This window comes from Colossoma macropomum, unplaced genomic scaffold (genome assembly GCF_904425465.1).
Source record: "Colossoma macropomum unplaced genomic scaffold, Colossoma_macropomum, whole genome shotgun sequence".
Lineage (NCBI taxonomy): Eukaryota > Metazoa > Chordata > Actinopteri > Characiformes > Serrasalmidae > Colossoma > Colossoma macropomum.
Window position 1 is genome coordinate 12,389,804 of NW_023494809.1, and position 119,255 is coordinate 12,509,058.

At 37.3% G+C, this 119,255-nt stretch overlaps 6 protein-coding genes, 2 long non-coding RNA genes and 2 pseudogenes across 8 annotated transcripts; 3 read left to right on the forward strand and 7 right to left on the reverse strand.

Moving 5' to 3' along the window:
* Positions 1–10,440: 10,440 nt before the first annotated feature.
* Positions 10,441–15,374, forward strand: LOC118798980 (uncharacterized protein C1orf232). Its single transcript, XM_036558638.1, has 4 exons — positions 10,441–10,838; positions 13,593–13,670; positions 14,034–14,143; positions 14,632–15,374. Exons 1-4 carry the CDS (start codon positions 10,758–10,760, stop codon positions 14,990–14,992), a joined length of 630 nt encoding a protein of 209 aa, XP_036414531.1. The 5' UTR covers positions 10,441–10,757; the 3' UTR covers positions 14,993–15,374.
* Positions 15,375–24,101: 8,727 nt separating this feature from the next.
* On the reverse strand, positions 24,102–30,521 carry LOC118799151. Its single transcript, XM_036558870.1, has 2 exons — positions 30,408–30,521; positions 24,102–27,295 (listed from the first exon to the last, which is right to left on the reverse strand). Exons 1-2 carry the CDS (start codon positions 30,419–30,421, stop codon positions 26,353–26,355), a joined length of 957 nt encoding a protein of 318 aa, XP_036414763.1. The 5' UTR covers positions 30,422–30,521; the 3' UTR covers positions 24,102–26,352.
* A 3,438-nt stretch (positions 30,522–33,959) lies between these two features.
* LOC118799215 lies at positions 33,960–38,709 on the reverse strand. The gene is made up of 2 exons (XM_036558953.1): positions 38,587–38,709; positions 33,960–35,000 (listed from the first exon to the last, which is right to left on the reverse strand). Exons 1-2 carry the CDS (start codon positions 38,598–38,600, stop codon positions 34,070–34,072), a joined length of 945 nt encoding a protein of 314 aa, XP_036414846.1. The 5' UTR covers positions 38,601–38,709; the 3' UTR covers positions 33,960–34,069.
* Positions 38,710–40,637: 1,928 nt separating this feature from the next.
* On the reverse strand, positions 40,638–45,270 carry LOC118799214. The gene is made up of 2 exons (XM_036558952.1): positions 45,159–45,270; positions 40,638–43,128 (listed from the first exon to the last, which is right to left on the reverse strand). Exons 1-2 carry the CDS (start codon positions 45,170–45,172, stop codon positions 42,192–42,194), a joined length of 951 nt encoding a protein of 316 aa, XP_036414845.1. The 5' UTR covers positions 45,173–45,270; the 3' UTR covers positions 40,638–42,191.
* Positions 45,271–52,271: 7,001 nt separating this feature from the next.
* On the forward strand, positions 52,272–58,729 carry LOC118799216. Its single transcript, XR_005006099.1, has 3 exons — positions 52,272–52,519; positions 57,891–57,969; positions 58,347–58,729. It is a non-coding gene; the product is annotated as an uncharacterized LOC118799216 (long non-coding RNA).
* A 17,881-nt stretch (positions 58,730–76,610) lies between these two features.
* LOC118799117 lies at positions 76,611–79,288 on the reverse strand. The gene is made up of 3 exons (XR_005006096.1): positions 79,217–79,288; positions 77,691–77,729; positions 76,611–77,026 (listed from the first exon to the last, which is right to left on the reverse strand). It is a non-coding gene; the product is annotated as an uncharacterized LOC118799117 (long non-coding RNA).
* A 6,274-nt stretch (positions 79,289–85,562) lies between these two features.
* LOC118799042 lies at positions 85,563–89,814 on the reverse strand (annotated as a pseudogene).
* Positions 89,815–95,868: 6,054 nt separating this feature from the next.
* On the reverse strand, positions 95,869–99,321 carry LOC118798836 (annotated as a pseudogene).
* A 1,775-nt stretch (positions 99,322–101,096) lies between these two features.
* Positions 101,097–105,355, reverse strand: si:ch211-197h24.8. Its single transcript, XM_036558417.1, has 2 exons — positions 105,307–105,355; positions 101,097–102,216 (listed from the first exon to the last, which is right to left on the reverse strand). The coding sequence occupies exon 2, from the start codon at positions 102,189–102,191 to the stop codon at positions 101,304–101,306; it is 888 nt and encodes a 295-aa protein (XP_036414310.1). The 5' UTR covers positions 102,192–102,216; positions 105,307–105,355; the 3' UTR covers positions 101,097–101,303.
* A 2,797-nt stretch (positions 105,356–108,152) lies between these two features.
* On the forward strand, positions 108,153–114,498 carry LOC118798533 (E3 ubiquitin-protein ligase TRIM7-like). Its single transcript, XM_036557914.1, has 3 exons — positions 108,153–108,956; positions 111,395–111,490; positions 114,316–114,498. The coding sequence occupies exons 1-3, from the start codon at positions 108,858–108,860 to the stop codon at positions 114,496–114,498; spliced, it is 378 nt and encodes a 125-aa protein (XP_036413807.1). The 5' UTR covers positions 108,153–108,857.
* Positions 114,499–119,255: the final 4,757 nt, after the last annotated feature.

Genomic DNA, 119,255 nt, shown 5'->3' on the forward strand with positions numbered 1-119,255 from the left:
ACACTTTAATGCATAGTATAACCAAGCTTTGTTACTGTGGCTGCAGTGAATGCTGCTAGTTAGCATGATGTTTTGACCATTTTCACTGTTAGCCCCATTAGCATCTCTTGGTTGCACTTTTACTATATATTAAGTTTAATTCATCAGTCACTGATGAAAAAAGGGCAAACGATATAAGTGCTTCAGCACAGGAACATGGAGCATGATTTGGATAATTTTCCGGATAATCCTTGATAACTGAGTGTGGAAAAAGAGAATGCTGATTGTTGAGGGTTCAGAGTTTGGATTCTACCAGAGTATTCGCTGAGGTGGCTATTTTGAGAAAAGTACACTGTGTGCTGTAGGTGATCTACTATATTTATATATAGATATACATCCATCCGTCAGAATGACGGTAAACACATATGTAGAGATGCAGAGCCTGACACTAACATGGGCTAACATAGCAGGACCCTGGGCATCAGTTTCATTCGGTCAGAAAAAGGTCAGCGATGGATAGAGTAATGAAAGGGAGAGGGAGAGGCATAGAGAGAAAGATTTATGGGTGATTGTGGAACCCCAGCATGGATTCTCACGTAGCATACACTCTTAAAAAAGTTCTTCAGGGGTTCTTTAGTAAAGGCAATGATACTGTTTAGAACCATGAGTTCTATATAGAACCATTACATGCTTAAATGATTCTTTGCATGGTGAAATTGATGTTTAAATTGATGGAGAATGTGTTGTATATAGTTCTATATGAAACCTTTTTGAAAATGGTTCTAGATAGCACCAAAAGAGGTTCTCCTATTGTTACAATCTTGACATCATAACAATAGAAGAACCTTTTTGATGCTATATAGAACCTTCATATAATAATAATACTTTGCAAGACATTTACAGACATTAAAGAAAGCTTAAAGGAACAGTTCTGGGAAAAAAACAAATGTACACAGTTATATTTACCCCTGATGTCGATCGGCCAAAACATATTTGATGTCCAAATGTTGCTTCTTCACTTTAGCTTAATGTGGCTAACACTAAAAGTCAATAGTCACCTAAATCCAGTCTGTACATACACCCCAAAAAACGTCTCTCAACTACATTGAGCTCTTCACTAAGGCCACACAGACCTGTTGATGTGGTTTAGGACACAGTATGACTTACTGTGAACTTTAAACATGAACAAAGCCTCACTGTGTAGCTGAAAAGATTTGGGTGACTATTGACTTTTAGTGTTTTTTAGCTACATTAGTCTCATAGCTCCAGCTCTAAACTAAATAAGAAAATATACCAAACATGTCTTAGCTAATTGACTACATCATAAGGTAAGTGGAAAACTGTAAATTAAATTTTTTGCCCAACTACTTTTTTTTAATTTACTGTACTATCAGACAATTTGACTTTGTTCAGGCATTTCTTGAAGCAAGGAAAATGTTCTGCCACTGCAGTAAATTATCTAACTGAAATTATTTAACTTAAGATAATTTGCACGTTGTAAGGTTTACAAGTATGACTCTGTGTGTATGTGTGTATGAATGAGTGATGGTAGGAATGCTTGTTTTATTTTATTTTATTTTATGTTATTTAATTTAATTTTTATTTTATTTTATTTACTACATGTAAATGTTTGTCAGATACTGTGCGCTGTGAGCTCCTGTAACCAAAACCAAATTCCTTGTATGTGTAAGCATAGCTGGAAAATAAAGCTTGATTCTGATTCTGATTTCTGATTCTGATTCTGAACTAAGGTAAGCAGAAATGTTTGGAAATAGGCTGAGTCATCTTACATTTTCAAAACAGTTTGAAATGTGATATATCAGATGTATTGCCTATATTCAAGACACTTCCACTTGCCAAGGTATGATTTCTTAAAGAGTCGGCTTTACCATAAGTTCTGATTCCATAGAGCTGTATTTTCTGCTAGAAAGGATTTACAATTTATCGTTAACTATTCCTTGATGTGGTTAAAACCAATATCTTACAAGATACGGTGACTTTTGGCCTAGACCCCAACTTTCCCCACCAAACAGAGGTGACCTAGTGACCCGTAAACAACTCCTGTGTTTCCAAATCCCCTCATATGGTTTACATGTTAAACAAAAGCCAGGAATTAACAGCCTATACACTAAAGCCTTGGAAGGAAACCACTCATAGCACTGCTAACTCCGAGTTCCCCCAACAGTGAGCATGACAAAGGCACATAATGTGCCTTTTAGAAGAGGTACAGTCAGGAGCTTTTATTGTTGGCCGCTTAAAAAAGTGGCCTGAAGTGTCTTTAACAGTGAACAGGTTTACTTCAAATTTCTAGTCCCATATTAATGTTTGATTACACTTAAATCATGTTGCAGGTCTGACAGGCTGTTTCAAAGCAACAAGCAATGCAATCAATGTGCTTGTTAATAAGATTCATCTCTTTATCTGCATTAATCCTCAGTGTAAATTGTTTGGTCTGATTAAGCACCATGTGGTTGCAGTTTTGATTTGACAAGCTGTTTAGAACGTCACATCCTTTCATCAGTGAAGATATATATATTCATTTAGTGGTAGGATTTGTTGTGATGTAGTCAGTGCAAAATCACCTTCCAAGAAGGAACACTCTTCTGAAGGACACAGACACATGCATGTACAAACACACACATGAACACATATGCACATGACAGACGTGTGTTTCTGGGGGAGGGGGTGTCCATGGAAAGGCTGGAACACCATGTTCTGTACATTTTGTTCCCATATCATTAGGCATGTGCCACTTTACAACAGGACCTCCACTGCCATCTAGTGGTGAAATCCTTTCTCCAGGACAAACACAGCGAGGCCTTGGGGGGCCTTTTTTTTTTTTACTTCGTATATGTTTCTGTGCAGATCCTACACTGTCTGAACTGTGATTTCTATGAAGTTTATCAGAAACATAGTAATTAAAATTGGAAAACCTTTATAACTGACCATTTTTTAGGAATGATTAGTACATAAAACTCTTCTTTCTTTTATACCCTTTCAAGTCTTCAAAGTGTTTTTTCTTCATGCTTTAGGGGGGTTTCTTCTTTTCAGTGCTGATTCCTCTCAGTGATTCTTCCTAGTGTTCTTATAGAGTTTATCCTTTTGAGTCTCGGTTGTTCTCAGTGGTTCTTCCTTAAGCTCTTAGAGAATTTGCCTTTTGGGTCTTGGTTTTTCTTAGCGTGTTTTTTTTCACATGTTCTTAGCGCAGGGGTGCCCATTCCAAGTCCTGGAGAGCTACCATCCTGCAGAGTCTAGCTGTACCCCTAATCTAACACACCTGATCTAGGTAATCAAAGCCTTAGGGGGCATCTAAATATAAGCGCTAGGTTCATTCTGAACTTTTCTGGGTGGTAGATCTCCAGGACCAGCATTGAGCACCCCTTGCTTGGGGAGTTTTGTCTCCTTGTGTGATGCTCATTAAGGAGCTGAATCCTCATTTTTGGAAAGCTAGTTTGGGAAAAAAAAATGACAGTTGAAATTGTATGTTAAAATAGAATTTAATTGAATGGACAAAATGTTGTAATTTTGCTACTTCTTTGTAATTTTACCCTTTAAAATGCTTTTTCCCCTACAAATCTGGGAGGACACCCTTAATCAACACGTGCGCTTGACTTAGATCACTTTAATATATTGAAATATTGTGGAACATCTCAAAAACTGTAAATATGTACACTTGCAGAGTTTAAGCATGACTTCAGTCTAGCACACCTGGATCTACTGTTGGTGTTCCTGAGGCCCTGAATGCAGCGTTTTAGGTGCAGAAAAGGATTTGACTCGAATAGGTCAGTAGATTTCAGGCCATTTTATAAAGAACGCTTATCTTCCTGGGGATCCACTGCAGAGTTTAGTTTCACACCACATCTTTCACACCCAAACATGGTGTTCTGAAGATTCAGTTAAGAGTCAAGCACTTCATGAACTGAAATGACTATATATGAAAAGAGAAAATAAGAACGTGCAAGGTATGTTGCTCTGAGGCAGGACCAATGGGGCCATCTGGTGGCGGAAGGTGATCAAAACACTGTGAAGGATGTTCTTTTAGTGTTTGACATTCTAGACATGCTGTATGCAGTTCTATATCACAATGTCTGCTCTTACTGTGCTGTATAGCTTTTTGCTTTGCACTGTAAGTTCCTCTCTCTTACTTCCTACAACTGCGCTATTCATGAAATGGAAAGTCATAAAGCATCTAAGTTGGCTGCTGTTATAGCTTTACACTTAGATTGTTCCCTCTTGGATAAAAATGTCCGTTAAATGATTAAATGTAAATGCAAATGCATCAGATCCAGACTGAAGAGCCTGGTCACATCATGTCAACATACGGAAAGTTGACACTGAAACTGATATGACTGGGATCTTTATTGAGATGTGGTCGTTTGTCATGTTATGCAGTTTTCTGTAGTGCAGCACTGTATCCCTCAACCTCATAAGTTTGACAGAATTTACAGTTTTATAGTTTCATGTTCTTGTATATCAGCATTCACTTAATATGATATCCAGCATGCATTATGCAAATACATCATACATCCTTTGGGAATCGCTGTGGTGTCATCCAATCCTGACTGCTAGCCTAGCCATTTATCTACAGGCTACAACCAAACTAGCATTAGTGTAACTCTTACCTTGGTCATCAGACAACAACCGGAAAACATCTTTATTTAGCACAAAATAGACACCAATGATGCATTTTTATCATTTCAGTCAGAGTAAAGAAGCCAAACTGAAGTATGATATCTAGATAGTTGTGTAGCTTCCTTGCTAACTCTGTTATCTTGTTGTCCTCTTCATCAAGTCATTGCTGTCATTTGAGTAGTCCATTCCACTATAATGATTATTTGAAGGCCACAGTAATATGAATTCAAGTTATTTTACCAGCTACCTACAGTTTTTTGCAGAAGCCCAAACCCAAAGCAGTTGTAGATCATTCTATTTTCAAAATTTATTATCAAATAGGGTGTTGCAAGTCTAAAAACTAGAATATCTCTCTAGAGACTTATGCGGCATGACTGTAGGATGCGAGTAAGCATATTTAAAACAGATGTAGCGATGGATACATTTGTGTCCCTTTAAGACATATCTGAGCCAAGTTTGTTGCTAAGTAGAGAAATATTCAGTTGGAGCTGAGTACTGATTGGTGGATATTCTCAATATGGCTTCCCATAATATATACAATCTCTGGGATTTGGCTTTGTGATTGGTGCATTTTGGACGTATGCAATGGAGTCAGATTCCCGGAGACTGAATAGCCATGCCAGGGCCTTCTGAATAATGCAGGTGGTGTTTGAACCGGGACGAAACCCGACGCTCCACATTGCGACTGCATGCTATCCGAGAGAGACGCATGACTGCTCAGTGCGTCCAGAGGTTGCTCACTCAGTCCCTCCAAACTAAACCCTTTTCCAATGCTTACATCCCTACAACATGTTTACAAAGCAGAGAGGTTAAAAAGGTCTCTGTGAGGCTGTCTTCATTAACCCCTTGGCTTACGATTCAGCTGTTTTTGCATATTTGTCCCACTTAATTGTTTCTGATCTTGAAACAAAACATAATACACAAATATATTTTTTAATTTATTAAAGGAAAAAAAAACATCACCAAGTGGCCCCTGCGCGAAAAAGTAATAGCTCCCTTAGTTACCCAATTAACCAATTAGCCAAATTTAGTTTATAATTGGGATTGATTTAATTAGACTTAATTACTAAATCTAAATATCACTTTAATAGACCTTTTCCAGCAATGTGAAGTAGGTTAAAAGGTCTCTACAAGCAGGACACTACACTATAACTGAACAAAATTCCAACAGAGATGAGAACTAACAAGTTATTAAAATAAATCAGCCTGGAAAGGGTTGTTAAGCCTTTTCTAAGGCTCTGGGGCTCACAACCAAATGGAGAAAACAGTAGAGAATCTTTCCAGAAGAGGCTGGCCTACCAAAATTCCTTCAAGAGCACAGCGACGGCACATCCAGGAAGTCATAAAAGATCCCAGTTGAACATCTAAGGAACTGGAGGTCACGCTCACCTCAGATAAAAGTCAGCGTTCAAGATTCCACCAGCAGAAAGACACCAAAAACATAATGGCTTGTCTCACATGTGTCAAAAAATGCTTTGATGACTTTCTAGCCTTTTGTAATAATGTTCTGTGGACTGATGCATTAAAAGTAGAACTTTTTAGAAGACAAGGGTCCTGTTATATCTTATAAGAACACCATAACAACAGTGGACAGACATGGTGGTGGTAGTGCGATGGTGCACAGATGCTTTGCTGCTTCAGAGCCTGGATGGCTTGCCATAATAGACGGAACCATGAATTCTGCTCTCTACCAGAAAATCCTGCAGTAGAACATTCAGTCATCAGTCTGTGTTCTGAAGCTCAAGTTCAACTGAGTTATACAGCAAGACAACAACCCAAAAGCTAAAACCAGAAGTCCACCTCTGAATGGTAAAAAAAAACAAGGTTTTTCTGTGGCCTAGTCCTGAGTTGAACCCCATTGAGATGCTATGGCAGGACCTCAATTGGGTCCTTAAAGCCCTTCAATGTGGCTGAATTAATTCGGCAAAGAAGAGTGGGCCAAAATTCCTCCACAGTGATGTGAAAGACAGCTGTGCTAAAGGTGGCAACACCAGTTATGTTTAGGGCTGGCAGTTACTATTTAATGTGGGTGTTATGGGTGTTGCAAAGCTTTTTTCCTTAAATATATGAAATAATTATTCAAAACTGTGTTATGTGCTTCCTCATGTTCAATTTCATCTTATTTTACATTTTGTATGAGGATCTGAAACCATTTACTGTGACAAATATACAAAAATAGGAAATCAGAAAAAGGCAAATACCTTTTCATGACACTGTATGACTCATTAGGAAATTGCTGTGAATCTGGTGTGCAAGTTATGTAGTTATACATGTGGGGAAATCAGGAGTGAGCCCATATACATGCCTTTAAAGTCTAATGGTTTAGAAATAGAAGGAAATTAGCAATATGCTAATTAAAGTAGTCTATGAAATGGAAAAGCAAGAATCGTCAGCTAGCAGCAATCATCATCTAACAAGAAGCCAGCAACAGAATATATACAACGTAATCAAGGGTACATGCTTATCAGTGTAGTTACCATAAACCCCCTACAGGTAAAAGAAACCTTCAGGGTTCTACATTTTTTATGAGGCCTGTTTCCATCTTCAGTGGACAGTCCATTCCAGCTCAGGTGGCTCAGAAACAAGACGCAGGAAGCCAATGTCCTGGCTAATATTTCATCACAAACATTCGTAGCTAACTGGCCATGGTTTTTGATTGATGGCATGTAGCACCTATGAAGATGAATGGAAGTGTTCCAGTTTAAAGATCGACTTCAATTACCCTAGATGGTGTTTAATTCAGGCAATTATCATCATTACAGCATTATAAGACTTATAGAACACCACTGTACCCTCTTAGTACATACGGCATCTATCAGCATAGGAGCTCCAAAGTTCCAAATTGAGAATGAACAACAGTAAAGCAGCCATACCAACTCAACAAAATTAACTTAAACCCAGAAAAGGAGCCAGGAACTAAATGTGAATGGCTGAAGTGCAACAGAGGAAAAGTTGGTAACTTTAATGACAAATATGAATTGAGGTAGAAATAAAAGTTGTCATTCATAAATGTTGCTTTTGTCAGTTTAGATGTTGACATAACACCTGTGTCAGATGACCAGTGGCAACAGATGAGTATTGGAGCTAGGCCATAAATGTAAAACTCTGTGACAAAGCTGGCTTCTGCTAGTGTTACTCTGGCATTATTATAGTTTGTTAGTGTTAAGCTAATTGAGGTTCACATTTTTTTGGCTGTTCTACAACCCCATTTCCAAAAAAGTTGGGACGCTGTGCAAAATGTAAAATTCAATGATGGGCAAATCATTTAAACCCTATATTTCATTGAAAATACTACAAAGACAACAAACCAAATGTTGAAACTGAGAAATTTCATTGTTTTTTGAAAAATATATGCCTATCTTGAATTTAATGTCAACAACACATTCCAAATAAGTTAAGACGGGGGCATGTTTACCACTGTGTTTCATCACCTCTTCTTTTAACAACACCCTGTAAGCGTTTGGGAACTGAGTAGGCTGACTGCTGTAGTTTTTAAAGTGTTCAGTTCAGGGTCTCCTTTGTTGTATTTTTCATTTAATGATGTGCCAAATGTTTTCAGTGGTGACAGGTCTGGACTGCAGGCAGGCCAGCTCTTTTAAAATGGAGCCATGCTGAAGTAATACATGCAGAATGTGGTTTGGCATTGTCTTGCTGGAATAAGCAAGGCATTCCCTGAAAAAGACATCATCTGGATGGCAGCATATGTTGCCAAAACATGTATATATCGTTCAGCATTAATGGTGCCTTCACAGATGTTCACATCACCCATGCCATGTGCACTAATGCACCCCTATACCATCATGAATACTGGCTTTTGAACTGTACACTGATAACAAGCTGAGTGGTCTTTAGCCCGGAGGACACAGTGTAGATGATTTCCAAAAAGAATTTCAAGTGTTGATTTATTGGACCACAGAGCACTTTTCCACTTCCCCTCAGTCCATTTTAAATGAGCTCGGGCCCAGAGAAGGTGGCAGCATTCTTGGATCCTGTTTATATATGGTTTCTTCTTTGCTTTTAAGAGTTTTAACTTGCATTTGTGGATGCTGCGACAAACTGTTTTCAAAGACAGGTTTTCAGAAGTGTTTCTGAGCCCATGCAGTGATTTTCACTACAGAATCATGTCTGTTTTAATGCAGTGCCGTCTCAGAGCCCACAGATCACAGCCAACAAATACTGTTTTTTAGCCTTGTCCCTTGGGTACAGAGATTTCTTCAGATTCACAGAATCTTTTAATGATATTATATACCGTAAATTATGAAAAGCAAAAGTTCTTTGCTATTTTATGTTAAGAAATGTTATTTTTGAACTGTTGCACTATTTGATCATGTGGTCTTTCACAGAGTGATGAACCCCTCCCCATCTTTACTTCTGAAAACTCTTTTATAGCTAATCATGTTACTGACCTGTTGCCAATCAACCACCAGGTGTTTTTGTTAGCATTACACAACTTTACCAGCCTTTTGTTGCCCCCGTCCCAACTTTTTTGGAACATATTGCTGGCATCAAATTTAAAATGGGCATATATTTTTCAAAAACAATATAATTTCTCAGTTTCAACATTTGATATGTTGCCTTTGAAGCATTTTCAATGAAATATAGGGTTAAATGATTTGCACATTGTTGTATTTTGTTTTTATTTACATTTTTCACAGCATCCCAACTTTTTTGGAAATGGGGTTGTAGATTAAACAGACATTTAAAGCTTCTAAAACACATTCCATGTTTTACTTGAAGATTGTTACAGACATATTAACATATTTTACCTTGTAGCAGTTTCATAGTGACTCTTTCAGTGGTTTTGAGCTGCCACCACTGTTTTCCATTTCTAACAACCACTGATTAGTCTGCTGCTCATATTCACAGTTAATTACATTTCGAGAACTTTCAGAAACCCAAGCGTCATTTATTTTCTAACAAAATTTGTCTTGCCTATTGGTAATCAAAGAATGATTAGTTAATACCCCGGTCACCTTGATTAGTTGATACCTCAGTCACCTTGTAACCTTAGTCAATCTATGTTCACATGAATCATGTTAGGTCTTCTCTTTACCTCCTGAAATCCTAACAGAATAGGAAAGCTTGCTTAGCTAGATCTACCTAGATACTATGGAGAAAAACAAGTTCCTCACTGGCTTGTTTTCCACTGGATATTTTAAGAATTTAACCCTTTCTATCTAAGACGTAACACTGAAGCAACAGTAGTGCTGTAATACCTGCAGACTTAAATATAAGAATGATTCTACTGAATAAAATGAACTAAAAATGACAGTGTATTTTTTTAATTCCCAGAAAGCATTATGTCACTTAGATATTCACTGAGATATGAGTCTATGTCATTTTACCAAATAAAACAGCATGATACAATCTAACATCAGAAAAAAAGATTCACCTGATATAGATATTATGACATCAAAGCTGGCAAAAACCCTTTATGACCAGTGACACCTATTGAAGTAAGTGTTTATACATATTTATGTAGATCTATCAATGGCTTACAAAGACCTTTGCCCTACAGTAAAGTGTTACTAACTGATTTAAATAGTGGACACCCCAAAAATCCAGACAATAATGTGGCCAGCCTGACCTAAAAGGTCATATGCGAGTGTCCACAGTGATCCTACTGAAATGCAGCCTGGGTTTGAGTTGCATGAGTTGCTCTTCTGCATCCGACCAACAATGGCAGCTCCGCTCTCAAAAGCAGCCGCTTAAATATTCATGAAGTAACCCACACCTGTTTCCAGGTAACCGATGCTGAGGTCCTGAACCATGACAGAGCGAATGTGTGTATTGTGTGTGTGTGTGTGTGTGTGTGTGTGTGTGTGTGTGATCAGCACTGTAACTGTTTCTTTCTGCTGTTCACACAGACACCAGAGCTTCTGCAAGCAAGCTGGTATTTTCTTAACATATAAGAGACCATGAAGGAGCTCTAAGGAGCTGCAATCAGACCATCAGCACTGTTTTCCTTCCGTTGTTTGGCCAGATTCATCATTTTGTGATGTTTGGGCGTTTTTGCTGATGGACCAGAGACGCTTCTGAGGACCTCTAAAGTGGGATCCCGTTGATGGTGGCTTGACGGGACTCTGTTTGCAGGGCTTTCTCTCTTTCTCTGTTTTCACTTGTCCAGGCTTTGAGAAGGAGCCATCATGAATCCGCTGTTTAAAGCATACAAGAGCAAGGTCATGAAAACCTTCAACCCTGATGCTGAGGAAGACCCTGCTGAAGAGGTAAGGTGGCCTACTAAGCCATTAAACTGCAAGCTTATTATTCAGTTAATAATCTTAAAAGGTATTCCAGCATTTTCAACCTAATCTTTGCATCTGTAGCATGTGATTGACTCCCATAGACAATCATTTCAACATGTTTTCCTGTAGTTAACTCATGACAGAGCCTAATAGACCCAATAATAGAACTCATAATAGAACCAAATGGGGCAGATGCTGAAGCTAAAATGATTGTACATTGGTTGTGTTTTTTTGTGGTCCATTTTTAATATTGTTGATATGTTTTACAATGTGTGTACTCATCTATTTTCTTGATATATTTGTTTTTTTATTTATTTACTTATTTAACATCATTTGAAAATGCTAAGTACCATTTACCCGGTTATCAAAATTTCATGACAAACGGACCAGCAGAAATTATGTAGAAAATGACCTAGAATTAAATCTTTTTATATTAATGTACAGTCGTATGCAAAAGTTTGGGCACCCCTAGTCAAATGAAGTTTTTTGGATTTTCTAAGTGAAAATAAGTTAACACATCCTCTACAGAAAACACACTTTTGCACATTTTATTACACAATTACTGTTTATTTACTGAATTTGACATATTGGGGAAAACACTTAAACATAATTTTCAGTGTGTTACAGCATGTCAAAAACATAAGGCTGACTAAGGGTGTTAAAATTTTTGAAAGATAATAATCGGTAAAGTTACTTTTTTGGAGATTCAACGCAACAGTATGCTGCTTTTATGTCAGACGTCAGGTAACCTTTAAAAGACTTAGCGTATTGGATTCCTGTAAATACTGAAGAAGTCTAAGTCAAAACGCTGCAACACTTTTCTTTATTTTACATTAGAAAATGCAGGTTTCACATTTATGTGTATTTCCAAGCAACATTATAACAGAACATTCAACATACTGTGCTACATAAACTATAATGCTAGGCCATCACTAAGGTGATCCAGCAACCATATATCAATGTCCCAGGCAAAGGATGATGCATATTTATTATGCACAGTCATGCACAGACTGACAGTGGGGCACATTTACATATGACTATAGTATTGTGAGAAAGACAGAGACCACTTCATTTCCATCAAAACGGACACAGGTTATTAATTTTTAAGTGTCAGAAAAAGCAGAAAATTACACAGAAGCCTCAACAAACAAACACTATTGATTTCAATATTTAGTGTGTCCACACTTTACCTTTATTACAGCTTCCATTCTTTTCAGGATACTTATAATTTTCCACACCTCCAATGTTCAGTCTTAAAAGTTAGTTAAAGTTTCTGCTTCTCACAATTCAATCCCAAACACATTTAGTGGTGTTGAAGTCTGGACTCTGGGGTGGTCAGTCCATTGTTCAGCTTTGTCTGTCTCCTTTTCTCAGTGAGGCTTCTTGACAGCTACACATCCTTTTAGACCCATAGCGCTGAGTTGTCTTCTCACAGTGGAAGGATGGATAGAAACACCTGTGGATTTTTTTCAGAACTTCAGAACTCTCTCTCAAAGATGAAAGCTTTAAGTGCTGTTTATCTGATGGGGGGCAGTTTTGGAGTCTTCTAGGTCTTGTAGGTAGTTGTTCACAGTTTCTCTGTAGCTTTTAATCATTTTTTGATGTTCAGTTTTGGAAACTCCAGTTTTTTCATTTATAGGCTGTTGAAAATGTTGAAATGCCTTACTAGATAATGATGTATTGGAGCGGGATCAAGAGAATGAATGCAGAAGGTTCTAAACTGTCCAGGTTATGGTAGGTTAGTATGCTGCAGGTGTTTGCTGTCGTAGACGAAGGACAGTGACCTAGTTCTTCAAGGCCGATGGGAACTTGATCCTGAACAGGATCCTGGATGCCATTCTAGAGATTTAGCAGGGATGATTAGCAGGGATGATTCGGGCAGTAAATCTTGGGGTGTGTGTTAATAACACACAGACACGGGAGCCATCCTGCTTTGTCCATTTAAGTGGCTCTCTGAAATTGAGACAGCTGCAGTATAGCAACCATCACAGTTTCCATAACCTGTCCAAATATCTGTGGGTGTCAACACATAGTGGATAAGAAAAAGGTCAATGACTACTTCATATGTTTTTATTTACAATGAGTTATTATTCTCTCATTATAATAGATAATCCTTTAAACTACAGCATATTATTCACTTATTAATCTTGAATTATTCAGTATCTATATGAATTACCCAGTGAAATGGGTTAACCCCTTAACAGGGGCTTCAATGCAAACTTCTAAAGGTTTCTGCAGAATTAAAGCATTAGCTTTTTGCTCTGAAACAGTTCTTGGACTCTTTTCTGAACATTACTGAAAATCTTTTTGGCTGTTTTGTCTGGTTGGGTTTATTGTTTTGGCTACAGGTTTCAGTTTGAATTAAGTGTATGCGTAGTTGCGTTAAATAGCCACTAGATGGAGACATTTACAGACTGGAGTGCAGTGGCACAAACCCTCCTCTTCTAGCTTCTATAGTTTGTAGTTCACTTGTACTTACAGTCCACCATAAATCCACATAATCAGTGCTTTAAAATGCATACCTGATGTTTGTCCTTAAATTGCAAGAGTTAGAGTTGAGTTGAAACTGAGCTCGACAGAAAGGTAAATCTCGTATGGAGACATATTAAGTCAATCAGTGCAGTTTCACACTTGATTTGATAAAAGACTTCACAATCTGAGGTACTTGAACATACTGCTCCATCTTACTTTAGCCATGAATCTCTGTATTAACTCTATGTTTGAATGTTGTTTTAGGTGATTGAGGCAGCCGAAGAAATGACACCAGTCCAGCAAGATGAAGGGCCGAGTACTGTCACTCAGCTCGCTAAAAGAGTAAGACTGGACACAGTCCACCCAACCCAGCTCATGCCACTCATAGGATTTCTTAGCATTGAAAAAATATTTAATTTTTAAGTTTTTCAAGTTTAGTTCAGCCAAAAACGAAATTTACACATTTTTTGCCCTTACCCCCAAATATAGTTACATTACAGAAGTTACATTGCGTAATTCCTGCAACCCCTGGTTCCCTTTGCTACCACTATAAAGAAATCTGAATCTGTAAGCTTCTCTACAATGAGCCATTTCACATCAAACTCTGAATGGCTCTGTTTACATTTCACTGAATAAAACAGAAATTTTGAAAAATGTATAAAATTCCTCTTTAACTGCGGGTTTGTGGTGTGGTCGCTCTTTCAGATGCAGGGAGTTGGGGCGAAAGGGTGGAAAAGTGTGACTGCTCTCTTTAACAAAGATGATGAGCACCAGCTTCTGGAAGCAGAACCAGACAGCCAGCCTGCTGCAGACCAGTGAGTGACCAAAAAGGACTCAGCATTCATATCCATTCATTCTGCTCCCAGAGCTCTGACTCTACTATAATGTTCTGCACTGCATGACCAGTGCAGTTGATTTGACTTAATATTGCACACTTACTGGCCATTCTCTTGTAGCTCCACCCTGCTCATGTACAGTTGGAGATTGCAGCCCATGTGTTGAACAACAGCAGTCCTGTGGCAAGAAACTGACCAATAATGAATGAGGTGGGGTGGGAGGGCTGATAAATTGCATAGCAACGGATGAACTACAGTCTGTCATTGTACACCAACATAGTGGAGCTATAAGGCAGATGTAGCTCATAAAATGGCCAGTTGGCAAATGGATGTACAAAGTAGGTGTTTCTAATAATGTGGTCAGTGAGTGGAATCACAAGGTAGGTGTTTTTTAATAAAGTGGGCAATCTGTATGCAGTCAGTTTGTCTGACTTGTTTTTGGTGACTCACCTTCGTTATCTCTGCAGCCCACTGGCAGTGAAGCCAGAGGAGCCCCCACGGCCCAACAAGCGCGGCACAGGATTCTGGGATAGCTTTGCCACAAAGTGGCACCAGGCAGCTGCCATGAAACAGGCCGAGGCAGCATCTGCCGCAGCAATGGAGGCAGGCGGTGAGGGAGGGGTGGAGCCAGGCCTGAGCCAAGAGGAAGGAATGAATCAGGGAGGGATGGAGAACGAGGCAGGAGGAGAAGGAGGGGGGCATGGCAACAGCTTTTCAAAGTACGCCTCTCTGGGCGGGGCTAATGACAACACACCCTCCTTCAAATGGAACTTTGTGACAGGCAAACTGGCTGAGTTAAAAAGCAAAAGCATGACCAAAAGCAACTAGACCTACAACGGTGGAGGAGAGACGCCAGAGATGGAAACAGCAAAGCAGAAGCACTATACCTAGTCAACACCAGCCACAGCGTTACACCATAAACCTTCACTGTGCACTGGGATCTGATGCACACCTAGATCTCTCCTGGCCACCTAGTTGTGGACAAATCTCAGCCATCTGGCATTTATTTCTATAAAGGGTTAAAGATGTTTCTATAGGCAGCTCCTCCAGTCTTTGATTTGACTGGAAGGGCATCTACACTTCAGACAGTTTAGACTGATCAGAGTGCTGAAGCAGCCACTTCCTATTCCTTTCCATTACACCAAAAATATGAAAGCAAACCATTAGAGGGCACCTGCGAGTAAGTCCTCACTGGTAGTGAACGGAGCAAAACAGCTATAAAAATTTAATAAATATTTTTCTAGTTTCATGACAAAATTTCCTTTAATTTTGGAAAGTAGAAAAATGCATTTTATATTAAAAAAAGAAAAAAAAATTGTATCTTTATTTTTCTACAGGCATCATGAATGCACATATGACACTGTTACAAAGTCTTATACTTGGAGTTGACATTCACAAAAATGGCAGCCGGGTTGAAATATTTTATAGTATTCTGTGCTGAGAAAACAAGTGCATTTGTCTGTATGAAAACAACATTTCATAAATTACAATATTGTGCAAAAGCTCCATAAGAACCAATTCATTTAGTATTCTCTTTGGAGCGACCTCTAGTGTCTGACCAAGCTTGAAGACTTTATTGAGTGGCAGTTCTTCTCACCAGAACTTGTCTGAAGTAGTGTTGATGTTCAGCTGAACAAATTAAGCACTTTTCAAACACCTTTCATTTGGCCTGCTACCAAACTACATATACCTTTAGCTAATGTTAGCTAGCAGGGTGTGATCATTTTATTATCTGTAATTGCTAACTGCATATGATTTCATGATTTTCAAGCTGCAATCTCTTAAAACTAAAGTTTTAACCTTACCCTGATAACAAAGTGGTCTGCTAGTTAGCAGGTTGTAGCTTGGCTGTTATGAAGGTTAGCTAGCTCAGAAGCAGCTATGGTAAAAATCCAATCCATCTCGAATCCATGTTTGCAAGTGTTAGTCCACTTCATTTTTAATCCCTTAAATGGTCAGAAGCAGGTCCAAGCTATATTTCTTAGGTAGTTAGCATTGATTTTCATGTAGCTACTGAATAATAGGCCTTGCAATTTAGTCTCTGAAGTTTATCAGGAAAGTAGGGAAGTAGAAAAGGGGCTAGTTTAGATGAGTGTAGGCTAATAATCAGAAATGAACAGATTCTGTGGATCTAGATTGGTCATTTTTTTCTGCATCTATCCCATAATCTCCTCACTGGCGTCCTCCTTTAGTCAATGTACTGCTGCAAAGCACACTTTTCAGGGAATTATGTACTGCAGGCTTTATTTACAACAGAGATCACCATACACGACTCAGATATTAGCGCACATAGCTAATGAAAAGTCTTAATAAACCAATTTGCGCCAAAGTTTGCGTAATTTTAAACTGTACTGTATTATGAATTATCTTGTACAGATGAATTAATTCATTACATAATTGGTCCTACAGACTTATTTTTTATTCCAGAAAAATTGTGCCCTAATTATCAGCCCTGGTAAATAACACAGCACAGGCCAACATGCCTGGTCACAAGCAAATCCTGCATATGTTTTGTTTTGGATGCTGGTATGCTGGTAAACCAGCATGACTGTGCTGGGTGACCAGCACAGACCAGCTTTTTTTTCAGCAGGGAAATAATTACTGATCAAATATCCAAAATCTACTTTATAATATTATGTTGATATCAATTATCACGTATTTATTTGTATGTAAAGTAAAAAATATGAATGATGTTGCTACTGTTAGAGCTGGGACAGAACATTTTTCTTCAGGGGGAATGAATCTCTGCCCCAGTTACTTCATGCAGTGTGATTTTACATTACACAATGGTTCTGATGATCCTGTTCCCTCTCTGGCTTCTTCTTCTAATTTTATTCCAGGTTTTGTATGTGTTAAAGTGAGACAATCAGTAAAAATCAAACATAAACCATTGACAAGGCCATGATTAATCTGAGTTCAGACTGATCAACGAATTCAATATCCAACCAACTAACCGAAATCAGCCGCCAAGTGAACACAACAAAACCATAAAGTGCAGTGCTGATGGATACAGGAATTCTCTTAATGCTGCCTGGTGTCAGATATTTGCTATCTCTACCTATTTTTCTCTGTTTTGAATGTCATGCTGAATGGGTTGTTCTGTTTGTTCTTTTATTTTGTGACCAAATAAAATCCTAATTTCAAGTAAGAAAAGCCTGAGGAAAAGCCTGAAGTCTTTTAGTCAAAGACAGCACCAGTTCCACCTCAGACGCACTTCAGATAGCATACGCAGTGATTAGCAAGTACAAATTAACAACCAAGCTAGCTGTTAAGTCCTAGAAGAAGATAAAGTTAGTCATAAAGTTGTGGACATGTGCCAGCTGCGCATGTCATTGAATGGCAGAAAATTTGTAATTTACCAGCCTTTTTTATCCCATCATAACCATAATGCTAATTTCAGCTAGCACCTTGTGTTTATGTTAGCATCAAGCTAGCATGGTTTATTTTCACATGATATAGCTTTTATTCCAAGCTCTAGCTTAAACAGAGACATTTGAAACTCCTAACTAGCATCCAGGAAACAAATTCTTAAATTTGCATGTTGTAGTTTATTATAATCAAAGGATTTACACAGAATACATATTCAGATTATGTACCTGCATTTAACGTAATTTGTCACTAAAGTACAGAAGTGGAAAGACTACTGAAAATCCCTTCTTAAGTAGAAGTTACTGTTACTGTGGTGATAATTCACTTGAGGAAAAGTATTAATATAAGAAAATACTAAGTAAGAGTAAATAATTTTACTGGAAAATTACTTGAGTAGTCAGGTTTATTTGTTGAGCATTATTTAAATATGAACAGCTGTAACAGTCGCGTTTGTCTTAACCGTCACATCGAACTCTGGGAGAATCGCGCGACAGAACCGAAAGCCAAGGGGGCGGGGTCATGCAGGATAGCTCCGCCTATGCCGTGTTTTGGTTGGTCTGAAAAAACTTTTTTTCCCTGAAACTCTCACTAAAGATTTTTACCTTTTTAAAGTAATTTATGGCACAAAATAAATACAAAAGGTCACTGATTAGATTATTAATAAAGGCTTATGTTATATTGTTTTATTTTTCTTAGGATTCTCAAAAGCTGCCTTTTTAACACACAAGTAGTGTATTCAAGGCAGGTGTTTCCAATAAAGCGGCCAAATGAATGGAAGCACAAGGTAGATGTTTCCTGTAAAGTGGCCGAATGAGTGGAAGTTCAAGGTAGGTGTTTCTAATAAAGTGGCCAAATGAATGGAAACACAAGGTAGGTGTTTCTAATAAAGTGGCCAAATGAGTGGGCGTAGTGGAAGAAAAGACAAGGTAGGTGTTTCTAATAAAGCGGCCAGTGGAAGAAAGGACAAGGTAGGTGTTTCTAATAAAGTGGCCAGTGAGTAGAAGTACAAGGTAGGTGTGTCTAATAAAGTGGTCAGTGTGTGGAAGCATAAGAGGGGTGTTTCTAATAAAGTGGCCAGATAGTGGAGTACAAGGTAGGTGTTTCTGATAAAACTGATGGTAAGATATTTTGGCAAGTCAAAGCATCTTAAATTTGAGTAATATATCTAGCTCGAACGCACTTCTTATTCTCACTTACATTATGCAATTTGATTGCACTTTTGTTTCATGTACATTTTAAACAACTGCAGTGAAATGGTAAAAGAGTCCTCTTATTCAGGTAACCATGTGGAAAATAACCAGTACATGGTTAAACCAGGTTAAAATTTCCTAATTTTGAATCCATAATATTTTTGTTTAAATGTAAAGGTTGGGTTTAAAACCTGATTGCAACGTCTAATGTCAGTTAGTTTTTTTTAATACAAGATATGAGACTAGACGAAGGTTTTTATAGGTTTGTATACAGTGGCTGATGCTCGTAGCCAAAACACAAATTCTAAAGTAATTCAGTAGAATATATATTCAAACAGAATTCCTATTTGTTGTCTTAAGCCTTCTGCTTAGTCCAACATTATACAACAGTTAGTTCCGGTCACGCAAGCTGATTGGTTGAGAAGCATAACCGTGCTGTTATTTCGCCATAGCATCACATGTTTTTTACAAACACTGTATCACTCTGCGGAGACGCCGTTGCTAAGCAACAAGTTTGACAGCTGTAGGAGACGCTCAAGCCATTTGAAAGTTTTTACTTCTTACTTTGCGCACAAACAGAAAATGGGTACATTGAAGATTACATTTGACCTACAGCCGATTTGGTCAGACTCTGAAGATGAGACTACACTAAATTCCCAAACTGTCAGTTGATCTGTCTAAGTAGCTGGAGAAAGAACTGCTGGCTGTACAACAAGCTGCTTGTTAAAGAACTATAATTTGGCGGAAGGAATCGCTAACATTAAAACATATTAAATGCAGCGTTCACAGCCCAATTTATTTATTTCTTATTTTATTTATTTAACTGCTGTATAAAAGCAATAGGACACTCGAGGGTCATGTGTTATCGTGAATAACATCACGGCTGTCGTTGATTAGTTAAGAAGCATTGTAACTGTGCTGTTATTTCGCCATAACATCACATTTTTTTTTACAAACACTGTATCACTCTGCTGAGACGCCGTTGCTAAACAACGACTTTGACAGCTGTGAGAGGCCCTCAAGCCATTTGAACGTTTTTTACTTACTTTGCGGACAAACAGAAAATGGATACTTTTAAGATCACATTTCACCTACAGCTGATTTGGTCAGACTCTGAAGATAAGACTACACTAAATTCCGAAACGGTCATTATCACTGAGCAAGCTTTTCAGTCGGCAGCTGTGACAGAAGAACACCTAAACAACCTGGAATTAGTCAGAAATTAACCAAATACCATTCACCAAACTAAATGGGCTGTAAAAATGCTTTATAGACTGGCTGAAACAAAACAACATTAATATTGATCTAACAAAAAGTTACAAAACTGAGCTAAACTTGACATTGCGACAGTTTTATGGCTCAGTCCGATTTGACCAGACTCTGAAGATGAGACTTCTTAGCGAATGGTATTTGGCTCATTTTTGGCTAATTCCAGGTTGTTTAGGTGTTCTTCTGTCACAGTTGCCGACTGAAAAGCTTGCTCTGTGGTAATGACAGTTTGGGAACTTAGTGTAAGGAGCTGGAGAATGAACTGCCGGCTGTGCAGCGAGTGAGCGGAGTCTGTTACTCTGACATAGCAACAAGTTGCTTATTAAGGAACTATAATTTGGCGGACGGAACTGCTAACATTTAAGCAAGAGAACACGAGAGGGAGTGTGTTATCACGAAATAACATCTGTGGTTTGGTCGCAGTTATTCGTGATAGCACACGACCTTGAGTGTTCTATTGCTTTTATACCACAGTTAAATAAATAAAGGAAGAAAAAAATAAACTGGGCCGTGAATGTGGCATTTAATATGTTTTAATATAAACTGCTTTTCTCTGTATTCAAGGTTAGGTTCAAAATGCAGGTTTGGTGTAGCTTCGAACTCCTGACAAGGCAGCATGGTCTCCCATCCAGTCACTGACCAGGACCAGCCATTGTTTGTGGTTGGCCTCCCAGTATTGGCCATTTAAAGAATCCCACCACTCTTTTATGTCTCAAAACAGGCTGATTTTTTTTTGTTTAATTCTTAATTTTGAGACGAAGGTATTTTAATTTCAATTAAAATATTATGTTAAAAAACTTAATTCCAAGGGCCTCCAGTAATGGCCAATTAAATAATCCCACCAATCTATTAGGACTCAATATAGGCTGACTTCTTAAAAATTCTTCATTTTGAATCAAAGTTATTTTTATTTCAAAGTAAAAGATATGTAGAAACCTGTCTGCAACTTCTAATGTCAGATAGTTTTCAGTACAAGTCCTGACTAAGTCCCACATTGCTTAGATTCTGACATGAGACCAGACCAAGGGTTCTGATAGATTTGTGTGCACGCTGGTTGCCAAAATAGGTCTTCTAAATAATTTGGTAGACTATAAAACCGAGTTAAATAATAAACAGACCCAAGTGAATTAAAGCTATTTGGAGAACCAAAGTATAGCTAGTCCAGTACAGAGTTTTTTCAATGCCTTTTTCTCATTGGTTATGCAGAAACATCAGTCAGCAAAGAAATATATACGTAATTTGTTATAAATCCTGGTATTGATAATATTGTGTTTTCCATAGGTGCCCACATAGGCTATGAACCACAGGTGGATGTGGCTGCTGCAATGTTCCTCAGATGTTTTGGCCAAAAGCAGAGCACTGAAGGTTGGTGTCCATCAGTGAAATAGACATAGTAAGTGATTCTGCGTTTAATGATGTTGCCCTGTATATTCAAGAGGACCACTTTTAAGCATTTCAGATGGATCCATAATACCATAATTCATGAAAGATGAATTCCACTGATTTTTCATATTTTCAGTGTAATTTAGTTGTTGAGATGTTAATGGTCATTCTTAATGTTTTGATGTGGTTTTGATGTGACTTGGATTGCATTTTACAGTGGTTGTGATAGGAATCAGGGGTTATGATGTCTACACTGCAAACATAGTCATTTTATTTGCTATCCAAAATGAACCTACAGATGTTGTAATATATATATATACATAAATATATATATATATATATATATATATTTTTTTGTATATATATATATATTTGTATATATATATATATATATATATTGTTAATACAATAAAATAGTGGTCAATATGAAAAAAAAAACCCAAAATTGTTAGGTACTACTTTTCCTTACAACACCCTGCATGTGCCTCTCTGCCTTGCATACATTTTAAAATACATTTAAGCCAATTCATTTCCTGCAAAAGCTTTCCTGAAGCAATATCAGGGATCAGGCAATGTATTCATAACTCTTTTATATAATGGCTTCCTGTTAGGTAACCTTCAGAGGCATTAAGCACTTTGGACGTCTGGTTCCTATCACCGCCACTGTGAACAATTCTGATTTGATTAGAAAAAGGTGCATTTCATAGTAAACAACTCTGAATTGGCTTTGTTTACATCAATGAGCTTTGCATTGAAGTGTGCAAGACACGCAACATTTGAATGATTGGACAATGGAGCATTGGTTGATGTTCCCAAGGACAAACTTCAGAAAGTCAGGTGATAGAAGTTCTATTATGTAAACTTCATTAACAGTGTAGCTTGAAGCCTGTACTACATGTCCTACAGAGGCCTCCTTAAAGCACTGATCTGCAAAAAGACAGATACATACTTTCCCAATAGGTTTAAAACAGATATTGCTGCAAAAAGTGGTCCTCCAAAAATTAAAATGTGGGGCTTGAATGCTTATGGAAGTAGCATGTTTCATTTTTTCATTTTACTTAATAAGTAAATAAAAAAAAAATGCAATGATGTGCAAATCATTTAAACCGTATATTTAATTTAAAATAGTGCAGTATAGAAAATATCAAATGTTGAAACTGAGAAATTTTATTGTTTTTTGAAAAATATACGCCCATTTTGAATTTGAGGCCAACAACGCATTCCAAAAAAGCTGGGACCGGGGCAACAAAAGGCGGGTAAAGTTGTGTAATGCCAAAAAAAACACCTGGTATTTAATTGGCAACAGGTCAGTAACATGATTGGGTATAAAACAACATCCTAGAGAGGCTGAGTCTTTCAGAAGTAAAGATGAGAAGGGGCTCACCACTTTGTAAAAAACTGAATGGGCAAATAGTGCAACAATTCAGCATTTCTCAGCATTAAATAGCAAAGAACGTTTGCTTTTCATCATCTAACATTAAAAATCATATTTTTTCATCATCTAACATTAAAAATCATTTAACATTAAAAGATTCAGAGAATCTGGAGGAATTTCTGTACGCAAGGGACAAGGTTAAAAACCAGTATTTGCTGACCATGATCTTTGGGCCCTCAGGCAGCACTGCATTAAAAACGACATGATTCTGTAGTGAAAATCACTGCATGGGCTCAGAAACACTTCTAAAAAACACTGTCTGTGAAAACAGTTTGTTGCTGCATCCACAAATCCAAGTTAAAACCATAAAATGCAAAGAAGAAACCATACATAAACAGGATCCGGAAATGCTGCTACCTTCTCTGGGCCCGAGCCCATTTAAAATGGACTGAGGGAAGTGGAAAAGTGTCCTGTGGGCCAATGAATCAACACTTGAAATTCTTTTGGGAAAACATTGTGTCCTCTGGGCTAAAGACCAGCTTGTTATCAGTGCACAGTTCAAAAGCCAGTATTCATGCTGGTACAGGGGTGCATTAGTGCCTATGGCATGGGTGATGTGCACATCTGTGAAGGCATAATTATGCCATGATATGTACATGTTTTGGCAACATATGCTGCCATCCAGAAGATGTCTTTTTCGGGGAAGGCCTTGCTTATTTCAGCAAGACAATGCCAAACCACATTTTGCATGTATTACAACAGCATTGCTCTGTATTAAAAGAGTCCGAGTGCTAAACTGGCCTTCCTGCAGTCCAGACCTGTCACCACTGAAAACATCTGGTACATTATAAAATGAAAAAAATGACAAAGGAGATCCCAAACTATTGAGCAGCTGAAATCCTGTATCAAACAAGAATGGGAGAACATTTCACTTTCAAAACTACAGCAACTGATCTCTTCAGTTCCGAAACGCTTACAATTTGTTGCAAGGAGAGGTGATAAAACACAGTGGTAAAGATGACCCTGTCCCAACTTGTTTTGTTTTGTTGCATCAAATTCAAAATTAATATATTTTTCAAAAAACAATAAACTTTCTCAGTTTCAATATTAATTTGTTGTCTTTGTAGTATTTTCCTTTAAAAATATGGTTTACATGATTTGCACATCATTGCATTCCATTTTTATTTACATTCTGCACAGCATCCCAACTTTTTTGGAAATGGGGTTGTATATATTGAGTGTCCTTACATAAAATTAAAGGGGGAAAAATTTCAATATAGGATTTCAAAACAGCAGGCCTGAAATGCAATTTATTTTAAAGAAAACTAGATAAATAAAAGACAGCAAGTGAAAGTTTTTTCTTCATAAAAGTCTTTATTCAGGTTTCTCTTCCATGTTAACAAAACATGCCACAATATTATTAAGCCATGCAAAATTGGAATAGCAAACAGGACAGAAGAAAGTAGAAGTATACAAAAAGAAAACCCCAGAATAACAGTATATTAAGGCTTATTAGTTGACTTATATGTCATTGAAAATACGTGCTTTGTACAGGTCAGAGCTGTACTGCCTGGACTTTTTCTTTGTGGTACTTTCAATTGCAAGCAATATTTGTGCAGCTCTGCACAGCCATCTAGTGGACAGTATTAGAGAAATAGATTTTTTGCAGTATTTTGAAGCAAGTCTGCTAACAGATGTCCTGAGGGATGGAGGCCATCCTACCCCATCCTATGTCCATATTTAATGGAACAATAGAAATGCTCTAAAAGAACATGTAATTAAACTTATTTACATTAACTTAAATTGAAAGTTAAGACTGTTTTTGCCTTCTCCTCTAAGGCTACTAATTTAGAGATACATGTTTGTTTCTCTGGACAATATAAAACTTATGAGATACATGTAGGTTCACTGATGGTTTTGAATAGTAAATAAAATGACTATGTTTGTGTTGCAGATTTTGCATTTCCTGGATATTGTTCCTGCACTGCGAGCTGCTGTGAATAATGAGAGACAAGGAATAAAATAATAATATGCATTAAATTGTGAAACATTGACCGTGGAGCATCATTTTTAGCCAAGCATCAGTGACCAGATCGGTTAAATTAAAACTGCTATACACACAGACGATAAGTGTTTCTATTTTCTGTTTCTGGTGGTGAATGTGAGAGTAACAGAGCGCTTGCATCCCTGCAAAACTTCTGATCAATGAACAAACACCCATGAGTGTAATTTAGTCCACTTTAGTCCTTGCAGTTCACCATCCGAACCAAATGAAAGAGATACAATATCACAAAAAACTTTATAAAATGAACTGTGTATGAAAACAGTCTGATGTTCTTCAGAAATGTTAGTTAACAAATACTGCTATCTAAGGCTGCAGCTACTGAAGCTGTAAAAATACAGATGCTTGCATAAAATAATTACACAAGTAAAAGTACTTTCCCCAGAACAACTTCAGTGGAAATACAAAAGAAGCAGGATGAAAATCTACTTAAGTACTCAGTACTGCAGTGGAACGTCTACTACATCCAGCATTTATCAGCATAGGAACTGAAGATTGTGCAGCTCTGTTCTTCTCTTTTTGGAATGTTTTAAAATACAAAACTCCAAAGTCTGAGATATAACCAATCACACAGCAGTACAAATATAACAACTATCATAATAAGATTCCTTTACTCACTTCAGTAGAAGTAAAAGTAATATGATTTGAAAAATACTTAGGAGAGTAAAAATCCATCAGTACTTTAGTGAAGTACATATACTTGGGTAAATGTAACTAGTTACTTCCCACCTCTGAGTAGGTTTATAAAGACATATTCTTAGCATGACATGAAAGGCGGCTTTAGTCAGTGGCCTACTTGCATTTCGTCACTCGGCCAGCCGCTTTTTTTTTTTGAAACATTATGTTTTGCCCCACCACTTTTGGAGGTGTAGCTCCACCCCTGTGTTCAGAGTACAGACAGGGGTAGTTACATGCCTTTTTAATGATTGTTTACCACAGTTGGCTATTTCTTTCTAGGTAAAGATTTGAAAGGACTGCTAGGTTAGCCTTTCATTCCTTATTTTTTTACGCTTGGTGCAGATTTGTATGGGTTTTAGAGAGTAACTTAAAAGTAAAGTGATGAATGGTGAGATTATTTTTTTCAATCAAAGGAAAGCAATCCCATTACACTTTCAGAGAAATATTTGTCATTTGTAATGGTTTACGTTTTTTCATCATGGAGTTTGCATGTTCTCCCCGTGTCTGCGTGGGTTTCCTCCGGGTACTCTGGTTTCTTCCCACAGTTCAAAGACATGCAGTCAGGCTAATTGGACATGCAAAATTGCCACTAGGTGTGAGGGTGGGTGTGAATGTATAAGTCTGTGTGTCTGCCCTGCGATGGACTGGTGACCTGTCCAGGGTGTATCCTGCCTTCCACCCAATGACTGCTGGGATAGGCTCCAGCTCCCAACGCGATCCAGAAGGATAAGCAGTTTAGAAGATGTGTGTGTGTGTGTGTGTACTCTCATCACCTAGATTAATGGGTTGGATGCATTTGGTTGGGTTTCTAAAAAATGTTTGCAGTCACCAATTTGCCAGCAATAAGACTGGACACCCCTGATCAATAGTAGTGCAAATGGCCTAAATCATGTTCACTAGTTATGTCCTGTAGTATTTTGGAAGCCTTACGCTTACTGAGGGCACGGTCTGGCTCCCTCAGGAGATTCCATTCAGTGACTTCACATACGCTCACACTTCTGTACAGTTGATCCCGATCCACATCCAGAATCCAGTCTGGCTCCATGTGGAAGGCTACAGCCACATGATCCCACACATTATAAACTTCACTCTCAAGTGAGCTCACATGCACAGTACACCCCTCTCTGTCCACCTCCAGCGTCTGGCGATGGCTTTCTGAAGGAGCCTGACAGCGCCATGACATGTCACCCTGGAAGTACCCACACACTTTGTCATCATGGCAGGGCAGGCGTGGGTACTGGCTATAGCAATTAAGGTACCCTGGATGCACCAACACAGAGTACATAATCTCTGTCTTGTAGATCTCAGTGTCCAACACACGAAGAACTAGAGAGGAGTTATGACAGAACTGCCTTTTGTACATACACAGGAGTGTTTTCAGAGGAAAGGTGAAACGAAAGTTGCCGTAGCGAGACTTGCTCTGGAATGCCGGTGAGGTGGTGAACTTCTCCAGAAAAGGCTGCTGGTTATGGCCCTGGCCACCTGGGAATAGCTTCTCTAGGAAATTCTTCTCAGCATCAGCAATGTCGTCCTTAGTCACTGATACACTCCACCAAAGGAAGTTGTCGTCTAGCTGGTAGTACTTCTGGAATCCGCCAACTCTGAAGATACCATTAAGTCCACTCTCCCCAGTCACATGGCACACTTCAGATATGTGGAAGACTGGGTCTGGATAAGGGGGAATGGTTCTTCTCAGGTAGGAATTGTCTAATCCGGGGTCCGCTTTCAGCTTTGCTACACTCACATGCTCACCTTCACAGCACATTACTTCATAGCCTCTGGAATTTCTGTACGGAATCCAATCTCTGAAAAAAGGACGTACTGAGTTTTAGTGTATCATACATTTCACCACATTATCTTTTAGTATCTAAAAGGACTTCGAAGCATTAATGCTATTGAGTGCTGATTGGTCGGTGAGTTAATCAACTCATTATGTAGTTATGTTATAACTGACGTTGGGGGGAGGAGCATGGCTGAAACTCCTCCTTCTTTCAATCTAACACCCTATAAATTGACATCCTCACCTTTCGTTCCTGTGACGAAGTGTTTGCAATCCCCACCGCCATCCCATCTCCTCCCCGTTCCTCAGTCCTACTATTGCTATGAGGTGGGGCCTTCTAGCTACAGGCAGAAGCTGCCCAGAACTCCAGCCCTAGTTCTCAGAGTTCTCCCCATCCCTCAATCAATCTTCCCTCATACTAGCACAACATGTTGACGGCATGGTCCGAACTCACAAAAGCAAATTAAAGCAGTTCACACTCACTGACATCATGAACATACATACAGCAGGGTTAGAATATCCCTATTAATTTGGGACTCAGAAATACTATATAGTTTTATTAGATGTCAAGCACCTCAGGGCCTTGCATACTCACATACTCTCTCATGTTTAGAAGGCTGAAGATTCTCCACAACAGAAGCACTCAGTTAGCTTGGTGCTTCATTTGAAAATTGGAGAAAGGTCTAGAAATCCAGTTAAGAAATCCAATAAAGAGAACTAGATTTTAACTTAGTAATCGGATTTCTCAGCACATGTATACTCTTACCTGGCTTTCTCAGTCTGTGCATGTTTGAAAACAGACCACAGTACTGGAAATGAGCAAGCAGTGTTGCCACGAGACAGCAACAAAACACGTTTAAAGCAATGCTGAAACCAACTACATACTCAACGAAATGAAGTGTTTAAATATTCTTCATCTTCTAGATGTTGTATGTTCATATTTTCAGTTAATGTAGCACAATGTTTTAAATAAAAAAAGCCACTGCAAGACATTTAAATTTTACATTACCTTGAATTTTACATTTACATTTCCGTCGTGTTTTATTTTGTGAGTTTATTGGGTGGTTGCAAAGAAGAAATCTGATTGCTGCCTGACTCATGCAAACCTGGAGTTTTCCCATTATCTGATTACTCAAGTGCATATAAATGTGTTGATTGGATTACTGACAAAAATCTAATTTTCTTGCAGTTGTCAGATTATTTAGTGCATGAAAACGCACTCACTAACACATTGTGGCCTTGTTTCTCAACTTAAAGGGAAATTCTGTCAATTTTTCCAAATTACTGCATAATTCAAATTTTGAGATGTAAACAAAGTCATTCAGAGTGGTTTGATGTGAAATGGTTCATTGTAGACAAACTTACTAACTGTTTTTCTTTACAGTGGTTGTGATAGGAACCAGGAGTTGCGATGTCTATAGTGCAAATACAGCTATTTTATTTACCATCCAAAATGACCAGTGAATGTATATGTCTTCTGAGTTTTATAATGTAATGTAATGTAATGGTAAAATAGTAGTAAATCTGAAAAAAAAAAAAATTCTTTGGGGTCTACTTGCCTTACAACATCCTGCATGTACCTCTCTGCCATAAATGTATTTAAAAAATACAATTTAGGGCAAAAACTATCATAAAAACTATCATAAAATGAAATCACAGGCAAATATAGTCAATGCATACATAACCATTTTATGAAATAACTTTGTGTGATGTAGCTTTTAAAAGCACCAACAGTATAGACGTGGGTTCCTTTCACCACTGCTGTGAACAATTCTGACCATGTTTCTCTAGAGAGGCACATCACACTGTACATCAGACCGCTCTGAATAGCATCAGAATTCAGGAGAGGATGACCTCTGGTGGCCAGTTTGGGAGTTGCACAAGACACGTGTAAGTGCATTCGTGGTATATTTGAATACTGCTGCTACACCTATACCGAATTATTGCAGCATAATTATGCAAAACTTGTTTTACTTTTGGTGGCGCACTTTGTAAATAGACAATTGGTTTTACATTTATTTTGTTTTTATTTATTTATTTGTTTTAATTTTATTTATTTTTTTTTACATCAGAACGTGTCATACAGTCCTATAATGTGGGGAAAGATTACAATACATATAACTTACATCATACTGTTTATGCACATCATCTGCCTGCTCTGGAAAACTTTATGCAAATGAGCTTAGCTGCAACCAGTCAGACTGTTGATATGTGGTGCCATAATTGATTGTGTGACGCCCACAGTCACATGGCAAGTTTCATACTTGGGGGCAACAAATGGTAGATGATGATTTTTCACTTGAAAAACAATATTTGACTGCTTTGGGGCTCAGAACTACACACTTAACAAAGATGACTCTTCAATGGTTCTTTAGTACAAGCAATGCTTCTATTTAAAATCATGAGACATATATAGAACCATTTCATGCTTAAATGGTTCTTTGCATAGCAAAAAAAAAAGGGTTCTATATAGCACCAAAAAGAGCTCTTCTGTTGCTACAAGCTTGACATCGTAACAACAGAAGAACCCTTTTGGTGCTATATAGGGCCCTTTTTGAAAAGGTTCTGTTTAAAACCATATATAACCCATTCTTCATCACTCGGAAGAACTTATTTCATGATGCAAAGAACCCTTTATTTATGCAAAAATTGTTCATTGAGTGTTCATGGTTCTATATAGAACCATTGTCTTTACTAAAGAGGAACTTTTAAGTGCGTATATGGTTCTATTTAGAACCTTTTTTTTTAAAGGGATTGTGTAGAGCGCCAAAAAGGGTTCTTCTGTGGCCAATCCTAAGCCCAATCTTAAACAAGTGCACATTAGTCTTAACTAAACTCAAATAATTACACAGCTCAGAACGTTATTATTATTATTATTATTATTATTATTATTATTATTGAAAGTTGCAATTTTGGGAGTGCTGTGCCCCCACTCCCCACGACCTAATAAATAATTTTAGAACAAACATTTTCTACTGAGGAGAGTTTCCCGCCAAGACTGCGCAGGCAATTAACGACCCTGTAACAGCCAAGAACTCGGCAGCACTCTGTCAGTATTTTGTCGGGAAAACTTTCCGCGCTGTAAAGATATACATATGTTGGGTCTGCTTTCATTATTATGACGGTTTTTTCTTTACCTGTGAGCAGCCATGATCCTCCCTTCTTTCCTGCGAGCAGCGCTGTGTCCGTGTTTGTGTCCGCATTGAAACTGAAACTTCTACTGAAGAAGTGACCGCTCCACAGCTCCCTTCCCGCCTTGTGGACGATGACGTCGGCAACAGTGACGTTACGCCTAAACCTAAGCCTGACCTGCGGTGGGTAATGGTAAAGTTTTGATGGGTTTCGAATAATTTACAGATTTTCTCTGAGGAAATTGTCTGTGTTTTCCTCAGTTCTTTAACATTTAGTTCTACTTTTTTTTTCATTCCATTGTGTAGGTGCAGCTTCTGTACTGCTGTTGCTAACAGTCCTAATTTGTAGCTTTTTATTTTAGGTCAAAAGGATCTCAATAAGAGAAAAAAATAGCTCCTATGCCTATATTTCCTGAATATACTAAATGAATATGGTTGTATTTGAGTCATTATTTCACTGTAGTTACAAAGCTTGACACTGCTACACTACCCGGCTCTGTCCCTAACCTCAACCAAAAGGAAAGTTTTAGACTATTTTTCAAATAAAAGCTCATTGCTTTTGCAAATCCCTCACACAGCATTCAAACAGATTTGCAGTGGTAAAACAGACCCTGGCGAGGTACAGCTGTTTGGAGGACCAAAGTACAGCTAGTCCAGTACAGTGTTTTTTCAATGCCTTTTTTTCATTGATTATGGAGAAACAGCAGTCAGCAAAGAAATATATACGTAAGTTGGTATAAATCCTGGTATTGATAATATTGTGTTTTCCATAGGAGCCCACATAGGCTATGAACCACAGGTGGAAATGGCTGCTGCAATGTTCCTCAGATGTTTTGGCCAAAAGCAGAGCACTGAAGGTTGGCGTCCATCAGTGAAATAGACATAGTGAGTGATTTTGAGTTGAATGATGTTGCACTGTATATTCAAGAGGACCACTTTTAAGCATTTCAGATGGATCCATAGTACCAGCACCTTATTAAAGATGAATTCCACTGATTTTTCATATTTTCAGCATAATTTAGTTGTTGAGATGTAAACAGTCATTCTTAATGTTTTGATGTGATGTGGTGTGATATGGTTTTGATGTGACTTGGATTGCATTTTACAGTGGTTGTGATAGGAATCAGGGGTTGTGATGTCTACACCGCAAACCTAGCCATTTTATTTGCTATCCAAAATGAATCTACACGTCTCGTAAAAATATATATTGTTGATAACAGTAAAATAGTGGTCAATACGAAGGAAAAACCCTGTAATATACAACACCCTACATGCACCTCTCTGCCTTGCATGTATTTAAAAATACATTTCATGCAAAAGCTCTCCTGAAGCAATCTCAGGGATCAGGCAATGTATACGTAACTCTTTTATACAATGGTTTCCTGTTAGGGAGCTTTTAGAGGCATTAAACACTTGAGATGTCTAGTTCCTATCACCACCATTGTGAACAATTCTTTAGAGAAAGGCACATTTCATATTAAACCACTTTGAATTAGCTTTGTTCACATCAGTGAATTATGCAGAAATATTTAAAAACTGGTGAAATTCTCTTTTAAAGTGTGCAAGACATGCAACATTTGAATGATTGGACAATGGAGTATTGATTGATGTTCACAAGGACAAACCTCAGATAGTCAGATGATGGAAGTTCCATCATGTAAACTTTATTAACAGTGTAGCTTGAAGCCTGTACTACATGTCCTACAGTGGCCTAGTTAAAGCACTGATCTGCATAAAGACTGATACATACTTACCAAATGGGTTTAAAGCAGATATTGCCACAAACAGTGGTCCTCTAAAAATATTAAAATGTGGGGCTTCAATGCTTATGCAAATAGCATGTTTAATTTTTTCATTTTACTTCAAAAAATTTTCTAATGTTAAGCAAAGTCACATTAAATTGAGTAATTAAGTGTTACTACATTAAGTGTACTTACATAAAATTAAGGGGTAAAAATATTCAATATAGGATTTCATTCGATATTGGTAGTGGACTTGCTACCATAGAAAACGGAAGGCCTGAAATACAATTTATTTAAAGAAAACAAGATAAATAAAAGACAGCAAATGAAAGTTTTTTTCTTCATAAAAGTCTTTATTCAGGTTTCTCTTCCATGTTAACAAAACATGCCACAATTTTATTAAGCCATGCAAAAGTAGAAAACAGGACAGAAGACAGTAGAAGTATTAAAAAGAAACAGAATGACAATGTATGAATGACCTATTAGTTGACTTACATGTCATTAAAAATACGTGCTTTGTACAGGTCAGAGCTGTACTGAGGGGACTTTTCCTTGTGGTACTTTCAGTTGCAGACTTTGTTTGTGCAGCTCTGCACAGCCATCTAGTGGACAGTATTAGAGGAACAGATTTTCTGCAGTATTTTGAAGCAAGTCTGCTAACAGACATCCTGCGGAATGGAGGCCATCCTACCCACCCAGAGAGAGCAGAGTCAGTTATACTCTCTTAGCCTCCTTACTTTACATTTTATTTTCAAATGGGAATTCCAGTGATTTTTCCAGATTTCCGCAAAATTCAATCATTAAGATCCAAACAAAACCTTTCAGAGTGGTTTGATGTGAAATGCTCTGTTCTTGGGAAACTTACTGAGTCAGAATTGTCTACAGTGGAGGTTATAAGTACTAGATGTCTGAAGAATTTAATGCCTGTAAAAGCTCCATAATAGGACGTTATTGTTATTGTTACGAGTACACCTGATGCCTTTAACATCATTTTAAGATGCTTTTACAAAAATCTTTCAGACTAAAACATATTTTTTTATATAAATTCATGGCAGAGAGGCCCATGCAGGACATTGTAGGGAAAAATAGTCCCCAAAGAAAATACATTTTTCAGATTTACCACTATTTTGCCATCTTTAATATTAAGTTTTAAAAAAAGCCATCCATATTTCTAGATCTTTATTTTTCTAGATCATTTGAACATGGCAGCTGTCCTCTATGTTATGTGAACATTTCATGATGAATGGACCAATAGAAATGATCTAAAATTACTTTAATTAATTAAACTTATTTACATTAACTTACATTGAAAGTTAAGAATTTTTTTGCCCTCTCCTCTAAGGCTACTACTTTGGAGATATATGTTTTTCTTTGGACAATATAAAAGCTTAGGAGATATGTGTAGGTTCACTGATGGTTTTGGATAGTAAATATAATGGCTATATTTGTGTTGTAGCTTTTGTGATTCCTGGTTCCTATCACCACCACTTTAAAGAAACCAGAGTGAAAATGTTTCTCTAAGGTTTCACATTAAACCACTCCAAATGGCTTTGTTTACATCTCAATCACAAAATTATTGAATTCTCCTTTTAAGATTTTATTTAGAGGTGGCTGTTTTTGAATTGTTTCTGCTGACTAGTTTTGAGGTACAGACAGGACTAGTTACATGCCTTTTACGCTTGGTACAGATTTGTATGGGTTTTAGAGAGTAACTTAAAAGTAAGTGATGAATGGTGAGATTTTATTTTCCATCAAAGTGAAGCAATCCCAATAGACTTTCAGAGAAGTATAGAGTATTTGTAATGAATTACTTTTTTGAGTAACTACTCTCATCACCTGGATTACATGGGTTGGACGCATTTGGTTGGGTTTCTGAAAAATGTTTGCAGTCACCAAACTGCCAGCAATAAGACTGGACACCCCTGATCAATAGTAGTGGCCTAAATCGTGCTGACTAGCTATGTCCTGTAATACTTCGGAAGCCTCATCCTCACTGAGAGCACAGTCTGGCTCCCTCAGGAGATTCGGTTTAGTGACCTCACATACGCTCACACTGCTGTACAGTCGCTCCTGATCCACATTCAGAACCCAGCCTGGCTCCATGTGGAAGGCTACAGCCACATGATCCCACACATAATACTCCTCACCCTTAAGTGACTTTACATGCACTGCGGAGTCCTCTTTGTCCACCACTAGCCTGTGGCCATGACTTTCTGAAGGAGCCTGACAGCGCCATGACATGTTGCCCTGGAAGTACCCACACACTCTATTATAACGACGGGGCAGGCGTGGGTATTGGCTGTAGTCCTCAATGTGCCGTGGATGCACCAACACCGAGTACATAATCTCTGCCTTGTAGATCTTGGTGTCCAACACACGAAGAACTGGAGCGGATCTGTCACAGAACTGTCTGGCGTACAGAGACAGGAGCTCTTTTAGACGAAAGGTGAATCGGAAGTTGCCATAGCGAGACTTGCTCTGGAATGCTGGTGAGGTGGTGAACTTCTTAAGGAAAGGCTGCTGGTTAGAGGCCTGGACATTTGGAAATAACCCCTTCAGGAATCGCTTCTCAGCAGCAGCAATGTCATCCTTGGTCACTGATAGACTCCACCACAGAAAGTTGTCATGGTGTGTTATACGGAAGCCGCCATCACGAAAGATACCGCGAAGGCCACTTCCCCCAGTCACATGGCACACTTTGGAGACACAGAAGAGCACGTTGTTTGGATAAGGGGGAATATTGTTCTTCTCCAGGTATCGATGGTCCAAGTCTTCTTTTAGCTCCAATAATCTCACATGCTTACCTTCACAGCATGTTTCTACATGGCCTCTGGAGTTTTCATGCTTTGTCCACTCTCTAAAAAGGAAGCACTACTTTTACTCATCTTGCATTTTGCTAGATTATCTGTACATCTGCTTTATGGGTGTAAATGTTGAGCTTCTGAATTTGGGATTTTTACATGGGAAAATGTTATTATATTATACTTATTTTAAAATTCCAAAATCAATGCTGTTGAATCATCATATTCATTTGCCCTCACGCATTTTTAAACCCCTAATAAAATCAGTACCAACTGATACTGTGAATCGACTGTCAGTTGTAGTAAAAGTAATGAGAAGACCAAAGAAAAACAGTATAAAGGCTTCAAATAAAACTCCCCTCTGAAAAAATACTCAAAAGCAGAGGCTCCTGAAGACCTACCACTCTTATTCGGTTGATCATTAAAAAAGTTTCAAAGTTCATATATCAAAGATATATTTTAATTCCCAGCTTATCAGCCTTAGAGTGGACTACGTGGTGACTGAAAAGTATAAATAATTCTCTTACTATTTACTTTCATATTGTGGAACAATAACAAAAAAATACTAGGTCAATTAAAAAAAGTCCACACAAATTGGCTACTCGTTTTTGTATATGAAGCTATTGATGGCTCATTTGCATGCACATATTTCAGTGCATCAACTCAACATAGTTTTTTGTTAGAAAACGAATGTATTGTGTTATATCACATTGTATCATGTTACAAACATTATGGTGAATCTGCATATTGTCGCTGTCCAAAAACAAGTATCTCCATTTTTGTTGTTTTAAATTTTTGCTGTAATTTGAGGAAATCAGCAGCCCTCTACATTGTGTGAAAATTTTATGATGAAGGGATCAATGAAAATGCTCCAAGATAGTTTGAAATGAAACCTCTTTACATTAACCTACATTAAAAGTAAAGAAAGTTTACCCTCTCCTGTAAAGTTGCCATTTTTCTGTTTTTCTTTTGACAGCGATGATATCAATGCTGTGTTGTAGAAAAAATGAACTTTTTAAATTTCAGTAGAGATACTGTCACTAAGTTAATATAATATAACTATGCCCAAAAGGAAATTAGTAGGTAGATGTTCATAACTAAAATGTAAGGTGAATAAGTAACTTCTCTCACAAATATTCTTGAATAGAGGAAAATGTATGATGATTTAAAAGTACTTAGGGAATAACACTAAAATCCATCACTTTTTACATGAGGAAAAAGCAACTGAGTAAATAACTAGTAACTACCCACCTCTGGGGCTTAAGTGCAACATTTAACAATAATAACTGTGATATTTAAATTAAATTATCAGTATCAATAATTCAATATAAATTAGGAGTACTTGGAACATAAATAATTGCCATATGGTGTCCCTCAAGACTCTGTTATAGGTCCCTTACTGTTCTTCTTTTGTTTACATTCCATAAGACATGCAAAACACAATGTTGGCTATCACTTTTGTACTGATGATGTACAGTTATACAGGGAGATTCACTCGAAAGAGGCCCTGAATATTCTGTAATAACTCTCACTGGGACGAAGCAATCTGAACCGAACAACATGAAATGTGCTCCTTAGTATATGGTGCTTCAAACAAGATGGGGTGCCTCCTGTGTCCGAGCAATGAGGTAGGCGCCGGACATCTGTTGCCACGTTTAACCTCCATTTGCAATCTCTGGGTGCATACCCCCGTATTCCTTCATGTGTCTGGCAGAAAATGGAGATCACTTCCAGCATTGCATGTAATGCAATCGATTACACAGATATCAAGGTATGTAGCATATTTTTTTGGTTCAGATTGCTTCATCTTAATGGGAGTTACAACAGAATATTCTGGGCCTCTTTCGAGTGAATCTCCCTATATGTCTTATAACTGTCAAATACAGTGATGGGATATACAAAATGAAAGATTGTGTCAAAGACATAAAAGTCTAGAACACCAGAAATGTCCTCCTTCAAAAGTCTTATGAAACAAAAGTATTGCTACTGGGCTTTAAGACTACTTGTAATAAGTCTGCATATTTCGTTCTTGACCTTAATGGTTTTTCTGTGTATCCGAAAGCAACATATAAGAACACTGGTGCTCTGTTTGTATCTTTAGCAGGAAAAGAAAGCCACCACATGTGACCGCACTCTCATTCAATTTATACTAGCTTTCTATTACGTTTCACTTTGACTCACTGACTACAAGTTCTTTCTGATAAATTTTGCAGCACTAGCTCCAGTATGTCATGCTGTTCTAAGTATTGTAGCTCATTCAGACCACTTCCCTTAGCTGAGACAGGCTTACTGAAAATCTCTAAGACTGCTTGTAACTTAGTTGGTGGAAGATGTTTTTCTTACGTAACTCATAAACTCTGGATTTTTTTTTTTTTAAAACACTTACAATTTTGTACACTGTAGAAATATTCTTGATAACTTACACTTGGCTGCAGGGGTGCAAATTTGATCTGAAAATAGTGGGGTGGTGGGGGTGTGCTGGGTGTGGTAAGATAAAGACTAAAGAGCAATACAAATGTGAAACCTACAGTTAGTGTTACTGTAGTGTTGTATATCTAATGGCTTGCCAATCAATAAAAAAACAAACTCAAACAAAATCATTAACAGGAAATGTTAATGTATTTCATACATATTACACATATCAGTTTTGTGTACTTTACAGTGGCAGGTTTTGTATCACTGTTTGTCTGATCTGTAAATTGTGACAAATAATAAATATAAATAAATGTATGACATGTCCCCCTCACCCCACCCCTTATTTTGTGCCAGTGCCTGGCTGCTTTAAAATTTAGATTTTATAATGTAACACATAGATTTTTGTCATTAGAAGATTAGCTCACATGATTTAAAGGGGAATTTCACTGACAGAAAAAGAATAACTTTCAAAATATTCAACCCATGTTTATGTCCTTTCCGCCAATTTTTACAAATTTCTGCATTGAGATGTAAACACAGTCATTCAGAGTGGTTTGGTGTGAAATATTTCGTTCAAGAGAAACATATCGAGTTAGAATTAATCACAGTGGTGGTGATAAGAACACAGCAGTTTTACAGCAGTTTTACAAAAATATTTTGGCCTAAAACGTATTCTCTTAAATACATTCATGGCGGAAAGGTATAGGCAGGACGTCATAAGGCAAAATAGCCCACGAAGAATTTTTTTTTCCAGATTTAACACTATTTTACCATCATCAACATCACATATCAAAACTCAGAAGATGTTTTGTTTACTGGTGGTTTTGGAAAGTTAATAAAATGTCTACATTTCTACAACTATTTCTCATTAAACCACTATAAATGACTTTATTTACATCTCAGTGACTGAAATATGCAGAAATGTATAAAAATCGGTGGAATTCCAATAAATGTTTATTACAGTGTAATTGTGGTGTTTACCTGTGTAAAGCTTTTTAAGATTTTAAAACTAAACTGAAATATGCAATAAAAGTAAAAAACCGGAAATGAGACATCAAGAATTCTCTTTCAAAATGACATAAGGCAATTTGACTACACCAGGACAAACTAACTTGAATTTAGGTGGGAAAATTATTGACACTACCTAGCTAAGTTATAAATGTTTGTCCAGTAAATGTTTGTAATTAGTCTGTATTGTTTTATCATGTAGGTTTAGATTTTGTTTACCTCTTTGCAGCCATGTTCCTCGCTTGTTTCCTAAGAAAAGTGGTCTCTGTACAGTAATAAGTCAGTGGAAATACCCTGACAAAGACAAGAGAACTAATTCGTGTGAGTATGTGTGTGTCTGTCTGTCTGTCTGTCTGTATGTGTGAGCTAAATGCACAAAAGGAAGAGTAGTTGCGTGCGCCTTGCTCGAGACCTGCTTTCCCTGCCTTTGGGTGTTGACGTACTGTGTTTCACAATCAGAGGCAGGACTGGAACATACATGCATGCACACAAATCTGTACTGCTGATTTCAGGGGGTATTTCCACTGACTTCTGAAACCAAACCCTAAGCTGAGGTGGGCGGCAACTAATTCCATTTTCTCAGCTTCATATAATAATAAAGATTTTCCTGAATTTTTGCATAATAAAATCATTCAGGAGCAACGTCATTCAGAGCGGTTCAGAATTGTTACCAGCAGTGGTGGTGATAAGAACCAGGTGTCTGAAGAGTTAAAGAAAGCAAGAACTATTTTAGGAAATATTTACGAATTAACTGCCTGATGTCTGAGACCTGCAGGGCGGAGAGCCCTGCTGACAAACACAGCAAAGCATACAGTACATGCTGATCTAAGCTGGTTTCATGTTGGTTTAGCTGGCCACGCATACAAAACACAACATATGCTGGTTTTGCTGGTGGCCAGGCATGCTGGTCTGTGCTGCTTTTCTAAGAGGGAGGTAGGGTAACTTGGAGGAAGATGTCTGCCTGCTAAACTTTCTCTTCTGATGAAATGATGGGGCCACATCTAACACAGACACATTTACTAAATGCCTATGGTCTAATTTAGTCTGAAATCACTGCATTCCTATGATATTTTGCTCTGAAAAAAGCACAGCAGGATTTATTTTCTCTTGAAGTGAAAGTTAGAACTTTGGAGTAAGAAGTGCCCCCAGATATGGAGCAAAAGGTCAGCTTTAGCATGTTGCTACAAATATTCAGTGTTCAGTTCTTCACTGGAGTTTCACTGACGAGCTAGCATTAGCATTACATGCTAGCCATAGCAATTGTTAGCTACAATTAGCCAACATTTTTCTTATTTTATTTTTGAGCTGCATTATATGTATGAAAGGCGCTATACCAACAATGATATTATGATGATGGTGATAATGCACTATTTTATGTTACTCTGAATGACTTTGTTTACATTTCCACGATGTAATAATGCAGATATTTTAAAAACTAGTGGAATTCCACATTAATTTTAGCCATCATAATAAAATGATGATATAAAATATAAAACTACTATAAAATGGTAGCACTCTATTGTGTAAATAAACCCTTACAAAAAAGATATATATAGTAATACTATGGAAAAGAAATAATAAAATAAAATGTGCCATAACTTTTGCACAGGACACATTTTAGATGATACCAAAATCATCATTTATAGGGTACCTGGGAGGTGGCTGACCCAAATCCTAACCTCTAAATTTCAACTTTGTGAAAATAACATAATTTTTTGTTAGAGCACTGGTCTTGTAAACCAGGGGTCATGAGATCAGTCCTCACTGGGGCCTCCCAATGTGATTTTGGGGGATAATGTTTGATCAATCTCGAACTCATAAGGCCAGTTTCCCTGACCTGGATTAACCCTAGGATTTCAAATTATGAAAAAAATGGTAAAGCTAATTAATCTATTAATTTAGGTGCTTGAAACTAGCCCATGACCTGTGAAAGCAGTTGAACAAGAAGCAGAACCTTAATCTGATAAAGAGTTCATTTTAAAACAGGGATGCACCAATATGGAAATTGTGGGGCCATGCTGATATCTGATATTTTTCACAATAGTTATACACAGATGCTAATATGTAAGCTTTTTTATAAAATAATGAAATATTATACCCTGATAATGTCTTTTAAGTAAGCATCACATTCCATAATGTGGTTATTTCCCCTTGAGGCCCTACCTGCCAAAATGTCTGTACATGGGCTTTGACTACATCCCTATTGAGATCTTTAGCAGACAAATACAGCAAAGACACAACTTGTAGTACTGATTCATACTGTTTTATTTTCCAGTCTTCAAACAAAGCTTAAAGTATTGTACAGTTCTCCACTATTAAAAGAGACACAGCTTTAGCACAAGATGTGGTGCTTTATTCTCAGCTGTTGGCCGCAGCTATGCCGTACATAAGCAGAGCTTTCGCTTTACTAATAGCTCATCTCTTGAACTCTCTTTTGGCATCTGGACCATGGACCACTAAGGCATTCATGACCTCCTGCTTGTAGATGACCGTCTCATAGATGCACATCTGAGGTGCTTGCCCCATGCACAACTGGGTGCTGTAGCTGGCCAGCAGTTCCCTCATGGAGAAGGTGAAATGAAAGTTCCTCAACCTAGAGGACTTCCTGAAGGCTGGTGAGGAGGTGAACTTGCGCAGGAACAGTTTACAGTTATAATCTTTATCATTACCAAGGAAACTCTTTTGGCCTCTCAGCATCTGCAGTGTCACCCCCTGACTCAGACTTTGGGTGGAGGTGATGTCATCTCCTGGTTTCTTAAATCCACCATCATTCAGGATGGGTGAATGTGTGCATCACTCATTTGTCTCTTACAGAGCAATATTAATTCTATGTGATGCATTTAAAACAGAAATTTCCTCTATATAGATTATCTGTGCTAGTCCTTGTGTGAAATATGTGCAACTTTGTGAGCATGAGCAGTGCACTGTGAGTGTGGGAAGTGCTGCAAATTCAAAGATCCATCTATAAAAGCGTTACATAAAAAGAACAAAAAATCTGCCAAAGCACCTGTGAATATAAATCTGAAGGATGAAGATTTATAAAAAGAGCTGAAGAAGAGAGAGATCCCACCTCACCTATCCCACCTCACCAAATCAGGCCAGACCCAATCAAAATCATTCAGAGTGGTTTGCTGCAAAATGCTTCACTGTGGAGAAACTTACTGTGTCAGAATTATTCACAGTGTTGGTTATAAGAACGGCCTGAAGAGACATCTGAAGAGTTTAACACCTGTAAAAGTTCCCTCACAGGAACACAAATAAGCCATCTTATGTCTGAGATATTGTTTTACAATATTTTTGGCCTAAATGGCAGAGGCGTACATACAGGATGTAGAACGGAAAAATAGTCCCCAAATAAAACATATGTTTTTGAATTTACCACTGTTTTACCCTCATCAACATTACATATAAAAACTCAGAAGACACGTGTAGGTTCACTGGTGGTTTTGGATGGTAAATAAAATGGCTGTATGTGTGTCGTACACATAGCGACCCCTGGTTCCTATCACCACCACTGTAAAGAAATATGAGTTTGTAAGTTTCTCTACAATTTCACATAAGATCACTCTGAATGACTTTGTTTACATCTCAACTACTGAATTATGTTTCTTTTGACCAGTTTTTAGGTTTTCAGATAGCATAATGTCTGTGTCTTGTTCAGAGAAAAGTCAGGGACATTTTTAATGGATTACTTTTTGAGTAACTACCCTGGTCTCATCGCCTGGATTACATGGGTTGGAAGTGTTTGGTTGGGATTCTAAAAAATGTTTGCAGTCACCAAATTGCCAGGAATAGGATTTTAACACCCCTGATCAATAGTAGTATCAGAAGCCTAAACTATACTCTAGAGCCAAGTTTTCTAGTATTTCATAAGCTTCATACTCATCAAGGCCATAGTCTGGCTCCCTCAGGAGATTCCATTCAGTGACCTCACATGTGCTCACACTTCTATACAGTCGCTCCCGATCCACGTCCAGAATCCAGTCTGGCTCCATGTGGAAGGCTACAGCCACATGATCCCACACATAATACTCCTTACCCTTAAGTGACCTTGCATGCACTGTGGACTCGTCTTCGTCCACCACTAGCCTGTGGCCATGACTTTCTGATGGAGCCTGACAGCGCCATGACATGTTGCCCTGGAAGTACCCACACACGTCGTCATCACCACAGGGCAGGCGTGGGTATTGGCTATAGCGCTTAATGTGCCGTGGATGCACCAACACAGAGTACATAATCTCTGTTTTGTAGATCTTGGTGTCCAACACACGAAGAACTGGAGCAGAATTGTAACAAAATTGCCTGGCATACAGAGACAGGAGCTCTCTTAGAGGAAAGACAAAGCGGAAGTTGCCGTAGCGAGACTTGTTCTGGAATGCCGGTGAGGTGGTGAACTTCTCCAAGAAAGGCTGCTGGTCATCCGGCACCATGTCTAACTCCTCCAGGAAATTCTCTTCAGCATCAGCAATGTCTTCCTCAGTCACTGATAGACTCCACCACAGGAAGTCATTTTCATATTCATCATGGTATGGAATCTGGAAGCCGCCGTCATCAAAGATACCCCGAACGCCACTCTCCCCAGTCACATGGCACACTTCAGATACACGGAAGAGCACGGATTTTGGATAAGGCGGGATGTTTTTCTTCCTCAGGTAGTGAGTGTCCACTCCAGGGTCGGCTTTCAGCTCTGATAAACTCACATGCTCACCCTCACAGCACGTTACATCATGGCCTCTGGAGTTTTCATATTCTGTCCACTCTCTGAAAAGGAAGGAACTTATTGTATGTTAACTCTTCATGCAATCTGTTAGATTATCCACTAAAAATAAAAATAAATCTTAAATAAAAAGCTTAGATTCCTCACAAATGTACTTGAGAAGTAAAAAATATTAAGATGTGAACATACTCAGGAAATAACATTGCAAATCCATCAATTATACTTGTAACTGAGCAAATGTAACAAGTAACTACCCACTTCTGGGGCTTAAGTGCAACAATTGATACTACTGAGTGTAATATTTAAATTATTGCTTATAGTAGTATAAGTTTCTAATGTATAATTTAATTGTATAATATATGATATAATGATATAATAACAACAACATATGTACAGATTAGGGGTGTTCAGAACATAAATAAGTGCAATATGGTGTTCCTCAAGACTCTGTTTTAAGCTCCTTACTGTTCTTCATTTACAGTCAAATGCAAACATGTTTTAAATAAAGTTAAAATAAGTTAGCACATCCTCTACAGGGAACACACTTAAATTTTTCTTCAAGTTTTCATACAAGATTTCTATTTTTTTGCTGAATTTAACACATTGAAAAAAAAAACAAAAAAAAAAATATAAAATGTGACAATACCTTTTGCACAGAAAACATTTTATATTTTAATGCAGTGTACATTAATATATGCATTGTGTTCTCTGTAGAGGATATGTTCCTATTTTCACTTAGAAAATCAACAAAACATGTAATTTAGCTCAATTTTTGCACACAACTATATATACAACCCCATAATGCAGAACACAACATTGGCTATGACTTTTACACTAGTAATATACAGTCTATATGTACCACCTCAGTCAGACACAGTGACATAGATATACACAATGAAAGACTTGCTCTGTTAAAAATTTCACTGTACAATTACAGCAAATTACTGGCTACTAGTTGCATTACTTTCACAGTAATTTGCAGTACTATATTAACAGTAAATAACAGTAAAATAGCAGCCGCATACTATGACTACACAGTCACTTGGACCACAAGATTCCTGTGATGTAGCCATGATCTGCAGTACGTTTACAGTAATACACTGTAATTAAAATAATCTCTTGTTATTTTTACATAACAATTGTAAAAAGTAATGCAACTCAGTAGCCAATTTACTGTAAGCTTGCGTACGAAAAAATGACTTTTAGTTTTACCAGACCTATAAATAATAAAATTTACATAAAAAAGATATAAAATAAAATAGAAAGCAAGGTAATAGATAAAATAAAAGCAATATCAATTAAGATATTTGTTTATTTACATGTATAAATGTAAATTTATTACAGTAATTTTCTGTGTTATTATGGAAAATATCTTTAGTATAAATTAATCTTTATAAGATTAGTTGATTTCACATTAAAATGATGAATATGGTATTTTACAGTGAAAATAATGTTAAATGTTGTGATATCTTGGCAATAGTTAACAGTTCGCTAAAGAGCTAAAGCCTGAAAGACCAGAAACTTCCTCCTTCTGAATTCTGATGAAACGAAAGTATTACTGCTGGACGTTAACTTGTTGCTTGTTGCTTAATGTTTTTTCTGTGCAACTGCAAGCTACAGATAAGAACACTGGTGCTGTTTTTTTATTTTATAAATTCAATTCTGGTTTAATAATTTAAATTCCATCTCACACTTGAGAAAAATATCCAAAAGACAACATATCCAACGCTGTAAGTTGCTGGGACATTAATCAATGCTTTCCTGAATTGTAGATTAGACTACAGCAATGTGTTATTGACTGCTTACACTGCTGTTTGTCTAAAGAAGCTCCAAGTAGTTCAGAATGTTGCTGCTCATCTATTTAACAGGAGCAGAAAGTCACAGCATCTCACCTCTCTTTTATTTAGTTCCTTTTAAGTTTCACATTGACTAAATTCAGAAGACTAAAGCCTACATACAATAATTCAAATGTATAAGTAGTTAGAACAGTTCATGAGCACTACTAAGCTTAGCTGTAAATGTTTGTATTTAGTCTATATGTGTCATCACATAGGTTTAGATTTTGTTTGTTTACCTGTTCACAGCCATGTTTTCTTGCTTGCTTGTTTCCTGAGAGAAGCGGTCTCTGTATAAGTCAGTGGAAATACCCCAACAAGGGAAAGAGCCCTAGGTTATATGAGCATGTGCGTGTCTGTTTGTCTGTCTGTATGCGAGTTGAATGACTTGCTTGAGAGGGGTGTTGACATTACTGTATTTTCTGATCAGAGACAGGACTCTAACATACGCGCACACACACACACACACACACACACACACATGCATACAAATGTGCATACAAATCTGCACGGCTGATTTTGAGGGGTATTTCCTCTAACTTTTACAGCTGTTTTACGGTTGAAGTCAAACCCTAAGCTGAGGTGGGTGGCAACCAATTACATTTTCTTCATGTAAATGGGGATTTTCCCAAATTTCTGCATAATAAAATCATTGACATGTAGGTTCTAAAGACACTTACTGGGTCAGAATTGTTCCCAGCAGCATTCTTGATAAGAACGAGGTGTCTGAAGCGTGAATGAAAGCAAGAACTATTATGTGAAATAGTTATGAATTAACTGCCTGATATCTGAGGCACTGTTTTGAGATAAGCTTCTGGACTGAAACGTATGTTTTTAAATATCCATAAAATCCATTTGGGTTACAAAGTCGTTTTGTTGATTTTCTACATAAATAAAGGTAAACACATCCTCTACAGAGAACACAGTTAAATATGATCAACTTTTATGTACATTTTCTATTTATTTGCTTTGCTTTCTATTTGAATTTAAAATATTGGAAACAAATTACATAGACAACACAAAATGAGCCATAGCTTTTTCACAGGTCACATTTTAGGTTTTATTTTTTTCCAATGTGTTAAATTCAGAAAACAAACAGTAATTGGGCATTAAAATTTTGACTTCCCAAGTGTGTGTTTCCAAACATTTGCACACTCCTGAATATAATATTTGAAGAATATTGGACATGTGCACTATTTTAAGGAGTACAAGTCTTAACACTCAGAGCTCCTTATAACTCTCAGTGTAGCCATGGTTTTTCACCCCTCCACATACTTTTTCTATCAGCAAACTGCTGCCTGTGCAAAGAATTTATTCCAAGCAAGGACTAAACCTGCTGACCTTCATTAGCCACACACACAAGCCCACATCCCAGCAGTAACATACTGAAAAGCCTGGGTAAGATGTGAAGGCTTTTGAGTAGTTACCTGTATTATACTGGCTGTTCAGTATAATGTAAAAGTATTGTGATCCTGGCCTAGTTGAGAATACCTTGGTGGTCCAAAAGTTTTCCAGTGTTGTATATTACAGTTTGTTTTTTACTATGCAAATGATGTACATTTCACACAATGGCTGTATAATAGCTTTCATATCATGGATCCTAGTAGCACATGTCCAAACTTGTGGATCCAAAAACATAACTAATAAAGTATAGGGGAGTTCCACTGATGTGTAAAAATAACTTATTTTTGTATTATTCAGTCATTGAGATGTAAACAAAGTCATTCAGAGTGGTTTGTGGATTGAAATGCTCCATTCTAGAGAAACTTACCAACTCTTGTCAACTTTACAGTAGTGGTGATAGGAACAAGGTTGCAAAATCTGTCAATATCTGTAGCCCTTTTATTAACAATCCAAAATGACCAGTCAACGCACATGTAGCTTTCTTTGGGTACTGCACTGCTGTGTCTGACACCCCCGAAGAACAGGGAAAAAGAGGGCTAACAAAGTATACAGAGAAACAGATGAACTACATCGGGCATCATTAGTTTAGGCTTACCAGGCATTACCAAGGAAACGCCTCTCAGCATCTGCAATGTCACCCTCTGAAATGGCTAAGCTCCACCAGACCAGACTCTGGGTGGATCTGATGACATTTCCAGGTTTCTTAAATCCACCATCATTTAGGATGGCCTGGAAGCTGCTAAAGTTGATATCATGCCGTAGATTGGACACGTAGAACTCAACCGGATGAGGGAATTTTGGGACAAATTGATATCTGTTTAGATACTTATTCTGAATCCTTTTTTGAAGCTGACCAAACTTCAGATGCTCCCCTTGGAAGGACATTTCGTTGTGCCCTCTTTCATTCTGATGCTGCATTCTGGTGTGGGCTGTCTTGAAACGCCTACTGGTGAAAGAAGAAAACAATAATTCTGAGTTTACAGACAAATAACTAAGGACCCTTTTAACTAACGTTTTGTCCCTTTTTGGCTTTTTGCTATTTATAGTAATTTTTCATTTATGCTAATTTATGCTTGTCTTATCAGCCGGTGCTTGTTTCATTGGCACTGTTGTGGCTACTTCCTCTTTCTTGCAGGTTCTTCTGGGGACTTTTTGGTGGAAACTATGAAATGATTTACCAAAGCAAGGTTTCGTAACCAATATGCATGACGAATGTTCCACCAAAGCAAGGTCAAATAACCAAAGTACATAAGAAAAGAATAAACAACTAAACATTTTTGTTGTATAGCTAAAACAGTAGCAGCAGCCATTTTGAAGCCTAAATTTATGTGCACTTTTGTCCATTTTTTATGGATAACAATTTTGTAATTTTGTGTAATTACCTGTAAAATTGCAGACATAATTCAGGCTTCAAAATGACTGCTACTTATGCTTTAGCTGTGCAACATACTTTTAACCATTTTTACAGTCAACAGAATGTGGTTATTACCAGGGTCAGAAACCACATAAGCATGTCTATTTGAAATTACTACATGTTAGCTACATTAGTCTCGTAGTCTCAATGCAAAACTAGACATCAAACAACCATTTATTTCCTTAAGAACATCACAGTACTTGGGAAAAGCACCTCATTTTCATCAAACATGAGAATAGTATCAGAATATGTTTTTTTCATTAATTGGACCAAAAGTATTCTTTCAAGGAATACACAGATACATGCTCAATTTATAAGGCAAAAACATTCCCTAAGCAACAAAAGAGACCATTCAAACTTGTTTACAGGTTGCTTTTCTCAGTAAATTTATACACATTAGGAAAAAATAAGACCTAACATATTAAATGTGCCGTAACCTCGTACATGCCATATTTCTGTTTCTGTTATCTTTCACAATATAATAAATTCAGTAAATAATTTAAGAAGTTTGTTCTCTATAGAGGATATGTTAACTTATTTTCACTGTGAAAATCAGCAAAATGTAATTTGACAAGGGGTGTCAAAACTTTTGCCATTAGCTGTATATATATAATTGCACATTTCAGTTTTGGCACACTTGGTCAAATTATACATCTTATATTTTGTTAACTTTCCAAGTGAAAAGAAGTGAACACATATGTATGAAATATTTCTGCAAATTTTAATGGACAATCATTATTTATTTGCAGAATTTAACATAATGGAATAAATAAACTTTAATACACCCTGGATGAAATCAGCCATGTAGCCAGCTAACAGTTTTTCTATTCTTGATTTAGGTGGGGTAAGAGCAATTCCAAAACTTTAATCTTTAATTTCTTGAAGTAGTTAAAAGTTGATGTTGAGGAATGTTTTTGATTACTGCCCTGTAATTTACAACTTCTTCTCCTTATCCCCACATTTCTTGTGCCTCTGGTTGACACACAAGTCCATAAGCATAACAGATCCACCCCCATGCAAGGTTACATAATTCATTACGCTCTGGAGTTTTCTACACCTGACTCGGATTAAGCCCTAAAGAGTCAAATAAACGCTAAGATCTTAAAAAAATTACCACTTAGTTACCACTTATCACCCCAGTATTTAAAATTCAATACATGTGAATTCAGGCTTTGACTTATATATTGCTTTAATGAAATATATTTTAGCCAACGGGAAGTCTCATAATTTTTACACCAGCAAAACAACAGTTAAGCACTACCAAAGTCATTTTAGGAAAGTACGCCCACTCAGTGACCATCTTGGCAGTTATTTCCTGTAATAATACAGGACCAGACTCCTTCAATGCAGAGAGACCTAAAATTCAAAACTAAAGGCCAAATTACCACTTTAAAATATATGAAGTCACTGGTAAACTCTGACAAGAATCTCATGAATAGTTTGTACTGTTTGGCTCAAATAACACACGTGAAATGTGTTTTTTCGTGTTGTTCTGGCTACTGCGCAGATCTTCATAACTAAGGGGTCATTTCTCGCTTGTGGCTTCACCAGCAAGCCGATGTGGTTTTTTTTTCCAAAGCTGGGACTTTCCCCATAAACAGATGCCATATTGTGATAGTCAGCGTTACAAGTGGTCCCATTTATTTTCCAACCACTGCTGTCTCCTCTGTTATAATGTCTTTGGCACGACATAACTGAGAAAGTACATTCAAATGTTCACCCAAACATCAGGGACAAAAAGACTAACTATTGAATCATTGAACTGTTGGGAACTGTTTTTTTTTTCATTCTAAATGGAACCTACAGTTTTCCATTTCAGTCACTGCACTGCAACAGTGATGTTCATGCCCCAGGAGAACCAGGGATAGGCAGAAATAATAGACCTGTTTCAAATTATGTAGTAGACAGCTTTATTTTACCTCAAATGAGAGTTATGACTGCTTCTCTTACATTCTGTTCTAAGCGTGGAGGATATGTCACTGAGCAACATTAATTCTGAGCTGTAATTCTGTTCCGTTTGATTTAATGTGACGTCTGAAACCAGAAATTAAAACTTTGAGGCATGTAGAAACAAGGCCACAGTAAGAAAGAGATAACGGCCATCTCCATTCTAATATATTTACTTAATACAAACAAAACTATTCAATGCATATATATATATATATATATATGTGTGTGTGTGTGTATGTTGTTGCTGGACCCCTTAACAATAACAGTAACAATCACACAGTATTTTGCCATTTGACTGACAGAATGACTAAGCGAAGTCTCAACTCCAGCTTTAAGGCCAGCTTAGGTGATGAATAAAACAGGCTAGTATTAGTCATCAGTGGCTGAACATGTCTTATTTTCAGCCTTCAAAGAGCTCCAACAAAACACTGCTTTACATGACAATGTATGTCCTTTCTTTTTTATTCTGTTTCTTTAATTTTGTTAGATTTCAGATGTATTTCATGTGAGTCACTAGAATCACTTTGAATAAAGCAGATCAACACAGTGCACTTTGCAGTTTATCATGTATATTTCAGATGAGGCCCGACAATAAATCAGTGCCACATTCCATAGTAGATAAAGCAACACATATACTACCGTCACACAGGTCAGTCAACAATTACCCAATCCATCTTCAATCACTGGAGAGGGTCAGGAAACCAGCACTGTCCAGTAGACATTTTGTTATATAATGCACATATGGGTCATTCTACCATTGCAGTGATAAATAGGATATGCTGAAATCTAATTCGAGTGTAAAATGTAGTCTGTTATATAGAACATCAATAAAGTTGTAACACCACTGACCGTAACACCACTGACAAAATTACTCAAATCTGAGCTTTTCTAAAATGTAGTCTAACACTACCTTAGTTTTATTTCTTTAGGTTTAGTTTTATTTCTGCATTGTATATGGAAAATTACAAACTTAATTTTTAGTTATTTTACATTTCCATCCAAGAAATAATGGATTATTTTCATGTTTCTGTAACACCACAGACAAAAAATCTAGAGACAAGATTTATTATCAAAATAAAATTATATCTATATATTTGAAATAATTTTAACATATGAAAAACAATCATTTTAATGCATTTTACAATTTAAAATAGTTATTTCACATAAAAATAATACATCTATGAATTCACCGGATTGACATGCTGTTTTTTATGCTTAATGCAAATAAAATCACCAACACAAAAAAATTACAAAGAATTATCATGGTTTTTGTTGGCTAAGTTAGGAATAGAACAAAGAATACACTCATTTTCATGGCTTAAAAACTGTGGGACACGTCTTTAAAAGAGCAATAATATCACATATGCCTCCATAGTCTCAATTCTAACTGCCATAGCGCTGATCCTATACTCTAATTATGTTTAGTACATTAAAACAAATTATTGAACATTCCATTTTGTCATCACCAATAGAAAGTACCCTATAAATGAAGATTTTCTATATATTTATACTTTTACTATCTCAAATAATGACTTGGGTTTAAATATATCATAACATATTTGAGTGATTCTGTGGAAATGTCCATATGTCCAGTGCCGTATTTTGAGGTCAAAAACATTTTCTGTTTAAACTGCAACAAGGTATACATAACTATCAAATATATTATATAAATGACATAAAATAACAAAATGCCAAATAAATATTATAAAATATTTAATGAAAGTAGAGGTCATCGGGAGTCCTGTCACTGGTGTTATCAACAATTCTGAAATAAAAATCACACTGATGATATTACTTGACTCCCCTTTACCTGCTTCTTGAAGATCTATGAAGAATGTGCAAGAAAAAGCGTTTTACATAAAAATGATCACTGGTGTTACCTTCCCTCTACTTATTTATCATGATAAAGAAAAGTTATAATAATGATAATAACTTTTTTCAAATATTTTCATAGTTATAGCAAATACATGGTTGCGCAACTTTCAAACTTTTAACAAACCTGAATAAAATAAATAGAATAATAATATGTTGATTTGTCGCGTTATCATTATTCTTCTGTAACTCTGAGTACATGAAAGCCTTTAATATTGCCAAAGGAGTAGCTAACACCAGTGACGAGAAGCGGGACATGCGACCTTTAAATAAACGCACAAAAGGGGTAAAAAATCATTAAGCTCTCATTTTTGTGTATTTATACAGCCGATGAGTTTGTAATAACGTGGTCTGAGTTAGAAAAAGAAATACACTTTAAGTCATCTTGCTACTCCAAAAGTGGACATTTCTGTAGAATGACCCAATTCTTGTAAATATCTAAGGTCTGAAAACTACATTTTTTTAATAGTTATTTTTTATTGTTGGACTGCAGTTCAAACTATTTCAGTCCGTATGAGCTTTTTAAACATTCATTTAGTTGGTTTTACATCTCTCTTCCCAGAATCTTGGTTTCTTTTTTAATTTGATTATTTTTTCGTTTTTGCCGAAAGGAAAGCGAAAATGAATTTACTCATCACTCATAGGGCACCTTTTCCTGTCTCGAGCACGCGCGTGAGAGGGACGTTGGCGCGAGCCAAGTTTGAATCTCCTCGTGAGGTAAAACGGACTCAACGGCTCGCTCGGTGGGGGAACTTGGAAACTTCAAGAAGAAAAGCGTCTTTAAACTCTGTTTTACTGAAGAGGAGCAGTTTTATTTACGCAGTAACGACAAAGAGTTGCAGCAGAGCAGAGTCCACACAGCTGTAGTTCACACAGGGAGCAGCTCCAACTCTTCTGCATGTATGAGGAGCAGCTTGCGTGTGTATTTTGCCAGACTTCTAGAAAACACAGGAAGCACAGGTTCGTTCCAGCTGATGAAGCAGCTCATGATAAGAGGGCAAGCAAGAACACTAAGCTATGCATCGTGATTAATTTGTCATTTGCACTGTTATCTTATGACCACAGAACCAGTGATAATCTGAATGAATGTACAAAAGTTGTATTCCCTTGGTTTCCTGTATTTGGCATTTCCTGTGGGGGCCTCTTCAGTTTTATCAATTACACATTGGATTGATATGTAAAGAGCCCATGTCTTGAATTATGGGTGGCCGGCAAAGTCCAACACGCTGCAGAATAAAAAATGGGCTGCAAACACATCAAACACTTTAATCAAAAAGACAGCATAGGCTCTGCATTTTACAAATGCTTGGCAAAATAATCAAACACCTTGAAAATTTGTTTGCACTCTGAAAACTCTCTCATCAAAAGGACTACACCAGTGTTACATTTTACAGACACTCTGGAAGTACGGAAAACACATCACGGCTGTCGGAACAAAACCTTGTATCTCCAAAATTAGAACATTACAGGAGAAGGAAAAAACATATTTTACGTTTAATGTAAGTCAATGGGAACCAGACTTTTTTTGCAAAAATAATTTGGGCCATTTCTTTTGGTTTATTCATTATAAAATGTACACACTATGTAAGAGGCATCAGGTATTTTCATATTATGTCGGAAACTGAAAAATGGAGATACGAGAGCAGCGACATGTAACTTCAGAAACACTGCAAAGTCAGTCACAGCACATCGGAAACGTTTCACACTCAAAAAGGATGAAACCATTCAAACCGTTCAATTCTATGCAGCATAAACATTCACTGATAAAAGTAAGTTAACTTTTATTTTAGCAGATAACTAATATCACAGTATCATAGTGAGAATTAGCTGTAGAGTGTAAATGTAAAATTTAAAATAGCAGCACCAGAAATGACTGATTACTAGTACAGCATTGCTGTCAGAACAAAACCTCATATTTCCAAAATGGTAACTTTACAGAAGGAAAAACATTCTTAACATTAAATAGAAGTTAATGTAACTACTTTTTCTCTCCAAAAATTTTGGAGCATTTCTATTGGTCCATTCATCATGAAATTCTAGCTTGTTGTAAAGGGCAGCTTCAATTTTCAATTACGACGTTTTGTTCCGACAGCAGCGATAGGTATTCAGATTTGTTCAGTTCAGAGTACTTTATGAATCACAAAAAGGGCAATTTATTTGCAGCTTTCCCATCCATACGCACAACTATATATATATATATATATATATATATATATATATATATATATACATACATACATACATACATACATACAAATATATACATACAAATATACATATACATACATACAAAAAAAACAAACAAACAAAAAAAACCTTATGCCGTCAGAGCTAACCAGCCAGCCAAGTTAACTGTGAGTCTCTTATCATCTTCCCTTAGTGATTTCTGCTGTGTTACGACTGGATTTGCAGCATTTCTGAAGTTGCATATGTTTTCTGTATTGGCCGCATTTTTATAAAATAGTTCAGGTGTAGTTATGTTGATGTAGTGTTTTCCGAAGTTGCGTCGTGTTTATGAGTTTCTTTAGTGTTTTTCTTTGTACTCTGCATTGAGTCGTGTCGGCCACCACACCGCATTTTTCATGTATTTCATTTTTTCCCGAGGTCCACTTATGACACGTACTAAACATCAGAATTCATTTTTACATGACCATTTTCCAAACTCTCTCTCTATCATAATTAGACAGACTGTTTCTGTTATTGTGCCTTCAGGGCATTATTTAAGTAAATTTTCTATGTTTTGATTGGTCACCATACTCCTTATAACATGAGTTTGTGATGCAGCTGTAGGCTGAATTTTTTGTGATATCACAAAATCAGAATGTTTTTACAGTTTCTGGATATGGACTGTATGAACTGAGGGGTGAATAGTACATTTTAAAACCTTAACAAGTTTACATACTACATGTGTAATGTTTGTTTTAAAAATAATCTTTAATAAGATGTAATATCACCAGTCTGCATGTCAAATTTTAGCATAAACCAGCAATTTTGTAAGTTATCTACTAAAATAAAAGCAAAGGGGAGGACATCTGGCAAAACTTCAGTGACTTTTTAATTAAGGCATTTTAAAGTTTTTTTTTTTTTAAATTAACTTCCTAATCCCTTAAAATCCCAGGCTTATTATGCACTAAGGCTTATTATTCAGTAACTACACAGTCTACAAAGCAAACTAGCTGAGCTATTCTTAGGTTATAGAAGTGTGTAGTAAAACTTTGGGCCTGCTGGTGGCCATTTCAGAGGTTAATCAGTGGACATTTGACAATGATATGTAGGCAGCTTCCCTCAAGAGAATGCGTGTTTTAAATTGTACTACTGGTCTTTTATTACAGTCTGATAGTCTGATGGACATACCCATTTGTATTTTTGTATTCATTGTCCATTGTATCTTTTATATCTTTTGTATTTTTGGTCAAATAGTGTTTTTATAGTTTATATTATAAAGTCTTTGGAAAGGCTTCCTAGTTTAGTCCTTTTTTTTGAATAAAGCTGGAAAGCTGTTGGAATCTCCCTCACAAGTTGATGTCAAGGCTGCATTGAAGATCTTGAAGGAGAAGTTGCAGGACGTTAAGCAAGCTAAAGAAACCTGTGATCAAGAAATTCAGCACATTATAGTAAAGATCACATATGCCCTGTCTTATGCCTTCGGAAATGTACGTTTTACTCTTACTCAGCTGAACTATTCTTTAACTTCTGTTTATCTATTACCTGACACATCCCGTTTCTTTGAGTTTACCCAGAGGTCAAGTTCCCCTTTTGCGTATTGTTGTTTTCACTTATTGCTGACAAGAGAGCCCTTTACCTGACCCCAGAGTGTACGCAGTGCACTCTGTCTGAACTCCTTTACCTACAGAGTTCTTGACTTAAACATAACGATATATGGTCATTCAATCATCAGCAGAGTATAATACTGATTTTTCTGACAAGCATGTTTTTCCTTCTCCTGTGAAGTGAACATTTTTTACTTTGATTACACTTTACATTGACTAAATTACTTCACTGTTACCCTTAAAGGCTTAATATTTTGAGTGTTGAATCTTGTTGGAAGTTCATTTGTTTCCATAGCATCTTGGGGTGCGGGAAAAAAATCGATTCTTAGATGCATCTCGATGCGGATATGCACGATTCTGAATCGATTCATTCAACGTAATGTTGACGGAATGCAAAGGGCGGAACTTGGAAGTGCAGCGCCCGGACAGTCTGTGGCGGCACATAACAAAAACACTACTGGGTGAGTGAGAAATACGACCGGCAGCCTCTGCATTAAAGCCAGGTTAGATCAGGAGTCCCAACACAAATGTTAACATTTTAAACCTTTCAACAAAAATCAAACCACCTTGGGAGCCACAACATTTAATGTCCAGTATGTCTCAGTATGTAATAATGTCCTAGTATAGACTAAACAATATAAACGAAAACGCGGACTTACTCTACTCTGCTTTAAGCTTCAGCTATAGCCGCTTTTTTCCATCTCTGCCAGAAAACTTTTCCTCAAAAGTTGAATAGTTTCTTGTAAAATGTCTCTCAGCTTTCGGCTGTTTTACGAGGCTGAAGTTGCTTCTCATTCGCCAGCTTCTTGCTGAACTTTCCCGTTCCACCTTAAATTCTGACTGAGGCTCCGAAGTTAATTGCGGCACCATTAACGGCGGAATGGGAAAATTAGAAAGAGAAGCGACTTCATCTTCGCAACTTTTTAGTGTTTGACAGTCTCTCGTTGCAGATTTAACGTATCAGGAAACCAACTACGTTGCTTATAAATGCGAATAAGTCCGTTCGTCTCCAAATGTTCTTCTGTCTTTCTCTTTTCCTTTTTCGTTCGCTACTAGCCAGGCGAAACCTCGTTGCTAGGTGACCTGCAGTCTGCACACCGTCTCGAAGATATTTTACTGACAAAGTGACCCCTCCCCCTCCCTACCACGAGACCAAAACCGAAGTTATAAAATCACTAAAAGAAAACGGGTAGGACGGCTATAATGTGCTGCGTGGTCATCCATTATCACTGGATCTTATTTCACCCTAGCAGCGCATTTTATCGCAGATGAGTGGCAGCAGCGTCTCCAAACAAGAGCAGTGAATGAGAGCCTTCCAGTTCACTTGCCACATCACTTCCATTTGTTTTATTAATAGGAGATATTGGACATAAATGCATTATGGATCATTACAAATACTTAGCTTTAAAAGTACAAAGTCCTCAGACAGTAAGAAAATAGAAATCACGTATGGAAAAAAAGATGCATCGAGATGCGCCAAATATTTTCAGTGGGTGACACCCAGACTCTTTTGAATATGGAGCAATGCTGTTGTAATACATGCAGAATGTGGTTTGGCATTGTCTTGCTGAAATAAGCAAGGCCTTCCCCGAAAAAGACATCATCTGGATGGCAGCATATATTGCCAAAACATGTATATATCATTCAGCATTAATGGTGCCTTCACAGATGTGCACGTCAACCATGCCCTGTGCACTGATGCACCCCTGTTCCATCATGAATACTGGCTTTTGAACTGTGTACTGATAACAAGTTCAGTGGTCACAGCGTCCATGATTTCCAAAAAGAATTTCAAATGTTGATTTGTCGGACCACAGGTCACTTCACTTCCCCTCAGTCCATTTTAAATGGGCTCGGGCCCAGAGAAGGTGGCAGTATTTCTGAATGCTTTTGTTTTTTTTTTCTTTGCATTTTAGACTTATAACTTGCATTTGTGGGTGCAGCAACAAACTGTGTTCACAGACAATGGTTTCAGAAGTGTTTCCGAGCCCATGCAGTGATCTCCACTACAGAATCATGTCTGTTTTTAATACAGTAGCGCCTGAAGGCCTAAAGAGGCCAGAAAATAGTGTTTTTGGCCTTTTCCTTGCATACAGTGATTTCTCCTGATTCTCTGTATCTTTTAATGTTATTATATATTGTAGATGATGAAAAGCAAAAGTTCTTTGCTATTTTACGTTGAGAAACGTTATTCTTGGATTGCTGCACTATTTGATCATGCAGTCTTTCACAGAGTGGTGAACTCCTCATTGTCTTTACCTCTGACTCAGCCTCTATGGGATGCTCTTTTTATACCCAAGTTACTGACCTGTTGTCAGTTATCCTCTAAGTATTTTTTAGCATTACACAAATTAACCACCCTTTTATTGCACACGTCCCAACTTTTTTGGAACGTGTTGTTGGCATCCAGTTCAAAATGGGGATATATGTTTTCAAAAAAAACAAAATTTCTCACTTTTTTCACACATTTCATATGTTGTCTTTGTACTATTTTCAATTACATATAGAGTTTCAATGATTTGCACAACATTGTATTTTGTTTTTATTTATATTTTTCACAGCGTCCCAACTTTTTCGGAAATGGGGTTGTCTTTTAACTGTGCAGCAGTTTCACACTTGTCTTAGAGTGTAAGTCTAAAGGTAAGAACCTTAAAATATAGTCACAAAATATAATTGTGAAAATAAACCCAATAGGTTTTTTTTCTATTGGCTGTTTCAATTACCATCAGTTCTAATTCTTGTTTCATTTGATTTTGTTTTACTTACATTTTGTTGTCCTCAGGTGCTGTCAGTTACTTGAACAACAGCTTCTCTTCTGTTTTGTCCTTTTTTACTTATCTCACTATAGCACAAGCATCTCGGCCAAAGAATGTGCGTTTCCTACCACAAATTCCAACCCTTTCCCTGATGTCTGCACATGTGGATGTGTTTACTGAAGTCTATTCGATTTAATATAAAGATGAACATGCAACCACACACTGCTGAGCATTAATCACACTGCTGTCTTCTGCTTTCAGGCTTTAGTGGTGATGGAGGTGTGCTTGCTTGTGTGTGTGCTATTTGGTGGATGTCGCTCTGAACCGGAATGGGCTGGTGGAGGCTGGAGGTCTGACGTTACTCAATACTGTCACTTTTGGTCTCCTCATCCTGAAACAACAACAACAACAACTGTGTCAGTAACTTCTATGTGACCAGTAAAGAGAAGTACAGTTCATATACAGTTGAATAATGCTTGTGTAAAGATTTGCATACTAAAGCTGCATACTGAATTCTGAATGTTTAAGAATTTTAATACAATGTTTAACAAGCAACAAATCTTTTTGATAGTCAAGCTTATTATAATGGTATGTATATCGAAAAGCTCCTCGAAAAGTTTCCACAATATTGTCCAGCAAACAAGCTTGTGATCTGTACTTCTGCATATGCTGGTCCATGGTGGCCAGTAATTGCAGATGCCTTGTTATCAATTGTATCTTCCTACAAATGTAAACAATAAAAACCTTTTAGACAATGTTTTTTCATATTCTTATTGATTCTATACTGATCCTACACTGACATGCTTGTTGTAGCCACATAAAAGTATTTTTGAAGCAGTCTCTCTCACCTCTTGCTTTGTTTTCACTGAAGCATGTCTGAGAGCCTCCTTGTAGAGTTCCTCCTCTATCTCAGACTGACTCATCTCCAGGACTGCTGAAGCGAGAGAGATCCAAACAACAAATACAGAATGTGTAAATTAAAGAGGAGGCCATTTATATATATATATATATATATATATATATATATATATATACACACACACACACACACACACACAAATACATTAACTATCTGCTTTAAAGGCTTTGCTTCACAGACTGTCCTCACTTCTTGTCATACTGGGTTCCGTAAAGAGCTACATTTGTTAACTGATTCCAAAATCTATACACAGTGAAAACGACTATATGAAAAAATGCTTGCTGTTGAAGGAATACAAAACTGAAACTATGAAGTGGACACTCGCAAAAAGACTTTTTCCAGGTTATTAGTGAAGGCTTAAGATACAATTTAAAAAGCAAAAAGCTGAAAAACGTGGAGATGTTATACATTTTTTTTTTTAGTGTTCTGTTACACACTTACCTTCTACTACCTTCTCGGTGGACTGAATTTTCTCATTCGCACCTGGGGACTAAAATAAGAGCTTAGTTAGAACACAGAAACATTACACATGTTCGATTATTCTCCATTTTAACTCTGTGTACCTTTTGACTCTTGAAATGCCTCTTTTTGCGGATGCTCAGCTGGAAGTTGTCCACTAACACAGCAATGAAGAGACTACGAAGACGAAAAGTTAAAAGTAAGCATTCACTGCCTAGTGATCGGTCAAGGCAGTCAGGCTTGTGATGTAAACCTAAAAGACATTTTGCTGCCCATATGAGGGTATTCAGTTCAACTGAGTGGTGGGATGAGCAGCAAAATGCCTTTAAGCTGCCTTGATGTTCTTCTATTACACAATTCAAAGACTGTGAGAACGTTACAGACATCAGCATGTACTGTACATGTGGTTCACAGAATGGAAACTGATTTAAAACTGTGAAGTCATTCCAGGTAACTTACTTGAGGAAAGTGAAGAACTCCACCAAGATGTAAAGATCAAGGAAATAAATGATGTGAGGTGCTCCTGTTGGTTGTGAAAAACATGGAGAAGAAAAAAAAAGGTCAAATTTCCAGTGACAGAAAATCACAGTTACACAGGTAAATACTCAGATACTTTACATCCTTTAATAAACATCACTATGCATCTATCAGAATATGGTAATTTGGCTGAAATAATATTGTTTGGCTATTTTCAAACGTCACCCCCCTCGCCACTCCCCCAGAAAAGAATTAGTGCATTGGGTCTTTTATCTATATTTGCCTAGTTTACAAATAATTAGTTCCCCCAGTTGCATCTGTATATTCAGTGAATTTTTTTAAAAATACTGAATCCTACCAAAATAATTTAATCGAACCATCATAACATTCAAGATTTTGTGAATTGTAATCCAATCAAATCGAGGTCAAAGATTTAGCTAAATTCACAATTTTCAATGAAAGCAATGACTTTCCTGAGTTTGCTTTTCACATAATGTGTTGATGCCTAAAAAGAGATGACCCCTTACCGTTGTCTCTGTTGGTCATATAGATCAAAGACCAGTCATCCAGCGTAAGGATTTGAAAGAGGGTGAAGATGGTCCTGAATATGCTTCCAAAGTGTTCCGGGTCTGACTCATTAAACGTCTCCCGGAATATAACAGCAAAAATAAACAGGAACAAGAACATGAGGATGATGATGGAGCTCATCGACCGGAAAGACTGAAGGCAGGTTAAAAGGATGGCCTGAAGACTCTTGAAGAAGCTGGCAGAAAAAAAGAGAGGGCCCTCGAGTTATTATTATACATTAAAAAAAACATGGACACATGCAAGTCTGGTCCATACGATTGGTCTACTTTTACAAATATGAAAGTCAATAAGAGCAGAACAGACGCAACACCATATTTATGTTCACTGGCTTAAAAATTCATTAAATGTGATGTTCACACAGCACACAGTCCTTCTTTACAGGTGTGGGGTTTGAGATTCTTTGGGACTGGCCTAATCAGTTGAGTTAATAATCTGTGCTTGTCTGCAAGTCTTTCAAACCTTCGAATCCAAAAAAAAAACTTAAAAAACAGCCAATACCATTCCTAGCTACAAGCATGCAGACAACAGGCCTGTGATTTTATAGTGTTGCCCCATACGATAGTCTGTTTGGCCCCATAGAGTCTTGCTGCAGTTCCTTTAAGTCTCAGCAAGATCATTTCACATCATGACAACGGGTGTGTAGTTTTCCTTACCGGATCACTTTGAGCAAACGTAAAGCTCTGACTGCTCGGGCTCCTTTGAAAGTCTTGAGCACCCGGAAGAGAGTGGAGGCCTGTCTACTGCTAAAACCTCCTGTAGACTGCACCAGTGACAGCGAGAAGTCCACCAAACTCATGAGCATAATAAAAAAAATCTGAGAGAAACAAGAAAAACAACTATTAAATACGTTCTGGCATTCTAACATATAAAAATGAATGGAAACTTGCAGGAAGAGGCTGCCATCATAAGACCATGTTGACTACTCTCATCAGAGGTTTGTCAGCTCACAAATAATTCCAGGGGTTCCTGAAGTATGTACGTCCCCACACCAGGATCTTAGACGCAGCCTCCATCACATAGATAGCCAGCAAACAGGTGTCCATTGCTGAGAAACACCAACCTAGTACAACAATATAAAACAACAAGGAACAACCTCATTTACTCTCAGTGTAATAAGGCAGGGATTACTTTATCATTAGTCCTGAGAGGAGTTACAAATCATAATTGAGTCTTGGAGTTGGACTCAATCAGGATTATAAATATAAGCATGTGTGTGTATCAGTATTGTGTTGTGTATGTCACCTACTTCGTTCTGTTATAATCCTCAGACACGGATTAATCTAGGCTGCACGGACTGCTCTCGGTAGCTTTTAATTCTTTAATAAGTGATCGTGTTAATTAGCCGTCCTCTAAAATGTTTGAAATTGACTGTTTAGTTGACCAAAATCAGCTGTATTATGTAGTTATAATTCACAAGTAAGTCAGTAAAAACTACTGAAACGGAGCCTTTACTTTCTAATGCCAACTAATACCTAAAAAGCCCCAAATCCTTCAGAGTTTCTGCCGGCGTAACGCTAACGTACTCACTGGTGAAGAAATGAGATCACGTTGTGATATCGCGAGATGAGGAACGGGATTAGTGACGGGAATCCAAAGCATTAAAAAGGATGCTTTTTATATAAAATATTTTAGGATGGATTCAGCTATTTGTTAAACAGTAAAACAATAAGCACGCTGGTCAAAACTTGACACTAAATATTTGTAGATTCATGTCTGCAGATTCAACTCGTTGGACGTTTTGGTTGTCCAACACATGGTGACCGCAAAACGAGCTTAAAAATACAAATAGCTAATAATTAATACACAAAACAAGTGTCTGACGAAAAGCTCTCCCATATATTTTTGCAAAGTTCAGTATAATGAAAATGGTATGACCTGTGTTCACATCAATGTCAACATACTGAGACAAAAGTGCTTTGATGAAGGACTGCTGGGCACTTCGGAGCAGCGACACAGACTTCAGCAAAACACTGAAAAAACACATTTCTAAAAACATTAAACAGTTAATAAAATATTTCTTAAAAGAAATAACAGATTTTATGGCATAAAAGCTTCAGTCGAGTTGGTATTTAGAAAATCTGCCATCCCAGCTTGGCGTGGTTGGGGCGCCCTGCAGTTGGCCCACGTTTGGTTGAATGTGTATAAGCTGCCTGGAACACGACACAATCGCGGCACATAACTAGTCAAATAAGCCTTTCCTCAGTTGAAATCAAGAGCATAGAAACACTAACACTGACAGAGCAGGGGCTCTCCTGGACCAGCACTTGGAACCACAGAGCTATTAAAGAGATACACTAGTAAAATTCTGCGCACTTTCATTTAAGTAGTGGATCAATAATGTGCAATGAGGTTAAGAATAAAGAACTACTTTGTGTGCTGACTCGATTTAATACACGTTCAATCATGTTTGAAAAGAAAACGTTTGTTAAAAATATTTATTGAGAGCATCAGCAAACCATTATGAACATCCAAATGCTACTCCTTGGAGTGAATGTTTATATGTGAGTGTCTGTCAACAGATCATACAGTGTTAGAGACAACATGCAGTCATCACAAGTTACCATTTGTTGAAAAAGTGTTTAGAGCATTGGGTATACAGTACATTAAACTACACTATGAAAAAAGAGCATCTCGCAGATACAAATCCACTGCCGTGATCCAAAGACCCTCATTAGTACAAAGACAATCACAAAAATTAACATGGCATTTTAGCATTATGTAAACCGATAGAAATTAATTTTCAACCCATACAGACATACACTGTTACTTTACTTTGCAGGAGTAAATAAATATAATATAAAATGACCGGCAAATAGCTACCTTTAATTACTGATAACCTTCACAGGTGGTAACTGCCCATGTTGAGAATGAGAACTGACCATGTCAGTGTCACTGCTTAGCTGATCCTCTACCCAATTAATATATGGTTAACAGCAGTTCTGGTGGTCTCTTTCCACCGATAGATGGGGTAGAGGGTAGTTGATAAATTGTGCAGTGATTGATGGGCTACAGTCATTAACTGTAAACCTACGAAGTGCACCTGTATAGTAGGAACATACATACATATATACATACATCATCTAAACCGCTTATCCTTCTGGGTCACGGTGGGGTGCTGGAGCCTATCCCAGCTGTCATTGGGCGGAAGGCTATAGTAGGAACATATCTGTTAATTCTACAAAGTTAATTTTGGGCAATGTAGAAGACTTCTGGTAGATGTCAGTGATGCTTGATTATGATACTAAAACGACTGTATTTTTATTTCTCTGTAATACTAAACAGGTGGATGACGTCCCAATTTCTACCATTTTAAATGTTTGTGTATCAGCAACAGCAGATAAGTGCATAAAAATATCCAATATCAGCATCATTGAAAATTTCCATATCAGTGCATGCCTAGATAAAAGTATATAGCCTTAGTAAGAATAATCTAGACTTTGTCAGATTCAAGTATCTCAATGCCAATCTAGACAGAGGCATCAGCAGTCTATAATTAATAGTGTAACATTGGTACCAAAATGCATACATACATAAAGGGCATTTTAGCTTTCAGCTTTTTTTAAAAGTACATTCTCATCCCATGTGGGCATACACAGAGATATTCATATTTACACATGTACTTTGATACTAACATTAGACTATAAGTAATAGTCTAATGTTGGTACTGAAATACATAATACGGCCTGTTATGAAATACCTTGGCTTAAATACTTTTTACTGTGGCATGTCATGGTGGTCGTGACATGTTAATAAAGAGGACCTTTAAAAACTTCTGCAAAATTCAGTCACTGAGATCTAGACAAAGTCACTCAGAGTGGTTTGATTTGATACGGTTCATTGTAGAGATTTCTTTACACTGGTGGTGACAGGAACCAGGCATCACCATGTCTTCAACACAAACATAGCAAAAATGACCAGTGAACCTACCTGTGTTTTCTGAGATTGTATATATGTTGATGATGGTAAAATGGCGCTAAATCTGAAAAAATACGTTTTCCCTACATTTATCCCTCTACAATTGTGTTTTGTAAAAATACACTGCAGATCAAAACCATCTCAAACCTAACCTAAAACAATGTTTCAGGCATCACGCAGTGTATTTATAAACATTTTTATGTAATAACTTTCTGTGAGGGAGCTTATACAGACATGGTTCCTCTTACCACCTGTCAACACCATTGTGAACAAATCTCATGTATTAAGTATAATGAGTAAATATTCTAATTTGTCACTCTACTAACCATATCCTTTGAGCAATTAGACCAATTTAACATTACAGCACAGCCACATCAATGTGATGTTCATGAATATAAACAAATGCTGAATAACAGACACCAGTGTGGTAATTATTCACGATATATGTTTGGCTTTTGTCTTTCAAAGAGCAAAGCAGCATTACTCATACCCATCCCACTTTTGGCAATGCCCCACTTTTTTCTAAAATTAACCAAGGCTAAAAAGATAGCAATGATGATAATAACACCTTTTAAACAAGAAAATATATGAAACACTCATACCAGCGCACACACCCTTCCATGCCACTACCATGTCAGTGTCACTGTTATGCTGAGAATGGTCCACTGCCCAAATAATATCTGGTCAGCAGTGGTCCTATGATGTTCTCTTTCCACTAATGAATAAAGAGGAAATGCTAAATTGTGCAGCAACAGGTGGGGTTCAGTGAGAAACTGGTAAGTGTTTCTGATAAAAAGCCCAATGAGTGTAGGTGCAAGATAAACTGGCAACTCCTGGCAACCCTTATACAGAGCCATGAGCTACTGTCTCATGAAAGTGTACTTAATTTTGAACCGGTCTATGGCTGAGCATAGGTACAAAACTTCAGAAGATTTTCATATGTGAGAAGCATCTAGACAAAGGACACACCAAACTAGAAGCTGAATGTCCATGTGGAATGGCAAGTAACGTCCAAGCAGGTTGCAAGACAGAAGAATCGAACGATGACAATGGGAAGGAGCTGATCGCCAGAAACTAGAAAGGTCTTCCCTGTTTAGCTGGCTGAAAAAGAAAACAAAAGGCAAGCAAGACACTTCACATCAAAAACAACTCATATTACAATACAACGTACCACAACACAGTCACATTCCAAAGTTGTCGGGGAGTGTAAAATATGGTATATACTCTTAAGGTTAATTAAACAAGATAATAAAAATAAAGTTGTACAATTTAGGTAAGACATGTACGGCTGCCATTTAATGCTACAGTAAAATTACTTCTTTGTATTTAATAATGTGACATTCTGACTCATATGTTTAGAATATTTAGATTTTTGGCCAACTTTATGATTTATAGTTTAATATTTACTTATTCAGTCTTGTCCTGATGATTCAGATACCTCAATATGCAGCAAAATCTTTGATATGTATGGGTTTGCACACTATATAGGTTTTATTTGTTGTGGACTACTTATGTGGAATAATCATTTAATAGTATCTAGGTCTGCAACAACTAATGGACATTTTCAATAATGTTGATGAACAGAATTGTTGGCAAATCATGTTACCGATCAGTTATCTTGATGATGTTTGCAGTTCTCATGATTTAAAGAGGGAAATACATTTATGCACCCTGCAGTACAGAGTCATACACAACCCAAACAATAAAAAACTAAAAATACTGTTTCCTGTAGGATATGTAAAACTGACCTCAGCAGGCAGCATACCCATCAGGTGCAAGTATGCGCAACAACGTACATGGCAGAAACTCAGCATTATTAAATACTAATATTTTATTGATACTTCAGCCAAAAGAAAAAAATAGCATCTCACTGTCTGTTTTTCACAAATTTACACATTTTATGGCCTGACATTTTTCAAAACTGGTTTAAGACTTCTCCTCTCTTCTGTTGCATTTACAGGATTTTACTGCTTGGCTGATTTATCTCAATCTTAGTTGAAGGGTCTGTCGTAATGTCTATTTTAATCATTTATGATGAAAATTTGATGAAATCTTCCATCAAAGCATCTTCTGGTTTATTATCACCATGCACCAGCGGGCAGAAAAAAATAATATTACCAATAATATAATGTTTCACCTTTCCAATACCATAACCCCCTAACTTCCTCCTTCCACCACCCTCACTTATAATGGAGAGAAAACACTCAGCTAGTTCACAGGGACAGTATCTGATACTATGTCCCGCTCAGTAATACATTACAGCACACAGAAAATGCTTTATGATTTCCTGTTCACATTGTTTTAAAGCATGGATGCATATCCGTAGCAAAATTAAAGTTAAAATATAATATGTTAAACTCCAGTTTATAAAACAGAAATTTCCGGTCCTGAAATCTGATTGGCACATTCAAAGCCATTGTAAAAGCCACAATATACCCACACCTATGACTGCATCACAACAACTGTACTCTGTATTATTGCACCACAGCATGAAAAAACCTTTGTGCAGCTAATAGAATAATCTTTGACTCCCATGCTGCTCACATGGACCACCGAGTATATTGATGAAGTAAGAACTCGTTTTTTGTTTAAACTGAGGGGCTGGCAACTTATGTTCTTAACTAGAACCAGGCTGGTCAGCTAGCCAACAGGCTAAAAGAGCCAAGAGCCTAAACAACTCCATAATTAGGTTAATATCACAGGTTTGAATTAAAGTACTCACAATATGATTCGTTGTAAAACAGCAGTATGAAAGTCTAAAGAATGTCACCTGAATGGATTACACCCATTTCAAATGTCTCTGTTTCAGTCACAAGTTACATCAAACCAAGGCTGAATCCCAAATGGTTCTGCATTCCCTAAATAGTGTGCTCACTGTGAAAATTTAGAAATTCTTGCCTCTACACGCAAATAGTGCATCATTTATTGAGTGTGGATGTGTCTGAGTCCCGAATGTCTGTTTCTTAGCTGTATTTTGCGAGAAGAAGAGCGCCGCTGGATTGGTGCTAAATAAGATTTGTGGTGGAGCTTTGGCAGCCAAAAAGTACTTAAAAAGCAAAGTTTTTGCATTAAACAGTGCTGTGTTATCATATGTTCATTATTATATGACGAAAAGTTTAAAAAGTCATGAAATGACTGCAGTGTACAGCGATGGGCGACGAAATATTCTCCTCATTTAGGGGTCCATGGTTGCTTGGCAATGATACCACACTCTAAAGGAACTACATTTCTCTGATGGAATACTTTTTTACGTCGATTATTATTAATAATAACTCATTATTTTCTGAAGAATTGTGTTTATCATATTTCATGTTGGCTGCCGTTTTAGAAATACTAAAGCAACTTGAGTCACTTGAGACTGTGCATTACGCAGTAAGCGACAGTCTCTTGTGGCATATTACTTTAGTATTTCTAAGTTTGAAAAAAAATTCTAACTCGTATATGCAATGTAGGAACATTAACAGGAAGACTATTCCAAAGCTGGGGGGCTTTGTATGAGAAGGCTCACCCCCCTGATGTAACTTTATTAATTCTAGGTACTAATAGTAAGCCAGCACCTTGTGATCTAAGTAGGCGTGATGGTTCATAATGGGAGAGAAGTTCACTCAGGTACTGAGGGGCGAGTCCGTTTACAGCTTTATAAGTCAGTAAGAGAATTTTATAATCAATGCGAAATTTAACTGGTAACCAATGTAGGTTTGATAGAACTGGGCTGATATGGTCACATTTTCTGGTTCTAGTAAGAACTCTGGCTGCAGCATTCTGGACTAGCTGAAGCTTGTTAAGGCTTTTGCTCGGACATCCAGCCAGCAGGGAATTACAGTAATCTAGCCTTGAAGTAATAAATGCATGAACTAACTTTTCTGCATCCTGTAGGGATAATGCATTTCTTAATTTAGCAATATTGCAGAGATGCAGGAAGGCTGTTCTAGTAATATTAGTTGTGTGCGTCAAAGGACAGATCAGTGTCTATCATTACACAAATGACCTGATTTTTTACAGGTGAGCTTGATGCAACTGAGAAATTGTTAAGATTAAGTGTAAAATTAGACAGTTTGTTTCTACTATATAGCATTATTGCCTCCTAGCTTTCGATACTTAGCAGCTTGCAAATAAGAACAGACCCAGCTTGAGCTCAAAGAAACAAACATTACTCTCCACTTCCGTCTATGTGTTATAGCAGCAGTCAGAAATTAGATCTTTTGTTGTTGTTGACCTATAATGTATCACAAACACTTTCTGGTTTCACCTCTAGTTTCATTTCACATTTACATGAAACAAATGGAAACACACCAAATTTCCAACCTGTTTATTGCAACATAAACATAGAACTGTGAAAATGAAAAACTGTGAAAAATGATTCCTGTCAGCCTAAAAAACTGTTATCAGCTTAAATAATTGCAATCATTTGATTGTGTAATAAATGGGTGATTGAAGAAAGGATTAAGACAATCTCCAGTCCTGCTTGGCACTGAGATAACATAAAAGAGAAATTAAAAAATCCATGTTCATCACAAACAGACTGCATACTTGCTCCTCATCTTCATCACTAGCACACTGCACTCCTGTTCCTCTTCACTAATATACTGCACTCCTGCTCCTCTTCATTAAAACACTGCACTCCTGCTCCTCTTCATCGCTAACACACATCATAAACTTAACACAGTTTATTGTCTTTATTTACGGTCTGCTAGACTGTTGCTATATCATGTAAATGTAGCAACCATGGTAAAGTTAGTTTTATGTTCGATGTTCGTCTTTTCGGCACTAAAAGCATGCACTTCTAGACCACACCTACATCCATGCACACGCATTTGTTTTTCTCCAAAGCGTTTCTGTGCATTTAAATACATATTTTTAATTGTTCATGCTAACAATAGACACCGTCAGACAATAAAACGTCAATAGCTCCATAAACACTGTGTCCATACACGTCTGATTGTGTTATTTGCTCTAAATTATGGTTAGAAATACACACCACTTTAATTTAGAAAAAGGACTTTGAATTAACCTGTAACTAAAATGTACTTGCCAATACTTGTCCTAACAGTACTGAGCATACCTTACCTGTAAAAACTGATATTACCTGTATACTGATACAGCTAGTTAGCTTGATGACGGAGGTTCAGTAATCGCCAGACATTATATATATATATATATATATATATATATATATATATATATATACATATATATATATATATATATATATATATGTCTGGATTTCCAAATTAACCTTCAGGAAGAGAAGATATCCTTTATATATCCTTTAGTCTTCCATTTTTTGTGGTTGAGGGGTCTGTTGTGCTCAGGCTTTCTTAAGCATTATAAAGGGTAATTTGGAAACCTAAGGATACAATATTTACTGGTTCACTATTTCTTTATACACATGTTTTAGTCAAAAAATGACCCAGCACATATTCCTGTCTGTTTGTATTTATTTAACCATTCAATACTGAAATACATTTTTAAAGGAAGACAATTATAATTTAAACACCAGCAATTGTGACTATGTATTACTGTACTTATTAATAACAAAAAATAAGACCACCCTCAATGAAATACCAAACCCTTTACTTCCCAAAGGGAAACTCCATAATGTTATTAACACTGAAGTATACACATATGATGATACACAGGATCAGTCTAAAATGTCTAACTTTATCCTTTTTTGTCACTACACAATATGACATTTTTAACAAATTTTATCACATGAAAATATTTAAGTGTTTCTAATTTACTTTGTTGTTTTAAAAAATATAAACACCAAACATATGTAGGGGAATATAAATTGTGAAGAATATTCTTGATTGCTTAATACAAATGCTAAAAATGAAAAAGAACTTAGAAATAAAGGAGTGCCATCACTTTATTTTTATTGCCATTGAGTGACTTTTTAACAGCACTTACTGTGTATGACATGGAAATATCAGATTAGCAAAGAAACATGTAACAAAATAAATGGCCATTCCTGCACTGTGATATTGATAGTGACAAATCCAAATTTATCAACAGTTTTACAAGTGACTAACGTCAACTATCCCTCTATGCCTTATCCCACTTTTATATATTTAAAAAAGAGAGTAATCCTTGACATTTACAACCTTCACATTCTTTTGTTTTTGTAGGTACTTCGAATACTGAAGGACAGTTCTTCCACTATACTTTGTACACTCTGACACAGTGTAAGTAAAAATGATTAAACAGAAAACAAGTAAAAGGTCATTTTGATTCCTATTTTACTTGCAGCTTAGATATGACATGTTTCTGGGCAAAGAGGCATAGAATTCACAAGCTTGTGCAGAAAACAGAAACAGAAATAGCACAGCAATTTGAACAAAACCAACCTGTAAGGCTAGGTTCTCAAGCTCATGAGGATTCACCTGCTCTTTTGAGACACAGTGCAAATGATTCTCTCTCTAATGAATTTGAGGTCGATCACAACAATTCGGATCAGGACCACACCTCTCCTATGTTCCCTGGTAGCGCTGGCCCTGACTATTCTGACTACAATGTTTGTAAAGAACCAAATGGCAGTCTAAGTCCTGACAGTTCAGACTACAGTGACTGTAGTGAAACGGAGTTAAATGACGGCATGCTCCTCCAACAATTAAAAACCAGGGACAACTACTTTCTCAATTTCCTTGGTTGCACTAAATGCACTGCTGTGCATTCTGATGGTGTTTCATTCAAATCTACCTAAAGATGGAAGGACATTACTTGGTACACAGTCGCAAGTAGTCACACGAAAAATGGGAAATGGCGAGTACTACCATTTCGGGCTGGAGCAAGCAATACAGAGAAAACTGAACTGTCTTAACCTCCAGACTAGTCTACAAACACTGAAACTCCAGTTTAATATTGATGGTCTCCCACTTTTTAAAACTTGTAGAACTCAGCTTTGGCCCATTCTTTGTTTAATTGACTGTGATTATTCGAAGTCTCCCTTCATGGTAGGGCTGTACTGTGCCCTAAGCAAGCCTGTAAGTGTTTTCGAGTATTTATGTGAATTTGTGAAGGACTTGACTAATGTGTTGTGGCATGGCACTGTTTATAATGGCAGACGGCTAGCAGTGTTGGTGTCAGCTTTTGTCTGTGATGCCCCAGCTAGAGCATTTGTAAAGTCTCATAATGGTTATTCTGGCTGTGATAAATGTGTGCAGGCAGGTGAATGGCAAAATAAAATTACATTTCCTGAGACTAATGCCAGACTCAGAACAGATTCTGATTTTTGTTCAACGGCTGATGAAGAGCACCATTTGGGGCAGAAACATGGCCTATTGACAGGCGTTGTGAAAATGGTCTCCCATTTTCCTATAGATTATATGCACCTTTGATGTCTTGGAGTTATGAGGAAGCTACTGCTTTTTTGGTTAAAGGGTAGAAACCTAGCTTCCAGGCTTCCTTCACAAACTGTTGCATTAATATCTAGGAAACTGCTAACGCAGAGGCCTTACACACCTTCAGAATTCTCTCGTAAACCGAGGGAGTTGGTGAAAATTGATCGCTGGAGGGCAACAGAATTGCATCAATTTATGATTTATACTGGTCCTGTTGTGCTTAAAGACTGTGTACCACAGGAGGTTTATGACAATTTTATGTTGTTTTCTGTTGCCATGTTTTTGTTGTTGTCCCCAGATATTTCAGAAGAAAAGGTCAGCTTTGCTCATAATATTCTTGTGTCTTTTGTTAGACATTTTGGTGAACTGTACGGAAGGACAGAGACTGTTTTTAACATTCTTCAGCTTGTCCATCTTGCAGATGAATATCGTTCCTTTGGGTCTCTAGACAATATTTCAGCATTTCCCTTTGAAAACTGCTTGGGCAAAATTAAGAGACTTGTGCGAAAGCCACATCAACCACTTCAACAGATAGTTAAAAGACTTTCAGAAAAGCCAACAGCAGTAGTGCCAAAGCCTACAGACTCAGCAGCTGTACACAGTAAACATTATGATGGGCCTCTGCCCCCATAGTTTGGTAAAGCTGAGCAATTCAAACAATTGACTTCGAATGAGAATACAATTTCCACTGAGCTAGGGGACAACTGCATACAGGTTGGTGATGAGATAGCTGTGGTTAAAACATATTGAGGGCAGATGGCATTATTTTTGTTATCTATCAAACATTCAGACATGTAGAGAACTGTTTTTCATATCCCTGTGAATCATCCTATATTGGTTCCTTTAAAGTATCTAGGCTGCACAGTAGCTTAGGGATCTGTAAAATTGATCATATCCAACAAAAATGTGCACTCTACAAAGATGGAGATGGTTTTATAGCCATCCCACTTGTTCATATGCTCATTTAGATACTGACTCCACAGAACTATAGTTATGTGACTGGGTGAGTTTGGTGTGGAAGAACTTGACTAACCCACATAGAGCCCTGACCTCAACCCCATGGAACACCTTTGGAATGAACTAGAACAGAGATTTTGAGTGTGGCCCTCTCGTCCAACATCAGTGTCTGACCTCATAAATGCACTTTTGAATAAATGGGCAAAAGGTCCCACAGACACACTCCAAAATCTTGTAGAAAGCTTCCCAGAAGAGTGGAAGCTGTTATAACTGCAAAGGGGGACCAACTCCATATTAATACTTTTGTCCATATAGTGTATGTCCTGCAATGACTAATAACACTAAAGCTGACTTTTTTGCATGATATCGCACTGAAAATAAATATACAAGTGAAACTTTTGATTAAGCATAAGTTCTTAAATTACAAAGGCACTGAAAAAAGCCTAAAAAGGAGTGAATTCAATACCTGAAACAACTGAAGTCTCTTTCTTATGGTCTGTCAAACTGCAACTGTACTCTCTACAGGGTCACTGGCTCCAAAAATCATTTCCTATGGATAAATGCATGTTTTTTTATCAAACGGACATTGCTTTCTATTAATCTATGTACTTATTTATTTATTAGATGGGTGCAAATTTGCTTCAGGAAGACGGTCATTCTCTGTGATAAATACATGATTGGTGGTTTCTCACCTCTCTTATAGCTTGAAAGTGCCAAACCTTTGAAATAGCTCCATACTTTTCTAAATCTCCAGACTTCATAGTAATGTGATAACAGTATGATTGATACAAGCTTTGATTCACTGTGAGAATCAGCAGGCTTTGAAAAGTAAAGAAAACTCTGATGCCTCTAAGTTTATATATTACTTGCACCTTTCCAAAATGTACAGCTTCAAAAGAAATGCTGTTTTTTGGGCAGCACAAACTGTACTATTATAAAAACCATTAAGAAACAAAAAAACAAATAACACTCCTCAAAACAATGTTTTAACAGAACACGTGGTGCAGTAGTAGTGCATTATGGGAAGCTGAAAACAATACCTATACAGATGTGAAGGGCCGGAATTGTGCTCCAACTCTCTGTTGGACGTTCAGTAGGTAAGACCTGCGCTGCTGCTCTCCGTAACTAACTCACCTTCACTTTAAGTCTGTTGGGTTCTCTGAACAATATCAGTGCAGAACAGTGAGGATGTTTTTCTGAGAGTTCTGCTTCTCAGCTCGGTGAAGGAGAGAAAGAGTGAAGCTGCTGTGAAGTGTTTTAATTCTGCACTTCTACAAACGGAGATTCATGTCTGACGTCTGTGGGAAATGAATCAATAAACTAAACTCAACCGCGCGCACAGTTTAAAGCCGCGTCGTCACCCTGAGTTTCCCGCGAAAACGGTTCACTCTTCTTACCAGGCTTAACTTCAATTCCTTTTTGAGTTTTCCATTCCACCTTAAATGGTCAGCACTTGCAGTTTCGCGCGTCAGGCCTTTCAGTTGAATGTTCCGTTCCACCTTAAATGGTGTTACATTCTAGCACCTCAGGCTTCTTATGTGAAATTTTCTCGCACCTTAAATGGGGTCCAAGTTACCAGACTGTATCTACTGCACCATTTAAGGTGGAATGGAAAATCTGGTAGAAAAAACAAACTTCAGCTCTGCGCTTTTTATTTCTTCTGGCAATTTTGGCTCGGTTTGCAACACTGAAGCGCAACGCGGGAAAATCTAGGTGACTGCGCGCGCTTTTAATCTGTGTGCGCGCAGCCGAGTGTGGTTTAGTGGTTGTTTAATTTCCCACAGAAGTCTGAGATCAATCTCCGTTTATAGAAGCGCTGAGAAAGAGCGGAGAATTAAAGGGACTTGACGGTAGTTTAACTCTCTCTCCTTCGCTGAGATAACGGGTGGAAAGTCTTACAGGAAGTAAACCTCTGTATTACCGCGAAAACGCTTTACTCTTTTTACCAGGCTTAAGTTTCATTCCTATTTGTTTTCCGTTCCACCTTAAATGATAAGCAGTTACGGCCTTGCGCCTCAAGCTTCTTAAGTGAAATTTTCCATTCCACCTTAAATTCTGTTCCACTTTCAGTGGTGCCTGAGATGTTTACTTTCTGTATGATGTTTCACCCACCAGAGCAGCTCTAAAGAACCCATCCGAAATGCCCCCACAGTTTTATATCTGTATTTATGGGAGTAAATGTTACTGTTCTAGGCTGTTAAGCTCATTTACTGTAAATTAATCACATCCATTTACATGTAACTTCATTTTAGATGCACTGATTTAACACAACTTGTAGGCATATACTTTCATAAACACATTTATTGAAGCTTCTCATTTTTGTTTGAAGTTTTCTTTATATTATTTTAGATTAAATTCATAAACATGTTCATTCACAGAAAGGTTCTTATGATGTCAGTCTTCTGTTAAACAAGACTTAATTTGGTACATTATTTATTTTTATAAAAATGTGAATAAATCTCAGCACTTGATCTCATTGTATCAAACTCACCTTAATTCTAAATGATTCAGATTGCTGATATTCTACAGGCTTTATTTTTAGTGATCCTGTTTATTAAAATGATTTTTTTGGTCATTTTAAAAGGCACGTAAATCTGTAAAACCCATTGATATTCTTCATAAAGTTAAATTAATTTTTGTGAATTTAATGTATGAAAGTTTTTACCACAAAACAAATAGATTAAATAGATTTATATTTGTTTGATCAGTTTTAGGTCAATGAATCTATTGATCTTATGGGTCATTTCTCTCAAACCCAGTTTAACACACACAGAAACACCAACCAGGCATGACATTATGACCACCTCCTTGTTCCTAAGCTCATTGTCCGTGTTATCAGCTCCACTTACTATATAGGTGCACTTTGTAGTTCTACAATTAAAGACTGTAGTCCATCTGTTTCTCTGCATACTTTGTTAGCCCCCTTTTACCCTGTTCTTCAGTGGTCAGGACCCCCATGGGCCCTCACAGAGCAGGTACTATTTGGGTGGTGGATCATTCTCAGCACTGCAGTAACACTGATGTGGTGGTGGTGGTGTGTTAGTGTGTGTTGCGCTGGTCTGAGTGGATCAGACACAGCAGTGCCGCTGGAGTTTTTAAACAGCTCAGTGTCACTGCTGGACGGAGAATAGTCCACCAACCAAAAATGTCCAGCCAACAGCGTCCTGTGACCACTGATGAAGGACTAGAGAATGACCAACACAAACTGTGCAGCAGCAGATGAGCCATCGTCTCTGACTTTACATCTACAAGGACTAGCAAAGTAGAAGTGTCTAATAGAGTGGACAGTAAGTGGACAGTGTTTCACTCCAGCAGCACTGCTGTGTCTGATTTACTCACACCAGAACAACACACACTAACACACCACCATCATGTCAGTGTTACTGCAGTGCTGAGAATGATCCACCACCCAAATAATACATGCCCTGGGGGGTCCTATGGGGTCTTGACCATTGAAGAACAGGGTAAAAGGGTCAACAAATTATGCAGAGAAACAGATGGACTACAATCTCTAATACAATCTCTAAAGTCACATGGTTCGAATGACGTGCAAATTCCAGATGGAGAGCAGGAAGTGTAAAGCGGAAAACAAGATGGAGGCAAGCCCATAGTATGCTTGTTTAGACTATATTACGAGAGAAATGCTGGACAGATGTTCCTTATGTTTTTTAAAAGGAGTGTTTTTTTTCCCAACTGAACTGAAAGACTTCCCTGCTATTGAGGCAGCAGATATAAGCAACTTGTTTGTTCACCCATCTTTTGTTTAACTGTAAACCCTGATTTAAGTGTAAGTGGTGTTGCTTGTACCTTTTAAATCCATCACCTGTGCACAGATGAACTGTGCAAAACATAATTTTTGCTGGTGTTTTTGGTCAATTTCTTGCATTTTCCCCCAATGAACAACAAGCTTTGGTATCTGATAAAAGAACCTTGTAGTTTCTCAGTTAGAACTAATTTAGCAACCATAAACAACGTAAACCATAGGCATTTTGAGAACCTGTGACAGTGCCTTCTATGAAAATCACTTCCTGCCCTCCAGTATGTGCCACAGCAACGCAGTGATGTGATGTAATGTAATTTGCAAACAGGCTTAAGTAAGGTGTACATAAAGCAGTCAGTGAATGTATATACTGAGCATGTGTGGAAGAGAGAGAGAGAGGCAGACAGAATCTGACCCCGACCCAATAATGTTAAATGTACTCGGCTCTTAACAGACGTGGAGGTCTCTGGTTGATTTCTTTGTCACCTGCAGCGTGACTATTACTGTGGATTCTTCATGGCTGCATCTAAAATAAAGGAAAAAAGTCAGCAAGATCAGTAAAACCCTCACCAGATAGCAGACAGCAGGCATTATGAGAAATAAATCTACAAAGAAACATGAAAAAAGCAGTTGTGGGTGCAACAGCATAGAAGAAGGAGAGTGTTTCTGTAAATAACGCTGTGCTGGTTTTCACAATGACACTTAACATTCAAAGTCCTATTGCATTTAAATTAATATATATATACCATTATGATTTCCAATTCACAACTTAAAAACAAGTACTTCTGTACTGTAACTCAAGTAAAAAAAAAATAAAATACTTGTACTTTAAGAATTTCTACTTTTACTCAGGTTCAGAAGTTTTGTAATTTGCTCACTCCTGGTGAGAAGGCTTCCATAGCTTAAAACATGGCGGGTTAACAGGGAGCGTAGAAGTAAAAGAGGAAAAAGACACTGAAACAGGACTTAAAAAAAAATGAAAATGTCACAAAACTGTTCTTTCCCAATCATTATTACAGTCAATCATGAGAAAGGGAAAGACATACTTGTGTTGACGTATGATTAAGATATAAAATAGTCAAACACAGACAGACATACATGTTTTGGGTGATTACACAGACAGAAAAATGAGTGAAATCAAACCAGTAACCCAGCAGAAAAAGAAAGGTAAATTAACGTTGCTTCCACACCTGAAAGATGCTGCTGGTGTACAAAGGACGTGCAGGTGACTGCAACAAGAGAACAAGGAGATTTCAGAAACATCACTCTGAATAACCTCCGGTCAGTGACACAGTGATTTCTTGTACTAGCATTAAATGGTTTTATTCCACTTACCATACACAAATTGATATTCTCATAAAGTGGATGCTCAAACTTAAGTTTATACAACAGATACTGAACTTCCAAAAGCTGAACACTGACATAATGTTAATTGTTTTAGATATTCAAATTCAAGCAAGTAAAACTATCGGACAGAAAATAACCAAGTTACAGCTCAGCTCAGTTAGGATAACTCTTATCCAGTTAGGATAACAAAGTTCTACCAATTCAAAATTCCTGAATAATTCAGTCCAATGTAAACATGTAAACGATGTAAACGTGTGGCTGCAGAGTCATTCAGAGTGGTTTGATATAAAATGGTTCACTGTAAATAAGTGTACTGTTTCTTTACAGTGGTGATAGGAACCAGGGGTCACCATGACTACAACACAAATATAGACATATTATTTACTATCTGAAACCACCAGTGAACCTACATGTGTTTTTGTGCAATGGTGGGGAAAAATAGTCTGGAAAAAAAGAGCTTTCTTTGGAGACTATTTTGCCCTTCATGCATCCCTCCGGCATTAATAAATTGAAAAAACAAAAAAACAGCAAGTTAAAATTTTAATCACAAAACTAAAAAACGTTTCAGGCATCACACAGTATATATCTAACCATTTCATATAATAAATTTCTAAGAGGGAGTTTTCAGAGGCACTGAATTCTTCGGACATCTGGTTCCACTTTGAACATTTCCTCAATCGTAGGTTTCACTACAGCAGGGCATTTCACGCCAAACCCCTGTGAATGACTGTCAACACCGGAACCATTTAATTGTGCAGAATCAGTGGGCTCCCCTTTAAGTTTTAACTCCAGCACCAGTCACTCGACGCGTCTCTCCCTCTAAAGATTTCTGCGTCATCTCGTGTGAGCGAAGCATCAAACCTGGTCCGTGCTGTGAAGCCGTTACCTGCCAGCAAACTAACAGCCCCACACACCACAAAACCTGATTAGTTTCTGCTTATCGGACACCCCAGCACCGTTCACTCAAATCTGAGTCATTTTCCTTGAAATTCGTCATAGTTTAGCACAAGTTAGCCGGAATCGAACCGGTCTTCCAGCAGAGCTGTTAGACAAACTTGAGCTAACTTAGATAGCAACTCAGTTTATTAGCTAGACTTAGAACACGAATTCGAAACGTGGTTCCCATTTAAAATAGTAATTAGAACAATTACCTTTAACTGACTTCATAAAGTCTCACACTGTAAGAAAAAACAATCAGAGGTGACTAGCCCAGCTAGCTCACCATAGCCGACCACCGGCGAACTTAGCAAATGACGCTGATGTTTGATTTATTGTATAAAGAGTTCAACATTATCAGATTTTAGGATTAAATCTAAGTAAATGTTGGATTAAAACTGTTGGTACGTCAAATAAACCAAGTATTACTCACCAAACGCGTTTTGAAGCCCTCCGAAGTTTCCAGAAGCCGCTCTAAACGCTGTTCCCGCTTAGGTGAACATTGGTGAATCGCGCGCGTCGCCGCAGCGCAGGCGCACTCGGGCAGTCTCAAAACGGGTGTACTCAGCCCGCCTCAGTAGAGGCGCTGATTGTCAGTTTACATAGTTCTTCATGCTGTTTCAATGGGCGGCAAACAAGGTTTTTTTTCCCGCAAACTTAATTTGCCTGTTACTATTATTGTTTCTGTTGTTTGCTATTTTTAACATATAAATTTAGATTTTTGAAGTGCTCTTATGATCAAAATATAAAAAATGGCAATAAAATAATAATAATGATCATATTTGTAAAGCAAGATGATTAAGACATTATGTTGATTTAAAGTTGAAATTTCAACGTTGATTTATGAGTATTTTGTTAACCATTTCACAACCATTTAACATTAACAGTTGTTTCAACGTTTTTTCAGCGTTGAAACAACAACTGACATTATTTCAACCACATTTCAACGTTGAAGGTCGGTCATGTGCCAGCTGGGAAAAACATAAATCAGCAGGCACTTATAGTCTGTCTGACCTGTGAGGTACATGGGTGGATGGCCACATTCCTGGAAATCAAGGAGGGTCTCCTGTGTGGTCATCCACCCTATTTCTTCTTTTTTTTTAATTTATCAGGGGAGCAATTTAGAAAACTGGAATATTTCCAGAGGCAGTGGACGAAGAGTCTGGGGGGAAAATGGAACTCCTGCCAAATATGAACCTCCGTGGTACATCATGTAAGTATGCCATACCACATGAGCTTTGAAACTTGAAACTGAAGGGTAAAAAGTTAAAGGAGAAGAGAACAGAATTAATGCTGCTCAGGCAACTTTTTCATGTGATAACCTCTCTGCTCACACGACTGGGGGGTTTACCATGTCTTTTAACACTGACAAAATTAGTCAATACTGCATGGTTTCTTATTCTAAGATTAACAAAAAATTCCAGGAGGATAGTTTTGTTCTTAGGACTGTGGAAGTGCACAAGTATCACCTTGAATGTGTAGAAAATGATCCAGCAAGCGCTGCTTTGTATAGTGTGTATGGTACTAGCAAATTTGATGTACTAAATTACTTTAATGTCACCAAATGTCTGAAAAACTGCTTCAAAATTCTGGCATTGTTGAATCGGCCAGTCAAAAGTGGTGCCTATTCATATTGCCACCTTTCCTAATGTTTTTGGGAATGTTTTAACACCCAAGTGTCATTATTTAATACATTATCCCACATTTCTGCTAATTTATGACCCTCTTTGTGCTTTGTGGTGTATGAGGTTTGAAAGTAATTATCAGTATTTTAAGAATATTGCTAGCACATGTAGGAAGTTCTGGGAGTTTTTCTTCTCTGAAGGACTCCTAGGAGATGCCCAGCAAAAGTGTAAGCACACCATTTTCTGTCAGCAGACCTACAGAAGGCTCTCAAATTCAGTGATGCTCTCAGAAAAGTACAGCTTTAAGGGAAGGTGCTTCAGCGTGTATCTAATATGTCAGTAAATAACATTAAATATTCCCTTGGTGATGTCTTTATAATAGTAACATCACCACACGCATTATCACAAACATACAAACAAATTTAAAGCATCAAAAACACAATAACAAACACACACAAATAATCAAAAACACAAACTTCAAAACAAAAAACACAAACACACATAAAGCATAAAAACATAAAGAAACATAAACACACACATGAAGCATCAACAAAAATCAACAGTAAAACTATCTTGCAGCATACTGCACTGCAGCTCTTTATTCTTACTTACTCTTACTTATTCTCTTACTTATTACTGTAATACATTTTCAGGTGTTTTACTGAATGATCTGCTGAGAGGCTTCAGGGTTTATTAGTGTTTTTTTATGATTGCTTAAGTGTCATTTTGAAAAAGGGGCTCATTTTGTCCAAACAATACACACAGTTCACACTGCCAGACACACGAGTAGCAGAAAACCTCAGATCTTTTACAAAATAAAACACTTCCTTCAAAACAATACAGCAATTTATAAAAACCCAGTTTTGTGACCCTATGGCACCATCAAAGTTCATACAGTCTGATTCAGTTTCAATCAGTTACTCACTGCTGTGCTCAGCGTAAAACACCTTTAACATTTCTGCTTTTCTAATGATTCAGTCTGGGTCTGATTTTACTCTCAGATATTGTTGAAGTACGTGAATAACCAAACACAGCACACAAGACCAGCACTGCACACTGATGAAGCTGAGAATGAGCTTATAGTTGTGCAGATCTGGGCTGAGATTTTGCTCCGTCAGTGTCAGACTTCACAAACTGTGTGTTATTTCAAATTTTCATGTGTAAATAATCATAAAGTAAATAAAAGCAAGATTACATTTCATCTTTCATTTTTACATGAAAAGACTCACACATGCTGTCACATGAACATATCTTAGTAGGAGTCAGCTGCACACTGATGTAATCAATGATAAACACTGCTCTCTGTAGTAGGCTGCTTACGCTTTCTTTTACAGAACGCTACGTTCTAGACAGGGGTGTAAAGAGTACTGAAAATCCCTACTTAAGTACAAGTACTGTTACTGTAGTGATAATTTGCTCAGGTATGAGTAAAAGTATTAGTAAATAAAATTACTCAAGTAAGAGTTAACAAGTAGTTTATTCAAAAACTACTTAAGTGCTCAAGTTAGTAATTTTTTCTATTTCTGCTTTTATTGTCACTGAAAATATTCCTGAGCTGACTCGGCTAAATCATTGGAAATAATCTGCACAGAAAAACACTAAAGCAAAACAAAATATTATGTGAGGGGAAAAAGGTTCTGAGAGACCGATCACAGTTTGCTCTGCTAGTGCACATGTACACATCTTTCTGTGAACTGTGTAAGGAACAAGGTTTACATTAAACTGCATGCATTTCATGGTTAGATGAATATATAAGACTTCCTAGTTTATCTGTTTCCAATGAAGTATTTTAGAATCCCTGTGCAGACGTTGTTACTGTTGAATTAAGTTCATTTAATAGAAAAAAAACTGAGTCAAAATTATAAGTAGATTGCTTAATTAATAATGTAATTTTGAGGAGTCCTGTTGCCCATCAGCTTCCTGGACTCTAGCTTACGTTAATAGATATGAACCTCTACAGACAGTAAACACATTCACAGCCTTCAAACTGTATATATTCACTGATATCTGTTTAAAACATTTCTGCCATTAAAACCAGCAGCAACATCAGCAATTTACCCCGATTTGATTTTTCACTGTAATATATTTCACTAGTAATCATGCTGAGTCTTACATTATTACTGCATTAGACAGTTAAACATCTGAACAGCTTCTCACAGTTAAAGACACACCAAGGCAGAGAGAGAGAGAGGCAGAGACAGAGAAAGAAAGGGAGGGAGGTGGAGAGAGAAAGAAAGAGAGAGAAGAAGAAGAGATAGGTAGAGTTCTGTGAAGAACTGACTGAACAAAGTCTCTGATGATGCAGTATTATCTGTAGGTGAGATCGAGGAGTATTTTTTAGCCTTGTGTTTTTAGGTCAGTGAAAGTTCAGACATGATAACTGTACAGTTTTTTCACAGTCAGACCGAATGATGATCTGAATATTATAGCTCTCTGTTTAAACTCTGTCTGAGTGATGCCCTGGTGTCTCTGAGGTCTCTTTATTCATGTGAGGTGAGCTCTGATTGGTCTGTATACAGCATGCGCACAAACTTCATAGTCCACCCACAGTCTGATCAGATCAGGCCAGTCAGCTTAAAGAACGACAGCGTGACAGAATCACTGTCCAGAGTTTATGAAGAACCTGTATTAGACTAGATTTCTTGTATCACAGCCGTACACAACCATTTATCTCCAAAACAGCAAATAAACTAGGCTGTAGTTTAAACAGGTAAAGTGTAGGCTATGGGCGACACACACGCATTTTTTAAGCTGCTTATCCTTTTGGGTTGCAGGGGGTACTGGAGACTATCCCAGCAGTCACTGGCCGGAAGGCAGGATACACCCTGGACAGGACGGCTATGAGTGACGCCTGTTAACTAAAGTAGTTGACAGGCATTTGTAATAAAATAAATGAAACAGATTTCAAGTTTAATAAAAAGGCACATTATAAAAGAAAGAAGAAAACAGTCAACATGGTACCTGTTTAGCTTGGATCAGCTAGCTTGACAAATGTTGCTTCAGGCTGGAGAAAATTAATATAGATGACCGTCTGGACCAAAGTACAGCTGGTCCAGTACAGTGGATGTATTTAATGGCTTTTTCACATTGGTTATGGAGAAACAACAGTAAGCAAAGAAATATATACATAATTTGGTATAAATCCTGGTATTGATAATATTATGTTTTCCACAGAAGCCCACATAGGCTATGAACCACAGGCGGAAGTGGCTGCTGCAATGTTCCTCAACTGTTTTGGCCAATAACAGAGCACCGAAGGTTGGTGTCCATCAGTGAAATAGACATAGTGAGTGATTTTGAGTTGAATGATGTTGCACTGTATATTTAAGAGGACCACTTTTAAGCATTTCAGATGGATCCATAATACCAGCACCTTATTAAAGATAATTTCCACTGTTTTTTTTCATATTTTCAGCATAATTTAGTTGTTGAGATGTAAACAGTCATTCTTAATGTTTTGATGTGATGTGGTGTGATATGGTTTTGATGTGACTTGAATTGTTTTACAGTAGTTTTGATAGGAATCAGGGGTTGTGATGTCTACATCGCAAACATAGCCATTTTATTTGCTATCCAAAATGAACCTGTACATGTTGTAAACATATATATTGTGGATAACAGTAAAATGGTGGTCAATATGAAAAAGAAACATTTTTGGGTACTACTTTTCTTTACAACACCCTGCATGTGCCTCTTTGCCTTGCAGATATTTTGAAAATACTTTTAAGCCAATTCATTTCCTGCAAAAGCTTTCCTGAAGCAATATCAAGGATCAGGCAATGTATTCATAACTCTTTTATATAACGGCTTCCTATTAGGTAGCCTTTAGAGGCATTAAGCACTTTGGACGTCTGGTTTCTATCATCACCACTGTGAACAATTCTGATTCAATTAGAGAAAGATGCATTTCACAGTAAACCACTCTGAATTGGCTTTGTTTACATCAATGAGCTTTGCAGAATTATTGAAAAATTGGTGAAATTCCTGTTTAAAGTGTGCAAGACACGCAACATTTGAATGATTGGACAATGGAGCATTGGCTGATGCTCACAAGGACAAACCTCAGATAGTCAAATGATCGAAGTTCCATCATGTAAACTTTATTAACAGTGTAGCTTGAAGCCTGTACTACATGTCCTACAGTGGCCTAGTTAAAGCACTGATCTGTAAAAAGACTGATACATACTTACCAAATGGGTTTAAAGTACATATTGCTGCAAAAAGTGGTCCTTCATGTCACATTAAAATGAGTCATTTAGAGTTTGAAATAGGATTTAATTCAATATAGATAGTAGATTCACTACAGTCTAAAACAAAAGGCCTGAAATGCAATTTATTAAAATAGAAAATAAAAGACAGAAAATGAAGGTTTTTTTTCTTCATAAAAGTCTTTCTTCAGGTTTCTCTTCCATGTTAACAAAACATGCCACAATATTATTAAGCCATGCAGAAGTGGAATAGAAAACAGGACAGAAGATAGTAGAAGTATTTAAAAGGAAACAACGACAATGTATGAATAACTTATTAGTTGAATTATATGTCATTGTTAATATCTGCTTTGTACAGGTCAGAGCTGTACAGAATGGACTTTTCCTTATGGTACTTTCAGTTGTAGACTTTATTTGTGCAGCTCTGCACAGCCATCTAATGGACAGTATTAGAGGAATACAGACATCCTGAGGGAGCAAAGAGAGAGCGAAGTCAGTTATACTCTCTTAGGCTCCGTACTTTACATTTTATTTTCAAATGGGAAATCCACTGATTTTTCCACATTTTTGCAAAATTCAATCATTAAGATGTGAACAAAGCCATTCAGAGTGGTTTTAAAGATTTTATTTAGAGGTGGCTGTTTTTGAATTGTTTCTGCTGACTTTTTCGGTTTTTGGTTTTAGGTTATGTCTGTGTCTTGTTCAGAGTACAGAGGGGGGGCGGGTAGTTACATGTCTTTTTAATGATCGTTTACCACAGTCATCTATTTCTTTCTAGGTAAATGGTACAGATTTGTTTGGGTTTTACAGAGTAACTTAAAAGTACAGTGATGAATGGTGAGATTATTTTTTCCATCAAAGTGAAGCAATCCCATTAGACTTTCAGAGATGTAATCAGCCATTTGTAATGAATTACTTTTTTGAGTAACTACTCTCATCACCTGGATTAATGGGTTGGATGCATTTGGTTCGGTTTCTGAAAAATGTTTGCAGTCACTAAATTGCCAGCAATAAGACTGGACACCCCTGATCAATAGTAGTGGCCTAAGTCATGCTGACCAGCTATGTCCTGTAGTACTTCGGAAGCCTCATCCTCACTGAGGGTACAGTCTGGCTCCCTCAGGAGATTCGGTTTAGTGACCTCACATACGCTCACACTTCTATACAGTTGCTTCTGATCCACATCCAGAACCCAGCCTGGCTCCATGTAAAAGGCTACAGCCACATGATCCCACACATAATACTCCTCACTGCTAAGTGTCTTCACATACACTCTGGACTTCTCTTTGTCCACTACTAGTCTGTAGCGGTGGATTTCTGATGGAGCCTGACAGCTCCATGACATCTTGCCTTGGAAGTACCCACACACTCTATTATAACGATGGGGCAGGTGTGGGTATTGGCGGTAGTCCTCAATGTGCTGTGGATGCACCAACACAGAGTACATGATTTCTGCCTTGTAGATCTTGGTGTCTAACACACGAAGAACTGGAGCAGATCTGTCACAGAACTGTCTGACAGAGACAGGAGCTTTCTTAGACAAAAGGTGAATTGGAAGTTGCCGTAGTGAGACTTGCTCTGGAATGCTGGCGAGGTGGTGAACTTCTCCAGGAAAGGCTGCTGGTTAGAGGCCTGGACCTTTGGAAATAACTTCTTTAGGAATCGCTTCTCAGCAACAGCAATGTCATCCTTGGACACTGATAGATGGTGTGTTATCCGGAAGCCACCATCATTAAAGATACCGCGAAGGCCACTTTCCCCAGTCACATGGCACACTTTGGAGACACGGAAGACCACGTTGTTTGGGGGGAATATTCTTCTCCTTCAGGTAGCGATTGTCTAAGTAGGGGTCCTTTTTCAGCTCCGGTAAACTCACATGCTCACCTTCACAGCATATTTTTACATGGCCTCTGGAGTTTTTACGCTCTGTCCACTCTCTAAAAAGGAAGCAAAACATTGTACTTTAACTTTGCAGTAGATTATCCATATATCTGCATTAGGGGTGGAAATCTGTTCTTAAATCTCAAATTTAACCACAATGTTGAGCTTCTGAATTTGGGATTTTTACATTGGAAAATGTTATTATATTATACTCACTTTAAAATTCCAAAATCAATGCTGTTGAATCACCATTCATATATCAAAGATATATTTTAATTCCCAGCTTATCAGCCTTAAATGGTGACTGAAAAGTCATTATTCCCTTACCATTTAGTTTCATGTATATTGTGGAACAATAATAAAAAAATAAATAAATTAACAGAATAAATACTGTGTCAATAGTAAAAAAAAGCCCACATAAATTGGCTGCTTATTTTTGTATGGGAAGCTGTCGATGGCTCATTTGCATGCACATATTTCAGTGCATCAGTTCATCACAGTTTTTCATTAGAAAATGAAGGTATTGTTACAAACATTACAATGAATCTGAATATCAGCGCGATCCAAAAAAAACAAGTATCTCCATTTTTGTTGTTTTTAATTTTTTGACATAATTTGAGAAAATCAGCTGCAGTTTATATTGTGTGTAAATTTAATAATGAAAGGAGCAATAGAAATGCTCCAAAATCGCTAGGAATAAAATCTCTTTACGTTAACTTACATTAAATGTAAAGAACGTTTTCGCCCTCTCCTGCAAAGTTGCCATTTTTGAGATACTTGTTTTTCTTTGGACAGTGATGATATCAGTGCTGTGTTATAGAAAAAATTAACTTGTTTAATTTCAGTACAGATGTTGTCACTAATGTAATAGAATAAAATTATACTCAAAAAACAAATTAGTAACTAAATGTTAATAAGTAAAATGTAAATGGATAATAAGCTAAATAATAAGTTACTTTTCTCACCAATATTCTCGAGTAGAAGTATTAACATTTAAAAGTACTTAGGATATAACATTAAAATCCATCACATTTTACATTAGTACATGTAACTGAGTAAATAACTAGTCACTACTCACCTCCGGGGCTTAAGTGCAACATTCAACAATATTAACTGTGATATTTAAATTGAAATATCAGTATCAATAATTCAATATAAATTAGGAGTATTTGGAACATAAATGAGTGCCATATGATGTCCCTATGGCTCCGTTATGGGTCCTTTACTGTTGGTCTTTTGTTTACATTCCATAAGACATGCAAAACACAATGTTGGCTGTCACTTTTGTAGTGATTATATACAGTTATATGTCTTATAACAGCCAAATACAGTGATGGGATATACAAAATGAAAGATTGTGTCAAAGACATAAAAGTCTGGAACACCAGAAACTTCCTCCTTCAAAAGTCTTATAAAATGAAAATATTGCTGTTGGGCTTTAAGTCTACTTGTAATAAAACTGCAAATGTTATCCTTAATGTATTTTCTGTGTATCCAAAAGCAACATATAAGAACACTGGTGCTCTGTCTGTATCTTTAGCAGGAAAAGAAAGCCACTACATGTTACCGCACTCTCATTCAATTTATAATTTGCAGCACTAGCTCCAGTATGTCATGCTGTTCTAAGTATTATAACTCATTCAGACCACTTCCCTTAGCTGAGACAGGCTTACTGAAAATCTCTAAGACTGCTTGTTACTTAGTTGGTGGAAGATGTATTTCTTACGTAACTCATTGATACATAAATCAACACACAAATCAAACTGTGTCCTCAGTTTTTATCAAAACACAATTTTGTGCACTGTAGAAATATTTTTGATAACTTGAACTTGATTGCAGGGGCGCAAATTTTATCTGAAAATGGGGAGGTGGAGGGGTGGTGGGGGGTGTGGTACACTAAAGATTACACAGAGCAATTCAAACGTGAAACTTGCAGTTAGTGTTACTGTAGTGTTGTATATCTAATAGCTTGCCAATCAATAAAAAAAAGCGAACCCAAACAAAATCATTAACTGGAATAATGTCACGTATTTCATACATGTTGCACGTATCAGTTTCTTACTCTTTACAGTGGCGGGTTTTGTACCACTGTTTGTCTGATCTGTGTATTGTGATAAATAATAAATATATGACAAGTCCCCCTCACCCCACCCCTTATTTTGCGCCAGTGCCTGGCTGCCTTAAAATTGAGATTTTATATTATATTTATTATAGAATTTTATTTATTATATTATATTTATTTTATAATGTAGCACATTAATTTTTGCACTGTCATTAGAAGATCACATGATTTAAAACGGAATTTCACTGACAGAACCAGAATTACTTCCTCAATATTCAACCCATGTTTATGTCCTTTCCACCAATTTTTCAAAATTTCTGCATTGAGATGAGTCATTCAGAGTGGTTTGGTGTGAAATATTTCGTTGTAGAGAAACATATCGAGTCAGAATTAATCACAGTGGTGGTGATAAGAACACAGCAGTTTTACAAAAATATTTTGGCCTAAAACATATTCTCTTAAATACATTCATGGCAGAAAGGTATATGCAGGACGTCATATAGCCCACAAAGAAAATATATATTTTTTCAGATTTAGCACTATTTTACCATCATCAACATCACATCTCAAAACTCAGAAGATGTTTTGTTTACTGGTGGTTTTGGAAAGTTAATAAAATGTCTACATTTCTACAACTATTTCTCATTAAACCACTATAAATGACTTTATTTACACCTCAGTGACTGAAATATGCAGAAATGTATACAAATTGGTGGAATTCCAATAAATGTTTATTACAGTGTAATTTGCTGTTTACCTGTGTAAAGCTTTTTAAGATTTTAAAACTAAACTGAAACATGCAATAAAAGTAAAGAAAAAAAATGAGAGCAGACCAAGGTTCTCTGAAATCCTCTAAAAACTGAAAACAGCCTGTAACAACCAAAACACCTAAAAACTGACCTAAAAACTGAAACCAGTCTGTAACAACCTAAGCACCTAAAAACTGACCTAAAAACTGAAAACAGCCTGTAAAAACCGGAAATGAGACATCAAGAATTCCCTTTCAAAATGTCATAAGGAAATTTGACTATACCAGGACAAACTAACTTGAATTTAGGTGGGAAAATTATGGACACTACCTAGCTAAGTTATAAATGTTTGTCCAGTAAATGTTTGTAATTAGTCTGTATGTGTTATCATGTAGGTTTAGATTTTGTTTACCTCTTTGCAGCCATGTTCCTCGCTTATTTCCTGAGAAAAGTGGTCTCTGTAAAATAATAAGTCAGTGGAAATACCCTGACAAAGACAAGAGAACTAATTCGTATGAGTATGTGTGTGTGTGTCTGTCTGTCTGTCTGTCTGTATGTGTGAGCTAAATGCACAAAAGGAAGAGTAGTTGCGTGCGCCTTGCTCGAGACCTGCTTTCCCGCCTTTGGGTATTGACGTACTGTGTTTCACAATCAGAGGCAGGACTGGAACATACATGCATGCACACAAATCTGTACTGCTGATTTCAGGGGGTATTTCCACTGACTTCTGAAACCAAACCCTAAGCTGAGGTGGGCGGCAACTAATTCCATTTTCTCAGCTTCGTATAATGATAAAGGGTGATTTTCCTAAATATCTGCATAATAAAATCATTCAGGAGCAACGTCATTCAGAGCGGTTCAGAATTGTTACCAGCAGTGGTGGTGATAAGAACCAGGTGTCTGAAGAGTTAAAGAAAGCAAGAACTATTACATGAAATGTTTACAAATTAACTGCCTGATGTCTGAGACCTGCAGGGCGGAGAGCCCTGCTGACAAACACAGCAAAGCATACAGTACATGCTGATCTAAGCTGGTTTCATGTTGGTTTAGCTGGCCACGCATACAAAACACAACATATGCTGGTTTTGCTGGTGGCCAGGCATGCTGGTCTGTGCTGCTTTTCTAAGAGGGAGGTAGGGTAACTTGGAGGAAGATGTCTGCCTGCTAAACTTTCTCTTCTGATGAAATGATGGGGCCACATCTAACACGGACACATTTACTAAATGCCTATGGTCTAATTTAGTCTGAAATCACTGCATTCCTATGATATTTTGCTCTGAAAAAAGCACAGCAGGATTTATTTTCTCTTGAAGTGAAAGTTAGAACTTTGGAGTAAGAAGTGCCCCCAGATATGGAGCAAAAGGTCTGCTTTAGCATGTTGCTACAAATATTCAGTGTTCAGTTCTTCACTGGAGTTTCACTGACTAGCTAGCATTAGCATTACATGCTAGCTATAGCAATTGTTAGCTACAGTTAGCCAACATTTTTCTTATTTTATTTTTGATCTGCATTATATGTATATAAGGTGCTATACCAACAATGATATTATGATGATGGTGATTATTATTAATAATTTTACTGCAGTTTGTTGCACCTTGAATTGTCTGTTCCAGTTCATTTCCTCTAACTGTGTGTAGGTTTATTCATCATCATCCTGTCCTGCTGAACTCGTGCTCATATATGGTTTAGTTTTACAGTAAATGGAATACATTCTCCCCCATTTCCCTTAAGTACGGCTCATCAATACCCTTTTGTCAGATACCTCTACTTTTACCATTATCAACTGGTAAGTCTCTCTATAATGCACTATTTTATGTTACTCTGAATGACTTTGTTTACATCTCCATGATGTCATAATGCAGATATTTTAAAAACTAGTGGAATTCCTCATTAATTTTAGCCATTATTTGACTTTTTTTTGAGTGTTTTAAAAAAATGGTAGTACTCTATTATGTCAATAAACAAAAAAGATATACAGTAATACTATAGAAAAAAAATCAATAAAATAAGATAAAATGTGCCATAACCTTTGCAAAGGACACATTTTAGATGATAAAAAAAAAATCATCATTTATAGGGTACCTGGGAGGTGGCTGACCCAAACCCTAACCCCTAAAATTCAACCATGTGAAAATAACACGACATTTTTTTGTATTCTTTCCAATGTCTCTTTGTTTTTTAAGTAACGTTGAAAGATTTATAAGCTAGAATTGTTGCTTCTGAAATAGACACCACTGAAACATTTGGTTTTTCATTTCAAGTTTTGGTAGCATTATGATTGGTTTGGTAGTGACAAAATAATTTGTTTTAATGAAGATAAACATAACTCGGGCATATGGTCACTCAAATTCCAAGTCTGTTAAAAGACTGAAACATGTTTTCAAGTCTTTTAACCAATTCAGCAAAAGGAATCATATAGCTTCTATACATCTATACAACTTTTATAACTTCAATATAGGTACAGTTTGCCATTTCTGTTGGATTATAGTCATGGTTTTCCACCCCTCCACACACTTTTTATCAGGAAACTGGCTCCTGAGGAAAGAATTTATTCCAAGGACACATTATAACCACACACACACACACACACACACACACACACACACACACACACACACACACACACAAACACACAGACACACACGAACACACATTGGAACTGTAGACGTGCTTGAAGGCCTGGGCATGATGTGAAAGCTCTTGAGCAGTTAACTGTATCATACTGCCTATTCAGTATATTGTGACGGTATTGTGAAGGTGTCAAAGTTGTCCGACTACCTTTCAAAATGCTTTTCAAACCACTTTCACAACACTGGCCCAGTCAAGATTACCTTGGTGGATCTAACAGTTCACAAATGTTGTATATCAGAGTTTATTTTCTGGTATGCAAATGATGCACATTTGACACAGTGGCTCTATAATAGATTTCATATCATGGCTTCCAGTACAACTAGCATATGCCCAAACATTAGAGTCCAAAAATATAACTAATAAATTATATATTATAGGGAAATTCCTATATAATTCAATTGAGATGTAAACAAAGTCATTTAGATAGGTTTGATGTGAAATTCTGCATTCTGATTCTCTTTCTTTACAATGGTGGTGATAGGAACCAGAGGTTGCAATGTCCACAATGAAAAATCTGTAATATGAAACTTTTTTGGGTACTCTTTTGCTCAGTTTCTTATCTAAAAACTGTTGTAAAACAGTGTCTCAGGCGTCAGGCAATATATTCATGATCATTCAGTGTAATAGCATTCTCTGAGGTAGCTATAGAGGCATTAAACTCTTTACAGCTTTTATAAATGATGTATTTGTTTATGCTATATGATACACTTTGCATGTATTCCAATTAATTCATTGTACCAACAGTGTATTTTCCACCCCAAGACTTTCTTTTCTAAATTATGAGGCAACTTTGTTTTACGTTATTTATTTAACTTTATAGTTATTACATTCTTTCCTTAATTTGCAAAATGTGTCACCTAACCACAGACCAACATTAATTATAAGCTTCAGTCTAAGATGTAATTCTGTTTGGTGTGAAATGGTCGTTTGATTTAATACTGTCTGACACCAGAAATCGAAACTTTGAGGCACGCCTAACCTCAACAGAAACATGCCCACAGTAAGAAAGAGACAATGGATGTCTCCATTCAATTATACACCCACCAGCCTCTTCATTAAGTGCACCTACCTTGTATCTGCATTCTTTGTCTTTTTTTTATCAAGTCCATGTATCAGGTGCCATATAGGTGCACAACATGCACATAAACCATATAGGACAATATGCACTAACATGCCACCACCACGCCAGTGCCACAGTGCTGAGAAATTACACCTGAAACCAGATCACCAGGGCTAAAGAAGGCTAACTAAGTACGTAGAGCAGGGCTGTACAATCTTATCTGCAAAGGGCCAGTGTGGCTGCGGGTTTTCATTCCAACAAAGCAGGAGCTCACATGATCAGTCATTTGAAGTCTGACCAATTGATTACACAAGTAGAGTCAGGTGTACTCCTGCTTGTCTGGACTGAAAACCTGCAGCCACACCAGCCCTTTGCGAATAAGATTGGACACCCCTGGTGTAGGGGACCAGATGGACTACAGTCTGTAATTGTAGAATTACATGGTGCACCAAGATGATAAATGGAGCTGATAAAATATACAAAGCTGCTTTTAGCAGGGCTCCATAGTTCAGTGGTTAGAGCACTGTTCTTGTAAACCTCATTGGGGCCTGCCAATGTGATTTTGGGGATAATATTCGATAGTAATATTCGATCAATCTCGAACTTATAAGGCCAGTTTCCCTGACCCGGATTAACCCTAGGATTTCCAATGATGAAAAAAATAGTAAAGCTAATTAATCTATTAATTTAGGCCCTCGAAACTAGCCCATGACCTGTGAGGCAGTAGAACAAGAAGCAGAACCTTATTGTCATAAAGAGTTCATTTTAAAACAGGGATGCACCAATATGGGAATTGTGGGGCCATGCTGATATCTGATATTTTTCACAATAGTTATACACAGATGCTAATATATAAGCTTTTTATAAAATAATGAAATATTATACCCTGATAATGTCTTTTAAGTAAGCATCACATTCCATAATGTGGTTATTTCCCCTTGAGGCCCTACCTGCCAAAATGTCTGTACATGGGCTTTGACTACATCCCTATTGAGATCTTTAGCAGACAAATACAGCAAAGACACAACTTGTAGTACTGATTCATATTGTTTTATTTTCCAGTCTTCAAACAAAGCTTAAAGTATTGTACAGTTCTCCACTATTAAAAGAGACACAGCTTTAGCACAAGATGTGGTGCTTTATTCTCAGCTGTTGGCCGCAGCTATGCCGTACATAAGCAGAGCTTTCGCTTTACTAATAGCTCATTCACTACTCAGCTCATGTATGACTCTCTCAGCCTTAGCAAAATAACCCAGTGAATAAATGCTACAGAACATATATCCCTAAATCAACATGTAAATATTTCCTGAACAAGCTACAGTATTGTTTTTCTTACAGGATTATTTCATATGGTTGAAAAAATTGAGTAAAAAAAGACAATTCTAGAAAACAACACAAACACTGATTTGAAATTTTTATAAGCTGGTAATCGTAATTGGCATAATACATTGCAAGCACACTTTTGCAACCCGTCTTTGCTCAGTTGAGGCTTTGCTCCCTGACAGCTTTCCTGGTCAAACTTGAAGATTGTACCTTGTGAGACATGAATGCCACTGTCATGTGGTCCCACACATAGAACACCTGCTTCTTCTTAAGAACACAGCACACCTGTATTTCTTCACCTTGCATAAGCCAAAAGGCATGTGTTTTGCTCATGCCCTCTGGTCTCCACAAAATCTTCTCTTCCTGGAACTCACACACACCAGTGCGTCCTACAGAAGTGGGTATCTCTTGAATTCTCTGTTGGCGCCTGGACCATGGACCACTGTGGCATTCATGACCTCCTGCTTGTAGACAACTGTCTCATAGATGCGCATCTGAGGTGCTTGCCCCATGCACAACTGGGTGCTGTAGCTGGCCAGCAGTTCCCTCATGGAGAAGGTGAAATTAAAGTTCCCAACCTAGAGGACTTCCTGAAGGCTGGTGAGGAGGTGAACTTGTGTAGGAACGGTTTACAGTTATAATCTTTATCATCACCATGGAAACGCCTCTCAGCATCTGCAATGTCACCCTCTGACTCAGACTCTGGGTGGAGGTGATGTCATCTCCTGGTTTCTTAAATCCACCATCATTCAGGATGGGTGAATGCATGCATCACTCATTTGTCTCTTATAGAGCAATATTAATTCTATGTTCTAAATTTCCTCTATATAGATTATCTGTGCTAGTCCTTGTGTGTAATATGTGCATGTAATTGTGCAACTTTGTGAGCATGAGCAGTGCAGTGAGAGTGTGGGAAGTGCTGCAAATTCAAAGATCCATCTATAAAAGCGTTACATAAAAAGAACAAAAAATCTGCGAAAGCACCTGTGAATATAAATCTGAAGGATGAAGATTTATAAAAAGAGCTGAAGAAGAGAAAGATCCCACCTCACCTATCCCACCTCACCAAAATAGGCCAGACCCAATTTTATATTTTATTCTAAAAGGGGAATTCCACAGATTTTTTTTTCCGATTTCTGCATAGTTCATTCATTAAGATGTAAACAAAGTCATTCAGAGTGGTTTGATATAAAATGCTTCACTGTGGAGAAACTTATCGAGTCAGAACTATTCACAGTGTTGGTTATAAGAACCACCTGAAGAGACATCTGAAGAGTTTAACACCTGTAAAAGTTCCCTCACAGGAAATTGTTGTTACAAATACGCCGTCTTGCGTCTGAGACATTGTTTTACAATTCTTTTGGCCTAAATGACAGAGGGGTACATACAGGATGTAGAATGGAAAAACAGTCCCCAAAGAAAACATATGTTTTTGAATTTACCACTGTTTTACCCTCATCAACATTACATATAAAAACTCTGAGGATACGTGTAGGTTCACTGGTGGTTTGGACTGTAAATAAAATGGCTATATTTGTGTTGCAGACATGGCAACCCCTGGATCCCATCACCACAACTGTAAAGAGCCGGTAAGTTTCTCTACAATTTCACGTCAAACCACTCTGAATGACTTCGTTTACATGTCAACCACTGAACTACGGGGGGATTTTGAAAAATCTGTGGATTATGTTTCTTTTGACCAGGTTTTCGAATAGCATAACGCCTTTGTCTTGTTCAGAGAAACGTCAGGGATAGTGACATGCCTTTAAATGATTGTTTACCTCAATTGGCTATTTCTTTCTAAATAAAGTATCAGAAGTATCCATTTGTAATGGATTACTTTTTAAGTAACTACCCTGGTCTCATCGCCTGGATTACATGGGTTGGAAGTGTTTGGTTGGGATTCTAAAAAATGTTTGCAGTCACCAAATTGCCAGGAATAGGATTTTAACACCCCTGATCAATAGTAGTATCAGAGGCTTAAACCATACTCTAGAGCCATGTTTTCTAATATTTCATAAGCTTCATACTCATCAAGGCCATAGTCTGGCTCCCTCAGGAGATTCCATTCAGGGACCTCACATATCCTAACGCTTCTGTAGAGTCGCTCCCGATCCACATCCAGAATCCAGTCTGGCTCCATGTGGAAGGCTACAGCCACATGATCCCACACATAATACTCCTCACCCTTAAGTGACCTGGCGTGCACTGTGGACTCCTCTTTGTCCACCACTAGCCTGTGGCCATGACTTTCTGACGGGGCCTGACAGCGCCATGACATGTTGCCCTGGAAGTACCCACAAACATCGTCATCACCACAGGGCAGGCGTGGGTATTGGCTATAGCGCTTAATGTGCCGTGGATGCACCAACACAGAGTACATAATTTCTGTTTTGTAGATCTTGGTGTCCAACACACGAAGAACTGGAGCAGAATTGTAACAAAATTGCCTGGCATACAGAGACAGGAGCTCTTTTAGAGGAAAGACAAAGCGGAAGTTGCCGTAGCGAGACTCGCTCTGGAATGCCGGTGAGGTGGTGAACTTCTCCAGGAAAGGCTGCTGGTTATGGCCCTGGCCGTCTGGGAATAACTCCTCTAGAAATTTTCCTCAGCATCAGCAATGTCTTCCTCAGTCACTGATAGACTCCACCACAGGAAGTCATTTTCATATTCATCATGGTATGGAATCTGGAAGCCGCCATCATCAAAGATACCCTGAATGCCACTCTTCCCAGTCACATGGCACACTTCAGATACACGGAAGAGCACGGATTTTGGATAAGGCGGGATGTTTTTCTTCCTCAGGTAGTGAGTGTCCACTCCAGGGTCGGCTTTTAGCTCCAATAAACTCACATGCTCAACCTCACAGCACGTTACATCATGGCCTCTGGAGTTTTTGTATACTGTCCACTTTCTGAAAAGGAAGGAACTTATTGTATGTTAACTTATCATGCAATCTGTTAGATTATCCACTAAAAATAAAAATAAATCTTAAATAAAAAGCTTAGATTCCTCACCAATGTACTTGAGAAGTAAAAAATATTAAGAAGTGAACATACTCAGGAAATAACATTGCAAATCCATCAATTTTGCTTGTATCTGAGCAAATTTAACAAGTAACCCACTTCTAGGGCTTAAGTGCAACAATTGATACTACTGACTGTAATATTTAAATTATTGCTTATAATAGTATAAGTTTTATTCTGTAATTGAATTGATATAATAACAACAACATATGTACAGATGAGGGGTGTTCAGAACATAAATAAGTGCAATATGGTGTTCCTCAAGACTCTGTTTTTGGCCCCTTACTGTTCTTCTTTTACAGTCATATGCAAAAGTTTGTAAACCCTAGTCAAATTGCATGTTTTCCTTAAATGAAAATGAGTTAGCACATTCTCTACAGGGAACACACTTAAAATGGCACTTTCCTTCAAGTTTTAATACAAGATTTCTGTTTACTTGCTGAATTTGACACACTGAAAAAAAAAACTAATAAAATATAACAACAAACGTGACAATACCTTTTGCACAGGCAACATTTTATATTTGAATGCAGTGTACATTAATATGTGCAGTGTGTTCTCTGTAGAGGATATGTTTCTATTTTCACTTAGAAAATCAACAAAACATGTAATTTAGCTCAATTTTGCACACAACTATATATACAGCCCCATAATGCAGAACACAACATTGGCTATGACTTTTACACTAGTAATATACAGTCTATATGTACCACCTCAGTTAGACACAGTGACATAGATATACACAATGAAAGACTTGCTCTGTTAAAAATTTCACTGTACAATTACAGCAAATTACTGGCTACTAGTTGCATTACTTTCACAGTAATTTGCAGTACTATATTAACAGTAAATTACAGTAAAATACTATGACTACACAGTCACTTGGACCACAAGATTCCTGTGATTTAGCCATATTCTGCAGTACACTTACAGTAATACGCTGTAATTAAAATAATCTCTTGGTATTTTTACATAACAATTGTAAAAAGCAGGTTTTGTTCTATTGTTTGTCACTGAAGTACTTTGGATTAAATGATTTGTCTCATCCGCATGTGATACAAACCAGACAAAGTGTTTAATGCCTCTAAAAGTTCCCTCACAGAAAGTTATTACACTAAGCAGTTATTAAAATGCTTCATGTCTGGGAGGTTATTTTATACTAGTTTTGTGATGAGCTTTATTTTTTTACTTTTTAAAATCCATAAACAGCGGAGAGCTACATGCAGGACGCTGTGAGGCAAAATATAGTACCCAAAGGAAACTTACCTTTTCAGTTTTACCTTGATTTTACCATCACCAGTATTATCTAAAAACTGGTAGATTTGGAGAGTAAATGAAATGGCTATATTTGTGCTGGTTCCCATCACCAAAACTGTAAAGAGATCTGATTCGGCAAGTTTCTCTACAATGAACCATTTCACTCTGTCTTTGTTTACATATCCACCACTGAATTATACAGAAAATCAGTGGAATTCCAATAAATGCTTGTTACAGTATAACTGTGCTGCTTTTATTACTTTGGACAACTGCTATTTTTTTGAGTAAAGTTCTTTGAGATTTTAAAACTAAACTGACACATGCTATAAAAGTAAAGACACATTAATAAACGAATGCTTTAAAAAAGTGTTGCAAAGGAAATAGAGCAGACCGAGGCTTTCTGAAAACCTCAGTGAGCTAAAAACTGAAAACAGCCTGTAACAACCGGAAATTAGAGAGCAAGAATTCTCTTTCAAAATATGTCATAAGGCAATATGACTACACCTGAATAAACTAGCTTAGCTTAGCACTACTAAGCTTAGTTGTAAATGTTTGTATTTAGTCTATATGTGTCATCACATGAGTTTAGATTTTGTTTGTTTACCTGTTCACAGCCATGTTTTCTTGCTTGCTTGTTTCCTGAGAGAAGCGGTCTCTGTATAAGTCAGTGGAAATACCCCAACAAGGGAAAGAGCCCTAGGTTATATTAGCATGTGTGTGTCTGTTTGTCCGTCTGTATGCGAGTTGAATGACTCTCTCGAGAGGGGCGTTGACATTACTGTATTTTCTGATCAGAGGCAGAACTCTTACACACACACACACACACACACACACACACACACACACACACACACAAACCCTAAGCTGAGGTGGGTGGCAATAAATACATAAATAAAGGTAAACACATCCTCTACAGAGAACACAGTTAAATATGGTGTTTTTCTTCAATTTTTATGTACATTTTCTATTTTTTTGCTTTGCTTTCTATTTGAGTTTAAAATATTGGAAAATAAAATTACACAGACAATGTAAAATGAGCAATAGTTTTTGCACAGCTCACATTTTAGGTTTTATTTTTTTCCAATGTGTGAAAATAAACAGTAATTGGGCATTAAAATTTTCACTTCAGTCAACTTCAAAGTCAACAAAACATGTCACTTGACCAGAAGTGCCCAAACATGTGTACATTCCTGAATACAATATTTGAAGAATATTGAGTGTGTACATTATTTTAAGGAGTACAAGTCTTAACAGTCAGAGCTCCTTATAACTCTCAGTGTATCATGGTCAGGATCAGGGTCTAGTTTTTTTAGGGGGGGGTGGTGAAAAAAGGTTAGGTGTGACTAAGTCATCACTCTTGTCACCTTAATGTGAGCAATTATCAGTTGTAGCTTGTATATAGGTCAATGGCGGTGTCTCTGAAGGAGTAAGAGATCACAGATTATTTTGTCTGGGTCTACAGCAGGGTTATCAGTGTAAATGGCAGCATATATGGGAGGGAGGGGTCATCCATAGTCCACTGAAAGAGCAGCAGTTGTCTTACATAACTTGTATAACTTATGTACTCCTTCTGAAACCTCAGTATGGATACAGTGTGCTGTTTCTGTTGAATTATAGCCATGGTTTTTCACCCCTCCACATACTTTTCTTATCAGCAAACTGCTGCCTGTGCAAAGAATTTATTCCAAGCAAGGACTAAACCTGCTGATCTTCATTAGCCACACACACAAGCACACATCCCACCAGTAACATACTGAAAAACCTGGGCATGTTGTGAAGGTTTTTGAGTAGTTACCTGTATTATACTGGCTGTTCAGTATAATATAAAGGCATTGTGATCCTGGCCTAGTTGAGAATACCTTGGTGGTGCACTTTGTAGTTCTACAATTAAAGACTGTAGTCCATCTGTTTCTCTACATACTTTGTTAGGCCCTTTTTACCCTGTTCTTTAGTGGTCAGCACCTCCACAGGACCACCCCAGGGCAGGTATTATTTGGGTGGTAGATCTTTCTCTGTACTGCAGTGACACTGACGTGGTGGTGTTGTGTTAGTGTGTGTTGCGATGGTCTGAGTGGATCAGACACAGCAGTGCTGCTGGAGTTTTTAAACACCTCAGTGTAACTGCTGGACTGAGAATAGTCCACCAACCAAAATTATCCAGCCAACATCATCCTGTGGGCAGCGTCCTGTGATCACTGATAAAGTACCAGAGGATGACAGACACAAACTGTGCAGCAAGAGATGAGCTACTGTCTCTGAGTTTACATCTACAAGGTGGACCAAAAAGGTAGGAGTGTCTAATAGAGTGGACTGGGAGTGGACACAGTGTTTAAAAACTCCAGCAGCACTGCTGTGTCTGACACCCCCGAAGAACAGGGAAAAAAAGGGCTAACAAAGTATATAGAGAAACAGATGAACTACACTGGGCATCCCTACTGAAGACCCTTGGCAGACAAAAACAGGAAAAAGACCACTGGTAGAAATTATTCAAACCATTTTATTTTCCACATTGCAAACAAATCTAAAAGTATTGTTTCTCCTGCAGGATTATTTCATATGGTTGAAAAGACAAGCACAACTTGAGCTATAAACATAACAAAAATAGACAGTTCTATGAATTAACATGACAAAGACTGTTTATCCTGATTTGAAATGTTGGTAATTCAGTAACTGGCTTAACTCATATCAAGCACTCTTGTTACTCGGGTGGTGAGGCTTCAAACTCACACTTTATAAACCCCTCATTGCTCAGTTTAGGCTCTGCTCCCTGACAGAGACTCACGTGCTTAAGCAGGGTTTCCTTGTCAAACTTAAAGATCATACCCTGTGGGACATGGAACGCCACAGCCAAGTGGTTCCACGCGCAGAACCTCCGCTTCTTCTTAAGCACATGGCGCACCCGTATTTCTTGTCGTCGAACCAGCCGAAAGGCATGTGTTTTGCTCATGCCCTCTGGTCTCCACAATATTTTGTCATTCTGGAACTCGCATACACCATTGCGAGAGTCCTGCAGAAGCGGGTATCTCTTGAACTCTCTTTTGGTGTCTGGACCATGGACCACTATAGAATGCATGACCTCCTGCTTGTAGACGACCGTCTCATAGATGCGTATCTGGGGTGTTTGCCCCATGCAGAACTGGGTGCTGTAGCTGGCCAGCAGTTCCCTCATGGAGAATGTGAAACTAAAGTTCCCCAGCCTAGAGGACTTCCTGAAGGCTGGTGAGGAGGTGAACTTGTGTAGGAAAGGTTTACAGTTATAATCTTTATCATCACCAAGGAAACGCCTCTCAGCATCTGCAGTGTCACCCTCTGAAATGGCTAGGCTCCACCAGACCAGACTCTGGGTGGATCTGATGACATTTCCAGGTTTCTTAAATCCACCATCATTTAGGATGGCCTGGAAGCTGCTAAAGTTGGTATCATGCCGTAGACTGGACACGTAGAACTCAACCGGATGAGGGAATTTTGGGACAAATTGATATCTGTTTAGATACTTATTCTGAATCCTTTTTTGAAGTTGACCAAACTTCAGATGCTCCCCTTGGAAGGACATTTCCTTGTGCCCTCTTTCATTCTGACGCTGCATTCTGGTGTGGGCTGTCTTGAAACACCTACTGGTGAAAGAAGAAGAAAATCATTTTGAAATTACAGACAAATAACTAAGGACTTCAGTTTTTAACTAACGTTATGTCCTTTGTGGCATTTTTGTTATTTCCAGTCATTTATGTTTATTCATGCTTGTCTTATCAGCCGGTGCTTGTTTCATTGGCACTGTTGTGGCTACTTCCTTTTTCTTGCAGGTTCTGCTGGGGACTTTTTGGTGGAAACTATGAAATGATTTACCAAAGCAGGTTTCATAACCAGTATGCATAACTAAGTTCGACCAAAGCAAGATCAAATAACCAAAGTACATAACAAAGGGATGAACAACTAAACATTTTTGTTGTACAGCTAAAAAACAGTAGCAGCAGCCATTTTGAAGCCCGAAATTTATGTTTACTTTTGTCCATTTTTTTGTCCAATTACAATTTTTTAATTTTGTGTAATTATCTGAAAAAATGCATTCATAAATCAGGCTTCAAACTGACTGCTACTAGCATTTTAGTTGTGCAACATACTTTTCACATTTTTATAGTCAACAGAAGGTGGTTATTACACAGTATCAGAAACCACATACGCAGGTCTGTTTGAAATTACTACATGTTAGCTACGTTAGCCACATAGCTTCAATGCAAAACTGAAGAACCAAAGTTTAGACATCAAACATGTCTTGGCTGATCACTCACATTTTGGGTAAGGGGCAAACTATGTAAATGAGACGTTTAAATGAGACTATTTATTCCCTTAAAAGCACCTAATTTTTTGTCAAACATCAGAGACCACAAGATTTTACAAATTAACCAATGAACAATAGTATCAGACGGGAATGGGATTCCTAACACTGATGGCAAAATCACATTTGTGTTTGAAACAAGGTTTTCTTTTGAATAATTAAAAAAATTATTCAATGGCAGATTTGTTTTTCTTAATCAAGGAATACACAGATGCATGCTCAATATATAATGTCAAAACATTCCCTAAGCAACAAAAGAGACCATTCAAACTTGTTTACAGGTTGCTTTTCTCAGTAAATTTATACACATTGGGGAAAAAATAAGACCTAACATATTAAATGTGCCGTAACCTCGTACATGCCATATTTCTGTTTTATTTTTCACAATATATTCAATTCAGTAAATAAACAGTAATTGTACAGTAAAATGTGCAGAAGTTTGTTCTCGGTAGAGGATATGTTAACTTATTTTCACTTTGAAAATCAGCAAAATGTAATTTGACAAGGGGTGCCAAAACTTTTGCATATAGCTGTATATATACAATTGCACATGTCAGTTTAGGCACACTTAGTCAAATTGTACATTTCAAATTTTGTTAACTTTCAAAGTGATAAGAAGTGAACACATATGTATGAAATATTTCTGCAAATTTTAATGAACAATCATTATTTATTTGCAAAATTTAACATAATGGAAAAAATAAACTTTGATACACCCTGGATGAAATCAGCCGTGTAGCCAGCTAACAGTTTTTCTATTCTTGATTTAGGATTTGGGGATAGTCTTTAATCTTTAATGTATTTAAGTAGTTAAAGGTTGATGTTGAGGAACGTTTTGGATTACTGCCCTGTAATTTCCAACTTCTTCTCCTTATCCCCACATTTCTTGTGCCACTGGCTGACACACAACCCCATAAGCATAACAGATCCACCCCATGCTTAACAGTTGGCAAGGTGTTCTTTTCATCAAATGCTGCTCCTTTTTCTTCCAAACATACTTTGGTGATTGTAGGCAAAAAATCCTTTAGTTTTAGTTTCTCAGCTAGGTGAGTGAGAGTAAACACAACACCCTGACAGGTGTTAAGGGTCACATATTTTATTACGCTCTGGAGTTTTCTACACTTGACTTGGATTAAGCCCTAATGAGTCAAATAAACGCTAAGACCTTAAAAAAATTAACACTAGTGGTGCAACTGAAAGGGTGCCCAAACTTTTGCACACAGCACATTTTTTATTAGTTTTTTTTTTCCCCAGTATTTAAAATTCAATGCATGTGAGCTTTGACTTATATATTGCTTTAATGAAATATATTTTAGCCAACGGAAGGTCTAATAATTTTTACACCAGCAAAACAACAGTTAAGCACCACCAAAGTCCTTTTAGGAAAGTATGCCCTCTCAGTGACCATCTTGGCAGTTATTTCCTGTCACACAGACCCAAATTACCACTTACAAAAAAAATATGAAGTCACTGGTAAAATCTGACAAAAATCTAATGAATGGTTTGTACTGTTTGGCTCAAATAACATGCGCAAAACATGTTTTTTGGGTTGTTCTGGCGACTGCGCATGCACAGATCTTCATAACTGAGGGGGTCGTTTGTCGCTTGTGGCTTCACCAGCAAGTCGATTTGGCTGTTGTTTTTCAAAGCTGGGACTTTCCCCATAAACACATGCCATATTGTGATATCGAGCGTTACAAGTGGTCCCATTTATTTTCTAACCACTGCTGTCTCCTCTGTTATAGCGTCTTTGGCACGACATAACTGAGAAAGTACGTTCAAATGTTCACCCAAACATCAGGGACAAAAAGACTAACTGTTGAATTATTGAACTGTTGGCAATTGTTTTTGTTCATTCTAAATGGTACCCATATGGAAAACTGTAGGGTTTCCGTTTCAGTCACTGCACTGCAACAGTGATGTTCATGCCCCAGGAGAACCAGGGACAGACAGAAATCACAGACCAGTTTCAAATTATGTAGTAGACAGCTTTATTTTACCTCAAATGAGAGTTATGACTGCTTCTCTTACATTCTGTTCTAAGCGTGGAGGATATGTCACTGAGCAACATTAATTCTGAGCTGTAATTCTGTTCCGTTTGATTTAATGTGACGTCTGAAACCAGAAATCGAAACATTGAGGCATGTAGAAACAAGGCCACAGTAAGAAAGAGATGACGGCTGTCTCCATTGTAATATATTTACTTGAGATAGATAGATTGTTTTTTCAATGTTACATATAAATAAAACAATCTAATGTTGTTTTGCTGGATATTGTAACTCATATGTCAACTCACAAACCCCTTCAGTAAAAATCACAGACAATTTTGCTGCACTACAAAACAAAACAATGAAACCATTTTACTCACCGAATGACTAAGCGAAGCTTCAGCTCCAGCTTTAAGGGCAGCTTAGGTGCTAAACTGGTGAATAAAACCGACGAGTTTTAGTCAACAGTGCCTAAACGTCTAAACAGAGATTGGTCACTTTAAAATATGCCCCTCCTCCCACATTTTTTTGCTTGCTCGTCCCTCCATATCTGCTTTAGATCCCACATCTTCAAGCTTCAAAGAAACACTGCTTTACATGAGAATATATATATATATATATATATATATATATATATATATATATATTATATATATGTAGTTGGAGGACACTTATTTTGGTTTATCATTATGTCCTTTCTTTTTTATTTTTGTTTCTTTAACTTTGTTAGATTTCAGGTGTATTTCATGTGTGTCACTAGAATCCAACACAGTGCACTTTGCAGTTTATCATATGTACTTCAGATGGTTTCAGATGTTATAGATGTTGCCATTTGAACAATCATCTTTCTCTTCTTGTCCAAATCCTTTCTTAGCTCTTCCCTGACACAAACAGGCCCGACTATAAATCAGTGCCACATTCCACACGAGATAATAAAGCATGCTGACTGCAAAAGCTGCAGAACAGTTGAAGAAACAAACAGGACCAAGACTAAAACACGAAAAAGGATCAGAAGACAAGACACCACCACATTACACATGTACTACCATCACACAGGTCAGTCAACAACTACCCAATACCTATCCATCTTCAATCACTGGTCAGAAAACCAGCCCTGTCCAGTAGAGATTTTGTCATTCTACCATTGCAATGACAAATAGGGAATGTTAAAATCTAATGCGAGTGTAAAACATAGTCTGTTATTGAACATTAGTAAAATTAGTTACTTTACTTCAATTTTAAAATCATCCATTCATGGGAAACACCACTGATGCAGTGATGGTGTCTTCCTTCAAGATATCCACCCAAGAAATAATGGATTTTTTTTTTCATATTTCTGCAAAACCACAGACAAACATTTGAAATAATTTTAACTTAAATATTGTATGACAATAATTTTAATGTATTTTTACAATTTAAACTGAAAAATTATCAATAGTTGTTAAAATAATACTTCAAGATCTGTGAAGTCACCAAAATGACATGCTGTTCTTTATGCTCAATACAAATAAAATCACTAAAACAAATAATTTACACAGAATTATCATGGTTTTTGTTGGAGTTAAGTTAGGAATTGAGCAAAGAATACGCTCATTTTCATGGCTTCAAAACTGTGAGACACTATTTACCATACGATACAATGGTAGAATGACCCATATCACTTATGCTATAGTCTCAACTGCCATAGCGCTGACCCTATACTCTAATTATGTTTAGTACATTAAAGCAAATTATTGAACTTTCCATTTTGTCAGCACCAATAGAAAGTACCCTATAAATGAAGATTTTCTATATATTTATACTTTTACTATCTCAAATAATGACTTGGGTTTAAATATATCATAACATATTTGAGTGATTCTGTGGAAACGTCCATATGTCCAGTGCTGTATTTTGAGGTCAAAAACATTTTCTGCAATTTAAACTGCGATAAGGTATACATAACTATCAAATATATTATATAAATGACATAAAAAAACAAAATGCCAAATAGATATTATAAAATATTTAATGAAAGTAGAGGTCATCTGGAGTCGTGTCGCTGATGTTATCTCACTTTTGAAATAAAAATCACACTGATGATATCACTTGACTCCCTTTTACCTTCTTCTGGAAGATCTATAAAGAAAGGCACATGGTACATATAAAGACACATATAAAGAAAGGCACATGGTACATATAAAGGCACATATAAAGAAAGGCACACGGTAAGTCCACTGTCTCTTTTCAGTTATCAGAAATTTTCTCATTTATCTCATGATTTCATATGAGGTTTTAGTTGAATTTACTGGTATGACCTACTTTATTCTTAGGAAGTTGGGAAAAAAGAACTTATATGGATTACATCATTTAGTAAGTAGGCCTATACCATGATTGACAACATGTGGTTTGATGCCCTGTAGCAGCCATTTTATAAAATGCATTTGTCATGAAAACGATAACTGGTGTTACCATCTGTGGTGTTACCTTCCTTATAGGAAACACCACTGCCGGTCAGTAACACAAGTGACTCTCTTTGTTTTTTTTGGATAAAATAGCCCTCAGATTTCATGATTATAACTTTTCTTTATCGTTGACAGTTGAGGGATAAGGATCTTTGGTCATGTGTATGTCACGGGTGTCACTGTGTGTTTTTTGTGTCATGAGACACATTTTATTTAATGTGACAAAAAAAACCAAAAAATAGGCAGTAACACCAGTGAGACACATATGACCAAAGATCCTCATCCCCCAACTTATTTAATTAACAACGATAAAGAAAAGTTATAATTATGATAATAACTTTATATCATAACTTTATTCAAATATTTTCATTGTTATAGCAAATACATGGTTGCACAACTGAACAAACATCACTCAATGAAACAAAATTGATTCAAATAAATAAAATAATAATAATAATATCCTAATGTCACATTATCATTATTCTTCTTTAACCCTGAGTACCTGTGCTAAAGAGATTGAGAAATAATATTCTTTATAGCCTTAATAATAAAAAATAATAACCTTTAATATTGCCAAAGGAGTAGCTAACACCACTGACAAGAAGCGGTGCATGCGATCTTTAAATAAACGCACAAAAAGGGTAAAAGTGATTAAGCTGCCACTTTTGTGTATTTATACAGCCGATGAGTTTGTAATAACGTGGTCCGAGTTAGAAAAAGAAATACACTTTAAGTCATCTTGCTACTCCAAAAGTGGACATTTCTGTAGAATGACTCAATTCTTGTAAATATCTAAGGTCTGAAAACTACATTTTTTTAATAGTTATTTTTTATTGTGGGACTGCAGTTCAAACTATTTCAGTCCGTATGAGCTTTTTAAATATTCATTTAGTTGGTTTTACATCTCCCTTCCCAGAATCTTGGTTTCTTTTTTAATTTGATTATTTTTTCGTTTTTGCCGAAAGGAAAGCGAAAATGAATTTACTCATCACTCATAGGGCGCCTTTTCCTGTCTCGAGCACGCGCGTGAGAGGGACGTTGGCGCGAGCCAAGTTTGAATCTCCTCGTGAGGTAAAACGGACTCAACGGCTCGCTCGGTGGGGGAACTTGGAAACTTCACGAAGAAAAGCGTCTTTAAACTCTGTTTTACTGAAGAGGAGCAGTTTTATTTACGCAGTAACGACAAAGAGTTGCCATGGCATCCACCGCGCTAGCGGAACACCTGTCCTGTCCTGTGAGCTACGACATCTTCAGGAGTCCCGTAGTTCTCTCATGTAGCCACAGCTTCTGTAAAACCTGCCTGGAGATGTGCTGGAGGACGAAGGAAGGTAGAGAGTGTCCTCTGTGCAGGAAGAGATCCTCCGAGCCTCTTTGTAACCTCGTTTTGAAGAACCTCTGTGAGTCTTTCTCAAAAGAGAGCGAGAACGGAGTTACAGCAGAGTCCACACAGCTGTAGTTCACACAGGGAGCAGCTCCAACTCTTCTGCATGTATGAGGAGCAGCTTGCGTGTGTAATTTGCCAGACTTCTAGAAAACACAGGAACCACAGCTTCGTTCCAGCTGATGAAGCAGCTCATGATACGAGGGTAAGCAAGAACACTAAGCTATGCATCGTGAATAATTCGTCATTTGCACTGTTGTTCTAAGACAAGGAAGACAGATATTTCATGTAAGTAATGATATCTTATGACCACAGAACCAGTGATAATCTGAATGAATGTACAAAAGTTGTATTCCCTTGGTTTCCTGTATTTGGCATTTCCTGAGGGGGCCTCTTCAGTTTTATCAATTATACATTGGATTGATATGTAAAGAGACCATGTCTTGCATTATGGTGGCCAGCAAGGTCCAACACGCTGCAGAATAAAAAATCGGCTGCGAACACATCAAACACTTTAATCAAAAAGACAGCATAGGCTCTGCATTTTACAAATGCTTGGCAAAATAATCAAACACCTTGAAAATTTGTTTGCACTCTGAAAACTCTCTCAGCAAAAGGACTATACCAGTGTTACATTTTACAGACACTCTGGAAGTACGGAAAACACATCACGGCTGTCGGAAAAAAACTTGCATCTTCAAAATTAGAACTTTACAGGAGAAGGAAAAAACATACTTTACGTTTAATGTAAGTCAATAAGAACCAGAAAAATAATTTGGGCCATTTCTTTTGGTTTATTCATCATAAAATGTACACACTATGTAAGGGGCATCAGGTATTTTCATATTATGTTGAAAACTGAAAAATGGAGATACGAGGTTGTGTTCCGACAGCAGCGACACGTAACTTCAGAAACACTGCAAAGTCAGTCACAGCACATCGGAAACGTTTCACACTCAAAAAGGATGAAACCATTCAAACTGTTCAATTCTATACAGCATAAACATTCACTGATAAAAGTAAGTTAACTTTTATTTTAGCAGATAACTAATATCACAGTATCATAGTGAGAATTAGCTGTAGAGTGTAACTGTAATAGTTTAAATAGCAGCACCAGATTTGACTGATTACTAGTACAGCGTTGCTGTCAGAACAAAACCTCATATTTCCAAAATGGTAACTTTACATTCTTAACATTAAATAGAAGTTAATGTTACCAGTATTTTTGTAAGAAATATCTGAGCATTTCTATTGGTCCATTCATCATTAAATTCTAGCTTGTTGTAAAGGGCAGCTTCAATTTTCAATTTTTGTACAAAAGTACACAACAACAAAAATTGAGATACGAAGTTTTGTTCTGACAGCAGCGATAGGTATTCAGATTAGTTCAGTTGAGTTCAGAGTACTTATTTTGCAGCTTTTCCATCCATACGCACAACTACACACACACACACACACATATATATACATATACATACACACACACACATGCATACAAAAAAAAAACGTTATGCCATCAGATAGCTAACCAGCCAGCCAAATAAACTGTAAACTTACTGGAATGTGAGTCTCTTATCATCTTCCCTTAGTGATTTCTGCTGTGTTATGACTGGCTTTGCAGCATTTCTGAAGTTGCATATGTTTTCTTATTGGCAGCATTTTTATAAGATGTAGTTCAGGTGTAGTCATGTTGATGTAGTGTTTCCCGAAGTTGCGTTGTGTTTATGAGTTTCTTTAGTGTTTTTCTTTGTACTCTGCATTGAGTCGTGTCGGCCACCACACCGCATTTTTCATGTATTTCATTTTTTCCCCGAGGTCCACTTATGACGCATACTAAACGTCAGAATTCATTTTTACATGACCATTTTCCAAACTCTCTCTCTATCATAATTAGACAGACTGTTTCTGTTATTGTGCCTTCAGGACTGATATAAGTAACTTTTCTATGTTTTGATTGGTCACCATACTTTGTGATGCAGCTGTAGGCTGAATTTTTTGTGCTATCACATCAGACTTGTTTTTACAGTTTCTGGATATGGACTGTATGAACTGAGGGGTGAATAGTACATTTTAAAACCTTAACAATGTTTACATACTACATGTGTCATGTTTGTTTTAAAAATCATCTTTAACAAGATGTAATATCACCAGTTTGCATGTCAAATTGTAGCATAAACCAGCCAATTATGTAAGCTTTCTAGAGAAGCAAAGGATGGAACTTGATTAATCAGTTTTAAAGATTTTTTTTTTTAATTACCTTCCTAATCCCTTAAAATCCCAGGCTTATTACGCACTAAGGCTTATTATTCAGTAACTACGCAGACTACAATGCAAACTAGCTGAGCTATTCTTAGGTTATAGAAGTGTGTAGTAAAACTTTGGGCCTGCCTGTGGGCCCTGGACATTTCAGAGGTTAATCAGTGGACATTTGATAATGATATGTAGGCGGCTTCCCTCAAGAGAATGCGTATTCTAAATTGTACTACTGGTCTTTTATTACAGTAAGAGACAGTCTGATAGACATACCCATTTGCATCATTTTTTGTCAGGTAGTGTTTTTATAGTTTATATTATAAAGTCTTTGGAAAGGCTTCCTGGTTTAGCCCTTTTTTTGAATAAAGCATGTTGGAATCTCCCTTACAGGTTGATCTCAAGGCTGCACTGAAGATCCTGAAGGAGAAGTTGCAGGACTTTAAGCAAGCTAAAGAAACCTGCGATCAAGAAATTCAGCACATTATAGTAAAGATCACATACCTTTCTAATCATCACACATTAAGCATCCTGCAGAAGTGGAATTTTACTAGTTGTTTTTGTTTGTTTACATGTTTTTTATACTCCAGACGTAGGCCAAACATGCTGAGAAACAGATTATGAAACACTTTCAAACCCTTCACCAGTAGCTGCTCTGAGGAAAGAAGAGAGGAGGAAAACTCAGGCAGTACAGAAATAGTTCTGGACCAAACAGAAAGATAATGTCCCTTACTGATGATATGAAAGATGAGAATGGGTGACATCTCATTTCTACAAGTATCTCCATGGAAAAATTTCTGTGATTTTCTATGTGATTTAAATATTTCGATTAGTTATTTGGAGGTATATTTTTCTCTTTCTCTCCCTGATCTATCTTTAGAATATCAAAGCTACAATGAAAATGTATATTAGCTGTTTCCTGCCTCTGTTCTCTGAACTGAAACCTGCAGCAGCACTGACCTCTTGAATGTTCTTTTAGATCTCAGTACTCATTCAAGGGATACACTTGAATTCAGGAATTCCTTTACACAAGGCCCCAATTGTCACTGTCATATCAAAACCATGTAACTTTTTTTTTCAGGTTTTATTTTTTGTACATTATTATAAAAATAAAGAAAAGTTGAAAATTACTTGTAATAGAACCTTGTTACATTATCTTTCATTAAAATTTGAGCATGTTTTTTCCCTCTCCTGTGAAGTTAACATTTTTTACTTTGTTTACACTTCATATTGATTAAATTACTTCATTGTTACCCTTAAAGGCTTAATATTCTGAGTGTTGAATCTTGTTGAAAGTTTTCATTTTCATTTGTTTGCATGGCATCTCATTTGTGCTACAAATGCAGTTTTTAATTTTTCCCCCATTCTGAACAGATTTCAGTTTTATTTCAGTTGTAAATAAAAAATGTAAATGTAAATAAAAACTAAATTCAATGATGTGCAAATCATTTAAACTCTATATTTCATTAAAAATAGTACAAAGACAATAAATCAAATATTGAAATTTGATTATTTTCTAAAAAAAAATATTTGCTCATTTTGAATTTAACACCAACAACACATTCCAAAAAAGTTGGGATGGGCATGTTTACCACAGTGTTTCATCACCTCTTCTTTTAACGACACTCTGTAAGTGTTTGGGAACTGAGGAGACCAACTGCTATAGTTTTGAAAGTGAAATGTTTTCCTGTTCTTGTTTGATATAGGATTTCAGCTGCTCATCAGTTCAGGTCTCATTTGTCATATTTTTCATTTCATAACGCGCCAAATATTTTCAGTGTATACAGAGCAATGCTGTTGTAATACATGCAGAATGTGGTTTGGCATTGTCTTGCTGAAATAAGCAAGGCCTTTCCTGAAAAAGACGCCATCTGGATGGCAGCATATGTTGGCAAAACATGTATATATCGTTCAGCATTAATGGTGCCTTCACAGATGTGCATTTCACCCATGCCATGTGCACTAATGCACCCCTGTACCATCATGAATACTGGCTTTTGAACTGTGCACTGATAACACATTGAGTGGTCTTTAGCCCGGAGGACACAGTGTTCAAGATTTCCAAAAAGAATTTCAAATGTTGATTTGTCAGACCACAGGACACTTCTCCGCTTCCACTCAGTCCATTTAAAATGAGCTCAGGCCCAGAGAAGATGGCAGCATTTCTGAATGCTGTTTATGTACAGTTTTTTCATTGCATTTTAGAGTTATAACCTGCATTTGTGGATGCAGCGATAAACTTTGTTCACATACAATGGTTTCAGAAGTGTTTCCGAGCCCATGCAGTGATTTCCACTGCAGAATCAGGTTTGTTTTTAATAGTGTTGCCTGAAGGCCTAAAGATCTTCGGCAGAAAATAGTGTTTTTTAGCCATTTCCCTTGCATACAGTGATTTTTCCCAATTCTCTGAAACCTTTAATGTTATTATGTACCGTAGATGATGAAGAACAAAAGTTTTGTTATTTTACGTTGAGAAACGTTATTCTTGGATTTTTGCACTATTTGATCATGCAGTCTTTCACAGAGTGGTGAACCCCTCCCTATCTTTACTTCTGAAAGACTCAGCCTCTCTGGGATGTTTCTTTTATACCTAATCATATCACTGAACTGTTGCCAATTAACCACCAGGTGTTTTTTTTAGCATTCCACAACTTTACCAGCCTTTTGTTGCCCACGTCCCAACTTTTTTGGAACATGTTGTTGGCCATCCAGTTCAAAATGGGGATATATATTTTTGAAAAACAATAAAATTTCTCAGTTTCAACATTTGATATGTTGTCTTTGTACTATTTTCAATTACATATTGAGGTTAAATGATTTGCACATTGTTGTATTTTGTTTTTATTTACATTTTTCACAGCATCCCAACTTTTTTGGAAATGGGGTTGTATTTTAACTGTCCAGCAGTCTCACACTTTTTTAAAAACCTTAAAATATACACAAAATATAATTGTGAAAATGAACCCAACAAGTTTTTTTTCCTATTGGCTGTTTCAAATATTATCAGTTCTAATTATTGTTTGATTTTTTTTAATGTTTGATTTTATTTTGTTTTACATCTATTTTGTTGTCCTCAGGTGCTGTCAGTTACCTGAACAACAGCTTCTCTTCTGTTGTGTCTTTTTTTACTTATCTCACTAAAGCACAAGCATCACAGCCAAATAATGTGCGTTTCCTACCACAAATTCCAAACCTATTTTCTGATGTCTGCATACATGGATGTGTTCACTGAATTGATTACTGATTTAGTATAACGACGAACACATAACCACACACTGTTGTGCATTAATCACACTGCTGTCTTCTGCTTTCAGGCTTTATTGGTGATGGAGGTGTGCTTGCTTGTGTGCGTGGTATTTGGTGGATGTTGCCCTGAACTGGAATGGGCTGGTGGAGGCTGGAGGTCTGCACGTCTGACGTTATTCGATTCTGTCACTTTTGGTCTCCTGATCCTGAAACAACAACAACAACAACAACAACAGCAACAGTGTCAGTAACTTCTATGTGACCAGTAAAGAGAAGTACAGTTCATATACAGCTGAATAATGCTTGTGTAAAATTTGCATACTAAAGCTGCATACTGAATTCTGAATGTTTAAGAATTTTAACGCAATGTTTAATACCAGCAACAAATCTTTTTGATAGTCGAGCTTATAATGGTATGTATATCGAAAAGCTTCTCACCTTAAAGAAGGTTTCCACAATATTGTCCAGCAAACAAGCTTGTGATCTGTACTTCTGCATATGCTGGTCCATGGCGACCAGTAATTGCAGATGCCTTGTTATCAATTGTATCTTCCTACAAATGTAAACAATAAAAACCTTTTAGACAATGTTTTTTCATATTCTTATTGATTCTATACTGATCCTACACTGACATGCTTGTTGTAGCCACATAAAAGTATTTTTGAAGCAGTCTCTCTCACCTCTTGCTGTGTTTGTTTTCACTGAAGCATGTCTGAGAGCCTCCTTGTAGAGTTCCTCCTCTATCTCAGACTGACTCATCTCCAGGACTGTTGAAGTGAGAGAGATCCAAACAACAAATACAGAATGTGTAAATTCAAGAAGAGGCCATATATACATACATATATATGTATATATATATATGCATACAAATACATTAACTATCTGCTTTAAAGGCTTTGCTTCACAGACTGTCCTCACTTCTTGTCATACTGGGTTCCGTAAAGAGCTACATTTGTTAACTGATTCCAAAATCTATACACAGTGAAAACGACTATATGAAAAAATGCTTGCTGTTGAAGGAATACAAAACTGAAACTATGAAGTGGACACTCGCAAAAAGACTTTTTCCAGGTTATTAGTGAAGGCTTAAGATACAATTTAAAAAGCAAAAAGCTGAAAAACGTGGAGATGTTATATATTTTTTTTTTAGTGTTCTGTTACACACTTACCTTCTACTGCCTTCTTGGTGGACTGAATTTCACCCTCATTCACATCTGGAGACTAAAATAAGAGCTTATTTAGAACACAGAAACATTACACACGTTCGATTGTTCTCCATTTTAACTCTGTGTACCTTTTGACTCTTGAAATGCCTCTTTTTGCGGATACTCAGCTGGAAGTTGTCCACTAACACAGCAATGAAGAGACTACGAAGACGAAAAGTTAAAAGTAAGCATTCACTGCCTAGTGATAGGTCAAGGCAGTCAGGCTTGTGATGTAAACCTGAAAGACATTTTGCTGCCCATATGAGGGTATTCAGTTCAACTGAGTGGTGGGATGAGCGGCAAAATGCCTTTAAGATTTAAGCACAAGTCCAGCTGCCTTGATGTACTTCTATTACACAATTCAAAGACTGTGAGAACGTTACAGACATCAGCATGTACTGTACATGTGGTTCACAGAATGGAAACTGATTTAAAACTGTGAAGTCATTCCAGGTAACTTACTTGAGGAAAGTGAAGAACTCCACTAAGATGTAAAGAGCAAGGAAATAAATGATGTGAGGTGCTCCTGTTTGTTGTGAAAAACATGGAGAAGAAAAAAAGGTCAAATTTCCAGCTGGACAGAAATCACAGTTACAAGAAAAGGTAAATACTCAGCTGCTTTACATCCTTAAATAGACATCACTATGCATCTATCTGAATATGGTAATTTGGCTGAAATAATATTGTTTGGCTATTTTCAAACGTCACCCCCCTCGCCACTCCCCCAGAAAAGAATTCGTGCATTGGTTCATTTATCTATATTTGCCTACTTTACAAATAATTAGTTCCCCCAGTCACATTTGTGTATTCAGTGAATTTCTTTTAAAAATACTGAATCCTACCAAAATAATTTAATCGAACCAGCGTGACATTCAAGATTTTGTGAATCATAATCCAATCAAATGGCTTACAATGGTAAGGTCAAAGATTTAGCTCATATTGGCTAAATTCACAATTTTCAATGAAAGCAATGACTTTCATCAGTTTGCTTTTCACATAATGTGTTGATACCTAAACAGAGATGACCCCATACCGTTGTCTCTGTTGGTCATGTAGATCAGGGACCGGTCATCCAGTGTAAGAATTTGAAAGAGGGTGAAGATGGTCCTGAATACGCTTCCAAAGTGTTCCGGGTCTGACTCATTAAACGTCTCCCGGAATATAACAGCAAAAATAAACAGGAACAAGAACATGAGGATGATGATAGAGCTCATCGACCGGAAAGACTGAAGGCAGGTTGAAAGGATGGCCTGGAGACTCTCGAAGAAGCTAGCAGAAAAAAAAGAGAGAGCCCTCGAGTTATTATTATACATTAAAAAAAACATGGACACATGCAAGTCTGGTCCATAAGATTGGTCTACTTTTACAAATATGAAAGTCAATAAGAGCAGAACAGATGCAACACCATATTTATGTTCACTGGCTTAAAAAATCATTAAATGTGATGTTCTTTACAGGTGTGGGGTTGCCACCTCTCTTCTTTTGTTGTTTTGACTACATAAAAATGAAAAAAAGAGGTTTCAGATTCTTTGGGATTGGCCCAGACAACAGGCCTGTGATTTTATAGTGTTGCCCCATATGATAGTCTGTTTGGCCCCATAGAGTCTTGCTGCAGTTCCTTTAAGTCTCAACAAGATCATTTCACATCATGACAACAGGTATGTAGTTTTCCTTACCGGATCGCTTTGAGCAAACGTAAAGCTCTGACTGAAAAGTCTTGAACACCCGGAAGAGAGTGGAGGTCTGTCTACTGCTAAAACCTCTTGTAGACTGCACCAGTGACAGCGAAAAGTCCACCAAACTCATGAGCATAATAAAAAAATCTGAGAGAAACAAGAAAAACAACTATTAAATACGTTCTGGCATTCTAACATATAAAAATGAATGGAAACTTGCGATAAGAGGCTGCCATCATAAGACCATGTTGACTACTCTCATCAGAGGTTAGTCAGCTCACCCAAATAATTCCAGGGGTTCCTGAAGTATGTATGTCCCCACACCAGGATCTTAAACGCAGCCTCCATCACATAGATAGCCAGCAAACAGGTGTCCACTGCTGAGAAACACCAACCTAGTACAACAATATAAAACAACAAGAAACAACCTCATTTACTCTCAGTGTAATAAGGCAGGGATTACTTTATCATTAGTCCTGAGAGGAGTTACAAGTCATAATTGAGTCTTGGAGTTGGACTCAATCAGGATTATAAATATAAGCATGTGTGTGTATCAGTATTGTGTTGTGTATGTGTACATGTATGTCACTGATCCATGCTCTGATCTCTAAAGTAACCAGCCATGATTCTAAGATTTTATCCCAACCGAAAGACAAAATGTGAGTAGACAGAGTGACAATGAGTGCTGGAAAGTATATGACCGTACCTGCCCTGACAGTCACGCCCTGGAAGGTCTGGGCCATCAGCGTCCCCGTATCGAGCAGCACCACCAGCATGATAAAGTGATCTAACATGGGCTTCTGGATGACGTGAGAGATGATGCAGTACAGCTGCAGGAACCAGGAATGCAGCGTCCACCCAACCTTCACTATCAGATCACCAGCCTTAAACTGCTTATAACCCTCTACAGAGAAAGAGAGAGAGAAAGAAAGAGAGAGAGTGAGTATATGTACATGCATTTGATTGTGTATGAGTTTTTGGAACAATGCAAGGTTCTGTCAGTTACCCTGTTCTTCAAGGCTGTCACGTTTCTTGGTGTAGTCGGTCTTTCGTCTCAGCTTACAGCAGGTATGAACAATAACATACCAGGATGCTCTGAATGGTTATCATGGTCGTCTAGAAATACAGAGACAGTCTTAGAGAGTTTTGTCTGTGAGACTTTCAATAATTGTTACTGATTGTGTTAATGTTTATCCTGAATATATACATCTGTCTTACTGACAACAGAAATAGCATTGCCACGTATTAGCAAAGCACTGAAATGCAAGCATAATCCATTATATAGTGTAAAATGTTTGTAGGTGTAGCTCTGTATATACCTCACCTGCATGAAGAACAGTCCCCTCACTGGATCTAGAGGAAATCCATGAACATGCAGCTCAAAACGTAAAGTGTGCTCACAGAATGTGCTGCTGTCAGTTTCCCTAGACACACACACACAAACACACACACACACACACACATATACGCACACCGATCTATAAATTGAATATTTGCTCCTCGTCACCACAAGCGGGCACACTACAGTCAGATCTTACGCTTGTGATGTTTAAGTAAAGCAGGTCGGCTGCTGTCATGACCACCCAGACTGACCACATAAGAAACACAGGGTTATATTCAGAGTTAGTGACTTCAGTCAGCTGCTTACAGGACATGCATACTTCCAGGTGTACAGTGACCACTGAGCAAATCTCACTGAAATGAACAGGCTCTGATGCTAATGACTCTCTCCAGGTCCTATAACACCTCTACAGGGAGAACTACATTACTCAGACAGGCTGTGTAAGGACTTGTTTCTAAATTTAAGCAAAAAACAATGTTGGTCTTAATTTATTCCTAAAGGAAAAATAAAACAGTAAAGATACAATAACAAATAAGCGGACTTACTTGTTGGAGACCTCAATAATAAAGAAAAAAATCAGGATCGAGCAGATTTCTAGGTGTTAAATCACCACAGGGAGAGTTACTCTGACACACCCATCTACACACACACACACAGCTGTGTGAGTTGATTTTTACAGAAGAAGGAGCTCTTCCTTCAACTCTACTTACAAAGTAAAACAGATTTTTACCATCTCTCTCTCTCTCCCTCCCTATCTCTCACACACAGCTATTTTGTTCACTTCT

Bases quoted from the DNA above. Each gene is read 5' to 3' on its own strand.
- si:ch211-197h24.8 (XM_036558417.1), bottom strand. From the start codon at position 102,191: ATGCAGCGTCAGAATGAAAGAGGGCACAAGGAAATGTCCTTCCAAGGG.
- LOC118798980 (XM_036558638.1), top strand. From the start codon at position 10,758: ATGAATCCGCTGTTTAAAGCATACAAGAGCAAGGTCATGAAAACCTTC. The intron at 10,839-13,592 runs GTAAGGTGGCCT...ATGTTGTTTTAG, and splicing joins AGGAAGACCCTGCTGAAGAG to GTGATTGAGGCAGCCGAAGA. The intron at 14,144-14,631 runs GTGAGTGACCAA...TTATCTCTGCAG, and splicing joins AGCCAGCCTGCTGCAGACCA to CCCACTGGCAGTGAAGCCAG.
- LOC118798533 (XM_036557914.1), top strand. From the start codon at position 108,858: ATGTATGAGGAGCAGCTTGCGTGTGTAATTTGCCAGACTTCTAGAAAA. The intron at 108,957-111,394 runs GTAAGCAAGAAC...TCTCCCTTACAG, and splicing joins AAGCAGCTCATGATACGAGG to GTTGATCTCAAGGCTGCACT. The intron at 111,491-114,315 runs GTAAAGATCACA...TTCTGCTTTCAG, and splicing joins AAGAAATTCAGCACATTATA to GCTTTATTGGTGATGGAGGT.